Source organism: Sitophilus oryzae, unplaced genomic scaffold (assembly GCF_002938485.1).
Source record: "Sitophilus oryzae breed Bouriz unplaced genomic scaffold, Soryzae_2.0 scaffold_1356_pilon_pilon, whole genome shotgun sequence".
NCBI classification, from domain to species: Eukaryota; Metazoa; Arthropoda; class Insecta; order Coleoptera; family Curculionidae; genus Sitophilus; species Sitophilus oryzae.
In genome coordinates, this window is record NW_022146011.1 from 694,255 (window position 1) to 838,433 (window position 144,179).

Genomic DNA, 144,179 nt, shown 5'->3' on the forward strand with positions numbered 1-144,179 from the left:
AAAGCAGTTAAAAAATGTGTAGGTGGCTCCCTCTACAAAAAACGTCAAAAAACTCCCAGACACCAATTTTCATCCAAACTGGAAAAAATTGAAATAAAAATGAAGCTTCTACACCCTGTATCTCCAAAACTAAGCATTTTAGGACATACATTATTTAGACGAACCTTTTTATAAAAAATATAATTATTTTTTCAAAAAGATATGCAGATAAATAAAAAACATTTTCTTCTGTATTTACTAAAATCTATTTTTAAATAAATTATTACAAATTATTTGGTGCTAACCCTGGTTCTGTTTTTATAATGGAAATTTATAGCATAGCTCCTCGTTTTGAATTTCTTCTGCGTTTTACTCTCTTGTATCCAGTACTTCAAATGGTTCTTCTTGCAGTGGTTTATAGCTTCATCTTTCGTGGCAAAATTTAGTTTGATGTTGGAAATGGCGTCGCCAGAAGAACTCCAGCCCATCAGTGGGTTCTCCCATCGTTCCCTAGTGTCAAAGTCGACCTCCCAGTGGTCCAAACCACGAGTACCTTGAAAAAAAAATAAAAATTTGTATTTTTTGGTTTAATATTAGAGATGTGTTTAAAAAAGGCGTTCATTACAGCGCTTTCACATGCGACGAACCGTTCCGAAGGACCGTCCGTCGTGTTGTAGCGTTTTTTTTATAAACATTACCACTGCGAACGGCAGCTTTTCATCGGAGAGCAGTCGTGGATAAGGTATTTCACTGGAAAGAAAACTAATTAATAACAATAAACAAAAAAATATAAATATTGGGCGTCAGGCATGTACAGAGAAAGAAAACACAGTTGTATATTACTTAAAACTAATGGCTATATTTATTCATGATGAATTCTGATGGTAAGTAGCATTGTACAATTTTAATAATTATTATAGGTGGTTATATGTCAACGAAAGTGGTGTTAAGAATTGTACTAAATATCTATGAAAACAACTATGATAAAATACAAGACATGTAAAGTTTAAGAGAATATATGAAATGTAGCATTACTTTAATTAATTTGATATATTTTATATGATGTTAGTGCAATAATAATATCTATAAAAAAGTAATACTATTACAAGGCGTAATATAGTGAAACCTCATATCTAAATCACATTGTAACGTAAATCGACATAAATGTTCTTAATAATCTAACCACTAAATATAGTCTGTCCGATATTATTTAAAATGTACGTTACTGTTTAAGACTGAAAATCGACTGAAAACCAGAACCTAAATCTACACTTAGCTGTTCTTGAGGCAATCCTGTTTCGAAGAGTAGCAGCGTGAGGTGGGCTCATATCTCTGCACTGTCTGTCGGCGATCCTGTTGGCCAAAACAACAAAAGGGGCCAGAATGAGGACACCATGAATCACTACAGCCGTAGCTACTGACTAGGCTTAGAAATGGGAGCGAAGCAGCATGGGGCTCACGCTGTATCCATACTGAGGCAATATGGGGCACTACCCGTACCTTGGAACACTACTAGAACCTTGGATAATATCCGTAACCTGGACCATAACCTTTGACCATAACCTTGGACACAGTCCGTCCATAAGACAACGGTACAGGGGAACACTACCCGTACCTTGGATACTACTAGGACCTTGGATAATGCCCGTACCTTGTAAATAGTCCGTACCTTGGACCCTAAAAATATGAAACTCTTGTTTAAAACCAAACAAGGTCTAATAAACAAAATAAACCTACCTCGAAATACTTCCGAGGGCTCAATAAATAATAAACAACCTGTCCTTTCTTCCATGTGACATTCTGGAGGACAAAAGAAAAGGGACGCCAACGTGCCAGCAAAATACAAATACAAGTTGGGACATCCGTAACTGTACCCTAAAAATATTCAATAATAATATCGAATCTATAAAAGGTAATAACTATCTTTACCTGTAGCCTCGAAATAACCGCTGATTCAGATTATACAGCAAGATTTAAATAATCAGCATTTCTAAAAAAACTGGGACTAATGGCGTCTGACAGGCCAAACGGTCAAACCAAAAGTGCCGTTAAATCACAGAGAGTTGACAGAAGCGATGTTGACAGCGCGCGCCTCCACAGAATAGTGAAACGATAGCAGGGTTGGCGACTAGGGAACGTTTGAGGGAACGTAAAAATTACGCCAAGCGTACCAACAAAATGATCAGGCCTGAACGAGAGGGAATCCGGTGACGATAGGCCAGACATCATATATTATATGTAAAAAAGACATGTAACGAACTAAAAACGTTACAGTGTTTTTTCAAGATAGCCGTCGGACGAACTTCGTCGGACGGTGCATACGCGCCCATGTGAAATTGTTCATATAAACTCATGGTTCATGGTACTTGCTCGAAGTTGCGGACGCTCCGCTCCAACTGAAAGCGCTGTTATTCCCAAAGAGTCCTGGTTTATAAATCCAAACGAAGAGAGACTTTGAGTCTTTTTTCTTTTGGATTTAGAGATGTGTGATACCAAGAATAATTGGGACAGCGTGTATGAATTCGGTATAAAATCGATAAAAAATTAAATCAATATTTGGCAATAAGCACATGAGGCAAAAATTCAAGATGACTAATTCAAATATGAAAATAGCACAAAGTTAAACATTTACCAATTTTTTTTATTGGTAAATGTAATCTCTCGAATGGTTTATGTCGTATCTAAGCAACAGAAGTCAAGTTGTGAGGGTGGATACCACGTTTTCTTCTAGGAAGGCTCAGTTCGAGGCCCTATTTTGTTTCTTCTTTTTATCAACTACCATAAACATCAGTGGCAAAATATGTCTTTTTGCGGACGACACTAGCTTCACTTGGAGCAACAAGGACGTCACGGCACTTCATAGGATTATATCAAATGACTTAATCACCGTTACCTCTTGGTGCGATTCGAACCTCCTGAGTCTCAACATTTCTAAAACTAAAGCTTTGTCGTATAAAAACTCGCTGATGCCTTTTGTACTTAACAACACCACCATTGACGTCGTAAAATCTGTAAAATCCTTAGGGCTTGTTGTAGACAATTATTGTCTCAGATGGGACATGTATATCAACGCTTTGTCGAAAAAAATTGAGTTCTGCCTGTTTTGCATTAATATGCCTGTGTTTTGCATTAATATCTGTTTCTAAGGAGTTTAACTTGTCAGTGCCTTCCATTCTGAGGTGCGTGTTGTGCGACTCAATTTGACCGCATTTTCAAGCTCCAGAAGACAGCTGTTCGATATTCACTGGGACTAAACAGCAGAACTCATTGACAGGACTTTTTTAGAAAAACTATAAATATTAACTCTTCCTTCCTTATTTATATTTGAATCCGTTTGCCTAATATGTAAGCATGTATCAGCTTCTCAAGAAAGGCCATCTCACACTTATCCACTCAGGAACGCGGAGCAAGATCTTTATCTACCTACCCCACGCTCAGAGTTGAAAGTTCAATATTATACACTCGAAAAAAATGCACAATCACCTGCCATTTGAAATCAGATCCATAACATCATTTTCATTCGCAAAGCATTGAAATCTTATTTACTAGACAAGGCTTTCTACGCCGTAAATAACTTATATTTTGATAATCGAATTTGATCTTGTAAACACTGGTCTAATGTTTGCTATTACTATATTTACCAATGACATCGAAATAAATTTATCTAGAGGTCAATGATATTTACTATAAGGGCTCGAACACACTGACGACCAGGTCGCACCGGCCAGGCCACCTCTAAAACCATTGAATCAAATGATATAGCGCACACTAACGTCCTGGCCGTCCGTTGGTCGTTGCGACCAGAAGACTGCACGGAAATATTATTATTTTCTGCCGCTTGTTGCCGGTTTTCTTCCAAATTAATAATTTTTCAGATGAAATCCCTCAAATTCAAGGCCAAGAAAAAAGACGTACGTTCGCCAAATTTTAAAGCATGATTACGAGTCTCACTTCCACTCGTTTGTATACGTCAATATCATGTCAATATATTCATCCCCCCCCGCAACTACGTCAAAATTGATGTCACGAAAAAGACGAAAACGAAACTAACGATTTTATGGACAAATTAGACCGGTTAGTCTCTTTAAAAATTGTAAACAATTCAGGACTGTTTAATCGGCCAAATTTGTCCATATAAACTACAGTTCTTGCTGATATGGGAGGAAGTGAAATAGGAATTGAATATTATTCACGTATGCCTACGAGTGGCGTGGAAGTGTGACGTAACGATGACGTAATTGAGCAAAACCTAACCAAAGTACGTGTTATCAGAGGTGTTATTTATATATATTATATATTTATAATATGTAATATTATTTATGTATTATTTAAGGAATTAAACAATCCTGTCTCTTTGATCCTGTCTATTTACCGTTTATGACTCGACCAATTAAGGTCCTTAATTCATGATCCAGTTCATACTCTGACATTTTACTGAACACCTGAGGATGACGGAAAATGATATTTGTCGGCTCAAAATTTAAAGTTTACTTGCGGCCTCTTTTAATGTAACTTAGATAACTTAAAAGCAAAAAAAAAACAGCTTTTGTCAGCTGATTTACGGTTTTGGTATTATTTTTTATAAGAAATATGTAAATTCTCAAAATGTGTAGCACAGGCGATTGTGGTGTAGCTGTGCAATTATGGTAGCAAATGTGTAGCAAAATACACAATTGTGTAGCTTGTGGCAACTCTGCGTCCTGGCCGTCCGTTGGTCGTTGCGACCAGAAGACTGCACGGAAATATTATTATTTTCTGCCGCTTGTTGCCGGTTTTCTTCCAAATTAATAATTTTTCAGATGAAATCCCTCAAATTCAAGGCACAATATTTTATTTTCTATAAGATATAGTGTTTTAGTGTAGTTTTTGCACACGTGCAGAAAATCCAAAGAAATAGCATACAGACTGGATCAAAGGTAAACTTAAATCTAATCCCTTTTTTTATCAAGGGATGATTCTAGTAAAAACTCAAAACATTTTTATATGACATACCTACTCTATTTATGGTTGGTATGATATCTGTTATTATACCTTTGAGTTTCGATGTTTAAAAATTAAAAAGATAATATTTAAAGTTTTTCTACAACCACTTGTTTTTTTTTATTAAATTAGTTTTTTAGTTGTATTGTAGTCATGTACAAGGAGGACAACTGTATTTTAAATATGATATTTAATTTAACGTTTTCAAACAGGGTTCAATAGACTATGTTTCTACTAGGTACATTATTTTGAAAAAAAAAATTAAGAAAGTAACTTAAACATTCATAAAAATAGAAGTAATTACTGTTGTAGATTCTTCGTTATATTGTAAACATTGAAATAACTGGAAGCTAAACTTTCTACCTGCTTATATTTAGAGCCAGTGTCTGACGATCTTTTTTTACGATGGCCCTAATATGTTTACTTCTAAAGTCGATAAGGGCGCCATATCAGTAGAAAAAGAAACAGAATATCTCCCTTTTTGTCGGTCGCGCGTACACAATGCTTTTTGTTTGTTGTGAATAGCAACTTCGCTTTTTAGTTAACTCGGATATTTTAACATTTCTGAAACAATATTTTCTAATTGGTAAAACGTAAAAAATCGTTAGATTTGACAACTCTGTTGAAACTGGTCGTTCATCTGGCCGCAGCAATACATCCGGTCAGTCGACGCGACGGCCAGGTCGTTGCGACCTGGTCGTCAGTGAGTTCGAGCCCTAAACTTGGAGATAATTTTTTGAGGTGTCTACCAACCTTTTTTTCAGAGATAAAGTGAAAAAAATAGTTGATTTTTTAACCCACCCTAGTGTGTTTATGCTTTCTTACCGCTCTGCATGGCGTTCTTCCTTGGCTGATATATCCTGGCAGTTCTTTTACAAGCTACGTATTTGGCCGGCAGTCCAGAAATGAGCATGATATCGTCAGGTTCCCTAATAGATATTCGGCATTTTTGTAACTGTCTTACTCTGGTATCTTCCGGGGTCTCCTGTTTTATAGGTACGGGATCTGCATTTATTTTGCTTTCATCTTTTTTGCATTTATTTGATCCGGATGGGTCACTATCTGTGCTCAAAGTGCGAGAGCCAGTTTTTGGTTGAAGAAAATGAGGGTTTTTGGAGAAAAATCTTGGAATTATATTTAAATTTTGAACAAAAAACATGTTGGTCGACGTGACGTCTTTATATTTTTACTGTCGTTGTCACATAACCTGTGTCCCTGTCACGAAATGTTTGTCAATAAAATCAATTTTTAAATGTATCACATTTAAAAAAAATCATAATTGTGCGTTATGTTTAAAGAACGACAGCTCCCAACGAAGAACTACATAGCCTAGCTAATTCTACGTAAAAAACTCTACGAGACTTTGTTTTCACCTTTTCGATAAGTTACGAGATAACCGAGATATGAGGGGTATCAAAAAATTCAACATTTTCAAAGTCACCCCGTAGTTCAGGATAATTCCTAGCAACAAATATGTGTGTGGCATCTTTAGTTTCATAAAACCAGTAGGTAGTGCAGTGATGTGAAAACCACATCGTTGTGTTTCGACTAAGGATAAACAACCCCTAAAACACACGAAAATGGGACACCCTGTACATGTAATCCGTGCATTGGAATTATGTGTGTGTGTTTTGGGAAGGACAAAAATGAAGCGAATTTACTTATGCAGATCTAAGGTGTAAGATATTTTTGCTCGATATACAGGGCGAGTCTTAAATAAGTGCAAATATTTTTAGGGGTAGTATATTTCGAGCCCATAAACAAGTCTATGAGGTTTTTTTAAATTTGAAAATTTCGAATTTTTTGAAAAAAAATTTAAAAATTTTTTTTTCGGTTGTTTTGGACTTATTTGAAAAACGGTAAAGAGAAAATATATTTCTTTCATCGAGATCTACCAACCCTAAAAATATTTGCACTTACTTAAGACTCACCCCTTATAATTGCTTACAATGTAATACTTTTTATATTATTTTGAAACTTTTGAAAAAAATAGCATGTTATTTTTGTTTGTTCTATTCGGAGTAAAAATGTGAAAAAGTATCATTTTTACTTCTAATAAAACAATATACTATTTTTCTCAAAAACTATGACACAAGACTATGACAAAAATATGACATTGGTCGCATTTTTTACAAGAGACAGAAAATATTACAGTTGGGGTTGGAACCTTTGGTGTTACACAGCAAAATAAAAACACTAAATCACCACAATACACCAAAACACTTTTACTTTTACACTGGACGCGCGTTTCGCTAACCATGTTAGCATCATCCGCAGATGATCAAGACTAATCCAAAAAGTACAATTTAAGCGTTTATATTACTCGCTCAGTGGGTACCGAGTGGGTATGGTAAGATCTAGCCAACGAAGAGCCCACCGAGCGTAACAGTTAGATTTCCGCCTAGAGTAATAGGAACAAAGAACTTGGAAGGAATTGGACCGTTGTCCCTGTTCATACTATCTTTACATTTATTAATTCTGATGCTTTCATACGCATCTAATTGCCTGTAATTTGAGACTTGTTTAATTAATTTTAAATTATTAATATCTATACAATGTTCTTTATCAACAATATGTTCGCAACGCAAGATTTATCCGGTCTACCATATCTTATCTGAGCTAAATGTTCTTTAAATCTAGTTAATATTGATCTTCTAGTTTGCCCAACATATTAACAATATTGATCTTCTAGTTTGCCCAACATATTAACATATTAACAACATAATACCCGACCTTTCCAGTGGAGGTGTTTTATCCTTTGGATTACCTACAGTACGTCTGCTGGATCTGTGTCTATGAAAGGAATGCAGACAAAAAACACTTAAATAAACAGCAATATATTTTATACGTCGACTTGACGAGTACGTCACCACAAATCGCTCCGCCCACTCATTTTATTGGCTACTTGCAAATTTGTCGAATTTTTATTGATGGGACGCGTCGTCTTATTTTTTACGAAAAACATCCAGAGAATATCGTTTCCCCTCTCACGGATACCCCGTAGCTACAGAGCGGACAGACGTACTGTAATAATTGTTGTATTAGCACTATACACAGGTTCATAATTGACATTCTTAAAAATTCCTTTTAGGCCACGGGATAACTCTCTATCAAACGGTATTGAAAAATATTTTGACGCATCTAAAGAAAATATGGAAAAGAGATGATAGAAAATATGGCAAATACCAGAAAAACCTTTTTAATGGAAAATTTAGTTCTCTATTATTGGACCACCCTATACAAAAAATACTGTTTGCTAATTTAAACCTCGCAACTCTCCACCGATAATCCAACAATCTCAACTCTACATTCATCCAGAAAACTGCGATTTCCACTTTTCTAGCTGTCGCAGGGTAGTTTTTCCTTTCGCGTCACAATGCAACCGGACCCGACTGCTTCCGACACCTAATTCATCACGGAAAATTGGTTTTCCCTAGCCATTTTCCTCCCTTATTTCCTTCCTTTGAGCCCCGAGAAAGTCATAATTGTATACGAGTCAACATTTCAGAAGTAAATCCAATCGAACTTTTGAATAATTTGAGTCGTTTTACGTAAATTCGTAGTGAAGTCTTTGACGTGGGGGTGTTAAGATCGAATTGGAGTATTTTAAAGAGTGGGGGTAGCAAGGATGTGATCGGTGGTGAAGGCGCGGCATGGTGTTGCAGAAATTTGTGTCGACGAGAAATTGGTACTATAGGAGAAATAGAAAAAGGTGAGTGTGGCTAAAATAACTTAACTTTAACTTTTTTGCTGTTAACAGTTGAAATGGACTGAAATGGAGGGGTAAACCGCTGATCAAATTTTTGTACACCAATGCCTAATTTGGGAATTAAATGGACATTTCCTACGTAATTCACAAAATTCCCCATAATACCTAATAATTCCTAAGAATGCCTGCTAATTCCTAGTAATTCCTCTTAATTCCTCTTAATTGCCTATAATTCCTCTTAATACCTGCAATTTTCACTAAATTCGGAGAAATACTTATTAACAATTCCCCAAAAATACCTCTACTGATTCTTCTAAATAGTAGTGAAAAGATTGTTTAAAATTAAGAGAATGTTGCGCGAACGAAGGTTTTATTCTCCGTCTTACTACCTAAACTAACTTTTAGTTAATAAGGATAATACTAGATAACACATAGGGTGAGGACACACAAGGCGGCTTATGGTGCGTCAGACCTGAAGAGTCAAGCGCGAGACGAGCGCGAGACATTCCAAATTCGCTAAGTGTGGACGAGTCACAACCCACGGAGTCTCATTGCTATCCGCCCCCTGTCGGTTTTTCGACGGCCGATCAAAGAAAGCTCGCGGCTAAGTCGCGACGTGTTTTTGGAAGGCTCGCTCGACTGCCAGATATTAGCTCTGATTTATGAATTTCGACTATTTAAAATTAAGTAATCTCAAATTTTTAAATGGCAATAATTTTTACCATACCGAAATGCTTCACAAATATTTCTTTAAACAAATTGAATTATTACAAAATCTATTAATTTTAGATATATAATATCATATGCAAAAAAAGTTACCGAATTGTACGTAGAATCTAATAACAAAATAAAAAATAAAGTATTCCCATTAGAAAATATATGTTTTAATGTTAAAATGTGCCTCTGAACTTTCCAAATAATTTTTCTATTTAATATTTTGTTTTAAAAAAATGGTAAAAACGTATTATGTAAAAAACGTCGTGTCTCAAAACAAATGAACAAACAGCCAAAAGGGAAAAAACGGACGATGAATAAAATACGACAAACCAAATACCATGTTAAAGATACACAAATTTATTACTGTATGCATTATTATTTGGCCATCGTTTGTTATATTCAATTACAATTTAATATTGTTACGGATTCCGTGGGTCCACTATTTAAACTCACAATAAAATACTTAACGAATTTATTTGTTTCACTCTGTACACACACCTTATACTATTTACAACACAACTTATGCAACTACTATTACTCTAACTTTATTTCGCGGTATTTTCAGACTAACTTCAGATTTGACTTCAAACTTTTAAACTTTAAACTTGTCCAACTGTCAAAGCGCGGGTCTTATATACCCCCTGGCGGTTGTTTCTAGATTTTTCTAAAGAATTCTATAATTTTCTTTACTTTCTGGCGAATGCGCCAGGTTCCTTCCACATTGCGATTTTTTAGCAGTATGCAGTTATGCAACCAGTAATACACCTTGACAATATGTTTTGGCTTCTTCTCACTATGATCCAACTCGGGCTTGTCTCGTAGCAAACTGTCTTGCTTTCGTCTTGCGCTCGACTTGTCAAGTCTGGACGCACCATAATATTATTTATGGGTCCATAAAACATAAAAATTTTCGCCACACAAGCTATATCCTCAATGCTGGACCAAATAAAATGGTTAAATTCGTTTTTAAGGAATTTGATTTTAAATCTATTGTTGTCAATTATTTCAATCACTGCCAATGTAATAATTCTCATCATAAAATATGGCATAATATGATTTTATTAAAATAGTATTTTCATCTTTGTTTTGCTTTGTAACGCTAGCATCATTGCCTTTTTCTAGATCGGAAAAAGTTTCTGAGCCATCTGAGGTACTGTCATGCAAGGAAAAAGCAGACAATAATAAATCTGATGAGCTTGAATATATTTTAGATTGTTCAGTTGGCGCATTGCGGGGTCCCCCCCCCCTTCCAACGACAGAACACGCGCACAACAAAATTTACCGATTGCGCAAGCGTGTCAGCGTTCTACAAGGCCGGAATGTAATTCCCGCCTTGCCAATAATAATAATAATTGCCAATAATTCCCGCAATTCCTAAATAATTCCTTCATAATTCCCACAATTCCTCTATAATACCCACAATTCCTTAGTAATTCCTAATATTTCCGATAATTCCTAGATTTCCTACAGATTTCTCTGTAATTCCTAACAATTCCCGGATTTGTACATCACAATTCCCCAGCGGTTTACCCCTCGCATTTTCTTTTAAATTTCCCTATATATTTTTCGAAAACTTTTTAGAACTGCGTGTTCACCGCAAATTTTCCCACGGTATAATTTCTTAATCTCTGATATACCATAGTTACGGCTTTACTCCATGGTTAAGGCACTAAAAGGGATGCAAATACAAAAAATATCCGGTGGCTCTAAAATTTTTTTCAAAAAAAATCATTTTTTTTAATTTTGAAACTTAAATAACTCGGTTATTTTGAACTTATCGGAAAAATCGTAACGAGAAAAATATTTGCACTTATTTAAGACTCGCCCTGTATATCACTGTAATCCTAAAACTCCAATCTACACGCACCGGAAAAATCTAGGGATATCATTTTATTAAAGTTAAAAATAAATGTTTTGAATAAACAACCACATATTTGTAGGTCGATTCTTTCTACTTCGATTGAAATGAAGTAGTCACACTAGTTATTTCTAAGTTTAGGATATTTGCAGAAGTGTTTGTGCATTTTTTGTCAAATGTATAAAAAGCACCTAGCATCAATTGTTCGAATTTAACCTGTACTGGCTATGTTTTTATGATAACTGGCCAAAATTCATTCAAATAACTCTTTTTAGTATTAAACGACATTATGGAGCGTAGACATCTTAACAGAGACGAAATGCTAAGGACCATGTGTATGCTCGAAGCTGGAATGCGCCAAATTGACGTAGCTAGAGCATTAAATACAACGCAAAATGTAATATCGCGATTAAGTGCACGCTACCGTGAAAGTGGTGATGTTGCTGAAAGGCACACAAGGCGACATCGCATTACTTTTTCCCGGTTCTCTCCATACCCTAAGCCTTCTCGAATTCGGATGAATTCCAAAGCGTGACTCATCCGTGAAGAGAACATTGTTCATTCGACCACTGAACATGATCTTGAGCCCACAAATATCGTACCTCTCGATTTCCTCTCGTTAAGGGTTGAGCTCTCCAGGGGCGTCTGCTTCTTAAGTTGACCTCTCTCAAAGCTATTGCGAACAGTGTCAGGACTAACATTTACATTATGTGATCTTGGAGAATTAAATAAGCTCGACGCCGACCGACTCTTACAGCACCAGAGCTTAGTTTAATTCTCCAGGAAACACATAATGTAAACTGCTAGTCCTGACACTGTTCGCAATAGATTAAGAGAGGTCAACTTTAAGAAGCAGACGCCTCTGGAGAGCTCAACCCTTAACGAGAGGAAATCGAGAGGTACGATATTTGTGGGCTCAAGATCATGTTAAGTGGTCGAATGAACAATGGGCCAATGTTCTCTTCACGGATGAGTCATGCTTTGGAATTCATCCGGATTCGAGAAGGTTTAGGGTATGGAGAGAACCGGGAAATCTTATTCGGTTGGATCATGTTCAGGAAGTGCACCCTTATCAAGGTGGAACAGTTATGGTCTGGGGAGGAGTCCAGTTAGGCCGAAAAACCGATCTCGTTTTTCTTGAAAGGTTTCTAACAGGAATCACATATCGTGATTTAATTCTTGAGCCTGTCGTGTTACCATATGCCAATGATTTTGGAAGAAACTGAGTTTATCAATGCTCATCAATTAAACATCTTACCCTGGCCGGCACAATCTCCTGACCTCAACCCCATCGAGCACGTATGGGACGCAGTCCAAAGAAGAATTTTGAGAATGGGTATGCCTCGTGAAACCTGATCAGGAGCGTGGAGAGACGATGTAGGGCTGTAATGAACAGTAGAGGAGGCCATACCCTTTATTAAGTAAAAATGGTTAAGTAATTCGCAGTTTAGAATAAAAAAAATGTGTGTATTTTCTTGAGTTCAATAAAAATCAAGGTAAATTTGAAAAATTCGGTAAATTTCGCATTTTTATTCCCAATACGTCCTGTAAACTATTTATTTATTTTAATTTTATTATATCAGAAATGCAAATAATAAAATTACTGACCGATGGCTGGATAAAATTGTAATATCCCTAGACTTTTCCGTTGTGTGTATTTCCGTATTGTAACGGTATTTTAAATTATGTCTTTATTTTCGAGAAAATTTAGTCCAAACATAAGGAATATTTTGTTGATGTTTGACCATCAAAATCGTAAAAAATGAGTTGTCTAAAAATGTGCTACAATACGGATATAGCATAATTATTTATCTTTAATTTCCTTCTTCATAAAACGTTAAATGCCGAAAGCTTATTTTGCTAGTTTTTTGGACTAGTGAGATGGACTCTTAAAGACTCCTTTCTTTTTAAACATATTGGAAGATCAGATTTCAGTATATGCTGTAGTTTACAGAATGCCGCCCACGACAAACCTATCCTCAAGTTAAAATAGATTTTTAGCTAAACGATCTACTGAAAGAAACTGTATAATAATAAACCGGAATGTTCCAGAAAACGTGATGCTGGAAACTGGCAAAGGGACGAAACTAGGTTAGACCGAGAGGCAGGGGGATGATTTATAGCTTTTGGGGGCGAAAAGTGAAAAAAATCCCAGTTATTAGATACGTTTGTAGGGAATAAACGGCACTTTCCGATTCGGGATGCTTTCCGAAGAGAGCCTGTTTAATATAAATTGTTTTTGCTTTAGTTGTTATTTCGTTATATCCAGAAAAGGAAACATTAATCATCTTTTATCTTTTTGATTGGATTAAGGTGGGATAATTTAGATGTTTGGGGAGGAATTCTTGGAAATATAAATAAGGATTATATAAATTATTATGAACAATGAATTACTTTCTTTTACTTTTTTTTTGTTATAGAGGGTTTAAATGTACAGAGTGGGGCGAATTGGACGCTTTTAAAGGGAAACCCTTTTCTATAGGAAATAGATGAAAACTAATATAGTTGTCTGGAGCTCAATTTTTATCAAAAACATGATGGTGAAAACCGCACATCGATCGGGGTGTTTTTCATAAATGTGCATTTTTAATAAATCGCTGTAACTTTTTTGCTGTGAAAAGTTTTGTATTTTTGTGAAAACATTTCCAAAGCAACTTTTTAAGTAGAATTTAATGGTTTCAGTATATTTTTTTTAAATCAATAATTTAAGAATTCTCAACAGAAAATTTGATTTTTTATATGGGACACCCTGTATATTTTTAATTCATTGAAAAGAATTTAAAATTACCTTTCCAAAAATATAGTATACTTGATATTTTGCACGATTCCTCTTCGAGATATAGAGTTTATACAAATTCGCCCATTTAAGTAGGCTTGAACGGCGCTGGCTGTAATGCAAAAAATTCTAGCTGTGAGCAGCAATTAAAACGAAAATAATATTTGCAAAATTTTATAACAATTTAAACTATATTTAACAATATCAACACATTTAAACTATCTAATAACAATAAAAATTAATAGCAAACCAAGACATAAGATTTTCTTTGCTACAGGTCTTTAACATGTCGATCATCTTCTGTTATGGATAGACGGGACCGTTTTTGAATATTTCCCGGGGAATTCATTAACTCATTGGGTGTGAAAGATACCATCAGATAATCGCTAAGTATTTCTAATTCTTGTCTAGATTATACGGACAATTTATAAATAAGTACTTTTATTCTTCCGCAAAGATAAAAATCCACAGGCATTAAGTGCGGCGGCCTCGACGGCCAACGGCTGGGATCTTGGTTAGCTATTCAATTATTCTCGAAATTGGCTGCAAAAATTTGCTACAACTTAAGCGTACTTATATAAATAACTTCAGCGTTCTGAGGCGGTGCCTTGTCTTGCTGGAAAAATATGTTTTCGGGTTCCATTAGGGGCAGATCATCAATAAGTGAACTTATAAAAATTCTGTATTTTGAAGACTATAACAAAATATCAAGTGTTCTATATTTTTGGAAAGGTAATTTGAAGTTCTTTTCAGGTAATTAAAAATATACAAGGTATCCCGAATAAAAAAAAACAATTTTTCTGTTGATAACTCTTAAATTATTAGTTTTAAAAAAATTATACTTAAATCATTAAATCCTTTGTAAAAAGGTACTTTGGAAATATTTTCACAGAAATACAAAATTTTCCTTAGCAAAAAAGTTGCAGGGATTTGTTAAAAATGCACATTTTTGAAAAACACCCCGTAACTCCGAAACGGTAACAGATATCGATGTGCGGTTTTCACCATCATGTTTTTGATAAAAATTGAGCTCCGGACACCCATATTAGTTTTCGTTTATCTCCTAAAAAAGGTGTATTCCTTTAAAAGCGACGAATTTGACCCACCCTGTACATCCAAGAACGAAATTTGATACAAAAATCACAATAAAGAGCAATAGAATAATTTAATTTCTATTTTATACTAATCGGTCCAGTTATTAAAGGAGTTAAAAATGGTGTAACTGATCAATCTTTGTATTATTTATTTACATTTTTACTGTATATTATTCATTCAATGTGTAATATCGAAGTAATTTAACATAAAACAAAAGTGTTGTGTACAAGAAATTTGATACAATCACTGTAAAAAATCGCGGGGGCGTATTATCAACACAGTGACACCCAATAAGGTCACAAGCATATATCTGCATGAGATATTTGCTTTAATAGATGAAGCAGTTAGAGAATTCTAATTAACTACGTAAGTAACTAAGCCAATCGATATGGTATTTGCATATATAAATTAGTAATATTATAGTCCAGAATGTCATTAGAGAGATTCAGGAGATAATATTAGCTTCTATAGAATGTGTGTATATTTGAAGTGAAACTACTGACTAACAGCTATTAAATTGAAGGATTTGAACGATATGTTTGGAAAAGTGTAGTTCGAAATTACGACGGCGCAGCGCTCCAAAGACCCATCTCAACTTCCTCATTGGCTTACCACTTTTTCGACCGTTACTACTTTTCGTGACGCGTGTCCTGCCGCTAGCTCGTGTGTCACGGCCCTGAATTTTTACCTCAACGCGTGTAAGGAAGTTTCACTTCAACAAAAAATATTTCCTAGCATAAATAGGGTACCTAGATACAGAAAATTCCTTGCATTACTAGGAAGTTGGTTTATTTTACGTTTATAATATTGTCAAGGTGTATTACTGGTTGCATAACTGCATACTGCTAAATAATCGCAACGTGCATTGAGGAACCTGGCGCATTCGCCAGAAAGTAAAAGAAAATTATAGAATTCTTTAGAAAATTCCACAAACCATCGCCAGGGGGTATATAAGGCCCGCGCTTTGACAGTTGGACAAGTCTGAAGATAGTCTGAAGTCTGAAGTTTGAAAATACCGCGAAATACCGTTAGAGTAATAGTAGTTGCATAAGTTGTGTTGTAAATAGTATAAGTTGTGTGTACAGAGTGAAACAAATAAATTCGTTAAGTATTTTATCGTGAGTTTAAATAGTGGACCCACGGAATCCGTAACAATATAAAAATTTCCTGTAATAAAGCCCGAGAAATAAAACCTCGCGATATTGTGGTTTTGTATCGGCTATGCAGATACATCGAGTTACATCAGGCTCTAAAGGAAATTTTACGATGTAATATCAGCTGCAGGAATTCCAGGAGCGTCTCAGTATTTTATTTTTGTTTCAGAAATTTTCCGACATGTATATTGAACGTTTCAAGGGGTAAATCTCCGCTCTCTCCTTTTATACACAGTGTCCCATATAAGACAGCACACACTATGGGGGTCTCGTAAACTATATTTCAAACAAAAATATTTTGTAGCAATAAATAATGATATACAGGGTGGCCCACCGAAAACGTTCCGCAAGGCATAACGGCCAGAGTAATTTTTTTCTCAAACAATCCAAAAACACGTCAATTTTGTTTGTGAGGGGGACAACTTGTGCCCCAAAAATGATTGCAAAATCTTCAACCCTCTAAGCGGGGGTGCCATCCCCCGATTTTACTTATATTTTTATTATTGTTAGATTAAATTTGTCAAAAAAGTGTCAAAACGTCCGTTATCGTATGAACGGGTCCGTTGACGGGCTGAAGTAAAATATTTACGGATGAAAAGTGGCGCGAAAACGCTATGACTAATCAGAGCACCGTCGGACCAACGTATCGACGTATAACGGATGCATGAAAATCAAGCTTAACACCAAAGGTTCCAACCCCCCAACTGTAACCGTATGTACAATTTCAAATAAACCATATGCGAAAATGTCAAAAGTTGATTCTACACTGAAAAAAAGGATCTCTCAGTCGAAATGAATATGACTTTGACCCAAAAGATTGGCGCTTTTGAAAAGGGCCAAGTTAAAGTTCTTCTCAATATCATTAAACTTTTTAACAATTATGGTGTAGGTACTCACTTGCAGAAAAAGTGGAAATAATCGAACTTTATTTTAAAAATAATGAATGTGACAATCGTTGCGCAGATATTCAATGAACGCCATCCTGACAAACACCTTTATGGCAAAATCGTTCGCGAGTTAGTAGCAAAATTTCGCGAAACTGGTTCCGTTATGAATAAAAAGAGGCAGAGGGAAAGTCCTGTAGTGAATGAAGCTATGGAGGTATTCGTATTGGGCCAAGTTGCCATGGATAGTACGCTGAGTACAAGAAAATTAGCCAATGAGACCGGTGTGAATCATTTTTTATTATTTCTTCAGATAAAAAAAACGAGATTTGGTATTGTAGTATATGATACAAATTGGGATTGAAATTGACGTATTCAATTGTTTTGCTGAACTGTTTCACCGGAAATGACTACAACTTTTGATTTTTTTTTGAATGACACCCTCGGTATATTTCTGCTTTATTTGATAGAAAATGATAAATGAGTCTGAGAATGACATCATTATTCGTCAACTTTTGACATTTTCGCTTAAAAAAATCATATTTTAAATTACAATCTAGAGAGTGTCTGTGAATGGCTGTGTTAAAAATACTAATGTTTAATCAAGGAGTCTTGGAAAAATAGATTTGATCGTTTAATGCTTTTCGTGTTTTGTCCTGGCCGGTTAATAGATGCCCAAATCGTATTTTTAATCAAATCTCAATTTTTTTCAAATGGAACGATGGTAGCTCATTGGGATATTTGGAAAAAGCATTTTTTTTGCGAATAATTTGGTACCACACACTTGGTATTTCGAGCCAAATTGTCGTTATGAACCGCATGTTACAATTTCAAATAAACCATATGCGAAAATATCCAAAGCTGACATATGATATGTCATTCTATTCAGAGTGTCATTTTCTATCGAATAAAGTAGAAATATGCCGAGGATGCCATTTAAAAATCAAAAGTTGGTCATTTCCGGTAAAATAGGAACTGACCAAAAATACCGATATTAAATATAAGAGATAATTACTTTAGATTAAATACCGAGATAAAATACCGAGGGTGCCATTTAAAAATCAAAAGTGAAATTTCCGGTGAAACAGGAAGTGACCGAAAACAATTGAATATGTGAATCAATCCTAATTTATGTCATATACTAACATACCAAATCTCGTTTTTTTATCTGCAAAAACCCTTTTGAGGCGCACTCGGTATGTCTAAATACAACGCTAGAGTCGCTAGAGGTCAATCTTAGATCCATATCGATCAGGTATCGATATTATTGAAAAAATCGCCCATCCCTAGTGTGGATATCCAAGGCGAGGCTCTGGATCGTTATTAGGGCAGAGTTTTAATGGGATCATACGAGCGGAAAAAGTGGGAAAACTACACGAGGCAGCAATTTCCCATCGGTCGGAAAACTCGCGGGTTAAATTCTGAATTATGCTGCTCCCTCCGTATAAATCATTGAAAAAGTACAGAGAGTTTTTATTTTACTTTATGCCGCTCCCGCTTTTCCAGCAATAAAAGTTTATTCATTTCCTCAGAACAAAAAGGTTTCGGATATGGAAAAGGTTCCATAAGGCGAATAAAGAAGATAAATGAATATATAATGGGATAGAGTTTTCCATATTTTCGAACTGAAATAAAAAAAGATATGAATATTTTAATTCATACATGGTGGTTCATAACAGAACGAGCACTACAGAAATCTCGTAAACAAGAGGAGGTTAAAAACACGATTAAAGAACAATCTTCGAATTGTCACGGGGTTTTTAACAGAAGATGGTCTCCTCAATTAACAAATGAGTAGGTTGAAGCTAAGAAACAACGGATAATGCAGATTATATGAGGAAAATGGGGAAATACCAGAACACCTGATCATTGAGTGCGCCAAAACGACAACCATACGTGCTATAGATTGTGTGCGACTGATACCGGAGATGGAGAAATAACCTCTCAGATACTGGCCCTGAGACTGTAAGATAAGTTATAACCAACGACTAAAGAATATATGGACATGTAACGCCCCTATACGGGCTGCAGAAGAATTTGTGACCTTAGAGACCTTTTTTTTGGTGGCAAACAATGAGTCATCATATGGTCACTAGCGACAATTTTTGCGATTTTTAATAGTTTGTGTGTAGTAAACTTTGTATAAACTTTATTAGAATGGTGATTAGTTGTTCAGCTTTCAAGTGTAAAAGCAGCAGCGATAAGAAAGAGCCAGGAGTTCCGTTTCATAGGTAAATAAACAGTCCACTCCCACTTTTTAGCGTTTTCTTATTGAATTCGTTAATTATTCTTCAATTTCAATTAACATCTATATGTACTTGATATGTGCTATACGTCGATACTAGTTTTGTACCTTTTGTTACCATTTTAATACGTTTTTTTCGTAATTAATTAAGATGATACACCATAGGCGTAGTCAAAACAATTATCAAAAAATATAAATATTGCTTCAAACAGCTAGGTTAAGAAAAATATGTGCCACGGCACTGTTTGGTGACATCGTCACAATTTGCTCTCGGGTGTTATTTGTCCTTGGATTCTTTAGTCATTGGTGCCACTACTGATTAATTAATAAATCATAACCTAACATTTTTGCAAATTACTGTGGCCTAAATTACACACTTTTATGTTAAAACATTTCCTAACAAAGTTGTTTTATTATGGCGAAGGGCTGAGCTCGTGTTAGGGGTGAACAAATGGGGGTAAATTATCACGCGACGATCTGTTGGCTTGGAAGTGCGGACAGAAATAAAATTGTTAGTACGCTTTCCAGGCCATGTGTTGCTCGACATTGATATATAGACCAGAACGGCACTATTTCGGCTGTGATTAGTTGAAATTAACGAAAAAAGCGTCAAAAATGTTCAAAATATATTTGTTTTAGTTTTTCAGGTTTCAAGAAACGGTATTTTTTAATTTGAATGTTAAAATAAAAGTAGTAGACTAGATTCTTGAAAATATATGCTTCCATTAAGAGCTTCCATTAAGATTTTGATGCCCCAATATCAACAAAATATTCCTTATAGTCTAAGAGCTAGCAACGTTTTCGAGAAAGTATTTAAGACGTCTGGCTCTTTGATATATCTTTTACTATGCTCTCTGGGAGAGCATGCGGCCCGTCTGGCTGCTGATACCCGTTGCGTTCACTACTGCGCATCGGAAGAAGATCCTATATTTTCTATTAATTTAGTCCTATAAATTCTAGTATTGAATATGAGTCAAACATGTCTCCATAGCGCGTCTCCATTTTCCGAGCTAATTTTTACGTATAACCTTTACAGTAATATGACCTATTGAATGTATTTAAAGATATATTTTTCTATCATTAAAATAACTGAAATTCTTATTGGAAGAATAATGTCTTAAGAATCTATTACGCTGTGCTGTACGGGTCGTTTTCAGGGGTAGGGTAAAGCGGGTGGTGGCCGAAGGAAATATATATTATATTTCAGAAATCTGCGTAAATCTTAACCCGATCCTGTCGTGTTAAGCCACACCTAAAATTCCAAACACACGTGCTTTGATTAAGGCTTGATTACGGCTTGCAGAGCTTCGGCATTCGACATAAAATAGCGAGCAATTTGTTACAAAACCATATAAATTATATATCACTGTAATCGCGAAACTTCAATCTATTTCCGTATTGTAACGGAATTTTAAATTGTCTTTATTTTCGAGAAGATTTAGTCCAAACATAATAGTACGAGAGTATTTTCCCCGAAACCAACGTTGGAAAAACAAGTATTTTAAGACGTCTGGCTCTTTGATATCTTTTACTATGCTCTCTAGAACAGCATGCGGCCCGTCTGGCTGCCGGTAAACGTTGCATTCCCTACTGCGCATTGAAAGAAGGTCCTATGTTTTTATTAGTCGTTTAAATTCTAGTATTGAATATAAATCGAACATGTCTCCATAGCGCAGTGCGTAGAGTTTCCGACCACGAACCGATGATTCAGAGTTCGAGTCCGGGTCGGGGCAAATACTTTTTTATTTTATTTTCGTTTATATTCTGATAGTAAAGTATTAAATATTTGTTTTTATTTAATTACCAGAATTATTTAATACTTTACTATCAGAATATAAACGAAATTAAAATAAAAAAGTCTTTGGCCTGACCCGGATTCGAACTCTGAATCATCGGTTCGTGGTCGGAAACTCTACGCACTGCGCTATGGGGACATGTTCGATTTATATTCAATACTAGAATTTATAGAACTAAATTAATAAAAAATATAGGATCTTCTTCCGATGCGCAGTAGTGAACGCAACGGGTATCGGCAGCCAGACGGGCCGCATGCTGTTCCAGAGAGCATAGTAAAAGATATATCAAAGAGCCAGACGTCTTAAAATACTTTCTCGAAAACGTTGCTAGCTCTTAGACTATCAAAATCTTAATGGAAGCATATATTTTCAAGAATTTTCGTATTCTTGATTGAAAAATATTGTCCTTTTTGTAGTATAAATTTAAACAGCCATTGTAACCACATATCGATTTATTTATCTTGGAAAAATGTTATAGCGGTAGAATTCAATTGACCGTCTAAATTGCCACAATAGTTCAAAGCAAATCGACACCGTTTTCGGTAAAGGGCTCCCCAACTTGATATACGGAGCCTGATAATGTTATATTTCTTTCCGCAGCACCTCGAAACGTCGTAAAAACAACGTTATTGCGTTCGAGGACAATTTCCGTCGACCTTTTTCTTAGTGTCGAACGAAAAAGTCTTTTTTAAACTTGTATTGCCTTAATAAATGGACCAAAGAGCTTCTACAAATGGGTAATTATTGTGTTTTAACCGTATTAGCTTTTTGGTCAAAAATGTTTAATTCCATATAACCAACAACTGGTAATTTAATAAATATTAGTGATTAGAATGTAGAGAATGTTTCTAATAATGTGTGTCGTTTCTTGGCACAAAATGGAAACAGTATGCCACAAATAGATTTAGAGGAAATGTTCGAAACATTTTCTGCAATTTTTGTCCAAGATCTTCCCGTTTTCAGCAGCCACTGTTTGTGAGAAAAGCACAAAGTGAAGAAAATGCCAGAAAATACCAATCTAAAATAGTCTATATCTGTGTGTTGATTTCGAAATGAAAACAACCATCAACAATGTCGATCTCCGTCATTTTTTGTCTTAAAATCTATGTTTTTAGGTTTTCTCGCACAAAAAATGTCTGGCAAAAGCAAAGTCATGGTTTAATTTAATAATGTACTTTCATATTTTTAATGTCCCTTCTATATATCATTATTTGTTGCTCCAAAATATTTTTATTTGAAATATAGATTTTTATTTCTATATCATGGTTCTGAAAATAAAAATATATAAATCAATGTAAGTAGAACATCATCATCATCATCATTTAGCGTATACCGTCCACTGCTGAACAAAAGCTTCCCTTAACTCTAGCCATTTCTTTCTATTTTGTGCCATTTGAATCTAGTTTCCAGCCTATCGACTAGGAGGTCGTCCTCTGCTTCTATAGCCTCGCGTCTTGGTCTCCATTCCACAAGTTTCTTTGTCCACCGTCCATCTGTTATCCTAGCGACATGTCCTGCCCAATTCCATTTAAGATGTAAGACAGATATCACCGCATCTCTTACTCCTGTTCGATTTCGTATTGTCTGATTCTCCAGTTCTATCCTTTTCAAAAAATTTTGCAACTTGGAGACTGAACCCTCCATATAGCTTCCAGAACCTCCAGAACCGCTCATTTGCCAGGTTTACAGAACCCTCACAAGGTTTTCTCCGACAATCCCATTAGCTTTAGATGCCTATTAAGATTACAGTGTGCTGTTAGTAGATCCACCACAGCTTTGACTGTCTTTCTGTCTTTGCTTATAAGGTCTGCCGTAAAATTTGGCGAATTATACTATGAACTTTTTCACCCGTGTCTTTGCTCTGATGAGTTTATCCACCATTGTAGAGATTTGATGGCCTGCTACTGTTTCGTGGCTAATCTTGCGATTGCTTTGGCAGCGTCTCAGAAAGGTTCTAGGTCTCTGAATGGCACTGATGAGCCTTGTTTGGCCATTTCATCTGCCCAAGTTACTAAAAATTGAAATTTAATATGATTCTAGTTTATATTTGAACTATTTTCGTAGCATAGCGTAATCGAAATAGACCTGTAGAGGTATATAAAAGTAAATATTTAAAAGATCAACGTACTCCCGACTAGAAAAGCAATTAAGGTTTTTCGAAAACGAAAAGCAAAACAACAGATAAGATTAGCAAAGAGGAAAAACAGACCGGTCTTCTCAACAGAAAGAAATACAAATTTATTTTTAAGCACTTCCGGAAGATAGGTGGTAATTAGAGTGCTTTTTAAAAGCAACGTGTATATAAAATACAAGAAATTAGATTTTAATACTACATTCACCGGCACGAAAAACGGGCACCTTAAAATATTGATATATTTTAAAGTTCAATATATTTTGTTCTAGTGGACCGATTTTGATGATTTTTTAAGCAGTTTGTAGCTAAATTATTTGACTTTTTAGTATCTCCTTCTAAATTAAAAATCAAACTGTCTATATAGTGCTTATTACTTTTGTAATGCCACTGTCATTGAAAAGTCATATTATTAGTTACTTTAGTAGAGATGGTTTTAAGTTTTGAAGTATCGGCTATTGCATGCTTTAATTCATCATGGTAGAGATCAACTTTTGGACTTAAAACCATATCTGCTAGAATAACTGCCCAACAGACAATAATAGTATATTTTTTCAAAGACAATGAAGTTAAATAAATCATAAACACTATTACTACTCATTTTTTACATGAATTAATTTAATTCTTACAGAATTAAATTATTCTGGGTGCCGGACCACAGCGGCATCCAAGGCAACGAAAAAACCGATGAGCTAGCTAGGCAAGGATCATCGACATCCTATCTTGGTCCAGAGCCAGTACTGGGAATACCCAAATGTATGGCCCGTAGTGCACTAAAATTCTGGATCAGGGAAAAGCAGAATGTCCACTGGAGAAACAGACAGGGGCACAGGCACAGCAATGCGTTTATCCAAGAACCTAGCTCTAAAACCGCAAAAAAACTGTTAATATTTAGCAGGAATAAAGTGCGGATTAAAACAGGCCTCTTGACAGGACACATGGCTGTCAACCTGAACAAGCTCAACCTGTATCAAGGAAGTCTTTGCTGCAGACTCTGCGATAAAAAATCCTGAGACAGCGGAGCACATCATATGTCACTGCGAGGCTCTGGATCGCAAGCGACACTATTTATTTGGGAAAGCTAGGCTAGAACCGGAGGAACTAGCTCCCATCCTATCAAGAACCTGCATAAGTTAGTGCAGTGCACAGGGATAGGAGAATGGGTGCAGATATAGAAAGGGGGCAAACACAATAGGCCTCATAGGTCGCAGTGTTTCCGCCGGAGGACGGCCTCCTATTATTGAAAAAAAAACACGAATTAACTTTGAAAATCCTTTAACACCTCAAATGCATCTATTCGCAAAATGCAATTTCCTTGTACATTTTAAACGCTCGTATTGCATATGCATGGCTTTAAAAAGAATTCTAGATATAAACCGGTCGTCAATTTTATTCTTTTTGTACGAGCGCGGCAACGTATTTCGTTTCTTTTTTTCAGTCCTTTTTTGATCCCGAACACAAAAGAATATTATTAGACTTCCGAACGCAGAGCTGCATTACGTATATGCGCTATATATATATGCATTATCCTCGATATAATCTTCATTCATACGGTTGCTTTACATTTCCTATGTAAAATGCGATAAGTATAAAATACACTTCAGTTATTTTATAAAAGCCTTGTAAACAGTTAATCCTATATGTACCAAAGAAGGGTAAGTATAATGCGTAATAGAAATAAAACCACATAGTATTTTTTTTCGATTTTAGAAAACTTTTTTACTCACGTTACGTCACTAATGGGGGATGCAAATACAGAAAAAAATCCGGTAGTAAATCACTAAGAAATAAACAATACAAAATATCTCTTTAATGTAGATATAGTGCCAATGGAAATAAACGTAAATTTTACTGCATGTAACAGTTTATTTTTCACTGACGTTTTATTATCTCTCTTCGACCATCGTTCCATCCATTTTACAATCTCATCCGTTGCCAAACATAATTAAAGGCTACTAGTTGGATAGTTTTGGAAGATACGAGCACGGTGGCTGGCCAAAACCCATTAGGAATTGTTTTACGATTTCGTTATTGCCGAAAAATAAAAACAATTCTTATTCGTGGGGTCGTTCCACTCTGAGCATTCTGTAATATAAAAAGGATTGGATCATAATAGACTCTACCATATACAAGGTTCGGCAATAGTGCGTCGGTCATCTGTAGCTCCTAGAATAAAAAACTTGAGAATTTTGTTTAAGTACGTACGAGGATGTATTTCAGGAAAATATTTTAACTTCTATTAGAGCTTTAGCGGCTCAAAAAAATGTGAGTGGATCGGGATAATTTTTTTTAAATTGTATATTATTGCATTTTTAGCTTATTTCAGATCACTTTACAGAATCCTAAGATATGAGTAAATTATATTATATTATATATATTATATTTTTCGATAGTTTTAGAGATATTAATAAATAAATGAAAAATTTTTTTCAGCTTTTCTTAAAAAATATATTAAAAATACAAGAACTGTCCGGAAATCAAAACTATATTAGATATTTACTTCAGATGGTCTAAACTTAACTTTGCTATGAATACCGCAGTTTTAAATCATACAGGATGTTCAAAATTCTACGCCAACCTTTCTAAAATATAAAATAAATTTTCCTTGTTTTTTTTTAAATGGTACGCCCTGTATATTATTTTTAAAAACATGAAGAATTAAAAAATATATATTTTTTGTATTTAAAGTATTTCAAAATTTTTAATGGTTTTTCAGATACACGCAGTATTATTTCATATGGCTCTCTCAACGGCAAAATACGAGAGAAAAATTATTGGGTGGGTTTGAGAAAATTACTGTGAAAATGCCCTATGAAATATAAAACCGCAAAAATTGTCTGCAAAACCATTACAAATTTTGAAAAACGCTAAATATTGATTTTAAAAGATAAATTTACAATGAATAAGTAAATTTACTGTGAGATACATGTTTTTAAAATAAATTCACAAAGATATTGGTGAATATAAAGATATATTATAACATATTTACATGCATGCCACAAATTAGCCAAACAGCGATTTTACAAACGAGTTAAAAAAGTAAAGAACGGATGGTAAATTTACTACAATAATCTGTGGCAAGAAATAACCCTCAATATTGTCATTAAATTTACAAATTAATTTTTCAGTGTACCAATTTATTCACAACCTTCTTCTGTTGTTCCAGATCTGCATCGTCTCCCCCTGCACCCTCTCAGGCCACCATCCTCCATCCGGCTGCACATCGACCGATGGCCGCCTTTTCGGGCCATGCCGCCCGCAGCAGCCATGAGGCCCGACACTAGCGAGAGTCCGTCGCCCCCGCAACAACAACCGTCGCCCACTCAGCAGCAGCAGCCGCGGCCGCCCGTGCCGCCCCACGAGCTGGAGCTGTTGGCCAAGCTGGAGGCGGCCAATCGACTCATCGAGGCCGACGCCAAGTCGCTGGGCTCGCTGAGCGGCGCCTCAGGACATTCGAGGAAAGGCTCCGATACCAGCCAGGTGTCGCTTACTTCAGGTGAGTTCTTCTCCACTGCGACCTATTCAGATCTGTTGCCAAGTCTTTTATCTCTGTTGATGACCAAGATCAAGACTTCCTAAAGCTTCGGTTTCCTGCAAAGCGGTTCCGCAAAAGAACAGCTGTAGATTGTAGATTGAATGGGAGGGATGATGTTAATCATCGTATTTTGTAGATTTATCGTGTCCTCCTTTTGTCATTGGAATCAAGCCAGTATCTGTTATCTGGTTTTACGACCGAAGTTAGTTCTCCATTTCCGATATCAGTCGTACCAAAGTTTATGGTACGAATGGTTGTCGTCCCGGCGCACTCAGTGATGATGTGTTTTGGTGTTTCCCCATTTACCCCACAGAATCTGCATTCGCCGTTGTTTCTTAGCTTCAATCTAGATCTAGTTCATTGAGGAGACAGGGTCCTGTTCAAAATCCCGTAACAATCCAAAGATTGTTCTTACTCAAATCAAGGAAAATCTTTGATTTTATTTGCACAGTATTTTAACGTACCTTATTTTGTAACAGCCGAGGACGGCCGCCAAATTACATCCGCTGTTTTACGGCACCGGAACCGGAAATCGATGCTTTAGGTCTTGGAGTAAATACTACTATCTTGTGTAAAATCGCTTATTTCTGGGACTTACTCAACCGGGTCTCACAATGCAAATTCACCTCAAATATCCATTTAGTTGGTCATTGGCAAGCACTCTCTCATTGTACATGAAAATAACAAAACAAACATTTATTGATCTGGATAAAATTGATAATTAAATAGTAAGACTCACCCGGGGGTACTCCGCCCCCTAGCCACTGATATATTCTATTCAATATATCCCATTCCATATTTTCCATCTAATTCAAATATCATTCGGTTATATATTGGTTAATAATCTTCAACAACTAGCTAGTGTCACCTGAAATAGTATAGGGGCTTCCCCCGGACGCAATTCTTTCGCTAAACAGATTCGCATCCCAATCGAATAAGCTAATTGGGGTAGCTCACTACCCCAACGCCGCATCGCACAGTGCTTCGTCCCATGGACAAAAATCAAAAAATAAGTTAAAATTTACTAATATCTGAATATATAATTTTATGCTTATAGCAATGTTCAACCATCCTGTATATTATTTTTCATAAACAGCGTTTTTGTTAGCAAATATTTTCACTAAAAATAAATTTTGCGATTATTATCTCATCAGTGAAAAGAATAACATTCATAGTAGTTCTGTATATTATGGAGTTAAACGGGTACGTACTTTAATTGAAAGCCACTATGGATATTGTTAAACAAGGTATGTACTTTAAATTTATTTCTAAACAAGTTCGTGATTGTTTATTTTTTATTTATTTTTAAGATGATTCTTAAATGGGTATAAAAATTTTACGTTTTCAAACTTCAAAAGGCATTTAAAAAAAACATATCAAAACATATCGTATTTATTGAATATTTTTGTTGCCATATTCATACACTTTTTAATTTTTGTATAGTTCACCTGCGTCTGCTTGCGACGAACTTTTATTTTATAATACTTTTCAGATGGAGTAAAATTGATAAGCAATGCCGATCTGGCTAATACTTGGCTTGATCATAAGGACAAGAACTCCAAATTATTTGTATTTCAAAAAATATGTTCTTATTAGATATTGATGAACCTTCCAGTCAAATGAGACACCACTTGTGTGTCTGAAAAGTCCACTATGTTGGAGCGAAACGTCGCATAAAAAAGTGTCCATCTTTCAATTTATTATAAAATCTCATACCCAAGAAAAGGAAAAAATAATATATGGATATGGTCTATTAAAGAGGTAACTATTAACATCCGAACCCCTCATACCGACAAAATGAACAGTAACAACGCGAAAAAGTAACATATTAGAACATGATGTACAGAAATATCTTATATGTGAGGATACTTCAACTACCTGTGATTTGGATACTATAAATTTGGAAGATTCTGTCAGCAGTGATTCTCCTGAATCAGAGTAGTTACGATCTATGCATTTTGTTGTCCAAAAGTAAATTTATAGTATCTTAAGTTTTTTTTTAATTAAATATAACATTAATGTTTCTTTTCATTAAAGAAAAACATTTTATCTTATATTAGGCTTATTTTGTAGGAATCATGTTCTAATGTTATTTCAATTCTTTTTATCACAGGAATTTATTTAATACTTACACCGTTTTCATACTATAACTTATTATTTGCTTAGATGGAACACAGCTCCAACATTATTATTATTTATAAGATTTTTTTTTCATAAACGTGGGACTAAGAACATCATCATTTAGTACAATGAGAGTACTCATCATTTGTCTCAAATAAACCTAGTTTGAATAAATTGCTTACAATAAAAGAGAAGTTTTTGATTTTTGTCCTCTAGAGCCATATGTTCGAAGCACTGTGCATCGTGTCAATCGAGAAGACAAGGGAGACCTCAAACTCTCAAGACCAACCTCGAAGGCAAGACGTCACAAGAGGTTTTCTTCCGGTCAAACGACCCGTTGCCTTACAGTACTTACAACGTTTATAGTCAAAAGACTCTCAACCCCCAAATATCAGCTCTATGACAAAACACAACACAATAGTCGGCCGACCTATCTACTACTGATTCGCCTCAGGCAAGCTAAGCCTCCTCTTACATCACAATTTTACCGGATCGTAAATATTTTCATTACTTGCCAATGAATCATACTATTTTCTCTAATCGACTTTCAAATAGAGTGTTTTAGCATTACTAGATAAATACGTAGAGAGTTTGCGAATTATAAAACCATTATTATAACCAACTTATTTTCCAAGTTTTACACTTGCCCCACGTTGGGCGCCAAATGTATTGAAATATACGGAAAACTATTAAAATGCACAAAAATAATTATAATCTCTCCTCGGGTCTCCCCGTATTACTAGTTACATAAAATGTAAATAAATCCCAACAACATTGTATCATAATTGAACATTGTTCATAAAACATTTTATCACTAGTGTTAAAAAAAGTATACCATTAATATTGCAAATTATATTTTATATTTTATCCTCTCATAGTCTATACTAATATATAAAATCCTTAAGTGACTGACATACTGATTAATCACGATCCTGCTCAAATCACTCAGCGTAAGAAGCTCAATTTTGGCATACAGGTTGATTCTAGGGTGTAGAGGTTCGATAAGAAGGGATTTTTCGAAATTCCAGTTCCAAGAGGGTGAAACCACCCCTCAAATATTACAATAAATTTTATTTAAAAAACGGTCGTTTCCGAAAAAACGCCTAAACACGTATATTTTATTTTATTTTTTTACATATTTTAAGATTTTTTAAAAATGTATACGGGTGTTTCGAAAAATCTGGTCATTGATTAATCACGATCCTGCTTAAACCGCTTGAAGTAAAAAGCTGATTTTTGGAAAACAGATTGACCTTAGGGTGTAGAGGTTCGATAAGAAGGGATTTTTCGAAACTCAAATTCAAAAACTCAAGGGGGTGGAACTATCCCTCAAATATTAAAATATTTTTTATTTAAAAACCGGTGAGTTTTTCGGAAAAACTCTTAAACACGCATATTTTATTTTGTTGTTTTACATATTTTAAGATTTTTTATAAATTTATACAGGGTGTTTCATAAAATATGATCATTGAATAATCGCGATTCTGGCTTAAACCGCTTGACGTTTAAAGCTGATTTTTGGCAAACGTATTGATTGTGGGGTGTAGAGGTTCGATAAGGAGGGGTTTCTCGAATCTCAAATTCCAAGAGGGTGAAAACGCCCCTCAAATATTACAATATTTATTATTTAAAAAACGGTTAGTCTTTGGGGAAAACGCTGGGACACGCATAATTTATTTTGTTTTTTTATTTATTTTGAAATTTAAAAAAAACATACATGGTGTTCCAAAAAGCTGGGTAATTGATTAACCACGATTCTACTTAAACTGCTTGACGTAAAAAGCTTATTTTTGGCAAACGGATTTTTCGAAAGTCAAATTCCAACGAGATGAAACAATATCAATATTACCAAGTTATATATAATAATATCGCCATATTGTTTTTTCTGATGCTGACATAAATGTGAGAAAATTTTATCCAGTTTGTATGTTAATGGAAATTCTTGCTTTGCTTTATCATCACCATTACAAATGATTAATTCAACGCGAACGAAGTTGCGGGTACACGCTAGTATACTATATGTCTATTTAATTTTTTGATTATGTACCGAGCACTTTGTTTACTCACTTGTTTATGATGACAAAATCACGATTTCAATATTATTTTAATGCGATCGATATGAAGACGGCATGGAATAGGTACCTACGGATAATTTCTGATTTTTGCCGTTGAAGCGCTGCAGTCGGAATTTGTTGAAATCAACTGAAATGAACCAAGCCTATAATAATTATAAGGATTTGCGCTAGCATGGTACCATAATTATAAAATAATACTCTACTATTTCGATTACTAAGTAAATCTAAACAGAGCACATATACACACATATTAAAACACCGAAATGTGTAGTAATTAATCGATAAAAAAAATGGCAACGCTGTGCCACTAATAATTACGTTCAACCTTTAAACAGTTAGTATTAAATAATACTTATGGTTGTTTTGGTATTACAACGTGTCGATACGCTAAAACTACTTAACATAAAGACGAAAATATTTTGAATATGGTGCATCGGTAATTACAAAGGAATCAAGGTCGTTGCAGTAACATTCACCTGTTACTGTTAGTAGCCGAGAAGCCCAACAAAACATTAAAAAATCGCGAGTAATTAGTAAAACAAACAAGTAACGTGCGCTGTAATCTATATACACTTTGTAGATAAGATAATCTACTCAGTCATTTGTTCCGTCGACAAATAGGTACATTAGTTAGTTACCTGACGAATTTTACTTTCTATCGGTAATCGCGGAGATGTTTTACGGAGAATTCGATAGAAAAAAGCTGGTTTCTGTGTAGTTTTGTGGTTATTTAGTGTTATATTGAGTACAGCACCGATGGTATAGGACAGGAGCATGTCCATTATGAGTAAGCCTGATTTATCGATTTATGTAAAACAAAACAACCTTTTGATTTATCGTTAGTAGTTCCGTACCTCAAAAGAAAAAAAAACGGTACCTTTATAGGATCACTCTGTTGTCCATTCGTCCGTCTGTCAAGACTCTTTATCTCAGGAACGCGTGGAGGTATAAAGTTGAAATTATAACCATATACTCAACTCTACACTTTCTTGAAGTTGTGACAAAATCTAACTTCTAAGTTAACGTAAAAAAAAGATACGACTGTTTAAAAACGTAGGTATATTTCGACAATCTCAAGGGAATTAAAATTTATATGGTATTTTCCGTTGATCTAGTACTATGAAATTTGTCTAGTAATATCGTCTTATATACAGGTTACTAAATCATAAAAAAAGTCTTTATTTCGTTAAATTAGGAATTGTGACATGGTTTTTGACAGATTTTTAATTTCTGGTCATGTATAAAATCTTTTTTGATGTTTATTTTTAAATAGGAAGTCTCAGGTAGTCTGAGTCATGGTTTACAACGCCAGGTGCATATATATTTCTCAGTATCCCGTTGCAGGAGATTTCATAAATAATTATGTCGTTTTAATTGTTGTGGATACAATTACATAGAACACATACAGGGTTGTTCTCTCTGATGGAATAAATTCAGTAAATCAGAGATTCCTATTGTTTCGCAAATGTACTCAGATATATGTTGATTAGTATTTTAAATTATGGTCGTTTTGATGTTACCTACACTCACCGGCACGCTTGATGTTTTGCTCGATTCCTCTTCGAGATACAGAGTTTATAAACATTCGCCCACTTTGAATAAGTAGGCTTTGAACGGCGCGGACTGTAATGCAAAAGAAAACGAAAATAATATTTGCAATGAGAGATGCAGATCTTTATAACAATTTAAACTATAGTTAGCAACACCAACACGTTTAAACTATATCTAATAGCAATAAAAATAAATAGCAAAATAAAACATTAAATCACCACAATACACCAAAACACTTTTACTTTTACACTGGACGCGCGTTTCGCTAACCATGTTAGCATCATCAACAAATGATTAAAAACTAAAATACAATCTACAATTTGAGCGTGGCCGAAATGGCGTGAGATCTAGCCAACCGAGTCAGAGCCCACCGAGCGTAACAGTTAGATTTCCGCTATTAGAGTAGTAGGAACAAAGAACTTGAAGGAATTGGACCGTTGTCTTTGTTCATACTATCTTTACATTTACTAATTGTGATGCTTTCATATGCATCAATTTGCCTGTAATTTGAGACTTGTTTAATTAATTTTAAATTATTAAGATCTATACAATGTTCATTATCAACAATATGTTCGGCAACGCAAGATTTATCCGGTCTACCATATCTTATCTGAGCTAAATGTTCTTTAAATCTAGTTAATATAGATCTTCTAGTTTGCCCAACATATTTCTGATTACAATCTTTACAAGAAATTTCATAAATACCCGACCTTTCCAGTGGAGGTGTTTTATCTTTTGAATTACTTAATAATTGTTGTAATTTATGATTAGCACTATACACAAGTTTATAATTGACATTCTTAAAAATTCCTTTTAGACCACGGGATAACTCTCTATCAAACGGTATTGAAAAATATTTTGACGTATCTTTCTCCACTTGAAAAGTCGAATTTTCAGAAAGCATTAACCTATACCTACGTTTTCTAATTATTTTATCAACTAGTGAAGGAGAATATCCATTACACTCAGCTACATTCCTAATGTAATCTCTTTTTATTTCATATCTTTCGTTGGAAAGTGGAAAATTAAGTAATCTATGAACTAAGAAATTTAAACTAGCCATACATTATGATACGATTCATTAGGAATATATCTGCGTGTAGTGGTATTTTTCCTATAGATATCAAATTCCAGGCAATTATTAATATTTCTAATAACTAATACATCTAGAAATGGTAATCTGTCGTTCTCAATTTCACGTGTAAATTTAATGGAAGGAAAACGATTATTTAACTTGGAAATAAAATTATCTATGGTGTCTGAATGTGTATCAAAAACAGCAAAAATATCATCCACATACCTAAACCATACTCTTGGAAAATACTTAAACTGATTCTTAGCCTCCACTTCAAAACTGCTCATGAATAAATTAGCCAAAAATGGAGACAATGTATTACCCATTGCTGTACCTTGCCGTTGTTCAAAAAAGTTGTTATTAAATTGAAAACAAAACCAAGATATGCGATTTTGCTACAGGTGTTGGATATACTGACCCTCTCGCGGAATTCATTAATTCAGTAATGATGAAAGATCCAACCGGTAAGTATAACCGGTAGTAGAGCATAGCCGGTAAGTACTTTTAATTCTTGTCTAGATTATACGGGTAATTTAACCTTTGAACCTTTATTCTTCCGCAAAGATTAAAATCCATAGGCACTAAGTCCGGCGGTCTCGACGGCCAACGGCTGGGATCTTGGTTAGCTAGTTAAATATTCTAGAAATTGGCTGAAAAAATTTGCTGATAACTTATATGTTTTCAAGATCCGTTAGGGGCAGATCATCATTAAGGGATCAAAAGCCTACTAGTTAAAAGTGGCGAAATTTGAAAAACTCTGTATTTTGAAGGGGACTATAATAAAATATCAAGTGTGCTATATTTTTGGAAAGGTAATTTTAATTTTTTTTCGGTTAATTAAAAATATACAGGGTGTTTCAAATAAAAAATCAATTTTTCTGTTGACAACTTTTAAATCATTAATTTAAAAAAAAATATACTTAAACCATTAAATTCTACGTAAAAAGGTGCTTTGAAAATGTTCTCATAAAAATACAAAATTTTCCATAGCAGAAAAGTTACAGCGATTTTTTAAAAATGCACATTTTTGAAAAACACCCCGTAACTCCGAAACGGTAACCATAATATATTGATGTGCGGTTTTCACCATCATGTTTTTGATAAAAATTGAGCTCCAGACTCCGATATTAGTTTTCGTCTATCTCCTATAGAAAAGGGTGTTTCCTTTTAAAAGCGTCCAATTTGACCCACCCTGTGTACATAAAGTTAAACATGCCTTGGCAAATTTCATTACCTGTCATTTAAAAGACCACAAATCGACCACCAGAAAAAGGTCATTTATGTACCCTTAAAATCATAAACTATTCTACACATTTCAAGAAAATATAAGATTAGAAGATATAAGAGAATAATTATTATCTCAGTCAATGGGGAATTGCTATCGTAAACTAATTTAGCTTTTATTTGGTCATTATCAGATCCCATTAATAGTTCTAAGATGTAGTACCAAGGAGAGATCCTCTTCGCAGTACTTAGTAGACCGTTCACAGTCGGCAGGTGTTAAAGATAACGTATCCTAAAATCAGGGAAGAAAAGTGTAATTAATTAAAGCATCTGCAAAATTATTAACAATTTTGGCAACAGGGACAATATTAACAATTTCTAATGGTTTGTCGTGTTTAGTGAACTTTGTATAAACTTTATTACAATGGCGTTTTGTTCAGTTTTCAAGCGTAAAATTTTCAACAATAAGAAAGGGCCAGGAGTTACGTTTATAGGTAAATAAACTAAAAATTATTTTCTGCATCAACTTTTTAGCTTTTTTATTGAATTTGATAGTTATTTTTCTCAGATTACATAGTCCACACTAATTTTGTACCTTGTGTGAACGTTTTCAGACTTTTTTTCTTTAAATAATTGACATTTGAAAAATAATTGATAATTGAAAAAGCAGCATCCACCATAGATATAGGCGAAACTTTTATCAAAAATCGCTATAAATAATGATTTGTTTGTAATTGAGCTGTAATTTCTGTATTGTTAATTCGGTAAATGATGGAGATAAACAATTGTGATTGATTCAGATTTTATTTTAAGATGAAACTTTTGTTAACAACATTCTGAGAATTCGAATAATGACAAGTCAACTGACATCTGTCTAAAAAAGACAGCGATTTAAAATGACAATTTGGTCATGTAAAATTTAGAGTGACAAATTTGGTTATGCAAAAAATACTGGTTGCCTAACGATTAACATTAATTTAAAAATAAATCCCCAACATGAATAATGAACAAAACATTTAAACAAAAACAGACCACAGACTACACAAAACAAGTTGTTGGTTAGAAGCAGTTAGTAGTAGTCAGAGATATAGATGTAGTATTTTGGTTTAGGCCACAGCTATTCGGCCGGGTAATAAAATTATCGTTTTTTAATAAAAATTAAACAAAACATTATAAAATTATAAAGCTAGAATAGTAGGTATACGGTTTTATATTAACTCTATTTTTTTTGAAGTTTATAAAAAGCAGTCTAAAAATATATACATATACTAGCAGGTACCAGCGACTTCGTTCGCGTCGAATTAATCATTTGTAATGGTGATGATAAAGCAAAGCAAGAATTTCCATTAACATACAAACTGGATAAAATTTTATCACATTTATGTCAGCATGAGAAAAAACAATATGGCGATATTATTATATAACTTGGTAATATTCTCGTTGGAATTTGACTTTTGAAAAATCCGTTTGCCAAAAATAAGCTTTTACGTCAAACTGGTTTAAAGCTAAGAATCGTGGTCAAGAAATTACCCAACTTTTTGGACACCCTGTATGGTTTTAAAAAATTTCAAAATATGTAAAAAACAAATAAATTATGCTTGTCCAAACGTTTTCCCCTGAGAGACTAACTGTTTTTAAATAACAAATATTGTATATTTGAGGGCGTTTCACCCTTCTTGGAATTTGAGATTCGAGAAACCCCTCCTTATCGAACCTCTACACCCCACAGTCAATCCGTTTGCCAAAATCAGCTTTAAACGTCAAAGCAGTTTAAGCAGAATCGTATTGATTACTCAATGGTCATATTTACATGAAACACCCTGTATAAATTTATAAAAGTCTTAAAATATGTAAAACAACAAAATAAAATATACATGCTTAAGAGTTTTTCCGAAAAACTCACCCATTTTTAAACAAAAATAAAAATTAAATATTAATATTTGAGGGTATTAGTTTCGCCCCCTTAAATTCCAGTTTCGAAAAATCTTTGCTTAACGAACCCTACACCCTAAAGAGTCAATCTGTTTTTTCCAAAAATCAGCTTTTGTCAAGCGCTTTTAAGCCTTTAAATCGTGATTAATCAATGACCAGAGATTTTTCAAACACCCTGTATACATTTTAAAAAATCTTAAAATATGTAAAAACAAAATAAAATATACGAATGTTTAAGCGTTTTTTTCGGAAACTTGACCGTTTTTAAATAAAAATATTGTAATATTTGAGGGGTGGTTTCACCCTTTTGGAACTAGAATTTCAGAAAATCCCTTCTTACCGAACCTCTACACCCTAGAATCAACCTATATGCCAAAATTGAGCTTCTTACGTTGAGTGGTTTGAGCAGGATCGTGACTAATCAGTACGTCAGTCACTTAAGGATTTTATATATTAGTATAGAGTATAGATATCCTTCATTATGCGCACATAGTGGACACACAATTTTTTTAGAGGATAAAATGATCATTTAACTGAAAAAAAAATATCTAAAATATTTTTTTAATAAAATATTTGACCTTATCTAGAAAAAGGGGTTATCTAAAAATGTTTGATGCGTTACTATCAACAAAATCCAATAAATAATTGTTTTATTTTTGGCTCGCGCTGTTTTTTCAGTTTAGAAATAGAAAAGTATTTTGAAAATAAGGTAAATGTGTCACATTGGGCGACAAAATTCAGTATTTCACTACTTTTGTCCTCCAAAATACATAATATTTCGTGAGTTTATCCAGTGTTAGTGCTCATACACTTAGATTACACTATACGACATAATATAGGTTCTTTTAGTTCGTTATTTCAACTTTTATAGTATTAGATAGACGCTATCACAGGTTAAAAGGTGCAATTGTTGCCCAATTAGTGACAGTGAAAATAAATTAATGGTTAAAAACGATAACAACCTAAATTATTTTCGATCGTTTATCGAGAATGCCTTGGGGGAACGAAATAAATTCAGACCAATGAGTGTGGAGGAGTTTGTGGAATATCAGGTCGGAAATTCTGTGTTTTATGTGAGGTTAGGTAAGATTTTAATCGTATTAATCAGTTGATTCTCGTTATCTTATTTTATCTAAACTAATAGTTTAAAGTCATGTCAACACTTAACGTTTTACCTGTCATTGCGTGTAGAGTGTAGATGAAAAAATGACGTGTTTGAAACTTCTTACTAACAATTAAATTGAAGGATATATATTTTTTATGAATGCTTTTTATAAACTTAAAAATAATTAGAATTAATATAAAACCGTACACTATTCTAGCTTTATATTTTATAATGTTTTTTTTTAAATTTTTATTAAAAAACGATAATTCTATCACTCGACTTAAAAAGATCCGATTAAATTTATATCTCCGAAACTAAAGTTCCAAAAAAATTCGTAATATATCTAGAAATTCATTTACCCGCTAGTAGTTATAAAAAGCATTTTTGGTAAACTCTGTCTCTAATAAATCACATGGCAGCTGTGGCCATTAAACCAAAATACTACTACATCTATATCTCTGACTACTATACTCTGTTTTTTTTCTCAGGTAAGATTTCGACAGACGATGACAGAAGAAAAGCAGATGACGTCCCATACCAATCTATTTATTTTACTAAAAAAAGTTTCTAATAATTTTTAAGTTATCTATGGATGGGTTTAAATATAAATCCGTCATGCGTCGTGTCTTGTTGTTTTTAACCAGTTTTATTGGTTTATTTAAAAATGACAGATCAGTATTTCAGTTTTATTGGTTTGACAGGACGATGAACGATAAACGGACGCCGATACGTATGAACTCGCCTTTAGATTTTTGTCATTTTTGACGCTTGTCAAGGTCTTGCCAAATTATAGGTTATAATTTTGTGTCAACTTTTGTTAAATACCCTGCGTTTTGGAAGATGTGATGCATTTTGATTCGTATTATTACGTGTGTTTTGTGTCTTTTGAAGTCAAGTGGAGGAAAAATCGAGTGAAAATTAACTGTAGACCCAGAGCACAGTTTATGGTTAATATTCGCTGCCAGACATGCAGAAAAGTCTTATACACCAATGAAGTTGCCATCGTTAAAAGTTTGTATACCATCTCGTCGTAGAGATAAGTGCATCTCTATATGGTAGAAGGATCAAACTAAACACATACTAAAACTGGAGTAAGCTGTAAAATATCGACATCACACGATAGGTAAAATAATGGATTTTAGTACTGCAGAAAAATAATGTCAAAGGTACTGGTTTAAAAAAAATTAAGATTAAAGTTAATTAATTAATCAACCTTAAAGGTATAAAAATTTGGTAGGTGTTATTATTAATAAAATAGTTTGTTTTATTTACCTATATTGTTTTATTTATTCCTGTGGAATATTACAAAATTTGTATTTGTACATAGAAGTTATATTGATAAATATAATCATAAATGCGGGTAGTTTCATAAAGCTTGAAAAAGAAATAGTTCTTTTTATATTTTTTGGTATGTAGTGTCTTGTTCTTGTTTGTTTTGTATTAACACATACCGGTTTTATTAAATAAAATAACTCGATTACATTTTTTCTCAGTTTTATACACAGTTTTTTTTTCACAATATTTTGAAGTAATCACTTGTCATCTTGTCAATCAAATTTTAAATATTTCCTGCTATGCGTTCCAGTTGTACCAACTTATTTCTTTATAAAATAAAATAAACTACTTTGAAATTAAAATGACGGACACATCTATTACTGTCAAGGATCTTCTCGTTGGACAGACTATACTAACTGCTACTAACCGACAATTTGTTTTGCGTGGTCTGTGGTCTGTTTTTGTTTAAATGTTTTGTTCCAATGACTAAAGAATATAAGGACATGTAACGCCCCTATACGGGCTACAGCAGAATTTGTGACCTCTTTTTTTTTGTTTTGGTGGCAAACAATGAGTCGTCATTTGGTCACCAGCGACAATTTTAGCGATTTTTAATAGTTTGTGTGTAGTAAACTTTGTATAAGGTAAATAAACAGTCCACTCCAACTTTTTAGCGTTTTCTTATTGAATTCGATAATTATTCTTCAATTTCAATTAACATCTATATGTACTTGATATGTGCTATACGTCGATACTAGTTTTGTACCTTTTGCTAACATTTTAATACGTTTTTTTCGTAATTAATTAGGATGATACACCATAGGCGTAGTCAAAACAATTATCAAAAAATATAAATATTGCTTCAAACAGCTAGGTTAAGAAAAATATGTGCCACGGCACTGTTTGGTGACATCGTCACAATTTGCTCTCGGGTGTTATTTGTCCTTGGATTCTTTAGTCATTGTTTTGTTCATTATTCATGTTGGGGATATATTTTTAAATTAATATTAATCGTTAGGCAACCAGTAAACTCATAGAATATGTATTTCTTTTGCATAATCAAAATTGTTACTCTAAATTTTACATAACCAAATTGTCTCTCCAAATCTTAGACAAGGAAAGAGAGGGAACAGGTAACACGGCAGCTGAAAGTGAAGCAAGTTGTCACCACGCGAAATTCTCCAATGGCGTAGCATCAGAAATTAGCTTGTACCTAGACGGTACAAAATCTTTATTAAAACGTAAACTAATATATCGTTCATTTTTGAGTAATGCATATACAATTGTGTATTTTATAGTCTCACCTTTATAATATTAGAATATCTAAGTCGATAATGCAAAATTTATTTAACAGTCACAGTGGACTGATTATCAAGACACTTATTTATTTATTAACGTGTGTATAATGTATAATTAAATAAAAAATAATGTAATAACATGTTTTAAACGTGTATATACATATATACTGTATAATCGAAAAAAACGACGTCTTGTTTGTTTGGAAATGACAATTTCACAAATGAATGTTAAAAATTACATTATTCGTGGAATCCGTAAGCAAGTGTGAAGGGAATTGACTAGATTCATTATTATACCGTATAATCGAAAAAAAAAACGACGTCCAGTTGCTTGTAAATTACGAGCGATGATATTCCCCATATAATTCTACATATAAAATGACATAAAAACTATACAAGAGACGACATCGAAAAGACGGCGTCAGCGATAGCTATGAGAATGAAGATCGCTGTCATATTTTATATGTAAATTATATGGGGAATGTCGTCGATCGTCATTTAATAAACCAACTGGACGTCGTTTTTTCGACTCCATACGGTATAATAATGAATCTAGCTCATTCCTCACACTTGCGTACGGATCAATGAATAATGTAATTTTTAATAATTACCACCTTCAATCATAAGAATATCCTAATTTTCCACAAAAATAATAAACAATTCTAGACGCTTTGTGTTATTTTATTTATTTTTTAAATTTTTATTAATTACTCACTGAAACTATTAGTATACACCTAAATTAGCAAATTTTTTGTCAAGAATATTTAAAACAAATATATGGTAGTAACAAGTAGCCCACCACAAGTTTATTGTCTACCCCCAGCAAATCTTGGCAGGTAAATTTAAGTTTTATATAACAACTATACATATAGATTTTTTATCACTAGAATTTTTAATTTTTTTTTATAGTTTACAATTATTTTACATATTTGATAACAATACTTTATACATTTTTTTACATGTAAAATATATAAAAAAATGTTTATTGCAGAAATTGTATTTCACTGATTATAATTCCCTACGCCACTGGAGAAATCTATGCTGAGTAGCATTATTATTCGTTTCAAACGTTAATTATAATAACGGATATTGAAAATACTACTTGGAATTATTAAAAATAGTTTTGTTTGGATGTGGTACAAAACATGTTAAAAGCATTTTACATATTTTTCTGCTATAATGAAAAAATGTACATTTTATGACCACATAACAAAAGTTGTGTATCGAATTTTACCTGTGAAATGTAATTCCAGCCACTTTTTTCTCGCTTCGGCCTTTGCAGCCATACGCTGAACATCTCACCATACTAAACAATACAATTTATAAATTTAAAACAAAACCTTTGTCACAAAAAACACATGGTACAAAGAATACAAGGTATGATCGATAGCGGCTCCAATTTCGTTCAGTTCGCGCATACCACCTGTGACGTCACTAGGAAAATAATGAATAAATAAAAAATAAAGAAAGTTGACAGGAGATCTGCATATTTGAGGTTATGGTTAAGCATTGTTTATTTTTAAGACTTTTTAGTTCGTTTAATTTAATAATTACTAAAACCAAGCAGTTCCAAAATATATTTAAAATAATAATTATCTATTAACATGGATTTGGACGATAATAGGTAAAAATACTAAATTTATTTCTATATTCGGTATAAAATTATTTATTAGGTTTTAGTTTGCGATGTTTATGGTAAATAATTTTCTATTTTATTGCTTCTGAATTCACATGGGGACAGAGATGAGGGATAATATCTATGGAAAAGTAACCACAAGAGGAATTGTTACATCATTTAAAATGTTGGGAAGTTTATTGTTTCCCATCGAAAAGTAGAAAATGCCAATGCAGATGAACAATATTGTAATTGTGATAGAAGTAATTCCAAGGGTGAAGTTTATTATAATTAGTGGAAGTAATACCAAGGGTGAAGTTTATTATAATTAGTGACCTGTGCTTCTTTTTTATATGTAGATGTTTCTGGTTTTGAGAATAAATCGGTTGAACGACACCCAAAATTTAAAGAGTATTTGCATACCAGAATATGCCCATCAAGGGTTTATATAGCTCAAATTTCCTTTAATGGTAGGCAATTATTCAATGCAAATTAACTTTTAAAGTGACTGAAATATTAAATAGTTTACAATATGGTATATATCACTAAAAATATATTACTTTTTAAGGTACAATTAGGATATTTAATACATTTCAAAGTAGAATATTATTTTATTTAAATGAGGTATTGTACTTAACAATCAATTTATATTAATAACGGAGATTAAAAATAACAGAATAAATAGATCTTTTTTTTATACTACAAAATAAACTATAGAATACAACAGTATTTAAAATAAATAAAAGTGATGTTCGGCCGAGATTCGAACTCGGTCTCTCGCTTCCCTAGCCCTACTCCTTATGCACTGCTCCACAGTAACTTGCTTAGCGATAATTCAATGACGGTATATAAACAAAAAAAACAGGTTTATAACAATATCTTGACGATTTGAACTGGCGCGCGGAGCGTGCTGACCAATAGCGCCTGTTATCACCTGTGACGTAGCGACCAACCTGCGCAATATCATACCTTGTATTCTTTGTACCATGCAAAAAACATAACAATTCGCTCGGTGTCACCTCGAAATCTTGTCACCAAAGTATGGCCGCCGATCGAGTTTTGGCCTCACAAACCGATCACGGGAGAATATGCGTGTTAGCCGTCCCCTCTCTTTCCTTGTCTAAGCTCCAAATCGCTGTCTTTTTTAGACAGATGTCACTTGTCTTGTCATTATTCCAATTCGCAGAATGTTGTTAACAAAAATTTCATCTAAAAATAAAATTTTAATCAATCACAATTGTTTATCTCCATCATTTACCGGATTCGTAATAAAGAAATTACAGCTCAATTACAAACAATTCATTATTTTATAATACATTATTTATAGTGATTTACAGTAATTTTATAATATTTACTATCAATTTTATGTATTAATTATCAAGTTTTATAACACAACTGTCGTTATGTCTACACTGAGAAATATACAGGCTGTCCCAGAAAAAGGTGCAAGTATTTTAACTGGTAGTAGTATAGTTAAAAAGTTAAAAATAATGTTGAAAATTTTATATTTTTATTTTTCCGAAAATATTGAAAAACTTTTGAGTGCCGCTTGTTCGGGTTCCGAAAATTTGTCTATAGTGCTTCGAGAGAATGCAATGTTGCCACCTTCTACGTTATCCACATTCTGTATGTTTATAAGTTAACAAGTTCACATTTTTAAATTTCTACAACTATATACGACTATATTTTAATACACTAAAAACATTTTTTAGCTAAAAAAAACCTAGATATATCGACCAAACTTTGAAAAATGCTTGTTATTTTATCCGAGTTTAGAGTTTCATTTTTAAAATATAGTTTAGCTCGAGAGCTGTTATGTTTTCGAAATGGTCGCTAATAAATATTTATTTTTATAGCTACTGGCGCTCCCAGCTATTCGCAACTTTTATTGAAAAAAATACACGCGATGTATTTTTTCATAGATAATACAATTTTATGTTTTAACAAATTGTGTCTCGTAGTGTATTTCAGTCAAACAATAACTGAAATACATTAATATTACTTTTATTAGATACTCTAAAAGAAAAGTATTATTGTTTATATTGATTATGTTTTCCTTTTTGTATTATTAATCAAAAAAATTCCTTGTATGAGCATTAAATGTGTTTATTTTTTAAACGGTTTTATTTAGCTCGACCCGTACGGTATTTATTTATTTGTTTGTTTATTTGGGTCAAAATTAGAAATTGAAATTTAAGTACCTTCCTGTTGTCAGATTAATCTGAAATTTGGTACACACCTTTAGTTCCGATGACAATACAATATAGTAATATCAATAACATTGTAAATCTAAGATGGCCGCCGGTACAAAATGGCGGATTTCATATTTTTCCACAACCCCCTCAATATGGGTATCAAATGAAAGGGCTACACTAGTAGAATACTGTGATTATGACAAAATTTAAAATCCAAGATGGACGTCGTTACAAGATGGCGTATTGGGTGAGGGCATGAGTAGTCGTGTCCAGAACAGTTGTATCCAAGATTGTGTGACGTTAGAAGGACAGATAAAAAAAAAATAGGTGATTAGATGTACCTACGTAGTTAGCGGTAGCTTTACCACCCAAGTTAAGGTAATAGGTTAAAACGTGCTGAGGACTGTATGGCATTAGGGTGGCTAAAAATGTAATGTCGCATGCGTTTTCCCCTCAAGATTGGGCGCCTCTTGTTGTATATTATAGCCTTGCCCCTCTACTGGACCTCTGGGGGGGTCGACCGTTAAAATGTCCATTACTCGTGGGAACTTCAAAACCAAAGTGATGAGTTTGCAACAGACAAAGCGTTAAGAGTATACCCCACTAATCAGCAAGTAAACAATCACAACGCTGCTGTTTTAAATCTATTCCGGAATAAGGGATCTCGAATTTATACCATTAAAGCACAGGACCAACTAATTGACGCCACACGAAATACAGATAATTTAAATTTAGCAAATATAATACCAACAGATATAAATAAGACTGGAGGCTTACCATCAGTACTTGAAATATTTGTAGGAGCAAAAGTAATGTTGCGGTCCAACATTGACGTTACAAAAGAATTGGTAAATGGTGCTATAGGCCACATTACAGAAATTGTTTGGCCTCAGTTCCGTCGAACCCAAATGTACGAAACAGATTTACCATCAGTTTGGATTGACTTTGGCAGACGGCATACACGTTATACACCCGAAAGCCATACAGTTTCCAGCAAAATTCAATTATGGTACGGCTGAAAGAAGGATGTTACCCTTAATTTTGTCATGGGCATCCACCGTCCATAAAATGCAAGGCAGCACAGTCGACCATGCAGTAGTGTATTTGGGCTCAAAATTGTTTGAGGAAGGGCAAGCATACGTGGCTCTAAGTCGAGTCAAGTCTCTGGAAGGGCTATGTATTGAGGAATTAGATTGTAATAAATTATCAGGTAAAAAACCATGTAATAATGATGCACTAAATGAATTAAATAGAATGAGGAATATTCGGTAGGCATTTCCGTTAAATACTAAAAACTAGAAAATAAAAAATCGGTAAAAAAACTTTTAAGTTAAACGGTTGTGATCTTATGTGCACTGAAAACTAGAAAATAATAATAACAATTAGGTATTTTGAACTTCTAGTTCAGAAGTATTTTAGTACTAGGCAGAATAGCTTTTAGGCATATTAGACTAAAATGAAAACGTGGGGCCCATTAACTATTGCTGTAATACTTTCTTCTATACTAAGTATGGATTGCATCGACTTACTATAATCGTAACTGGAGTTTTTGACAATCAATAACCAGCCGTGGCGGCTTCACCAGCGAACGCCGAGCTCATGATCTACCAAAGTATAAAGATATGCTTTGCCATAGGTAGGATTTCAGAGGGGCCCCACGTTTTTATTTTAGTCTAATACGCCTAAAAGCTATTCTGCCTAGTACTAAAATATTTTTGAACTAGAAGTTCAAAATACCTAATTGTTATTATTATTTTCTAGTATTCAGTGCACATAAGATAAAACCGTTTAACTTAAACGTTTTTTTACCGATTTTTTTTCTAAATCAGAATAGAATATCTCGAGAAATATCCTTTAAAAGGGATATAATAATATTCTCGCCGGTGAATTTTTGTTATTTTTATCCTGTTAGCGACATTTTTATGCCCCCATTAATTCTGGTTAAACACGAAAACAACACCTACTTATTGATCTTAATAAAAATTATTCAATTTAATATTCCTAATAGGTGTTATATGTCGTATATTATATTTCATATTACTATCTATTACTGTAATGCTACACGTTCGAATATATATATTCTTTAATCACGCTACTGTTATTATGAAATTATTTTAATATTCATAAAGATATCCATCCACTACCGTACTTATTATTCAATTATTATACTGTAATCTCCCACGCTTTCAACAGATATCATTTCCTTGTTATAAGACTGTGTATTTTTCTTGATTTTTATCTATATTATCTTAATATTTGCATACAGAAATGAACGGGAAGCAGGAAAAACAATATAACTAAATCTAAATAACTAAAAGAAAGTCGTTTTTTTTATTTTTTAATTTCCGATTATGGTGTAGCCTCCCTCACATATTTAGATACTCTCTTTGTAGTTGGGCCCATTGTTGTCTATTTTTGGCTATGCTGCCGAAGTTTCCGGAATACAATTCGGACCACCCTGTATAATGTATCATGACCATAGACTTAAAATAAAATATAGACTGAGCATCTCATTCATAAATAGCTGGAACATGCGGTCAGACAATATCTTGTTATTGTTGTGTTATTGTTTTAGGTTATAACGAGTGCGACACGAGCGATAGATAGGTTGTCTCTGTCGTAACGGTCGTTCCCTGACGACTCTGCCGAGAAACACAACACTGTCTTTCGTTTCTCAAGTACACCTGAACTCTCCGTCTCATAGCCGGGTAATTTTTTTATTTTAATGAAGCTATAATTAAATTAAAAGTATATCGTATTTAAACTTTTTTCTATTTTATTAAGATTTAGGACAGGTTTTTTAAATAAAAGTTTAGAAAAAACGTCTTAGAGTCAAAAAAGGATAAAAATAATAAAATACACGTTATAGAAGAAATTTTATAATCGAAATTACGTAATTTTTGAAATTAATAATAAATTATTAATTTTAGTCAAACATTTACAACCCCTAATATTAATCAAAACAGGATCTATTCCACAGATATAATAGAATCGGCGACAGGGAGAGAAAAAAAAATATGTTTGTTGTAATTTTTTCTCTGGTTAAGTGATGTCTTTATGTATAATGTAAATTAGAGAAAACATAAATCTGTTCCATTAAAGCAAGGAAGATGGTAGGAAGTGGATAAAATGAAAACTACATTTATTTAACTCCGTACTGTCTTTATTATACCGGGTGCGTCCCAAAAGTGGCTCATCCCCATAATTTTTTTATATTTTCAAATAAAAAAACAAGATTTAGCATGTTAGTATATGACATAAATTAGGATTGATTGACGCATTCAATTGTTTTTGGTCACTTCCTGTTTCACCGGAAATGACAATAACTTTTAATTTTAAAACGGCACCCTCGGAATATTTCTACTTTATTCGATAGAAAATGACACTCTGAATAGAATGACATATAATATGTCAACTTTTGACATTTTCGCATATGGTTTAATTGTAATTGTAACACGCGGTTCATAACGACAATTTGACTCGAAATACCAAGTGTGTGGTATCAATATATTCATAAAAAAAAATGTTTTTTTCCAAATATGCTAATGAGTCACCCTTGTTCCATTTGAAAAAATTGACATATGTATGATTAAAAATACGATTTGTACATCTTTTAACCGGCCTAGACAAGACACGAAACCTATTAGACGATCAAAACTATTTTTCCAAGGCTCCTTGATTAAAACTTAGTGTTTTAACAACACCATGGCACCCTGGATTGAAATTTAAAATAGGATTTGTTTTTAAGCGACAATGTCAAAAGTTGACATATGATATGTCATTCTATTCAGAGTGTCATTTTTATCGAATAAAGTAGCAATATACCGAGGGTGCCTTTAAAAAAATCAAAATATGTAATCATTTCGGTGAAACAGGAAGAGACCAAAAACAATTGAATACGTCAATAAATCCTAATTTATGTGATATACCTACTAACATACAAATCTGTTTTTATCTGAAAAAATAAAAGTTATAGGGGTGAGCCACTTTTGAGACACCCGGTATATTAAAAAATATTGTTTCATAATGTAATATCATTTTAAAATTCTTGTATGTTATTTTAGATTCTGAAGATAATTTTAGAATAAACCGGAATATATTTTTAATAAAAACATTATTTATTATTAACAGGGTTATAATTATGATTTTGTTACAATGTAAGTAAGTAAATAATGTAATGTAAGAGAAAAAAATCAGATTTTACATTTTACTAAAATATTATCTAAATAAGCGCCTTTCTACAACAACGCCACTGACTCCCAATGGGTAAATTGAGAGTTGCCTACCGGTCAAAAGTCGTTTCAAGACTTAAATGGATTATTAAAGTCAAATTTCTTGCAAATTTGGCACTGGCGAACCATATTTTATAGTTTTTGAACAGAAAAAGTCAATAAAATAAACAATTAAGGACTACAAGCTAAGAAAATGCGTTAATACAGCCGCGGAGATAGCGGCAACAAAGCTTTACCGCACACGTGCGACACGTACTACAAGGTAATAAATGAATGAATAGGCTCCCTCGCCTCTAATCGGTGTTGTCATATTGTAAAGAACTTATCCTTATTAAACAGTATCCGACTTATAATTTAGTAGTATAAGGACTATTTAATACATCTATGGAATATTAAAACCTACTTTATTAAACTGTAGTATTAATATCTCAATATATGTGTATAACAAGAAAAAAAATATTGATAATATTAAAGACGTGACAACATAGGCTGGATGAGGAAGGCTCGGTCGACTGTACCCAGAAGTGAACATGTGTACAAAAAAGGTTGTTTGTCCGCGTTGAGATGTAAATAGTGTAGTCTATATTTTATTTTAAGTCTATGATCATGACATATTTAAGATCTTTGTGATTTTTAGACATTATCAGAGACATTATAACAATTAGAACTCCTAAAACTAGATAGAGAATTAATATTTTTATTTTATTTCAATATTCTTTTCACGACTATTTTTTCTTTTTTTCCACAGGGACAAGTTCGATAACGGACCGCACTGACGAAGGCGAAGAGCTCTGGGCCAAATGGAGTCACATAGTGAACAACTGGGAGGAACAGTGGAAGAAGCAAAACGGCAACATACGCGAGCTGGTGCGCAGAGGCATCCCTCTACACTTCCGCGCTATCGTGTGGCAGTTGCTCTGCGCAGCCGCCGATGCGCCCGAGAAGAAACTCTACGCTGAATATATCAAGGTAGTTATTTTTGAAGTTTCGTCTATCCGTGTTTAAAATCCTGATTCGCATTTGAAGACTATTATTTAGAGTTGATACCATGCTCGCAATTCTTACTTTTGGGTTCGTATTTACATGTGTGGACAGTGTTGCCAGAAATTTTTCAACGGAGCCTTAAAAACCTTCATATTCCTTCAACTTCACAAAAAATCCCAGATCTTGTGAAAAATCACCAAATTTCCAAAAAAAAATAAAAACTTATTTCTGGTAATTTTTGGACACCAATGTATTTATATAAACTTTTTATTAAAAAAAAACACGATCAGAAATACTGTGATAGATATCCGATAAAAGTATTATAAAGTATGTTTCAAAAATTTAATTGCCTACAATGACTGCTCGAACCGAGAATAATTAATCGCGGATGACACCACGATCAGCTGACCAGATATGTTTTCCGTTTACCTATTTATTTCTTTTCAACATCAAGAACATTGGTTTAGTTATGGTATGTGTGTAATAAGACGTGTTGAAAGACAAAAATGTATCTATTAATTTTTTGTTAAATGTTAGAATCTTTCGAATTGCGGACTTTTTGACAGCGACATTGCTTTAAACTAAGGCATCTTTAATTAAACACCGTTAAAGTGAAAAAATACACACACCGGAAAAATCTAGGGATATCATTTTAATAAAGTTAAAAATAAATGTTTTGAATAAACAACCACATATTTGTAGGCCGATTCTTTCTACTTCGATTGACACGAAGTAGTCACACTAGTTATTTCTAAATTTGGGATATTTGCAGAAGTGTTTGAGCATTTTTTGTCAAATGTATAAATAGCACCTAGCATCAATTGTTCGAATTTAACCTGTACCGGCTATGTTTTTATGATAACTGGCCAAAATTCATTCAAATAACTCTGTTTAGTATTAAACGACATTATGGAGCGTAGACATCTTAACAGAGACGAAATGCTAAGGGCCATGGGTATGCTCGAAGCTGGAATGCGCCAAATCGACGTAGCTAGAGCATTAAATACAACGCAAAGTGTAATATCGCGATTAAGTGCACGCTACCGTGAAAGTGGTGATGTTGCTGAAAGACACACAGGACGACATCGCATTACTACCCCTCAGCAAGATCATTTTTTACAATTAAATGCTCGACGCCGACCGACTCTTACAGCACCAGAGCTTAGTTTAGTTCTCCAGGAAACACATAATGTAACCGTTAGTCCTGACACTGTTCGCAATAGATTAAGAGAGGGCAACTTAAGAAGCAGACGCCCCTGGAGAGCTCAACCCTTAACGAGAGGAAATCGAGAGGTACGATATTTGTGGGCTCAAGATCATGTTCAGTGGTCGAATGAACAATGGGCCAATGTTCTCTTCACGGATGTGTCACGCTTTGGAATTCATCCGGATTCGAGAAGGCTTAGGGTATGGAGAGAACCGGGAAATTTTATTCGGTTGGATCATGTTCAGGAAGTGCACCCTTATCAAGGTGGAACAGTTATGGTCTGGGGAGGAGTCCAGTTAGGCCGAAAAACCGATCTTGTTTTTCTTGAAAGGTTTCTAACAGGAATCACATATCGTGATTTAATTCTTGAGCCTGTCGTGTTACCATATGCCAATGATTTTGGGAGAAACTTCATTCTCATGCATGACAATGCACGGCCTCATACAGCCAGAGTGGTAAGTGAGTTTATCAATGCTCATCAATTAAACATCTTACCCTGGCCGGCACAATCTCCTGACCTCAACCCCATCGAGCACGTATGGGACGCGGTCCAAAAAAAGAATTTTGAGAATGGGTATGCCTCGTGAAACTCGTATGGATCTGGTTCGGGTCGTGAATGATGCGTGGCAGGCTGTACCTCAAGAAGAGATGGACAACCTGATCAGGAGCATGGAGAGACGATATAGGGCTATAATGAACAGTAGAGGAGGCCATACCCTTTATTAAGTAAAAATGGTTTTATCTTTTTTTTTAATTCACAGTTTAGAATTTAAAAAAAATGTGTGTATTTTTTTGAGTTCAATAAAAATCAAGGTAAATTTGAAAAATTCGGTAAATTTCGCATTTTTATTTCCAATACGTCCTGTACGAAATTAATTGTTTATTTTAATTTTGTTATATCAGAAAAGCAAATAATAAAATTACTGAGGATGGCTGGATAAAATTGTAATATCCCTAGACTTTTCCGGTGTGTGTAGATGTAGGAAAAACAATAAATACTCCTATTACATATTTTAACAATTTTTTAATTGACAACAACCATCATTTTATAAACAGGTTATTTAGGGTGTATTCCGTTGCTTAAATTGGTTATAGTTTTATGTTCCGTTTCTATCGGTTTCCTGAAAGTTTTCTTATTACGGAACACGGTTCCTGAAAAATTCGGTTATAACTGTCACCAAATTAACCATCGCGAGAAGGCTGGTTTTTCTCGTTTTGTTTGTCAATCAATGTCATTTATGCGACAGAAATCAAGCAAATATTGGAAGTTCGAGTGAAATTTTCATTTAATTCCTAAAATTTGTAATAATATTTTGTATTTACATCCAAAAGCAATGGTGGTAGGCAGTTAACTAAATAAAATGACTTTTTAGGACCATTTAAACTTGTTCAGCATTGTTTCTTAAAGTCAGGAACATTTAAAGAAAACATGAAAAACAAGACAAGTAATCGTGAATGTTTTGTAAGCTATAAAAATATAAATATTGATTAGATTTGTTTATTATTGATCTGTTTTAATATTGGACCTGAAATCTTGACTTGATCTGTCTAACGAGTTTAACATTTTATTAATATAAAGTACTTTTCATTATTAAATTCGATTGAAAACAAGAAGCAAACGTAAAAGCAGAGAATAGGTACATTAAAAATGCATAAAAGGTAAATTTTATAACAGAGATATTGAAATTTAGAAAACGTCAACATTTTACGTTTCCAGTATTTTACCAAACCGTTCCGTATCAAACCGATGTTTTTCAGGAACCGCTCTTTACCGTAGTTTATCGGTCTGGTTCGCATGGTTTTGCAACGGAATACAGCCTTAGTAGAATTGTAACCTGGCAAAAAACAAAGTTCCTACCAACAACGTTAATACAAATATACTGGAAGATTAATAAATGCAACATTTGTGTCGTTTTAAAATGGGCCAAAATATACTAAATTCAGTAAGAAATTAAATTATCTATGTACCATGGGAATTATAACACCCTTATAATTATTTTGATACATAAATACTAACTATTTTTTTGTTACTAGACGAAATCTCCATGCGAAAAAGTGATTCGACGCGACATAGCTAGGACCTATCCAGAACATGACTTTTTCAAAGAAAAGGATGGACTAGGACAAGAATCCTTGTTTAATGTCATCAAAGCTTATTCTTTGCACGACCGCGAAGTTGGATACTGCCAAGGCTCTGGATTCATTGTAGGACTCTTACTAATGCAGGTACGTATCCAGAAATTATTTCTTTCATTAACAGTAAGTTGATTTCATTAAAAAATTAATTCTTTTAATTCGCGCCATTTTGTTTTGTTACTACAACATTTTAAGAATATCACCATTCAAAAATAATTTATTTTTGGTTTTCCCTCATTTATTTTTCATTCAATTCTTTCTCATTTCTTTGTGATTAAGCCACGATTTTTCAAAATTTCTTTTTTACTAAGCCGCTACCAAACACCAAAGGCCTCACTGTGAGTATCTGTCATTTGTCAAAAATGTTTAGTGTAAACGCACCATTTTACGCATGAATAAATAATTCCTGTTTAGATAAAAAAACCTTTGATATTTTTTATTCGTTTTTTTTGTACAACTGTCAAAATATGACAATACTTTTTCTTCTTTACAAACAGATGCCTGAAGAAGAAGCGTTCGCCGTGCTAGTCAAGATCATGCAAGACTACCGTATGCGGGACATGTTCAAGCCCAGCATGGCCGAATTGGGCGTGTGCATGTTCCAACTGGAAAACCTGGTCGCCGAGCAACTTCTCGATCTCAACCAACATTTCCAGTCGCAGAACTTTCACACGTCTATGTACGCCTCTAGCTGGTTCCTTACCCTCTTCACCACCGCCCTGAGTCTACCTCTTGCCTGTCGAATCATGGACGTGTTTCTTTCCGAAGGCATGGAAATCATATTTAAAGTTGCCCTGGCCATGCTGACTCTGGGCAAAGACGACCTAATGTCGCTCGACATGGAGGGTATGCTCAAGTACTTCCAAAAAGAACTACCGGCTAAAGCTGAGGCTGACCCCGAAGGTCTGCTTCAGCTAGCCTACAGCATGAAATACAACGCTAAGAAAATGAAGAAGTTAGAAAAAGAATATCACGTGATTAAGAGCAAAGAACAGGAAGAAATGACCGAGTTAAAGGTAAGGATTAGGGTTTCCGGAACCGGAGATAACGCGTTTTTTTGGTACTTTCGGTACTGACTAATTTTTCAGTGGATCAGTTCATCAATCAGAAAGGAAGGGATGGGTTTTCAAAGTAAAATTGATAAAAAATTGAGATTTTTAATGAAAATAATAGCAAATTATTAAGTAATCAGTAATGAAAAATTAACATGAACACAATTAAAAAAAAAGTATAGGTAACTTAAATTTCACATCAAACAACATAAACCAACTTAACTGAATTTGAGACAAAAGCCCTCCAATATTGAATTAAAAATGCAAATATCTATTAAAACAATAAATAATAAATATTATAGGAACTTCAAAAGAGAAAAGAAGCAAGAACAATAAGAAATAGCATCATTACTTATTTAGTAGAGTTTGATTTCGACCGCTAGAAACTATGAAAGGACTTTCTCACGTAACAAAAAAATATTTTTTTTAAATATTGTTACCAAGGCCTGGTTCTGTGATGGCCAAAAAGGTCTAAACCCTAATTCTTAGTATTAATTACAGTTTCCAGAACCGTAATAAAATATTTTCGTTCAACGATTGTGGAGTTTAGGGAATGCAATCCCGCAAATGCGGGATCCCTCTGAGATTCCGCGGGATCAAAGTTGCGGGATTTACCGAGGCGGGATCGATACATGGGTAACCGAATCGATCTCAATCAAGATCAAACCGCTTCGTTCGGGGCCGATGCGATGCGTCGACGCTCGGAACCCGGGGGATTCCCCTTACGGCCTGGCCATTAAAAATAAGTGAAACAAACAGGTTAGTTGTTAGATTTCTTTCTGGCGTATGTGAAGTGAAGAAAAGCGTTTAACTAGTACTCGTGGACGATTTCGTCAAATAAACCGCGGGACATAATTATCGGGACAAGCAAAATTTTAGGGTAAATTTAAAGTTGAATATCTCTTGAACTAAAAAAGATTTTTGGATTCGGTTTGGACCAGGTTTTAAATGCATCTATTGTGATTAAAATGCTATGTGGTTTTCGAAAATATATTCAGTGAATTCTCGTATACAGGGTGTTTTATAAGAGTGTGAAAATTTGGTTAAGAATCTTTTTTACCGCAAATTTACAATTTTTAAAAAATCGAAATTTTTACCAAGTACAACGAATCTGTATTGAAATTAGAAAAAACAATTTGATCGGTTTTTAATTTTTTTTTGTTTTAAGGAAAATACGACGTTTTTTTTCGAAAAATATGCATTTTTAGGTCATACGTATGGTCCTAAATGGTACAAAAAGCTTTGTACATTCTGCATATGCCAAAAAATTATTCATATAGAGTGTATCTAAAAGCAGATAACTAACACAAGTTAAAAAAAAAACTTCAACATCAGAATAATATTTTTATTTATAAAATAAGTAGATAAATTGTAATAAAATTTAAGTTTATTTAATATTAAATATATTTTTTGAACACTCTGTATACATCGGTCCAAATTTCTGTACATCTAGTTTAAGATACACGCTATATCAATATATTATGGGCCTATAGCAAAATGTACAATGCCTTTTGTACTATTTAGGACCAAAAGTATGACTATTGTTTACAGTCCCGCAATTTTGCGGATCCGCGGGATTGATTGCTTTAATCCCGCGGGTTTGCGGGATTGAGATTTTGGTGCGCGATTGCATTCTCTAGTGGAGTTCGTCAAAATAAAACCGATAAAAAATTGAGTTTCAAATGAAAATAATATTAAATTATTAAGTCATGAGATAGTAAACATGAACACAAATAATGACCACAAGCGAAAAAAAAAGAAAAAAACATAGGTAGCTTAAAAATTAGTTCAAACAACAACCAACCTCGAGATCAACTTAACTAATTTGAAAAAAAAACTTTCATTTTCAATTCAAGATGCAAATGCCTATAAAAACTTAACACAAAATATATAACTAATACATTTAGCAATAATAAAATAACATATTTAAACTTCAATATTTGCTAATAAATATTATAGAAACTTTTAGAAGTAAGAACAGTAAGAGACAGCATCGCTACTTATTTAGAAGAGTTTGATTTCGACCGCCTAGAAAGTATCAATAGTCTTTCGCACGTAACAAAAAATATGTTTTTAATTATTATTACCGAGTCCCGAAAGTACCGAAAGAACCGGGAATTAATAATTTCGAGTCACGGTTCTTTGATGTCTCAAAAGTTCTCCGGTTCTGAACCCTAGTAAGGATTATTATATTCACAGGGTGATCAAGTATTTTTGTAGCAAGACGTTATATACATTGTTAATTTTTGACAGAGATTAAGAACTGAAAACAAACAATTGAGGCATCGGTGCGAGATGTTAGAAGAAGAGAGTAAAGCCCTGGCAGATCGTTTGGTTCGAGGCCAAGTCAGTAGAGCTGAGGAAGAAGAAACAACATTCGTTGTACAAAGAGAGTTAGAACTTTTACGTCATACTCATTTAGACACCACCCATCAGTTAGCCTTAGCCAATGAGAAAATTCGTTCCTTATCGCTTCTAATGGAAGAAAATGTAAAATAATACTATAAATTTAATGTTTCTAAAACTAATTTAATGGATTTTTAGCATTCTTCCAGGCAGTCGTCCATAGAAGAAATCACACTCAAACAAGAACAATTGCAACAGAGAGAAGAGATGATTGAATGTCTGCAAGAGGAGTTGGTGAAAGTTAGGTTAAGGGAAGCCGAAAACGACGCTTTAATACGAGATTTGAGATCTAGAATACACGAATTAGAAGAGGTAATTTCCCCACTAAATTATTCTATATTAAGTTATATTTTTCTAACGATATTAATATCAAACAGGAGATATTTAAAACTGAAGTAGTTGGGTTAATCATTATTCAAACTGAAGCATTCTAAATTATAACGAAGCACTTTTAATGTGCTTTAAAACTGAAGCAATTTTATTTACATTATTTACAAGAACACTTTTAGTCAAAATGAATTAAGAATATAAGCATGATAAGGCGATGATTAAAATAGCTTCGGTTTTAATTGAAGCAGTTTAATAATCGATTACACTGAAACAGTTTTAAATACATAATTAATACGAGCAGACTGAAGCAAACCGAAGCAGATTTTTTAATAATTATAACTGCGAAGAAGCGGTTAAGAACCGAAAAAAGCGGTTTTAATTGCCACTAAAATTGGATTAGCTTTAATTTTTATCAAAACTGAAGCAGTTTTAATCCTCTTTAAAACTCTGAAGCAAATTTAATTTTTATTAAATTTGAAGCAGTTTTAATCTTCATTAAAACTGAGGCAAATTTAATTTTCATTAAAACTGAAGCAGTTTTAATCATTAAAACTGAAGCAAATTTAATTTTTATTAAATATGAAGCAGTTTTAATCCTCTTCAAGAATGAGGCAAATTTAAATCATTAAGAATGATGCAAACTGAAGCAGTTTTAATCCTCTTTAAAACTGAAGCAAATTTAATTTTTAAGAAATTTGAAGCAGTTTTAATCGTACTTAAAACTGAAGCAAATATATTTTGTCAAAACTGAAGCAGTTTTAATCCTCTTTAAAACTGAAGCAAATTTAATTTTTATTAAATTTGAAGCAGTTTTAGTCTTCCTTAAAACTGAAGCAAATTTAATTTTTATTAAATTTGAAGCAGTTTTAGTCTTCCTTAAAACTGAAGCAAATTTAATTTTTATTAAAATTAAAGCAGTTTTAATCTTCATTAAAACTGAGGCAAATTTAATTTTCATTAAAACTGAAGCAGTTTTAATCATTAAAACTGAAGCAAATTTAATTTTTATTAAATATGAAGCAGTTTTAATCCTCTTCAAGAATGAGGCAAATTTAAATCATTAAGAATGATGCAAACTGAAGCAGTTTTAATCCTCTTTAAAACTGAAGCAAATTTAATTTTTAAGAAATTTGAAGCAGTTTTAATCGTACTTAAAACTGAAGCAAATTTAATTTTTATTAAATTTGAAGCAGTTTTAGTCTTCCTTAAAACTGAAGCAAATTTAATTTTTATTAAATTTGAAGCAGTTTTAGTCTTCCTTAAAACTGAAGCAAATTTAATTTTTATTAAATTTGAAGCAGTTTTAGTCTTCCTTAAAACTGAAGCAAATTTGATTTTTATTAAAATTGAAGCAGTTTTAATCTTCATTAAAACTGAGGCAAATTTAATTTTCATTAAAACTGAAGCAGTTTTAATCATTAAAACTGAAGCAAATTTAATTTTTATTAAATATGAAGCAGTTTTAATCCTCTTCAAGAATGAGGCAAGTTTAAATCATTAAGAATGATGCAAACTGAAGCAGTTTTAATCCTCTTTAAAACTGAAGCAAATTTAATTTTTAAGAAATTTGAAGCAGTTTTAATCGTACTTAAAACTGAAGCAAATATATTTTATCAAAACTGAAGCAGTTTTAATCCTCTTTAAAACTGAAGCAAATTTAATTTTTATTAAATTTGAAGCAGTGTTAGTCTTCCTTAAAACTGAAGCAAATTTAATTTTTATTAAATTTGAAGCAGTTTTAGTCTTCCTTAAAACTGAAGCGGATTTAATTTTTATTAAAATTGAAGCAGCTCTAATTTTTATCAAAACTGAAGCAGTTTTAATCCTCATCAAAATTGAGTCAAATTTAATTTTTACTAAAATTGAAGCAGTTTTAATTGTCATTTTAAATCGTTTTTCTTAAAACTGAAGCAATTTTAATCTTTATTAAAACTCACGTAGTTACCGAAACGTTCCTCCAGATTTATAAAAATGCGCTTTGGCATATACATATGGCGTACAATATAAATGATCATTAAAATTGAAGCAATTTTAATAACAAATAAAAATATTGCAACTTTAATTATCACTAAAAGTGGAGAGTATTTAACAATCTCATAACCATATTACGATTATCAGATGATTAAAGCTGCTTCGGTTTTTATTGAATCAAATTTAATCTAATGTAGGCTAAATCTACTGAACACTTAAGCAGTTTTAATGATATTTGAAATTGAAGGACTTTTAATTTTCATTAAAACTGAAACTTAGTTGCTTCACACTTAACTGAAGCAATTTTAATTTGATAACTGCAGCAGATTTGGTATATGTAGCCTAAATCTACTGTACACGTAAACAATTTTAATAACAATAAAAGTAAAACTGAAGCATGGTTACATAACATGCTTTCAGAGTCGTAAAAAAGCATTTTAGTGTATCGTTTCTTTGTAATACAATAAGTTCTAAACTAAATTGTATACAAACGTTTATAGGAGAAGAAAACTCTAAGAGAAACGACTCCCGACAATAGCGTAGCTCACCTACAAGAAGAACTAATAGCGGTAAAACTTCGAGAAGCTGAGGCAAACTTGTCCTTGAAGGACCTGAGACAGAGGGTTTCAGAGCTCAGTAATCAGTGGCAAAGGCATTTACAGGTAAATTACATAAGTCTTGAAGACATTTTAATTACGATTTTACCATGATTCTTATGTATTTCAGGAGCACAGGCCTGAATCCAATAATTCCGGTGAACATACGGCACACAGTACTCCAAAGAAGTTACTTTTCTGGGAGAATAGACACAATGAAACTCAGAAACTCGAAGAGGAGTTGATGACTACCAGGATAAGAGAAATGGAGACTCTTACCGAAGTGAAGGAATTGAGATTAAAGGTAATATCCTAATACTGTGGGTAACACTTTCGCTCAGTATCTTCCCAGATTTATACACGTTGCATAAAACCAATTTTAATCAATAAAATATTTGAAAATATTATAAAATGTGTGAACAGTGCAACAAACTAACAAAACTTCAATTTTGCCACGTGAGAAATGTCAAAGAAAACAATAATTGTAAAACCTCTAAACTATCCCGGAAATGTTTTACGAAATATTTCTGGAAATATTTCGTGAAACATTTCGCAAAACATTTCTAGAAATACTTTCAGAAGTAAACTCAAAATAAGGCTGTGCTATAAAAATTAGTTCCCACGTTTCCTTAAATATATACATAATCTAACCAAACAAACAATCACGGCGCGTCTCGATCAATTTCTGGAAACGTGGGTCCCAGGTGGGACCCTCCACTGCGGCCGCGAGGGCCTATTGTGGCTCAGTTTCTACAAGCTCTTTAATAGAAAAAAAGCATTAAAGTTCACCCTCAAGACCCAGCCTTTTAACATAGGCCGTTATGTCCGAGGGTGATATGTCTTCTAGGTCTGATAGGTCTTGCGTGGGTTTGCCAAACACCTCAAACCTGGTCCTGCCCCCAGCGGGGCAGGTACACATAACGTGCTTCATTGTTTCGTCATCTTCCATACAGAGTCAGCATTCGGCGTCTTCCACCAGTCCCATCCTCTGTAGGTGTGATCTCAGCCGGCATTGGCCCGTGTATACTGCAGTAAGCGTACGCGCTCCGTTCCTACCAGCCTTTAGGAGTTCATCTGTTCTACGTTTGGATGGCCCTGCTAGGATTGTCTTGGCATGTTCCATTCCGGGACTGTCATACCAGTCCCGGAACGTCGCACTCCTAACCCATTCACAGAGCCTGTCTCTTGCGAGATTTTTTGGTACGCTAAGTGTCGGTTCTGGGCCCACGAATGGCGAGCCTGCACCAGTTTTGGCGAGGGAATCAGCACGTTCGTTTCCCTCTAGGCCGACATGTCCCGGTATCCATATTAGCGACACTATGTTCCTATCTCCTAATATATTGAGTAGTTTCTTACAATGAAGAATCGTCATGGACGTGCTTTTCGTTGCCTCAAGTGCTTTCAACGCAGCTTAACTATCCGAAAATATGCTTGTCTTCTCAGTGTATTGCTGTTCTACCAGCAGTTGCACACAGGTTTCAATAACATATAGCTCAGCTTGGAAAATTGTGGTGATTCAAATGCGGTGAAAAAATCTCAGTCTTTGGACTGCTGCAGTAAATTCCTGCGCCAGATCCTTTATCGTTTTTGGATCCGTCCGTTTACCAACACATTTCCGCAAGTTCGTCCCTATTCGGAAACAGGACGTTGTAGGTGCGCGTCAAGAGTTGGATTGATGGTGTGAGATCCGAGACCATTCCCAGAATCTCATCCGATTGTCACGGGCTTATATTTATCGTACTATTTTATGAAAGAGCACGAAGCAATCACCCAAGTAGCATTTGGACGTTATCTAACGTCGGGTATACGTCGCGTTCAATAAACCCGGTTCGACCGCCTGACGACCCGTATTTGCACCTAAATGGGGAATACAGATTCGGGTCGCCTCGACGTCGGTATCTGACCTAATAGGGAATGTAATTCTACCAGTTACCAACGTCATATTACGTTGGATTTTATTCACTTAAAATTCGTCGCTAAGCACTTACGTTACTTTTGGTTTCATATTCGCTACCAAGAATACATAAAAACCTAACCAAACTACCTAATTACAAATGGATTCGTAATAACTCCTCGAATATAACTATAAGTGCCTACCTAATTTCATATTATAATAATTCTGAATCATTAATCCAGACATCAGTTTTGTCAATGGAAGTAACTTTTTTGATATATCCGATTAAAATACTCCAGAAAACAACGAGCGCCTTCAAAATTAGGTAGATTTATGAAATAAAAATATCTATAAAAAAGTAACTCGCAAAATATTTTTTTTATTTTCTAGCTGGTTTAATCATAAAATTGTACTGTGGTTCCCCCCAAAATCAACCTTATCAATATTATTCTACTAGAAATCGGAATGTGAATATAAATTTTAAAAACAAAAAACGATTTTAAAATGGCTGACAATCGGATACTTGTTAAGAATGGCGGATTTCTGTTTCCGACTTAATATGAACTACCAATATACCAATTCCGACCGGGTCTCCAACATAAGTCGTCTCACACGACCGAAGTCATCAAACCGGACGACCGGCAATCGTATTATGACGTATATAATTCCAACGTACGCCACGTAACCTCACTTTGCGTATCAGTGATTTGTGGATTTGTGCAACTATATTTTAGTTTTTGTTTTCTCCTTAAAAAATGGACAGCCACATTTTTAAGATAGTATATATACAAAATTTAAAAGAATTGGAACCAGTACCTCACATGTGGGAGGAGGATGGAGTCTGCTGGTTTCCTAAGCTTAAAAATTAAATTAAGATGCACCAGTGTAATACAGCATCTCTTCCGAATAAAAAACATTCGTGGGTGAAGGCAAGATATCACTACTACTATTATTATTTTGCAAAAGCCTCGATCTCTTTCTGTAAAATGTAGATGAATGTGTAAATGCCTTTTTAGTGTTTTTTAGGCATAATAAAAAAAATAAGTTTGTTTACAAAAACTTTTTATTAGGTTATGTTCATGATGTTCATTAGGCCGCAAATGCTACTTAATGGGTTATATTTACGGACGTAAATAGAGATACGTAAATTAGGTTATAAATATGAACATAAAATACAACAAAATATAATTGGACGTTACTTTAGGGATTATCAGTGAGACGTATCCTATTCGGACAACGGGTAGACGTCGGGATAGTTCAAGTATATGTACGTCGTGCAAGCCAACGTGGGAACGACGTTGGAAAATTAATAAAAATGGTACGTTGTTATTTTGTAAGTCGACAGATCGTTGGATTTACCGACTCGGATCCAACGACGTCGCTTTTAATAGGAAAGCGACGTCACAGGTCGTATCACGAGTACCCGACCTAAATTTGCACAAAGTCTGACGTCGCTTCAGGTCAGATTTAGTTCGAAGTCAGATAGATGCTACTTGGGCAAGGTCAAACGTTGTGGTGGCTTCAGAAAAATAAGTAAACATGGAGCATGAATAAATATCATTAATTTGTAATGGAGTGTAATGTATTACCACTATATTAAACTGATATGAAAAATCAAAAACAGTGTATTTAGAAAACAGTTACCGATGGTAGTCTACCATTATTAATTACAATATAGTAAAAAATATATTTCCAAAACTTAAGATCGTAAAACCGCTGAGCAATACGCAGCAACTAACTGTTCTGGCGGTCCGCCTTTTATACGTTATAATCCACGGTTGTTTATTAAAATTAAAAAATTAAACATAAACTATTTAAAAAATCTTGCAGGTTGAGTGAAAAGTTTTGTTCTTCAATATCTACTCTACATATTATAAACGCGTGTTCAAATACTAATTTTGTGGAATATATATCAATATAAAACGCGATGTAATTAACGAAATATCATGGTAACAACAGCTATTTTAGAAACGTTTAGGTTTACTTATTTCACTAAGATTTATGAAAAAAATCCTTTGCCTCGGGTACAGATACCGCCACGTTTTGGAAATAGCTCAAAACGAAACAAAATCGAACGAGGCAACAGGAAACGCCAAAAAAATCCCCCCACGAGTAGTTTTCGGGCGCTTTTAAGAATCGAAAGTAGGGTCGAGGGGGTAGAAGTGGGTCAAGACAACTGGAAATAAATCGAAATGCGACAAAGTTGGGCGACGAAATGCGAGCTTGACCTGTTTCGAAGAGTTCTCCACATAGTGTAGAGGCTGTTTAGCATTTTAACACACACAAGTATATAATGTATCTTTATAGGTTATGGAATTGGAAACCCAAGTGCAAGTCGGTACCAATCAACTCAGACGCCAAGACGAAGAAATCAAGAAACAACGGGAAGCTCTTGAAGAAGCAGAAACCAGAGACAAAGATGCAGCAGCTCGGCTTCTTGAAGAACAAAGAAGGTACTCCGACTTGGAGAGCAAGATGCAAGACGAACTGATGAAGGCTCGTATCAGCGACGCCGAAAAAACACAAGCCGTTGCCGAATTGACGCAGAAAATTAGCCAACTCGAACTCAAGGTAAGAGAAAATACAAGAAGTGTCATGGAGAAATACGCCAAAAACTTCAAAACTGTAATTTTAATTTATTTTAACGAACTTAACTTATCGAATAAATAAATATATTTGTTCTAGAGTCAAGAAATCGCTACAGAGGGTGAACTACGCATCCATTCAATGGACGATAGCGATCGAGTGCGCGAACTTCAAGATAAAGTAGCTGACCTGCAAGCTGAGGTATTTTTCTTAAATTCCTTAAGCTAAAATTCTTTCATTAACAGCACCTTGCTTGCTGCTAACCAATTACTACTAATTAAATTCATGTAAATTATGTAAATAACGCTAATAAAAAATACAAGATGTGCGCCACTGGCTCCCTTTAATATCATAGACTTAATAAAACATGTTTATATTATTAATTATTACTTTTGATTTCTAACAACAATTTCTCTTGACGGAACCAAAAGGCCAAAACGACTACTTGCAAATTTTGAAGTAAAATTAGTGGAAAAAGTTAAAAATTTGGTAACTTTTCTACTAATCGAAAGTTTTCTTCTATTAAATTGAAATTAGAGGAACTAACTAACTAGAGTAAACGCACGAATGTTTGGGAGTGATTCATCGCTTGATGAAGTTAGAATCGACACGCGCGCCATCATTTTTACATTAAAAACGTAAATTTTTACCGCAGACGTAGGTTTTTAAAGGCCCGGTCTAATCATTTGCCTACGCTCCTCCTACTCATTCTAAAATGTTAGCGTGATTGACAAAGACGATACTATATCGCGTTTCTTTGATTGATTCGTTTTTGTGCGTCAGTCCATTGGTGTGCTTGCAGTGCGACCAATGAGGCATTCCATTTTATGTTTATAACCAAATATATGTTTTGACAAGACTTTGACAATTAAAACAACAGATTATATATTGATTATTATATGACTTGAAAGACCACGGCACTGGAATTAAGTTTTATGTGACCTTGAACAGATTAGTTCACATGGTAGCGACCGATGAATCGCTCCCAAACATTCGTGGCGTTTACTATACGCTGATCGAAATTACTATTTTCGATGATCCGAATGAAGGTTAAGGAGACCGTTATCAAAATTCCAGCTTTTAGTATGGCCTTTTAGTAACTCTATGTTATCTCTATAGTTTTATTGCTCTATGATTAGGAGTTCATTATCACCTCTAGCTATATGTATATGTAACCATGACACTAACCTATTAATATCGACGTTTATTTAGTTTCCAACGCCAATTACAAGCCCGGAAATTGAGCCGTGGAAGTGGCTCGAGTAAGTTAGTACTGTCCCCGTTTCTATGTAATATTTGTTGTGTCGCTTAGAGGCTTAGTGCAACATTGTAGCATCCTTAATTCATGTGTAAAATTTTTAATAATAAATACTGTATCTGTAGATATATCATGTGTAGTAGTGCATGGTGTTTTCTTTATATTACAGAATTATTAAAATTTATATTCGGTGTAAAATAATTCGAAAAGGATTAAGGAGGATTAAAACGCGCCGTAGATAGACGATGATAATAAAATATATAGCCTTACGAGTGAAAGAACGATTTCGACATACAACTGTCACTGTATTGCATTCTCTCAAGTATAAACTATACTTACATATGTATATAGCTTATATTTGTAGAATAGGCTTTAACATGCTCAATATTTCATCAATTTTAAAAATATAATAAGAAAGCATATACCGGAAAAAAATACAAAATCACAAAAGTTTCCATAACTTTTGAATTGACTTAACTTCTTTTTATCTTAAAAAGCATGCATTTCAATTGTAGGTATTATTAATTAATAATCTGGATATTAATCTCAAAAATCGTATTATTTGCATGAATTAACTATACCCAGTATATAGTATCGTTTTAAATAGGCAGGCATGTTACAGGAAACATTTCAAAAACATTGAATTCAATTTGACTAATAGATTTTAGATCAGTTTAAAGTAGTTTTTGCTAAGTGCACGGTGCAGTAATTTAAAACTTTCTTTAAAGTATTTGGTGTCATATGAAGTTAATACAATTTTTTTCAAATATAGAATTAATTTACAGAGGCGATAGCTTCTCAGGAATTTTTGACGTAGTTTATTTATTAGATCTTTCGAGGTGGCTATTGACCTGATCAGATCTATTGTGGTCCTCTTCTGATCTCCTTCAGGTAGAAATCTACGATCTTAGATAAAAAACTATTTGAAACAAGAAATAGCCATTTAATTCGATAGTCAGCACCATTAAAAGTGATCAACTCAGTAACCATCAGTACGAAGTTGGTCAAAAAATGTTTAGTGAAGCTGAACAAGCTTGACTACTCTGGATGCCAACCTACCAAGGAATAGAAGGCAGTGAAAAAGCAAACGATCTAGCTAGAAAAGGAGCGAACACTCCACTAACTGGACCAGAACCGTTCTGCTTCACAAGTGGAAACCAACTTAAAGCAGAACTCAAGAACCTGGAATGTAGAATGAGTGAGAGGGGGGTTACTCACTGCGACCTTAAAGATCTATTTTACCCCCTTCCTTGAGACATTACACAGGATATTGAGACAAGATATCCCATCCTCCTCTGACAACAGATGTTCTTCCTCCGAGGGTACACACCCTTCCACGGTTGGAGTTTGGCCCTCCGTGCCGCTCTTCACAGTCGAGGAGCTTTCCTCGGGCTACCCGTGAGGTGGAGGCTGGAAGATCTGTCTCCATTTTCTCCACCTCTTTAACTTGGTCTCTCTTTAGACCTGATACCAGTGTTGTCCCGTATCTATAACAGAGGATATGCCCCTCCTTCTCTATTGCCTCCTTGGATTTGAGGTCAATTCCTATTGTGAGCACCTGACCATGACCCTTCTCCCTCGAGTTGATGACTCGCCAACTCGATGTCCTTACATTGAGGTTCTGACCCTGGATAAGGCTCAGCAGGTAGGTGGTGTCTTTCCCCTCCCTCCTTTAGGGATGTTTTCTCCCGTCACTGCAACCAGTTCCGGCTCCTGCCAATTTTTAAGCTTAGGTGTGATTTCCACCAACCAATTCGCCGATTCTTGAGATACACAATCTATGAGGATCATATCCACCTGAAAGTGTATCCCCGCAAAACTGACCCACATTTTGTAGATCGTTGTGTTGCGATCCGATCGCCACTACTTCCAGTATATCCTCTGGGAAATCCTTTGGCAGCACCGCCACTTGAGCTAGCAATGGCGGCAAAGCTGGTGATACGTCCCTGCTTGCCTCCCAGTGTTGGACGGCTGTCCATCCTGGCTTTTTTCTCTCCATGCTGGAGAAGAGGTGAGAGGTTCTCGCTCCCTCTCTTGCCCTTTGATGGAGATGAGTCAGGTTGTTTCTTGGTTTCATTACTCTCCCCTTTTCGGAGGAGTTTTGTCGCTTTTAGATTCTTTCTTCGCTTCGTGGATCAGTCGCAGGTATCTCCGTGCTTCTGCTCCGCTAAGACCTACTCTCAGAGGATCGTCTAGCCCGCCTGGTTGACCCAGACCGGGTAGACGAAACGGCAGCTTGTGTCGATTATTGGGTCTAGAGGTAGGCTTCCGACCCTTGCTGAAGAAGGTGGTAGCTTGCGTGCCACTTGTGGAGGATGATCCCAAGCAAGTGTCAGTCGCCCCTCTTGTAGTTTCCTTTGGATTTGGTCCCTTGGAACTTTCATTTGTAATTTTCCCAGTGTCGCTAGTGGGCTTCCCCCACAGCTTCACCGGTGGTGTTTTTAGTACTAGATCTCATAGTGTTCCCACTAGTCGCTAGGTATAGTCGGTCCACTTCTACTGAGCCCCGCATGTAGAAGTAAGGGGTAAATACAATGGGGTGCCCCCTGATGCTCCAACGTTGAGGGCAGTAATGGCTAGCCCTCTATCTAGCCACGCGTCAATTTGACCTGGTCCCGCCATCGTAGGATTTAGGTTTTTGGTGAGGTTGTCTCCTCTTGGTCCAGGCGGTTAAGCCAAGACCCAGATCAGGGGCTTGGAACAACCTCAAAAAGTAAATACCACTCCTGCAACTCCCAGTGGATGATATGCCAAGAACGTACAACTTTGAGAAACGTCTCAATGTAGTATTAAGTAATAAAAAGGATTGGAAGAGAGAAACGTCTGCTCAGCAATTAAAAGACCATACCATAACTTGGTATACTGATGCTTCCAAAACCAATGCGGGAACAGGGATCGGAGTATTTGGGCCGAGAACTAAATACTCCGAATCAATGGGCACCTGCCCTAGCATCCTACAGGTAGAAATCTACGCTATCGAAAGATGCGTACAACTTATCTTAGATAGGAACTATCGGAAACAAGAAATAGCCAACTTATCTGATAGTCAAGCAGTATCAATCAAGTCGAAATTGACCAAAGAATGCATAGAGAAGCTGAATAAATTAGGCGGAGCTCAAGAACTTGGAAGACCCCATCCGCAACCTGGAATGTAGTAGATTGAAACTAAGAAGAAACGGCGAATGCAGATTCTGTGGGGAAAATGGGGATACACCAGTACACCTCATCACTGAGTGCGCCGAGACGACAACCATTCGTGCCATGAATTTTAGTACGACTGATATTGGAGATGGAGAACTACCCTCTATAAAACCGTCCCAGATACTGGCTTTTGTCAAAGCCCTGGGACTGTATGATGAGTTATAATTCAAGAAAGGGGGACACAATAGATCTGTAGGTTGCAGTGATTAATCCCCCTCCCATTCATTCTAAATTCTAAAAATTCTAAACCCCCTCCCACTCATTCTACATTGTATCGCGTGCCCAAATTCAATGAAAATTGCTTTATCGATAACTGAAACGTTCGCTTCTGTAACCTTATTATCTAACTCTTTTTTACTATTTATCAGATAGAAAACTACTAGGTACCTAACTTGATATTTTCTTAAGGTAATCAGACTGGAAAGGCGTACCACACGTACCGGGGCTCCCCTACAGTCGGGTCGGTCGCATTCCATTGACAGCACCGACGACGACAGCAAGTTCAGAGCGGACGACCCCTCGCTACACCTCACGATAGCCCCGGTGTCCCCCACGGAGCCCCCGGCAAATAGTTTTGCGGAGATGGCCGAAAAGGACGCCAACATGAACGTCAACAAAGTCAACAGTGTCTGACGCTCGTACTAGACGTTATTTTTTGGACATTAAAATTGGCCACTCTGGGTCTTGCTAAGAGTTGGATGTAAGAGTCGTACCGGGTGTTTTGCAAAAGTGACTCCCCTTATAACTTTTTTAGTTACACAATAATTGATGAAAATTTCCATGCGCTAAATGTTGATGGACGTATTTTTTTAATGTTTTTTGAACGAAAAAAAAAGAAGCCTATCAAATTTAAAAAATAATAAAAAAAGCATGTTTCAATATCTAAAATGGTTCTTGAGTTATCGCGTGTTACGTGTTAAAAAGTTGAGTACATATTTAAATTATCGCGATTATGGACGTTTTATTATTATAAAAAAAATGGACACCATAACGATATTCTTAAGGTGCGTTCACACCGGCCGCACCGCGCCGCGCAAAACATTTTTTTAACATGTACTTTTAAAGTGTATTTTTTTAGCGCGCAAAAAAGTATATGTTGAAGCAGCCGGTGTAAACACCTTTATAATTCCATTTTAGATGCCCAGAAACATATCTAATGAAATGATCTAGTTATCTTTCCGAAAAAAAACCTTTATACAGGGTGGTCCATTAGTGCGAGGAGGTCCAATAACATCGATGTTGTCGAAGGTATGAAAAAAAGGTTTGGTTTGGTGAATATAAAGGTTGCATGGTTTTATAAAGAGGCATATCCTAAAAATATTTTGTTGTATACCGGGTGTCACATAAAAATGTTATTTATGTATATAAATGTTACCCTGTATATAAGAAAATACTTTTAGGATACGCTTCTTTATAAACCATGCAATGTATGTATAAAACGTTTTTCATACCTTCGACAACGACGACGATATTGGACTTTCTCGCACCAATGGGCCACCCTGTATAAACGTCTTTCGACCAGGGAAACTCGTACCTGTATCTCCGATAAATGTGGCAACACCGTCGCATTTTTCTCACTTCGAGTCAATAAGATCCCTATGCGATTCACTTCCACACAATATGTAAATACCAAATTTCATTTTTTTTATCTGAAAAAGTAAGAAAGTTTTAGGGGGGGGGGCTACTTTTAAAAAACACCCGGTATATTAATTTCTGATATACAAGCAGGGTGCATTAATTGTTGTTAGTTCTTAGAGATTACGATAACCGTGATGATACAATGAATTAATTACTAAATAAATTATCAGACATTTAGGCAACACATTGCAATTTTTTTTTGGTTTTCTAGTTGTCCTACTATACTATTATTTATGCTTATCGTTTTTTTGAAAGCTCGTCTGTAAAGAATTAATACAAAAAACTCTTAAAAAATCACTAGCCACTAGATAAAAAAATTAACAAGTATTTTCACTTTTTTACAATTTTTTAGTACTTAATTTAACAAAAAGTCATTAAAATAGTATTAAATAATGTTTAAGATAGGCACAAAAAAAATTGTTAACGCCGACAGTACATACGAACTAATTGTAATGTAGTAAGGTCCAATAATAATGAGAAAAAAAAGTGTTGGTAGATTTTTTAAAATTATATTATATTATGCGTTAACTAAGTATTAGAAAAAGTGTTTGGCTGTAATATTTATTGAGGTTAAGGCAAAAAGTCGCTGTGAGCAAAGAAAAAAATCTACAACAATTACAAAAGAGAAAACTATAAAGTTAAGATTATATTTTGCTTACGGTGAATATTTTCCTTAAAAGAATTGTGTTTGTGTATACGGGGTGATGCGAATTGTATTCGGGAAACTTCAGCAGCATATTCTGTATATGAAAATAAGTAAAAAAGTTCGTATATGTCCTAAAATGCTTAGTTTCGGAGATAAAGGGTGTAGAAGTTTCATTTTTTATTTCGATTTTTTCCAAATAATTTGTGAACTACCGTCAATATTTGGATAAAAATTGGTGTGTGGATGTTTTTTGACATGAGAAATTAGATTTATGGCGAGTTTATACAACATTGTCGTGATCATAATCATAATTTTAGTCTAAAGCATAAGCACAGTCACAATCACAGTCTAATAACTTTAATGATAATAATCTTGTCAACGAGTTTATTTTTTGTCAGTGATGCCATATATTGATTATTTCGATTACAAATATCTTGAGAACTGTTGCTCGTAGCGATTTTTACCAAGAGACCCTTTTTAAGTAAAAAAAAACGGAGAAATTATATTTTTCATTCAATAGTTTAATACAGGTACGGAAGAAAAGTTATTTTATTCAAAACAGTTAAAAAACATGTAGGTGGCGCTCCCTATAAGTAGGAGTCGCAAACTTAAAAAAACACAACATTTTCATCCAAATAGTGATGTTAGTTTAGTTATTTAGAAAAAAAAACGAAATAAAAATGAAACTTTGTTAAATCGCTACCGCTTATGTTGAGATCCCACCGCTGCCACCAAACGTTATGGAATCAAAGCTGCTTCTTCTAATGCTGTTGCTTTGATAATAATTTTACACTTGATTTTTGGTTAAATATTTTATTTTATACAGGATGTCTCAGAAATAAGTGCAGATATTTTTACTAGTAGTATATTTCGACCCCAGAAACACGCCTGAGGTTTTTTTGTGAAAAATAATTGTTGACAATTTAATTTTTTTTTTGACATTTTCCGGGAGATTTAAAAAAACTTTTTGTGCCACAGTGGTATTCACCTGAGATTTCTCTACGGTGTATCTAAACCTTGCAGTGTTGCCACCTCCTACGTTATCCACATTCTACATAATTCTATATTTATAAATTAAGAACAATTTTAAATGTCCACACAGAAAATTAGGAATGTTATTTTAATTTTTTATCAATGCTCATTACTAATAGTTCTAGGGAAAAAACACATTAATTATTTTTAGTACATACCCTTTCAATGAAAACCTAACGGTAATCACCGAATATTAATTAAAACATTACTTTTGAGGTTTACGAAAATCTTTGTTATGCTCCAAAATCACTTTATTTAGAACTAAATTTAATAAAATTATTCATCATATTATTCACAATGAGGCCACAAAAAAAAATCCAAAATGTTTATCGTAATTCAGAATTTAATATATCGCATAGCCCGACGAATAACCGATTCATACGAACGACAAACGTCCGATGACATGCGGTGTTGCCGGATTACCTGAATGTAAAAATGTGACTGAAACTAATTAACAAATCTAATTAAATCTAGGCAGGGATACAACAACTTCTACACCCTGTATCTCCGAAACTAAGAATTTTAGGACATGTACTTATACGAACTTTTTTACTTATGTTTTTCTGCTAAATATATTGCCGCAGTTTCCCGAGTACAATTCGGGACCGCCTTGTAGATAGAGAGATTTTTGTTATAAAAATTTATATTTTGTTTAATTTATCACATTTTTGTCTGGCACAAACATAAAGCGTATTTAGAATATTGTAAACGACATTAGGGAAAAAATAAAATTAATAAACACAATATTAAAGTAGTCCTGAATGTGATTAAGTAATAATTAAAATAAAAAGATAATTTTGTTGAAAAATACAGTTAATTTTTATTACACAGTATAAATTCATTCCTTATTTTTTTTCGTTAGAGATTTTTTTTGAAATTATTTTATACATTCCTATTAAATTATTATATTTATTTAAATAAACTTAATGATAATGATACTCTGTATGAGAACACTTTGATGTGGATATTGTCTAACAACAAAAAACTATTTTTTTGTTTGTTGTTTTTTAAAATTTTTAACTATTTTTTTTTTCTTGAGCGAATTATTGGTTTGTAATTTATTTTTTTTAGCTCGGAGATTTTAGATTTTTGTTATGTAGTACTCTGTTTCAGTTAATGTTAACTATTTACTTTTAATTGACTAAGTTATTAATATTGTTTACTGTATTATTTTTTACCATATTAATAAAGAAATTTTTGAAAATGGTGTGAAACTTATTTTTTTATTGTACTTTACGGACCCCTTTTGTTACCAAATTTGTTAAAATAAATATTGTCTTAAATAAACGATTTATATATTAAAATTTTTAGCTTTTTTTTGAGGAGGAGGGGAAAAATCTTGCATAAGACACCGTTGGGTAGTGTCGGATTCCTACCGACTAAAAAAACCCTCCTCGCATTCCATCGCTCTATCCAGCTGGAAACCGCTTGCGCATTACTTCAGCTGGAAGGCATTCTATTTCGTTTGGTTTCTATTATTTCTCGAATGCATCTATATGTAATTTTCCATGACATTTCACCACTTAGTAGCCCTTGCATCATATTTTTGGCATTAAAGACTTGTCCACCACTGTCCCGTTGGAATGACTCCCTAAACTGCTTCCATTCATTGCAGAGGAATAGTGTGTGTTCGACACTGTCAACTTCCTTGCAATACATACACAAATTTGAGGTGGATCTCTCCCTTTTATGCAAATAGTTGTTAAAGCATCCGTGCCCTGTCAATGCCTGAGTTAGGAAATAGCCCGTCTCTCCAAAGCTTCTGTCTAACCAGATATTAATGTCTGGTATGAGATCATGTGTCATAGATCATGTCACATAGATCTACCATATCTATCTAGATCCCACTCCTTTTGCCATTCAATCATCAGTATGCTTCTTGCCTCCAGTTTTTTGTCCCTTTGTATCTCTCTCTTCTCTCCTCTACAAGTAGGTGAATAGGCGGCACCCCGGATATGACATTTAATGCTTCAGCGGAGACGGTTCTATATGAACTGCAGATCTTGAGGTTCAGTTTACGGTGTATAGCTTTAAGTTTTTGCCTTATATATCCCTTTGATATTGCGAAGTGCCACACTGGGGCGGCATATAACAGTTGAGAGTGTGCTACACAGGCTAGGATTCTACGTTTGGAAGCAAGTGGCCCTCCTATATTAGGCATCAGCCTACCCAGTACGGTCAAAGTTCGTTCCGCCTTTCGTATAACTTGATTTATATGCTCGCCGAATGTAAGCTTTGAATCAAGCCGAACTCCAAGATATCTTATTGCATTCTTTGGTGAAATTGTTGTACCGAGAAGCTCAAATGATATAAGAGAGAGTTTCCTCTTGGTGGTTAATAAAACCGCTGCAGTTTTGTTCGGTGCTAGTTTTAAACCTTTGCGCTCGATCCAGTTGGCCACTCTTTGTAGCCCTGCATTAGCAACACTCATGAGTGTCTTTTCGTTTTTGGCCATTACCACCTACGTCATCGGCAAAGCCGATTAGTGTTACTCTTTCGGGCATTGCCGTTTCCAGTAGGTCGTTGTACTGGATATTCCATAGTGTTGGGCCAAGTACTGACCCCTATGGCACTCCACTGGTTACGTTAATCTGCCTTTTAGCAGTATCGTCTTCAATTAAAATTGTCCTTTCAGAGAGATAAGATGCCACCATGTTAGTCAGAAACGAACTTATACCCCATTTTTGCATTTCGTCCAGAATGATCTGCCACGAAGCACTGTTGAATGCATTTTGCACATCTAGAATAATTACTGCGCATAATTTTCTATTATTTGGTGCATAATCTACTGCTTGTCTTTCAATAAGAAGTACATGTTCGATCGCATGTATTGTTTGTCTACCTTTTCGAAAACCATATTGGCGCGCTGGAAGAGTTCCTATTCGATCGAGTTCTTCATTTTGTAATAAGTATAAGGTGTTCATATAGTTTTCCTTCTATATCTAAAAGACATATCGGTCGGTATGCCGCTAAATTTTTAGTTGTTTGATTTGACAAAACTGCCACCCCCCTAGTATACCCTACTCAGATAATATACAGGGTCCGGCAAAAGTGCGTCGGACATCTATAGCTAATAAAAAAGTTAGGAATTTTGTTTAAATCCATGCAAACACCTAAAAGAACCTACCTTTCAGAAAAATATTTAAACTTCTACAGGGTGGCTCGAAAAGTGCGAATGGATAGGGATGAATAATTTAAATGGAACCCTCTATATTATTTTTTTTTATTAGATGGAGAATTAAAAAATGAACATTTTTTGTATTTAAAGTATTTCAGAATTTTTAACGGTTTTGCGGATATTCGTGGTATTATTTTACATATGGGATTTCAACAGTAATTTTTATCAAAGCTACCCAATGTTTTTCGTCTTGTCCGCCATGAAGAGCCATACGTAATAAAACCGCGGATATTTGTGCGATAAATAATTAAAAAAAAATTAAAACACTTTATATACAAAAAATGTTTATTTTTTAATTGTCCACCTAACAAAGAAATAATATACAGGGTGTTTAACCTCTATAAAACCGTCTCAGATACGGGCTCTTGTAAAAGCCCTGATACTTTATGATGAGATATAACTCAAGAAAGGAGGATACAATGGATCTACAGGGTGTCCCAGGTTGAGCATACATTAGAAGTTTCTAGAGAATCAATAGAGATTACAAATATTTTCAACATGGTGGCACAATACCGGAAATTCCGGAACTTGTCAGCAACTTTCTTATTTTAAATGGGTGTCCCATTTTTTATTACATACTTAAATTCTCTGTAAGATTCTATGCATTTTGATGTTAAACACTTTATATCTAACATTTACCATTTTTGAGAAAAAAGAAATAAAATTATTGGACGAAAAGATTACCTGCTAAAAAAAAATTTATAGTCTAAAAAACAAATTTAGTGATTACCATACCCACTGTGACATAAGGAGAAGAAAAATGTAGCTATCTCTTTCAAAAATTAAATTGTTCAAATGTCATGTGGCCACACCAAAAGCGTGTAGCGTTCGGCGTGTGTAGCAAAAAACGCAAATGAAAACAAATCAGTTTGTTTTCTGTAGCGTCTTTAGCGTTTTCTAAGATGAGACCCCGTCATAGGCGGACGTTATATTTAATAATACAGTAAAAATAAATTAAATAGCATGCATTTTTTTCCATTTAAGGGATTATCTAAAAATATTTTTTATAAAGAACATCTACTGTTTAGGAAGATCCTATTAAATTTAAAAATTTGAAGGAAATGTTTGAAGAAGTGCAGTTTGAAATGTTGAAATAAGTAATAAATTAAAGGAATATTTTCTTACGCGTAAAAAATAGCTTTTTTATGCGTAAAAAGTGTTTTTTTTGCGTAAAAAAGGTTTTTTAACAGAAACAAACAGTTTTTAAAGCGTAAAAAATAGTTTTTTACGTGTAACAAAGAGTTTTTTTTACACGTAATTTTTTTTTTTGAATAAGAGTTTTTTACTAGAAACAATAAGTTTTTGACGCGTAAAAATTAGTTTTTACGTGTAACAAATGGTTTTTTACACGTAAAAAATATTTCTTTTTGCGTAAAAAAGGTTTTCTACCAGAAATAATAATTTTTTACGTATAACAAATAGATTTTTACACGTAACAAATAGTTTTATACGCGTTAAAAATAATTTTCTACCAGTAACAAATAGTTTTATACGCGTTAAAAATAATTTTCTACCAGTAACAAATAGTTTCATACGCGTAAAAAATAGTTTTTTACGTGTAACAGTTTTATTCGCGTAAAATAATAAAAATAGTTTTTTACGTGTAACAAATATTTTTTTACACGTAATAATTTGATTCACTTCTACAAAATTTGTATTAAAATATCAATATTTTTGATAAACACGTGGACTGCTCACAAATACACGGCGCGTCACTACGTATTTCTAAGCCGTTAACACGTTTCGTTACGAGTTCGTGTGTCAGGGCCGTCGCATTAGCTCGTATGTCACGGCCTTGAATTTTTACTCCCAGCGCGCGTAAAGAAGTTTCACTCCAAAATGATTCATAAAGCATGTCCTAAAATTGCATTAGCAACTAGAAATATTTACTATTCTATTATATAATTATAATTATTTATTATATTATATTATAATTATAACAAGTACTAACCACAACACTACAACATAAAAAAACTATACACATATAAACTAAAATTTCGTAAAATAAATAGCAAATAATAATTATTATTTTTACACACACCACTGACACTAGCAGTAGATTGTGTTTGTCTTGGAATATATGCCCCGGCCCGTCCACAATTCAATCCCAGCATCTTTTATCTTCGTCTCTTCAACGCTAACCGCGCCGATCTCGCCTATCTCTTTCTCACAGGATTGATTGTTGGACGGGCCGGGAATCCACGAGCTTGCGACGTTACTAATTGACAGCTTGATAGAAACTGCAGACCTGCCGCGACATTTGCGTGTTTTTAATGGACACAAACCGCTTAAAAAACGGTAAAATCGCAAAAAGCGCTTGAGACGCAAAAAACGCAAAACGCTAAAAACGCTTTCTGTGTGGCCGTGGGCTAAGAGTTTAAAAAGTGTATTTATAAAAATATACCTCGTATTTTCGCTCTTTAGTGATATCTAATAGTTGATATATTAATATACCGTATGATCGAAAAAAAAACAGGGCAAAGTTGGTTTGGAAATGATGACCGATAGTATACTGCTTTTTGAACAAAGTTTCAAAGTCATAGAGGCTACTAGTTAAAATCAAAAAAAATATATGCTTTGAAATTAAATCTTAATAACTTAAAAACGATTTATTTTAGGTATAGGAACATGTATAGTCAAAAAGTAACGAATGGAAAAGCCTTTGCACTAGCGAAATAAAAAAAGTGGATTTCCATTTGAAAAAAATGATTTATGATAATTTTTTAATCGCTCAATTCCATGACAGCTGCGGCCATTATTATATGACATACGGACAATTTAATTTTTGAAATAGATAGTTACATGTCTTCGCTTTATGGTACAGTGGCTGTGGTAATCACTTAATTTGACGTTCAGGCTATACACATATTTTTGACAGGCATTTTTTTTTCGTCCAAAAATTTTAAATATTAACGGTTAACGTTAGGAATAGAGTGTTTGATATCAAAATTCATAAAATTTTACAGATAATTTAAATATGTACTAAAAAATGGAGGCACCCATTTAAAATAAGAAAGTTGCTGGTACTTCCGGAAGTGCCGCCATATTGAAAATATTTTTAATCCATAGATCTCGTTGTAACACACTGATTTGCCACAAAATCTCCAATCTAGATGTTGTAGTTCTCTAGAAACTTCTAATGCGCGTTCAGCCTGGGACACCCTGTATAAACCCGCGGTGATTAACTTGAATCACCCTGTATACCTTCATACCACACCGTCCGATATTAATGAATACGAAAATTCCGTACGGAGAATCCGAAACCTACATTTTTAATTAAATTCAAGGATAACAACAACGATCATGATTTCACAAAACAAATAGATTCTCATGATCGATCATAGTATTCAACAGAACAAAAATATACCAATCCCTATCTTCTTTTAGATTTCTTATCTCTATTCCACACTCAAGTCCAATAACAATAAAAAAATCCTTATCATCGGGCAAATTAAAGCACTCAATTCCACCTGTGTGCGTGTGCGATAAGAAAACCTGTCAACGTAACTTATTATTCACCTGTTGTTCAGTACGGTGCATCGCTGGCTACATGTAATCGCATTTTTTTCAACTACTGAGTCATGTTTAAATTGGTGGAAAACGCCTACATGGCAGTACTAGAGAAAGAGAGAGCCGAACGCATGGAACTCGAGGTATGTCTTTGATTGGGTACCATCCTGATAGATATTATACATAAAACAAAACGGATCCTCACAGATATATTTTTTTTTATTTTGTTCGTAACATGTCCTTGTTATCCTTGATACAATAGATGTGACGTCTTTAGGTTGAATTAAATTAAATTAAAAGATATAAGTCGCGATATTTATGTTTCATTGTTTCGGGTGTTTTTGCGAAAATGGAAGAGTTGGTTTACAAGAAGGGTCTATTGGAGGTAGGTGTAACGAAAAATGTGTAAAAAAACGTTATATACAGGGTGAGTCTTGAATAAGTGCACATACTTTTAGGGGTGGTATTCCCCATTTTTTATTGCTAACTTTTTGAGGAAATGCATTCTTCCTAAGAGTTTTTGCTTGTTTTAAGATGGTTAATCACTTTTATACTTTTCCAAATTTCCATACTGTTTTAGAGGAAAATAAAAATATACGAAAATATACAGTATATCCCCGGATGCATATTTGTATATTGCACATAGATTATCCATTCGGAATTAGTCGGGTCTGCTGCGATTCGGCGGTATGTAAGTTATTATACTCGGGAGAGCACTTTCTTGGATAACGCGAGTGCAACATACACAGTAGTGTTGGCGTTATTATGAATAATTATGTTTTGTGAAGTGATGATATAGGTATTGTCCATAGAGGTATTGTCTATATTATACCGGGTGCGTGTCACAAGTGGCTCACCCCTATAACTTTTTTATTTCTTCAGATTAAACAACGAGATTTGGTATGTTAGTATATGACATAAATTGGGATTGATTGACGTATTCAACTGTTTTCGGTCACTTCCGGTTTCATTAGAAATGACCACAACTTTTGATTTTTAAATGGCACCCTGGGTACTTTTTTACTTTATTCGATAGAAAATGACACTCTGAATCGAATGACATATCATATGTCAATTTTTGACATAGTCACTCAAAAACAAATTCTATTTTAAATTTCAATCTAGTAGAATTTTTAATCAAGGAGCCTTGGAAAAATAGATTTGATCGTCTAAAGTTTTTAGTGTCTTGTCCTGGACGATTAAAAGATGCCCAAATCGTATTTTTAATCATATCTCATTTTTTTCAAATGGAACGAGGGTGGCTCATTAGCATATTTGGAAAAGGCATTTTTTTACGAATAATTTGATATCACACACTTGGTATTTTGAGTCAAATTTTCGTTATGAACCACATGTTATAATTACAAATAAAATATGCCAACATGTCAAAAGTTGACATATGATATGCCATTCGATTCAGAGTGTCATTTTCTATCGAATAATGTAAAAAAATACCGAGAGTGCTATTTAAAAATCAAAAGTTGTAGTAATTTCCGGTGAAACCGGAAGTGACCGAAAACAACTGAATACGTCAATCAATCCCAATTTATGTCATATACTAACATACCAAATATCGTTGTTTTATCTGAAAAAATAAAAAAGTTATAGTGGTTTTGAGACGCAGCCGGTATTTTCCTACCCTTTTAAGGATATAGCATGGGAGCAAAAATAAATTATATATGAGAATGAATAGGCATACTGATTCAAAATTTCGGGAATCGGAATAAAGAATACCGACACTCTAGAAGATCGATATCTATCGCCCAACATTACCTAAACATAAACTTAATTTTTACAAGGGCTTTATAGTTAGGACCATAGACGCTGCCATTAGTGTTTTTTATTATCGTTTTTTAAAATCGAGTGTTCCGTTTCATTTCTCCAACAGTGTATAAAGTTTGTTTCCTCCTTATAGTATTCCTAGATAAAGAGGGTTCGAGTACGCTTTGATGCTCGATATGAAGAAAAAATCATTTTTAGATGCTCCCTCAAATCGCACCTGAACAATAAACAATAATCATATAATTAATTACTTTTTTACGTATAATGAATGAAGAAAGAATTATTTTTTTTATTTAAATCTACCTTTGAATTTACCTAAAAAGAGGAAAAAGCTTAAATAACAGTAAAGTTGGACGTCAAGTTTAGTAACGGATTTTTTCTCTGTCAGGAATGGCTTGATAAGCTCCAATCACTTACCAAAGAAACTTGGAGAACAAAACGAACATTTCCACTTGCTTCCAAAGCTCCAAGAACTATTTTTAAGCGTATTTACCGTTGCCATTTCAACGTTAGACAAAGAGCTACAACTAATATAATTTAAAACAAAAGTCATCTAAAAATATATTAAGCCTAAAGCCATATGTTACAATGTTTCTGTATGTTGCACTCGGTTTATCAAAGGAAGTGCTCTCCCAAGTATAACTTCGCAGCAGACCCGACTAATCCCGAATGGATAATCTGTGTGCAACATACAAATATGCTCCCCGGATTGTCTTTACAAGAGGAAAAACTTTTTTATTATTGCCATTTTGAGAAAAATGTATTCTTCATAAAAATTTTTGCTTGTTCTAAAATTGTTAATCCCGTTTATACTTTACACGTTATACGTTAACATGTCAATGAAGAAAAAAGTTTTTTTTAAACGCAACAAATATCTTAATAATATGGCGATATAGGTAGTAAATAAAACATAGAGGAACGAAAACACAGGAAAAATGCAGTGGTTCTAAAAATTTAAGCAATTTTTGAAGCGAAACTTCTTTACGCTCGCTGGTAGTAAAAATTCAAGGCCGCGACACACGAGCTAGTGGTAACGTCTAGAAATAGGTAGTAACGCGACGTGTATTTGTGAGCAGTCCACGTGTTTATCAAAAATATTGATATTTTAATACAAATTTTGCGAAAGGGAATCAAATTATTACGTGTAAAAAACTATTCGTTACAAGTAAAAAGCTATTTGTTACACGCAAAGAACTATTTTTTAGTCTTATTTTTTTTCATTTATTACTTTTTAAACATTTCAAACTACACTTTTTCAAACATGACCTTCTTCAAATCCTTCAATTTAATAGCTGTTAGTAAGAAGTCCCACTTCAAATATGCGCACATAGTGAAAACACAATTTTTTTAATAATCGCACGTAAATAACTCGTTTTGGACTTATTTGAAAAACGATCAAGAGAAAATACATTATGTTTCTTTTATCGAGATCTACATGCCCTAAAAATACGTACACTTATTCAAGAAACCCCTGTATCGGTCGTTTTATTTTTGTTTCTTTTGCCAGAAATCGAGACAAATCAATCAGCAGTTGAAGGAAAAACTGATGCTATTGGAAAGTGAACGTGATGATCTCAGGGAAAAATTCAGGCAGAACGAAGTGATCATTGTTGATAAGAAGAACGAGTTAAATAACCTTCTGGAGGAATTGCAGAAAGAAAGAAGGGCTAATCTGGAACAATCCCAGAGATTGCAGATTTGTAGAGAACAAATAGAATCGGTAAGCACCAAACATATATACAGTAAGTACAGTAACTACCAGCGGCAAAGCTTCCATTGATGCGGGTGATGCGGGTGAAAATATTGTAATACGTTTTTATTTAAAAAAAGCCACTGATATCTCCTATAATAAATATATACTATACTCTGTCTCAGTAAATTTATTCAAATAATTAAATTCAATCTCAATTATCTATGCCAAACGCTAAAAATAAAAATATCTCGACAGCGGGATGATGCGACTGTCCTCGGTACATCTTAAAAGCCGCCGAACGTGAGCCGGGGTCAGCGAACTTTCCGGCCGCGATTACGTCTTCCGTTCGCTGTTTTAGTCGGTGGGTGATGCGATTTTTTCAACACATCTCATTCGCGGTATAAAATAAAAAATATCGTCGCGCTTCGCGATGACCGATTCTGAGTGCGGCTGTAAAAAAGAAATAATTTTGCAATCATCCTTCAGTTCTATGATGTATTTAGAAAAATTAAAAACTATTGAAGAAGGATCTCCAAAGCATATTTTGAATATTAATACTAAATTAAAATCGTGTATTCGTCATTTCAGTGAAAATGTTTATAAAAGTGAACACTGGTATGTGGTTGTAAGGCACTCAATGAACTTTTTTGTCTCTTTCTTGTCTACCATTTTATCTAACAGATACGTTCACAGCTTTGTTTTTTTTACCTCAATTTAATTCTTTTATTTGAATTGGTTAGACTATTTTTTAACTTATTGTACTACATTACAATTATTACTACATTTTTTGTATATTTTATTTTTGTACCTTCAAAATTAAAGACTTCAATAAAAAAAGAAAAAAATCTTATTGTGTTGGTAAAATGTTCATTGCAGTTACTTATTACACCCCCTTGTATTGACGCCACGTTACGTCGCTGCTAACTACTAAAGAGCTAAGCTGTGAATTACCAGCCTTCAACAATCTGCTTTTTACCAACATTTTATTTAATATGAGTATACTCTGTCACATAGAAATTGCAAAACTCAGTAAATGAATAATACTCAACGACATTTTCAAGCAAAATTATTAAAAGGAATCCTTAACAATTCAGTAAGAGGAAAGTAAACAAATATGGAATAGTATTCCTAATACGGAATAGTATTCTTAACATGGAAGAGTATTCCTAATAGGAAATAGGATTCCTAATAAGGAATAGGATTCCTAATAGGGAATAGGATTCCTAATAGGGAATAGGGTTCCTAATACGGAATAGTATTCCTAATAGGAAATAGGATTCCTAATAGGGAAAAGGATTCCTATTAGGGAATAGGATTCCTAATACGGAATAGTATTCCTAATAGAGAATGATTCTTAATAGGGAATATGATTCCTAATACGGAACAGTATTCCTAATAGGGAATAAGATTCCTAATAACGAATAGGATTCCTAATATCGAATAGGATTCCTAATATAGAATAGGATTCCTAATATGGAATATTATTCCTAATATGGCATACCGCCATTTCTCGGAAACGAATACGCCTAATCGCAAGACAGTGATTTTTAATCTTTTCATCATTATACTCCCGTATAGGTTTTGCCTTGTCATACAAACGGACTTTGTGGCCACAGTGGGAGTGCTATGAGAAAAGTTTTTAAGGTTGGGTTAGGTTAGTTGCTCAGAAAGTATTTCCTGATACGCGATTGTAAAAAATATGTGGGCCATATACTGTTTGTTTATTTATTATTTCAGATTAACCAGTTTATAAAAGAATTGAAGCCCATCAAAGAACAACTGGACTTCAAAAGCAACGTGACCGAATGTCTACACGAACTACTAGTGAAGACCAAGCTAAGGATTGCCGAAAGCGACGACCTCCTTCAAGAACTCCACGATCACTACACCGCTCTAGAATACGATGTGGAGAAGTCCAAAGACATTTACTACAAAGGGATCAACCAGTGGCAGGATGAATTTCTAGCCGCCAGGTACATATACAGGGTGGGTCATAACTAGATGCTGCCTTTTGATACGCTCTCTTAAAAATGCAAATTCAATGAAAATAGAATTTTAAAGTAATTTATATACAGGTTCTTCCAGAAGTAAGTGCAAGTATTTTAACTGGTTGTATAGTTCGTAGTACGCCAGAAACACGTCCATGAGTTTTTTTACGAAAAAAAAATGTTGAAAATTTTATATTTTTCTTGACATTTTTCGGAAAATATTGAAAAACTTTTAAGTGCCCCTTATTCGGTTTCCGGAAATTTGTTTATAGTGCTTCGAGAGAATGCAATGCTGCCACCTCCTACGTTATTCACATTCTCTATGTTTAAAAGTTACAAGTTCACATTTTTAAATTTATACAAAAAATACTTAAATTATTTTATTCACTGTAAATTTTTAATCATTTTAGATTACTATTAACACTCAACTGGCGTGGTGGGGTCTAGCGGACCCCAAGCACTATTTCAACCTCTGTAAAATGTTTACGTTTAAGAATTAGGCCTCGCCGCGCCATTTACCTGTAAGTTAGGGTACCAATATGTAAAAGCGCACTTGGTTTTATCAAGTATTGTTCCTACCGGCGGGGGCCAAGTTTCATTGGGGTCTGTGCGGCACCACCACGCCAAGAATGTTTTATTATTAGGATGGTGGGTAGTCTAAATAGTGTGCCTTACTGGGACGCTAATTTTGAGGAAGCACTAATTGAGTGGTTTGATGAACTTAAAGAGACTTACGTGAGATGAAGATCATCGAGACATTGATTTTTCTCCGAAGAGTAACCATAACTCCGATTCTGAATCTCTTACTTATAGAAGGGAAAAATTGAATAATCAATACCAGAAAAGAAAGAGATGTGATATATGTCAACGAAGAAATGACAAAAAACAAAAATCTCATGAATCAAATGCGCACGATCCATGTGCGGCAAATGCAGATCCTATATTAGCATGAACTGTATTTGAAAAAGTTATGTACATTCAAGGTTTGCAGTTTTGTTGAAAATAATTCATGTTTATTATTTTAGCTTCACATTTCAGTTGTTTATACTTTTAATAATACGGTAAAATCAGCCAAGTTATATTTCTGTTGTCAAAAATTCTTAAAAAATGCGTTTTACTTTATTTTTGTGTCCGTTCTTATCAATTTGTTGAAAATTAATGAAACTGTTTGTTCACAAGATTAAATATATTGTAAACAGTGTTAAAATATCAAGCTTTTTATAAAAATCTCTACATCATGTATTTTTAACTGAAAAAAAACTACAGTTTAGTAAACTGAAATAATGAAACTAAATAATGAACAATAATAGCGGCTTTTCAACAGTTCAGAATCAGCACCCTCTATTAGATATGTAAATAGTCAACGTTTGACCTACATTTAAACAGATCATTGATGGAATTTTTAGGTCATCCAATTATTCACAAAAACAAGAGTGTGAGATGAGAAGAAAAACAGAGGAGTTTGAATTCTCAAAAAACAATCATAAATAATTCAGATGGTATATGAATGTATTTTATACCAAATACACACTTGTGAGTGTAGAGTTGTCAAGAATCGCAGTGAAATGAAGTGTTGTTAAGGTGGGTATGTATACACATGCGAGCCGAGTGATTCGCGAACCTATAATTCGCAAATGTATACGTTGTTTTGAGCAACGAACGAACGGCTCGCAAACCGTTCGCGGCGATCCGCCTCCTGTCGGTTTTTTTGACGAACACAAAGGGATTCGTGGCTCTCGGTGGACGAGCTCGTGTGTTTTTGTTTACGGTTGGAAGAGGTATAGAGCTTTATTTAAATATGGAGTGGTCCGAGGAAATCATTTTAGATTTAATTGATCTCTATAGAAAAAAAGCTTTATTATGGGATCCAAAACATAAGGAACATGATAAAAAGAATTTAAAGGAGGACGCTTGGAGGGAAATAGGTGTCGAACTGAAAAAAAATGCAGACCAATGTAAAAAGAAAATGATTTCTTTATTAGCATCCTACCACCAACGTCGCTGCTTCGTTTTCTTGTCTAAACTAGCCATCATTAAAAATGCACCACTCATCACCAACAGAGCATAATTCTCTTCTCGCGAAGACATAATTAAACGCGTACTCGCACCGTCGCGGTGTCGCGTCGCATCGCAAAAAATGACTGCATGTTTTCGGTTGGTTGCGGCGTTCGCGCTTTTCCCTTGGATCGTTGAAGGTTCGTACAAAAACAATTTGCCAACGAGCGGTTTGCGAACCGCTCGGCTAGCATGTGTATACCCACCTTTAAATGTAGAGTTACGGTTTTAGGTAAGGCGATAAAACGACGCTCTAACCAAATTACATCGATCTACTATCTATCGGAGTCCCGTTTTCTAATGTTAGATAAGTTTTTTCCTTTTAATTTGAATTTTCTAAATCGTTTTTAAATCTTTCTGGTCGATATGTCAACACTGGATATCAAACAAGCTGAGATTATGGTAATTGCTTGGTATTTGCGGCTGGTTATCGATTGCTGTCGGCGGTGCTTAAAATGTTGCCATTATTTTTTAAAATTTTCAAAGTTAAATAACTATATTATTATCAATTAATTTATTTCAAAAAACGGCAAAGACAAAATGTGTTTCTCTTTTGGCCAGACCACCCTTAAAATACTTGCACTTATTTCTGGAACACCCTGTATAATATATTATTTTTTCTAGATTAAGAGAGGCCGACGTGAACCTAGAATTCGACAAACTAAAACGAGATATAGCCACGATCAAATATGACTTAGAAGAACGACGATTGGTAAGAGTTTTCCAAAAGAATGTTTTATTTTTATTTGACTGACATCGAGAGTTTTATTTTTTTTTAGATTCGTGAGGCTACAGAACAAATGCAAGGTAAAACATCGAAAACGAACAGAGATTCTCTAAGAAAGAAGGATAAGACTCACGAGATGATCATAGACGAAGATGAAAGACTGACAGGGATAATTTTAGACTCGCTTAATGAAATAGATCACTTAAAACATCAGGTATGCCGAGTTTTAAGTACTCGAACACAGGAAATCCCAATACAACAAAATATCGTGTTCTCCTTTGTCCTTTCTCGAGTTGTAATTCATCATACAATCTCTGGGCTTCGACAAAAGCCAGTATCTGAGACGATTTTCCAGAGAGTAGTTCTCCATCTCCGATATTCAGTTGTACCAAAGCACGAATGGTTGTCTCGGCGCACTCAGTGAAGTGGGACGGTCATTTTAATACAAACTTTGTGAAAATTCATCAAATTATTTATTAATTTTTAATTTATTTCTTTACCAACAATTCAAACTTCACTTTTTCAAACACGTCCTTCAAAACCTCGTTTAATAGTTTCACTTCAAATATGCGCAATAGGGCGAGTCAAAAAAATCAACTATTTTTATAACTTTATACTCTGAAAAAAAGGTTGGTAAACACCTCGAAAAAATTCTGTCCAAGTATGAGCTCTTAATTTTAATAGGGAAGTCCTCCGCCTTTCAGTTTTTTATTTTTTCATTAATATTAGAAAGAAAAATGCATATCTCGGTATCTACTATTTAGAAAAAATATCTAGTCTCATATATATTGTAGGAAATAGAATTCTCTACAAAAAAGGTCTCTTACAATTTTTTTGTAAACCTCACCGTTCGAAAGTTATTAAAGATTGAAGTTGATTATTTTAAGGCAGATTTCTTTTTTCATATGAATTTTATAACTCGTTAACAAAAAATCATTATGATACGCGCAATGAAATAGTATTCCTAATACGGAGTAGTATTCCTAATACGGAATAGTATTCCTAATAGAGAATAGTATTCCTAATATGGAATAGTATTCCTAATATGAAATAAGATTCCTAATATGAAATAGCATTCCTAATATGGAATATGATTTCTAATATGGAATAGTATTCCTAATATGGAATAGTATTCCTAATATGGAATACCGCCATTTCTCTCTTTGCCTTGTCATTCAAACGGGCTTTGTCGCCACGGTGAGAGTGTTTTCTTTCAGCGCTATGAGAAAAGTTTTTTTTTATTATTTTAAGGCAGATTTCTTTTTTCTTATGAATTTTATAACTCGTTAACAAAAAACCATTATGATACGCGCAATGAAATAGTATTTCTAATACGGAGTAGTATTCCTAATACGGAATAGTATTCCTAATAGAGAATAATATTCCTAATATGGAATAGTATTCCTAATATGAAATATGATTTCTAATATGGAATAGTATTCCTAATATGGAATACCGCCATTTCTCTCTTTGCCTTGTCATTCAAACGGGCTTTGTCGCCACGGTGAGAGTGTTTTCTTTCAGCGCTATGAGAAAAGTTTTTTTTGATTATTTTAAGGCAGATTTCTTTTTTCTTATGAATTTTATAATTCGTTATCAAAAAACCATTATGATACGCGCAATAAAATAGTATTTCTAATACGGAGTAGTATTCCTAATACGCAATAGTATTCCTAATAGAGAATAGTATTCCTAATATGGAATAGTATTCCTAATATGAAATAATATTCCTAATATGAAATAGCATTCCTAATATGGAATATGATTCCTAATATGAAATAGTATTCCTAATATGGAATACCGCCATTTCTCTCTTTGCCTTGTTATTCAAACGGACTTTGTGGCCACGGTGAGAGTGTTTTCTTTCAGCGCTATGAGAAAAGTTTTTTTTTGATTATTTTAAGGCAGATTTCTTTTTTCTTATGAATTTTAAAATTCGTTAACAAAAAAATCATTATGATACGCGCAACTAACAGTTTTGTAGGAAATTCACTGTTCTACCAAAAAGGTCTCTTATGATTAGTTGATTAAATTAACCGTTTAAAAGAGATTCATCGTCAAACTTCAATGCACAATAATTTTAAGTTTTTGATTAATAATTGGAACAATTCCAATTTATTTTAGTTTCGGGAAAATTTTGACAAGTTTAAGTTTGTATATTATTATCTATGATTTTGTTTTATTATTTTCAGCTAAAAAAATTAGAAGACCAAAAAGACGACTGTGAAAAAAAGATCAAATCCAACGAAGAAATTAAACAACAACTAAGAGAAGTAAGGAGAAGCATATGGTTAAGAGAGTTCGAAAACAACCAGAAAATTGAAAACTTACGAGAAAAATACCAAAAACTTTCGGACCAAATGACCAAAGAACTGTCCAAAATTCAAGAAAACATCGAAGAGAAAGACTTGGCTATTGGAAGGATAGAAGAAAAAATTAAAAATTTAGAAATATTGGTAAATTTCCTTATTCGTTTATTTTGCTACATTTCATGGAGAATGGAGACGCTATTATAGATGCTCTCTATTTACGTATTTCTCTAAATACACACATTCTACACACGCCTAGAAAAACGATAAAATTATATTATATATAATTTTATCTGTAATGACATTCTTACTAAACTAAAACCTTGAACTTGAGCAATCCGATTATTTTCAAAAACACTTTTATTGAATTTTAGAATGACTCAATGGAAACCAATATGATGACCGACAATTTAACAGAAGATGCAGCGGAAAAACTAGAAGAAGAAAGAAATAGTCTAGAAAATGAGGTAATCGATACTTAACATCGAAAAAAAGGCGTCACAGTAACCGTAGTTTCTTTTTCAGATAGAACGATTAAAAAAAAGCTGAAAAAAATGTCTGCCCTGATTCAAACGCTGGAGTCAAACAGTGATTGGTGCTCAACAAAGTCTGAATACTAACCTGTAAATAAATTATTTTTTAAAAAACGCCATAATAACAGACACCAATAATTAGTAAATGCCCAAAAATTCGTGCCATGTAATTGTCAACCTTATGCCAACTATATGCATAGAGTTGAAATTTAAAAAGGAAAAATCATTAGGATTCAGTGTAATATTAGTTGCATACTTACCAAGTCAATTCAAAAATGTCATTAATGTTTTAATATTTTATTTCAATTTTATTTTTATTGTTTTAGTCATGTAGAGCGAGGTTTATGTAAAAGATATAAGTACAAATTTACAGTAAAAGCAAACATTAATAACTGTCTTCCTGTTTTTGTAATTATAATATTTATTTTTGTTCACATCAAATATAGATATAAAATTTTGTGTCACAGTTTTTGTTACCATACTCCTCCGAAGACCGATTTTGATGAAATTTTATATGTATACTAGCGTGTACTCGCGACTTCGTTCGCGTCGAATTAATCATTTGTAATGGTGATGATAAAGCACAGAAAGCATTTTCATTAACATACAAACTGGAAAAAATTTCTCACATTTATGTCAGCTTGAGAAAAAACAATATGACGACATTATTATACAGGATATCCGGAAATTAATGCAACAAAATTTGGTCATAGATACTTGAAAAAAAAATAGGTGACCCGTATTTTTTATTTTTGGTGAGTGGCCCCCCTTTTCGGATTTACAGCCTCCTGAACTTCGCCCCTAAAAAGATTTTTTTAAAATATTTCAGGGCCCTGTTGAACGAAAACCACTAAATTTGGTACACGTTGTATTACGATAAAATGACATTTTTTGATGCTATTATTTTTTTTATTTTCATCAATGGCATCCCTACGGTAATTCAACTAAATATTATTGAAGAAAAAAAAGGTACGCCACTGGTTTTTTCTAAAATAAAAATTATTTTTAAAATCTACATTAAATTTGGAACAAATTTGATCTCTGTACTTTTTTAGATTGATCGTTGTTATCTATTTTTTATACCTGTATATAATATACATACGTGTAGCAAACCGATCAGTTATGAAATTCACTTAAAATTAACTAATTATATATATTTTTTTGTATTTTTGCTTTTATTTACTACTCAAGATTATATGTCAAAGAATTTAGATACGTCAATTTGACTTACCTGCTTCAGTAGCGTATCGGATGTTAGTGTTAATAAATAATTATTATAACTTATCTATTTTTATTAGAATTATATATTTTTTTAGCAGTTTTAATAACTACCAACATTTATTGACAACGTAAAATAAAACAAAAAATTATTGAATCTACCCTACATCATATATTTTTACACGTTTTGAATAAAATTAGAACGGCACTGATAAACATGAATTTAAGTCGGCCATTTTTGGTCCCCATCGCGCTCGATCTAGGTGTTTTGATATGCTCCTTCCTGAATCTTTTTATTGAAAGGCTTTTACAATTTACAATACAAATAATGTCAATACAAAAACAAATGTCAATATCATTAACATTTTATGTGCCACCGAATTTCTATGACGTACAAAAAAACTTTTTAGGGTCGCTGTCGAATTATCCAAACTCAATTTTTTTCAAATTTCTCATCAAACGCTTGTATTTTCTGATGTACCTAACTCAAAAAATTAGAAATTGAACATCGCGCAATGTTCAACAGCGAATTGTTATATGAATTTAACAGAGATTTAAAAATTATCTGCATATTTTTATTTGAACTTTCTCTCTTGGACTTTTCCTACAATTTAGAAACATTTCAAAAATTATATAAGGCCTGGATATCAGTCTGTTAAACTGGACTTTAATTTGAAGGAAAATTTCATTATTCTTAGCAATAAAATGATACTTTTATTTTTAAAGAAATTAATATGTTTTATACAGGGTGGCCCAAAACTGCGCGCACTGCATAGACCTTATAACTTAAATATTCCATGTTATGGTAATAGATTCTTCCAATATACAGGGTGTTTCAAATACATCTCTTCATTAAAAGTCCCATTCTAACTTTGAATAAAAAAATTAATGAAGGAGTATAATGCTATCCATGTACTCATGCATAGTAGGCGGAGGTGAGGATCCTTGACAGTTCTGTTTGACGATTCATTTGACACATTTGAATTCGATATGAAATTTTGAGGATTTGTCAGTCTTTACTGAGCTTATTTTATGTTATTTATTATTTATTTTACTACTGATTGTTTAAAGGTAGTAAATCTAGAAGGAAATTGTTGCAGAACTTAAATTAACAGTGGCACTATTGCGATTTATCGAAAAAGGCTGTAAAATAGTTGGTTGTATAGCGTGCGGTAGATCTCGGTCAAAAATCGACGGAAATAATGGAATAACTTTTCACTAGTAAGTAACTATGTAATATGCATACGTGTAGTAAACCAATCATTTATGAAATTCATTTAAAATTAACTAATTATACATGGTAGAGTCTTAAATAAGTACAAATATTTTCAGGGCTGGTAGATCTTGATAAAAGAAGATATTTTCTCTTTACCGCTTTTCAAATAAATCCAAAATAACCGAGTTATTTTACTTTAAAAAATTTCCAAAAAAAATGATATTTTGTAAAAATTTTGAGAACCACTGGATCTTTTATGGATTTTCTTTCTTGTAAATTTAATCTACTATCTATATTCCCATATTATCAACCAAGTATGTTTTTTAACTAAAAACAAAAAAAAATCCCAAAAATTTCTCAAAATGTTAATAATAAAAAAGTTTTTCCTCTTGTATGGACAATCTGGGGACATACTGTATTTCATTTGTACTTTTGTACCTAATCAAAATTTGATTTTTAAATGGCAACCTCGGTATTTTTTTTAAACTTTATTCAATAGAAAATGACATTCTGAAGAGAATGACATATCATATGTCAACTTTTTCGCTTAAAATAAAATTTAAACTTCAATCTAGAGTGCCATGGCTGTGTTAAAAACACTAGTTTTTAATCAAGGAGCCTTGGAAAAATCGATTTGATCGTCTAATGTTTTTTGTGTCTTGTCCGGACCGGTTAAAAGATGCCCAAATCGTATTTTTAATCATATCTCAATTTTTTCAAATGGAACGAGGGTGGCTCATTAGCATAATTTGGGGAAAGCATTTTTTTACGAATAATTTGGTACCACACACTTGGTATTTCGAGTCAAATTGTCGTTATGAATCGCACGTTGCAATTTCAAACAAACCATATTCGAAAATGTCAAAAGTTGACATATAATATGTCATTCTATTCAGAGTGTTATTTTCTATCGAATAAAGTAACAAAATACAGAGGGTGCCATTTAAAAATCAAAAGTTGCAGTCATTTCCGCTGAAACAGGAAGTGACCGAAAACAATCGAATACGTCAATCAATCCTAATTTATAGTATGATCAACGGACCTGTAGCTACGGAGTATCGGCAGGGGAACGCAGTTGTAAACAAGACACGCCCAATTTCATTCATAAAATAGGCATGGGCGTACGGTGTTTTATGAAAATAATGTGTATCATAAATATAAATTCTGATTAATAATTTTTTTTCAAAAAACTTTTTCTTGTTTGAATCGTTACTGTTGAGTTAGCAGATAAACACACTAAAAGCTTTTATTAAAGCTCCCTTAAATATTTTGAATAATTTTATTATTATGTGTTGTTAATATAATAGAAGAAATAATTACAGCTGGGGGTTGGAACCTTTGGTGTTACACAGCAAAATAAAACACTAAATCACCACAATACACCAAAACATTTTACTTTTACACTGGGCGCACGTTTCGCTAACCATGTTAACATCATCAGCAGATGATCAAGACTGAGTCTTGAGGTATATTTATTTATATATCTGTACTAACTATATTTTTTTCTACAGTACATAATTTTAGATATAACTATTTTCAGCAAAAAAAAATCTTGAAAATAGTTAACTTTGGAAGCGCAAATAAAACATAATTTTACTCACCAGCAGATAAAATATTGCCTATTACACCAGATATGGTATCGCTCCGCCAGCACTTTTTAAAGGTTAGGTCATTGTCTACCCATGTTTCATCCAAATAGATAATATTTGGCGATATTTTCGAATTTCGCGTATATATTTATATCTCTCTCTGCAATATAATGGGCTGCTCCATTAATATTTATCTGTTATTTTAACATTTACGCCAAAAAAATCCATTTGATTTTAATAACCCCCTAAGCGTTTTCTCTGCCAAAGGAAAATTCGATTCTTCTTGCAATTTTTGCAAAAGCTTTCTAATTGTGGGGACGACTTTGAATTCGAGATAAAATCTATTTATCAAATTCCTGACCACTTGGAAATCAAAGTCGTCGAGCTCACGTAGCCGTTTCTTTCCAGGGCTGGATATCATTTTATCGGGGTTAGTTTCCAGTCTTTTTTTATCTTCTGTGTGAATTTTTTTATAGCCGATACGCTAACTCCGGTATAAAGAGATATCCGCTCAAGTTAACGTTTAAGCGGCAACTTAAGCGAACTCTCTGTAGCTTCTTCGTCGCAAACCCTGTTATGAACACAAGGAAATAAACCAAATGAGATTTCATCCACGTTTATTTACATTTATTTTAGTTTAGCTAAAATATTTAGGTAAAATGGTTGCTTTTCATTTTAGCCAATATTTAATTTTAGTATTCTAATAATTACATTATTATTATTCTACTTACCTATATAAATTAGCTATTATTCCTCTTGTCCTGGCTATCTAGCGTCTTACCCTTAACAAATTTATTGATTTTAAAACACAAATATACGATCAAACTTAATATTAATAATTAAAAACTACGAACGAAAAACATTATAACAAGATAACAAAAAAGATAAAACACATTTTAACTATTAAATATACGAAAAATATCGGAATAAAGTATAAAATAATGAAAGAAAGTAATAATGATCAAAAGAATGACACCGCCACTGGATATTTCAATAGTATTCAATATTTCTACTCTTTTCAGAAGTGACCGTGAAGTTGGGGATAAGGCTAGCGAATAGGAAAGGCGTAAAAGTCATGGCAACCACGTGGTAACAAATCCTGTGACGTATTCTCGCCAATCATGTTCGATGAATAGGCGGCCATGCGCGGCGATGCCGAGAAATAAGTTATTAAATAAAACATATCCAACAATATGAACTACGTTAAAATTCCTTAGTAATATACGTCAGAATATATGCTAAACACATTATATATAATAAAAATATATTAGATTTATAGTTCATGTCTGGCAATTTTGCAATTTTATAGATAAACGTGGCAATATCGATTTTTTTTCTCGCATTCCTTCCGTAGCTTCAGATCCGCTGGTCAAACATATATGTCATATACTAATATACCAAATCTCGTTTTTTATCTGAAAAAATAAAAAAGCGATAGGGTTGAGCCGCTTTTGAGACGCACCCGGTATACGATCAAAACCGAATTTATCTGGTTCACAAAATCACGTACTATTACTGTTACCGCACAGAATTCAAAGTAAAAAAACAAGGGTAATTGAATGCCAAATAACAATTTTATAAATAATATAAAACGCCGATAAACAAAATAATGCATCAGAGAGTCACACTCGTCAGCTGACAAGACTGAAAATTTTTTAGGGCAAATTTCAATGTCGCTTGGCCTGACTGCCAAGTCGTACGTAATGTTACGGGTATAAATAGAAAAATTTAATGTTAAAGATAAGTCGTACACACGTCAAATAAATAGATATGTATTAGATATAGGTAGACTTACCTAATAAAATTATTAATAATTAAAAAAATCCTTTCTTAAACACAAACGTTTATTCGATATTTTATCTGTCATCCTACAGGGTGGGTCTTAAATAGGTGCAAATATTTTCAGAGCTGGTAGATCTCGATAAAATAAACTTGTTTACTCTATACTTTAAATAAAAATTTCGAGCAAAAAATATCATAGGCATATTTGAAATATACTATCCATAGAAATATTTGCACTTATTTAAAAATCGTAATGTATACGGGGTGGTCCAAACTGTATTCCGGAAACTTCGGCAGCATATTCTACAGATAAGAATAAGTAAAAAAAGTTCCTATAAATGTATGTCCTAAAATACTTAGTTTCGGGGATACAGGGTGTAGAAGTCTTATTTTTATTTCGATTTTTTCAAAATAATAACGTCAATATTTGGATGAAAATTGGTGTTTTTTTGATGTCAATACGATTCCTATTTGTAGTGGGCGCCACCTACGTGTGGTTTAACTGTTTTGAAAAGTAATAACTTTTTAAGCGTTTTTTTTCGGAAACTTAACCGTTTTTTAAATAAAAAATATTGTAATATTTGAGGGGTGGTTTCACCCCCTTGGAACTGGAATTTCGAAAAATCCCTTCTTATCGAACCTCTAGACCCTAGAATGAACCTGTATGCCAAAATTGAGCTTCTTACGTTGAGTGGTTTGAGCAGGATCGTGATTAATCAGTGAGTCAGTCACTAAAGGATTTTATATATTAGTATAGATTAGTACAAGAAATAAATTAAGAACAATAACTATAAAATTGTTATTTATTATTTAACAAATGGATAAAAACATCTCATAAAACCTTAACGATGAATTTTAATATTATTAGAAATAAAGAAGGTCCGTCCAATGGGAGGGTCCAACAGTGACTTGTAGGTCGTTGGAGAGATTTTTTAGACAAAAGTTACTTCTCAATAGTAAAACTCAAACAAGAAAAAAATTATAACACCTAACAATAAAAATAAAAACTACGAACTACAATTATTGGTATCTGTATATAGTTTATAAAACCAGGGTTCTTCTGTTCTTTGATAAAACTGAAAAAAATAACACCCAAAACTAGTACTATAAAATCAGACTTTTTTCTACGGACTTCAGATTAAATAGAATAAAATAATCTAATAGTCTCAGACCGATTACTGGCTCTTATCTTCAGTAGTTAGTACCCTTGTTTATAAAAATATATATATACAAGGTTAGTACCTAGATAGCGGGCGCACGTATTACAGTTTTAATACTTATAGAATTTAAAGAAAATACCCAGGAGAAATCTTGTAAAAGAGCTTTAAATATACAAGATTAATTTTGAACATATACTCGGATTTTATACATTTTCTACCCATTTTTCTACATACACGTAGAAAATTAATTTTACCCAACCCTGGTGACACTGTATATAAACCTAATTTGGTATACAGCAATTATATTGTAGAATACCATTTCCAGTGATAATCTTACGAATTACAAGCATTCAGTGTTGGAGTTGTGAGGTTTTGCTACAATATAATTAAAAAAAAATAAATACAGCATTACATCCCCTACAAAAAATATCTCAATATTTTTTATAATAATTGAATTTTTTCTACTGTTAAAAATAATGAATCTTTTTTTGAAATTTTCCAAAACACCTTGTATGGACCGTAGTTTACTCTACTACCTAGGCCGACATAAAATTTCCTTCAAAGAATAAGTTTTTCTATTGACTCTTAAAACACTGCTACAAAAAATGGACCACCCTGTATATTACGAATAATTTTGAGAACGATAAAAGAAAGGATAAAATAATTTCACTCACTCAGAACTTTGATACTCATTATCTTTAATTGGGTTATTGTCCCAAGGCAGGTGGCCTTGAGACAATATCGGAACCCAAGATTTGCTGAATAAGTAGTTGAATTTATTTAGCAAGAATTTTTGTACCCACCTCAATACGTTCAATACTTTCTAATACAAAATTTTAAAAAAGTCCTAGTAAGCAATTTAATAAAAATTCTTAATTATTTCTTAAAAGAAATGAATAATAAGTATATCAATTAAACATACTCTACAAGCCATTTATCTGGTTTGGTAATTTTTACGTAAATACTACTTAGAAATGTCGTTTTATCTAATGAATTACGAGTGTAGAGGTCCAGTGGCGTGCATTTTTTTTCATGTAACATAATAAAAAATGTAAAAAAAGTCGAGTGTTTTTTTTTTCAAAGATAAATATAAAATATTTAGAATTATCTCAGTATTTTTAGTATTATCTCATAATCGCTGATAATCTAAGTCTAAATTTTTTCGAAATAAAAGTCCATAGATTATTTTATTGTCAGTATCATGTCTCCGGTATCCTTTTCAAAGACTTCAACCGTTCACAGTAATTTTAATTACTACACAATAATATTACGAAAAATAATTTCCATTAGATATCACTAAAATAGGAGATATATTTTTATAAATACACTTTACCAGCAGTATTTATAATACACAAAATTGAAATAATTGTTTTTTTGACAGAAGGAAATAAATTGTCTGATGGTTTGACACTTAAATGTCAAAGAAAGCTAGATAAAATCAAGAAAAAATTACGCTTTAAAACTAAATTTTAAATAACTTTTTAAAGCGATTTATTTTAGATATAGGAACATGTATAACCAAAAAAATAAGGAATTGAAAAACCTTTTCACTAGTGAAATAAAAAAGTAGGTTTCCATTTGAAAAAAATGAATTATGATCATTTTTTAATTGCCCAATTTCATGACAGATACGGCCAATCTTATATGACATTCGAACAATTTAATTTTTGAAATAGATAGCCACATGTCTTCTCTTTGTGCCACAGTAGCTGTGATAATCACTAAATTTGTCGTTTAGGCTATACAGATTTTTTCGACAGGCAGTTTTTCTCTCCAAAAATTTTAAATATTTTTTTTCTCAAAAACGGTTAATGTTAGGTATAGAGTGTTTGATATCAAAATCCATAAAATTTTACAGAGAATTTAAGTATGTAATAAAAAATGTGGGTACCCATTTAAAATAAGAAAGTTGCTGTCCACTTCCGTTATTTCCGGAAGTGTCGCCATATTGAAAATATTTTTAATCGATAGATCTGGCTGTGAAACAGTAATGTGCAAAAACTCTCCAATCTAGATATTGTAGTTCACTAAAAATATAAAATATAAAAAATAAATGTATTTATTATACTTAAACAGTAAACTTTATATAGATCTATTTCTTAATTTCTAGTAACCCACAAAAAGGTCTAATACAAATACCAATCCAATGGTCATAAATATATAAACCATTGAAGTTGATGGAAGTGATAAAATTACAATCTATAAATAGGTACCTGAAATAATTTCGAGGGATCGACTTTAACAAACAGCATTACTTTGTACAGGTTTACAAGATTTACCTGTATTATATGGATATTTAACAAGTGGGTAAAAAGTAAGGACCGACCGAGAACCTGGAATTTTAGTCCCGGCCGAGACCGAGACCGAGAGAAAAAGAAATTCTCGGCCGAGAACGAGCCCGAGACACGATGCAATATTTATTCAATAGTTTATTATATGAAAAAATATCTGATAATAATGTAATAAAAAAAGTTATTTTAATGCAGAAACAGTTTTATTGTCTATGTTATGTGGTTATAGGCTAAAAAAGTATTTTGTCAGCATTGTATCCTTTCAAATTATGCAGTGTTTCATCATATTCTCACTAAATAGTTGTTTGCTAGAGACGCTTGTTGGTGGTGCAGACTAGAAATGTATCAGCTGCTGGTTTCAGAACTTTGTATGGAGGTGAATAATTACACACAAAAATGTTACTTATTAGTAGGATATACGAGTAATTCATATAAAAGCACAATTCTGTTAAATTTATAAAACTTACATTAATAACATTTCGTTCATACGAAGGCGATTCTTCAGCCGTCCGAGAAATCCCCTTCGTGATTCGATCAGATCATATATGGAAAAAAAATGGAACATCTATTTTTTAGCCGGTCATACCAACGGGTATGGTAGGCTATTAAGATCGCCAAAAAAGTTTTTTAATTTCACTTAAAATGAGTTATTTGTGTCATAAATGACCTAAATACAAAATATTTTCATGGTGTCTGTCTGTCCGTCTGTCTGTAACACGAGAACTCAAAAACCGCTAAACCGATTTTAACCAAATTTGGCACAAAAATACTGTAGCACCCGAGAATCTGGCCTTTAGTTTTTGGTGGTGGTGGGGGGTTGGTAAGGGGATATGGGAGGGGGTTAAACATTTTAAAAAATCGTAACTCCAAAATTACAGTGGCTAGCGAAACGCGGTTTTCAATTTAAGATTAGGAATAATATTTGCAACAAAATTTGTAATACATCAAAATCAGTCAAAGTCGCAGTTTTTTTAGATATTCCGTGTTTCCGTAGTCCGTTTTTGAGAAAATCCGCGTGGAGAACTCCAAACTCCCATCGGTCGCGGCCCCAGGTGGCGGATAGGGGAAATAACCGCGGACCAAAATTGCAAAAATTCTTATCCTTTACTTTGAAACTAAAAGAACTGTCTACCAACTTTTTATTAACATATTTTAACTCCCGGCACCAATTTTTTCGACTTCGGACGAGTATTTCATTCATCGATGTATCGATAGATGGAGCGATACACTCAAAAATAAGCTAATTTGACGATAGTGGGCAGTCTCGGCCGTAGCCAATAATCTCGGCCTTTTTATACCGAGAACGAGACCGAGATCTCTGATTTTTAGTCAAGAATGACTGTAACCGAGACCGAGATCTCGGTTGGCCCTTAGTAAAAAGGTATGCCAGTTATCATAGTCAGCACCCCCCGTATTTGCCAGGTTTAGAACCCTTTTTGCTTCCGGCGACGGGAAGATTTTGAATTTTGTCCGTTAGGCAAATTTAACCTAACCTAACCTAACCTAAACCACTGTTGACAATTAGTCTCCGTTGGATTAACGCAGCAGTGTTTACAAAAATAACTATTTTATTTTGTAGATTTTCTTACAGTGGCAAGGGACTTTTTTTTAGGAACCCATAGGACTTTTTTTGAAGAAACCATTCTAGTTATCAACTTCGTAGAAAACTATTTTGCTCACGAGCTAACGAGATGGGACAAGTCAAGACAGTTCGAACTGCTAGATCAACCTCCGTGTTTTTCAGATTTAGTTCCTCTTCTTTTTATTTCCCAAACTGAAGTAGGACATCATCTTCACAAATAACTGTTTTGCTAAAAAAATACGCTAACTAGTATTCAGAAGAATCGACTTATCATCGTTGGGAAACGTGAATGGTTTAGCAAAAAGATTATGTAGAGATAAGAGGCTGTCCTCTGTCGAAAACACTGCGACCTGTGAGGTGCATTGGGTTTGTCCCCTAGCTATGTCTGCACTCATTCTCCTATCCCTGGTACCCTGCACCAACTTGTGCAGGTCCTCGATAGGATGGGAGCATAGATCCTCCGGTTCAAGGCTTGTTTTCACAAATAAAAACTCTCGCTTGCGATCTAGAGCCTCGCAGTGACATATTATGTGCGCCGCTGTTTCAGAATCGTTATCACAGAGTCTGCAACAAAGACTTCCTTGATGCAAGGTCCTGTCAAGGGCCCTGTTGTAATCTTAGATCTTATAAACTTCGTGGATAAAGCTATGCCATATGTATATTATACACGACTTTGTTTACGGGACTTTCACATGTATTTTTCTATTTATTTCTTTCTAGAACAAGATTATCGTATAAATCTATCCTTCTCTCTGCGTACGCTACTGAGCATGCGCAGAACGACATTAGACGTAAATGCTAACTTGGAGCGTTTTTTTCGCTGCGTTGACAACAATTACTAAAAATATAGACCACTAAAATTTTTCAGTCAAGATATAACTGATACGTGTATTTATTATTTTGAAAATATTTGTCATATTATTTCCAATATACTTTTTATATATATTTTAAACAAAAATTAAATCATATTATAACGATAAATTCTTGTTTAATGTGTTCATGTGCCGGCGGTACGGCACCGAGGGGGAGGAAAGATCACCGTTAGGAGAAGTGTGCAGTGTAACAAAGAGCTTGTGTAGAAAAAAACCTTGTCTTGAACTGCTAAACCACCCTCCTTATTGGCCAGATTTAACTTCTAGCGACTTCTTCACATTCTCAAAGCTGAAAGTGACGTTCAGATTAAAACAAATTTGTAAATAAGTAAGTATTTTGTTGCCAAAGACCTATATATACACTATTTGGACGGGTTGATGACTTAGGAACATCGTTTAGAAAAGTGTATAGCTACGCAAGATGATTATGTGGTAAAAAATCACAGGAAAATATGTTTAGTACCATTGTGAAGCGGGAAACTTTCCAAACTGCCCTCGTAGTACTTGAAAATTTTCATTTTTCGATCTTTTCGTAAACTTTTTCTTACCGGACGAGTAAATTCGGAGTTCCTTTCTTCCAACCTCGGGTTGATGAGTTAGAAACATCGTTCAGAGAGCTGTGTAGCAGCGCAAGAAGAGTATGTGGTCACAAAATCAGAAGAAAATATGTTTGGTAACATTGTGAACTCGGAAACTTTTCAAACTACCCTCGTAGTACTTAAACATTTTCATTTTTCGATCTTTTTGGAAACTTTTTCTTACTGAACGAGTAAATTAGGTGTTCCTTTCTTCCAACCTTTGCCTACACCGCTGGTTTGTCCCCTGTTCGTCAGCGAGACCGTCCGTTGCGCACGCAATATCTATTCCCGTCGCTCGGGCCCAGGGCGGGCTGCGGCACATGATCGGCGCTTCTCCGCCGCCTGCGCCTTCCTCCTCGTTCACTCGCAGTCCAGTGCGCGGTCCGTATACACCTGGACATCGTCGTCTTGCATACCCTCACGTTCGAGACACACACTCAAGTCCCTCGTCCCTTCGTAACCAAGCTAAAGAAAAAACAGCAGCATGTCTCTCGCAGATCCAGTTGCCTTCATGAAGGATTTCCTCGCCGGCGGTATCTCCGCCGCCGTCTCCAAGACATGCGTCGCCCCCATCGAACGTGTAAAACTGCTCCTCCAGGTACAGCACATCTCCAAACAGATCCCAGAGGACCAGCGTTACAAGGGTAAGCATAACGTCTCGTTTTTGTTTCACGTTTTTCTATACTTAAACGCCCATTCATGCGGTTACATAATGAATGACATAAGACTTCGTTCTTTAATCCCCTTCACGACCTATCACAAACCCTACAAACATAAAAAAACAACTTAATACAACCTAATTCAAACATTTAAACGGTAAAAAACGATTTTTAACACTTATTAGATGTAAAAATCGGAAGCAGCCATTTTCTTAACCTCGTGACGTGTTCTGCATGTAATTTCAAGGTTCTCTACGTCACAGATGCGGTAATTTCCTCTTTTTGAGGCTTCTCAGTCTATAACGATTATCTAGTGACCTATTCTATATCTCGCTTGACCCATATTCAATTTTTTGGCAAAAAACGGTTTTTTGTATGACCTTTCCCCTGTAGACGCGTGGCGCTAGGTTTAAGTAAGCCGCGTTGCCATATTTAAGCGATTCAGCAACATACTTAAGTCACTAAACCGTTATTTTACTACAATCCCACTTAAAAAGGTGATATTTTTAATAAAACCGTATTAGAATTGATAACATATCTTAGATAACCGTCCTATTACAAAAGCCCTTCATTTAATTGAATGAACTATATGTTCCGGGGTACATGGCAACCATGCAATGACACTTTGCACGGGTGTGATCGATAAAACTTTCTGCGCGCTCTGTTGCCAAGTTTCGTAATAATTTTTCCAAAGTCTTGTAGTAGCACTTATAAAAAAATTATCACAATAAACGTATCCTGATAAAAATAAAGATAAAGTATGCGATAAATTAATAGTCATCTATATTGTCTTTTTGACTTAGTTATCACCCAATCAAAAAACAGTGCAATAAAAAAATTATTCACACAAAAAAATGTACATTTCATTAAAATCATCATTAATTTTGTTAAATTTTAGGCCTTTTCTGTCTTTTTTTCTCAATAATTTCCATGTTCCTATGGTAATATAGAGAACAAATATTATTAATTTTTAGGGTTCTGTATCTCAAGTATCATTAAGATTAAGTGCGAGTCGGAAAGGGTTCCGTACCATTCATTATCTGTACGACACTATATTATTATAAACTTTTTTTCCGATTTAGCTGAAATTTTGAATGGGCGTATAAGTAATTAAAAAAAAATGAAGAAACACATTACTAAAAATTGTATTAATCAATAATAAATATGTAAAATGTTTAAATAAATATGTAAAAATTAAAAAAAACGATTAAAAAAAGTCGCCTTGACTAGGATTCGAACCTGCCTTACTACGGCTCCAACGTCATAGCAGCGTAAAGTCCTAACGCTTTAAAAGAAAAGAAAGATTCTATGTAAAAGTCTTACTTAAAAGATAATGTTTAGAGAAAGTACTTTTTTATTTATAAACATTTATTTAATTCTGTTTTTAGTATTTGTTCTTATAGCGGCAACATAGATACATTATCTGTAAAAATTTCAACTGTCTAGCTGTAACGGTTCATAAGATACACCTTTGTGACAGATGGACGGACGGACGGACAGCGAAGTCTCAGTAATAGGGTTCCCGTTTTTACCCTTCGGGTACGGAACCCTAAAAAGGGATAAGGTCCTTTATACAGCAAAAAAACTCAAGGAAATAAAAATTTAAAGGGTATTTTCCATTGACCTCGAACTATAAAATTTGGCAAATAATACCATTTTATACTACAAGTATAGTGAAAAATCTGAGAGCTAGCTATACGTTTTTAATTAAATCATAAAAAATAAAGCTTTATACGTTTTAATCACTCATTTCGAGCACTATTTTCAAATATCAAACAAATTCAGGATTTTTAACGCAATCTGACAACACCGCGCGCCAACCTCGTTTTAAACAGATGCCAATTTTCTCTCGAAAAGCATGGCAATTTAAAATAATACTGCGTCTCTGTTTTATACAGGACACTTAACAAAACGTTATGTAAACCCTACGTTCCACAGATTAAAAACAGACTATTTTTAGCTCTGTTCCTCTAATTTTTCGAATTTTTCTAACGAAATTCGCGTCTTAAAATCACGGGAGTTACGTGTGACGTAGGCGGACCACGTTTTTGTGACGTAAGGCCTACGTCAAACGCAGAAATTTTATAGAAGAGGGTCAGGTCAAACCATGATACACAGATGTTTAATGAAGGGTCAATTAGTAATACTACACGGATTAGTAATAAATAATATTATTTTGATGAAATAAAATTTATAAAACAGGTTTTTCCATGCTTATCTATGGATTATATAAACAAATTGGGTTTGGATTTTAATTCACACAATCGTTCTGACTTTGAGACGACTTTATATGGAAAAAGTTTATCATTTTCGTGATAACATTGTTGAAAAGTCTTATAAATTTTATCAGACAAAAGCTTGGCATTTGTGCGCGATAAGAAAATGAACAGTACTTACTTTGAGAATTTGTGAACGCATAATACTATAGGGAAAAAATAATGCAGATGGTACAATTGAGTGATGGCAAAATCACTTGATAGTTGTTATGCTGCAAAAAGAGATTCTCTGATTTTATTACCACTTTTATGTAATATTTATAATTACTAAAAGAACATTAAAAGTCAGAACAATAATTTTAATTAATATAATAATTCTTTCAAAACCGCTATAACTCACCCCTATAACTTTTTATTTTTTCAGATAAAAAAAACGAGATTTAGTATGTTAGTATATGACATAAATTAGGATTGATTGATGTATTCAACTGTTTTCGGTCACTTCCTGTTTCACCGGAAATGAGAACAACTTTTGTTTGTTAAATGACACCCTCGGTATTTTTTTACTTTATTCGATAGAAAATGACACTCTGAGGGTGCATCCACACTACACACGGCGTAACGACCTTGAATCGATTTCCAGTAATTCTATTGGCTGAAATTTTTGACAGATGAATTTGACAGACAAAACTTCTGACAGATGATTTTTTCAGCCAATAGAATTACTGGAAATCGATTCAAGGTCGTTACGCCGTTACGCCGTTTTTAGGATAGTGTGGACGCACCCTGAATTGAATGACATATCATATGTCAACTTTTGACATTTTCGCTTTAAAAAAAATCCTATTTTAAATTTCAGTCCAGAGTGCCATGGCTAATTTTTAATCAAGGAGCCTTGGAAAAATAGATTTGATCGTCTAATGTTTTTCGTGTCTTGTCCTGGCCTGTTAAAAGATGCCCACATCGTATTTTCAATCATATCTCATTTTTTTAAATGGAACGAGGGTGGCTCATTAGCATATTTGGAAAAAGTATTTTTTTTACGAATAATTTGGTACCACACACTCGGTATTTTGAGTCAAATTATCCTTGTGACCCGCATGTTACAATTTCAAATAAACCATATGAGAAAATGTCAAAAGTTGACATATGATATGTCATTTTATTCAGACGTCATTTTCTATCGAATAAAGTAAAAAAAAATCAAAAGTTGTTGTCATTTCCGGTAAAACAGGAAGTGGCCAAAAACAATTGAATACGTCAATCAATCCTAATTTACATCAAATACTAACATACCAAATCTCGTTTTATTATGATAAAAAATAAAAAAGTTATAGGGGTGAGCCACTTTTGAGACGCACCCGGTATATAGTTTGTCTAGCAAAAGAATATATGACAAGACAGTTTCCTGTCACTTCAATTCAAGAGTAGATTGCTTTTCATAAATATACAGTATGATTCAAAACCAAATTCACAGAAATGAAAATTCTTTATATTTTTCAACTAAGTAGATTTTTTTAATAGTGTTATTTTCAAAACTTTATTATAAAAAAACTTAAATTATACACTAAATTGCACGGTATATACAGGGTGAAACCTAACTATTTCGAATAGAACACCCTATATTTTGTGACATAAATGAGAAAGTTGAATGACTTACAAGGAATGAATAAATTTTTGACAAATAATGGTATAGAAAATCAAAATACATTAAAATAAAACAAAAAGTTGAACAAAAGTCCCATGTTGATTTATGAAATAATATACAGGATGTTCCACTAGAAGTAGAGAAGAAAATCATATCTAGTTTTGGCCCATTCTGTATACTAAATTGCTCGGTTTAGTCTGTTTAAGCATTATTATGAAGAAGTCATAAAATACTACCAGTTAAAAAACATAAAAATGTATTGACTTTTTTGGTTAGAAAATGGTTTAAATGTGGAAAAAATTTAATTTTGCTGTTTTGTAATATTGGATTACTTGTATACCTAATTTGTTGATAATTTTTTGTATATTATCTATGAAAATTACGTATCATGTCCTTGGACAGAGCATAATTAATTTTACCCAGTAAAAATTAAGTAAATTTTTATTCCTATTAAATACCTAATTTTTTTAACTTGGTATATAATCATGCAAACTTACATTTAGAGAGATTTCCATAAAATTCCCAACAAATTGTCATTCTTCAACTGATCCAACTCACGTAACATAAGTAAAGAGGATATGTAACATTCTTGTGTGCTATTACCTGAAGTTGTTCAATTTTTCTTCGAACTTATATCCCAATCCACTATCTTCGTTAACAACTTATCTCCATATCCAGATCTAAATAACATAATGTAAACCAACAAAATGACATTCTTGTGATAAATCTATTAGTCTGGTTCATCTAAAAAGTAAATTTATAGATAATTTTATCTCTTACACAACCTAAAGCAAAATTAAGTACCTATCTACCTTTCTGTCTTATGTAAAAAACAAATTTGATTTGTTTATGGAGAACATCTAACTATCTCTTCATTGAAATACAACTTCTAAACCATAAAAAACACATTCACAATTATGTAAATACCTATAAATTTCAATAATTTAAAATAATAAATTAAAATTACCCACAAAACTTTTAAAATAATCGTTACTCGATTAATTGACAATGACAATTGACATGCAAATTTCAAATCAACCTATCCTTGATCTCGAAGTCCATAATATTTCTATTAAAATGTTTTTGTTCGTCTATTAAACTAATTTGTTGTAACTAGTTTATCCTCTTATTTTTTCTAAATTATTTCCTTTTATTTCTGAATAATTAAATATTCAATAATAATAGAAAATAATTAATTATTATTTTTTCCTAAATATTAGAAAACCAATTATACATATGACAAGTTTTACTAGTTGCATAAGTGTTTTTTTTGACATTTTTGGTTTATAGGTTAAAAAAATACTGAAATTTAAAATTATTTTCTTAAAATGTAAGATTAATTAATTTAATTTAATTTCTTTTTTAGGTATGGTTGATTGCTTTGTCCGTATCCCCAAAGAACAAGGTGTATTGGCATACTGGCGTGGTAACACTGCTAACGTAATCAGGTAAAACTCAACTAACCACATAAAAAGTATCAGAAACTCATAAATTCATATTTTTTTCAGATATTTCCCCACTCAGGCCTTGAACTTCGCCTTCAAAGACAAATACAAGCAGGTCTTCTTGAGCGGAGTTGACAAAAAGACACAGTTCTGGAGGTACTTTGTTGGTAACTTGGCTTCTGGTGGTGCTGCCGGTGCTACATCCCTATGTTTCGTATACCCCCTTGATTTCGCCAGAACCAGGTAAGGAATTCCTTAGAATTTAATAAGTAATGAAACAGGGGATCTTTGTGGTATATAAAACAGTAAAACAAGTTAATTTTCTCCATTGGACATGTGTATTGTTTGTTTCTTTACTGTGTTATGTAAAAAAGTTAATATTTTGAGAATTCTGGGATAAAATAAGCAAAACAAATATAGAGAAATTAATAAAAGTTGGTGGGCACATCATCAAAGATGTTGAAACTATTACCAAATTAGATTTCTAAAAATAATTGTTTGTTGGAAACTTAGAGCGCCCTTTTTAAAGAAAAAAGACTACCTTCACCATTTGGTCTGAAATATTAGCATCTAAGGGACGTCCTAAGCCCCTTGGTGGTCTAGGGGCTGTGGAACATGACTTATAAAATTTATATGACAATGCCTGTGATATCTGGCACCCAAAATCTTGACAACTAAGCTATTGTTAGTGATAATATGAATTAGTTTGTAAAAATCTGAAAATTTTTGGGTTAAAGGATGTTTGCCCAGTTTTTTTATTGTCAGAAAATATGACTAAATTCAAACAAGTTCCAAAATGTAATTCTACGTATTCCTAATTCTACGTAAAAAATTATAAGGACCATTTTTGTAGGTAATTACTTAAGCTTCATTTTTTATTCCAGGAAAAATTTTGTAAATCTCATATTTTGGCAGATATTTGCGAAAAACTGATTTTTCGCAAATATCTGCCAATGTCTGCGCAAATATCTGCCAATCGAGCATGGTGTCACAAATTACCTATAACAGATGCGAAAGAACACCGAATTACACGTTCAGGTTTCTGTGACCTTTAGAAAGAGGTCATAGACAATCCGCATCAATGTATAGTTTGGGTTATTATTTGTTTGGGTAAAAATAATCTGCACCAATATGTTATCGAGGCATACAAAAAGGTCCACAGACTTCGAGACATACGAAAAATCAAGTCCATTCAGCGTGTGTCGCAATTTTCACACCTTACAAAATTAGTTTTTTATAGCTATAGCAACTGCAGCGACTATGAAAAAAGCTGTGTGATTTTCATAGAAAATAAGGGCACCTGTAATTCATTTGAGAATGTTATAAATCGCTAAAAGAGGTTTCAAATCTCTTGGATTTCTATTAATATTAAATAAATTTTATTAAAAATTGAACTAAAATTGTTAGTATCATTAAAAACAATTCAAATTCAAAAATTGTATCAGTCAAATTCTCTCATTTAAGGTGAATATTAAAGTAAATATAAATAATATACATATAAATACGTTCATTCTAAGCTCTACTTATCTTTAAGAAAAATTTAAATCAATTGGTATTGTTTTTTAATCCAAAAAAAAGTTACCAATTTTCTCAATCAAAATATTTGTGGTCTTGAAAGGGATCTTCGTTTTCCCATGTTCGTCAAGGTAGGTAATGGGTAAACGGTAAAAAAACAAGATAATGAAATTTAAAAAATTACAAAAATTGTTCAAGAGTGCCTCCCTCTTGCATTAAACAATAACCCAAACGATCATAAAATCCCCTCCTCACATTGGATAACATATCAGGGGTGACAGTGTCAAAGGCATTAAATATTTTCTGCCTTAACTGCTCCAAGTTTTGAATTTCTTCATGGCCGTAAATTTTAGATTTTATGTACCCCCATAAAAAGAAATCATTCACCGAGAAGTCAGGTGAAATTAAACGTCAGTCTAAACAAAACTGTCATTTTTGAAAACTTATTTGGACACACGCTAAATGGACTTGATTTTCCTATGTCTCGAAGTCTGTGGACTTTTCTGTATAATCTCACAGTAATTTAATAGATTGCTCGTCATATTATATCAGCTCGTAGGAAAAAAAAGATATTTATAGTATAAAAAATTAATTTATTTAACAAAATTTAATTAAAGATGTGACAAAATAGTTACATTTCTATTGGTTCTATCGGACTTTTTTCGACTATATAAATCTTTATTTTTTGTAAACTTTAATGCATAAAATATTTTCAATCTAATAAATAATTTAATGATTGTCAAATTCTATAGTTTTCATTATATCAAACAGCCTCTGAATGTTTTCTTCAGTGCAAAACTCATCAAAATTTAATATAAATAATTTTTCCAGCCTGTAAATAAAATGAACAAATTTTTCCACTTTCATGATGAAAGGCTATTAAATGGGTAAATAATTTCGAGTTATCCAGAGATTCGGATTCTTTTGCAAATTTTAGACAAATATCACATTGATGTATTTGAAGACCCTTTTTAATGATGTAGTCAAACATAATTAAAGGCATTTTGAGTTGAAAACATTTCTCAGAGGCTGTTTGATATAATGAAAACTATAAAATTTGACCACCCATGTGAGAAATTTCCTCTTATTTACATCATTAAATGATTTATTAGATTGAAAATATTTGATGTATTAAAGTTTACAAATAAAGATTTATATAGTCGAAAAAAGTCCGATAGAACCAATAGAAAGGTAACTATTTTGTCACATTTTTAATTAAATTTTGTTAAATAAATTTATTTTTTATTCTATAAATATCTTTTTTTTTTCCTTATAAATAAACACATTTGCATCTCATTTTAAATAAGATATACAGATTACCAAAACTTAGAAATAACAGTTCAAAAGTTCAACAAAAATCCTACACGCGTTTTTAAAAAGAAACATATAACCACGCACTATGTCATTCCAGCAAGCGAATACGACACAGCATAGGTTTCCGGACTAAACGACTGGTGTATTTACACCACTCAATAGGCGTGTCGGGTTTGCCGAGCGGTTTCCGATGCAGTCGCTTTCTTTCGCATCTGTTATAGGTAATTTGTGACGGTGTTACAATTCCCCCCCTAAAACTGCTCATAATACAATTAAATAATAATAATATATCCTTGTCCGTGAGCTTGCAGCTCTGCTTGAACTCCAACTTTTATTGATTTTTCTATACTTAATTTCACATTGGTAATATTGCAGAATTACGTTTTGATGATATGGAAATCTTTAATGCACGTGATAGTACTACTAAAAATACGTTTTGCCAAAGAATGAGAGGCATAAAAATACTAATTATTTTTGTTGTTCGACCTTGTCCTCTATTTATTTTTAACCAGTTCTAGAATTCGACCACAACACGCAAAAAATAGATTATCCAATAGACCACCTTGTTGGCTCATTCTGAAGTTTTTCAATGGTTTAATAGACCACTCACAGATCAAGCCGAACAATTCCAGTACGGTAGCCAGTTTGTGCCAGACATTTTTAAGAGAATAATTGACATTAGACATAGCACAGTATTTATTGTTTATTTCGACTTTGTTTGGGTGGATTTTGTACAGAGTGGTTCTTAAATATTGCGAAGATTATTCTTTGTTTTTTTTTGAAGGTTGTTACTTTCTTAAGAAATAGGAAAAATATTTATTTATTGCGATATTTAAAAATAGTTTCTCCAGAATCAATTCAGCATGCCCAGTAATAGTCTAAAAGCTAGCAACGTTTTCGAGAAAGTATTTTAAGACGTCTGGTTCTTTGATATATCTTTTACTATGCTCTCTGGAACAGCATGCGGCCAGTCTGGCTGCCGATACCCTATATATTAATCATTTGTAATGCCGATATATTAATCATTTGTAATGGTGATGATAAAGCAAAGCAAGCATTTCCATTAACATACAAACTGAATAAAATTTTCTCACATTTATGTCAGCATGAGAAAAAACAATATGGCGATATTATTATATAACTTGGTAATATTTGAGAGGTACTTTCATCTCGTTGGAATTTAACTTTCGAAAAATCCGTTTGCCAAAAATAAGCTTTTTACGTCAAGCAGTTTAAGCAGAATCGTGGTTAAGAAATTACCCAACTTATTGGAACAGCCTGTATGATTTTTTTAAAAATTTCAAAATATGTAAAAACCCAAACAAATTATGCTTGTCCAAGCGTTTTCCCGAAAGACTAACCGTTTTTTAAATAACAAATATTGTAATATTTGAGGGGTGTTTTCATCCTTTTGGAATTTGAGATTCCAGAAAACCCTCCTTATCGAACCTCTACACCAGGGTTGGAAAAAATCATGATTTTTTTTTAAAAAGCAGATTTTTTTGATTTAAATCATTTTTTTTTTGATTTTAATTCAAAACAATATTTAAATCGGATTTGCAAATGACTAGGACTTATTTCCAATTAAAGTCCTATCGTAAATGGCTAAATCTATCTAGATTAACATTAACAATTCTACGGTACAAAAATAGTACAAAAATATATTATTAAACTGATATTAAGTGTCAAATTTAACGAGTGTACAAATTGTTGTTCGATTACTGTTTATATTATTTGCAATGTTTGAAATTGATTAAAAAATTATTTGTTTAAAAAAAATGTTTTATTCGGAATAAAAATGTACTTTTTGTGCCTCCCTGTAACGTGGAAATAGCTTTACGATGGTCCTTCAAAGGTCAAAATCGTCAAAAAAAGTTTAATTTTTACTCCTAATAAATCAATACACTATTGTTCGGAAATAGTCTTAAGTCGGGAATGAAATTAGTATGTATTATCTAATATCAAAGTGTAAAGTACTTACTCATTGGCGTAACTACAGGGAGGCCCGGGGGTGCCGGGTACCCCCTAGGTACTGCTGGGCACCTCCCAGACAAATCTTGAATTATGACTCTTGGCTACATAATAATTTTTATTTGCTTGTGATGTAGTAAAAATTACGTTTTCTAGTTTTGTTTAGTTAATATTATTTTGTTGTGTTCAAAAAATGGGTTAATTTTTATTTTTTTGGAAAATTTGTAGGTATTTAAGTAATCTACGGGAACGCGGTCTGATAACCAAGTCTATGAAATTTATTGATAGAAAAATTCATGTAAAACGTTTTATTCAAAAAAATATGTTTTTAGCATTATTCTTCATTTTTTAAAAAACAAAAACCCTAGGCCCCCCTGGCTCAACCCCAAGGATGAATTCCCCCAGGATGAATTCCTAGTTACGCTAATGTACTTACCGCAGATCAAAATGTCGGTAGGAATTTGGAAACCGTTTTACAACCGTAATACAACCGTTTCAAAAAAATACAAAACAACATATTTTCTGATAAGAATTATAGATTCTCGGGAATAAAGATATAATCTCTATATTAGAAGAACCTAGTTCTGCACTAGACTTTGCGAATGATATGTATCTGAACAGCGAATTTTTGTCACTTATACAGAAATTTTAAAATAAATCCTTATGTTTAGCGGTCTAATGGATTCACACGAAATTAGTTCAAAAATCGGTCCAACAATTAAATTGATGAATAGATATTTTTATATAGTTTTATAACATTTACAATTATTTTTCGATTTATTATCTGCTACATCTGTTATAGAAAATTTTTATAGTTTTCTAGGACACATTTTTATAACTTTTTTTTATAACTTTACAGTTATTTTTTGATTTATTATAAAGTTTCAATAAAATTATTTTTTTTGATTTAAATCACATGATTAAAATTAAAAAAATCACTTGATTTAAATCTTGCCAACCCTACTCTACACCCTACAGTCAATCCGTTTGCCAAAAATCAGCTTTAAACGTCATGAAGTTTAAGCAGAATCGTAATTACTCAATGGTCATATTTTATGAAACACCCTGTATAAATTTATAAAAAATCTTAAAATATGTTAAACAACAAAATAAAATATACGTGTTTAAGAGTTTATCCGAAAAACTCACCGGTTTTTAAATCAAAAATATTGTAATATTTGAGGGATAGTTTCATCCCCTTAGAATTCGAATTTCGAAAAATCCCTTCTTATTGAACCTCTACACCCTAGTAAGTCAATCTGTTTTCTAAAAATCAGCTTTTTACGTCAAGCGCTTCAAGCAGGATCGTGATTAATCTATGACCAGATTTCTCGAAACACCCTGTATACATTTTTAAAAAATCTTAAAATATGTAAAAAAACAAAATAAAATATACGTGTTAAGCGTTTTTTCGGAAACTTGACCGTTTTTTAAATAAAAAATATTGTAATATTTGAGGGGTGGTTTCACCCTCTTGGAACTGGAATTTCGAAAAATCCCTTCTTATAGAACCTCTACACCCTAGAATCAACCTGTATACCAAAATTGAGCTTCTTATGTTGAGTGGTTTGAGCAGGATCGTGATTAATCAGTATGTCAGTCACTTAAGAATTTTATATATCAGTATAGATAATGTTGTATTAATACTTTACTATCAGAATATAAACGAAAATAAAAATAAAAAAGTCTTTGACCTGACCCGGATTTGAACTCTGAATCTTCGGTTCGTGTTCGTAAACTCTACGCACTGCGCTATGGAGACATGTTCGATTTATATTCAATACTAGAATTTAAATGACTAATAAAAATATAGGATCTTCTTTCAATGCGCAGTAGGGAACGTAACGTTTACCGGCAGCCAGACGGGCCGCATGCTGTTCTAGGGAGCTAGAGAGCATAGTAAAAGATGTATCAAAGAGCCAGACGTCTTAAAATACTTGTTTTTCCGACGTCGCTAGCTCTCGTACTATAAGAACGACAGATTTTAATCTGTCAAATCGGGCGTTTCCAGTGACAGTTAGTAGCTATTTTCTCAAAATCGAAATTAGTTTATGGACTTTATTTAAATTTATTGCCAGTTTACTGTTATTTAATTTATTTACAATAGTTTAATAAATAATATTTATTAAATATGTATTTATTATTCTATCAAGAAAAACGAAGAAGTTGTTGTTTGATTTATTTTACCATGACTTGTAGATATATTGATTTACTATAAAAGAGCCAATTACGGCAAATTTATTTTCTTCACTTCCAACGACAGGTTTCTGCCTAATAGATTTTTTTATAAACCACACTATAGTCTATAAAATGAATAACTTTGAATTTTGACCGTTATTTTTTACCAACATGGCAAATATAAAATCCCTCTGTCCAAAAAGTTACTGATATTCTTTAAAATGAGTGCCTGATCGAATCAGATAGGTAACTCTTTTTACTTTCGTGAAATAGAAAAGGAAAATAATAAAACAGGTGACAGTTCTTCCCCTTCTTGCAAAAATCAACGCAAAATGTCGTAATTGACAAAAGTAAAATGTCATCAGCCTTTGACATTTCTAAATATCAGACCAATGCCGTCTCTAATAGAACAGCCTCGAGCGAGATTTATGACTCACGCTAGTTAGATACCACGGATTAATAAATATGTTGTAGAATACACGGAAAACATAATTATTCCTCGTACTTTTGGTTTGTATTTTAAAAATGATATAGTTTACATGAAATATACATAATATACAGTTAATAAATACAATATATATACCTATTTATAGTAATAAATACATTGACAAATAAACTATGAACCATACAAATGCATCAAATGCTTTACAATATACAAATAATGAATAGGTACATAAGATACTGGGTAATATGTAAAATATATTTTAAATTTTGGTTTTTGAAAATCGATCTAATTTAACAAAAATATTCAATATCTAATACTATAATAGTGATGTATTATTATTTGGCATTCACAAAATTTATATGTATATTTTGCAAGCATCAATGTTCGAAAAATTATATTTGCAAATAATACAATATCATAGAAAAAAAGGCGTCAGCGATGGCTATGAAATAAAGATCGCTGTCATTTTATATGTAAAATTATTCTAAAATTTTTTGTTATAGCTAACGTTTATAGCCTTCATCAGTGTTATGTCATATGAAAAAAATAGTGTCGAATATAATCCTAAAAATTACATATACGAGGAATAATTATGTTTTCCATCATTCTACAACATAATTAATCCGTAGTATCTACCTAGCGTGACGTCATAAATCTCGCTCCGGGGCTGTTCTATTAGAGACGGCATCAGCATGGCCGCAAGTTGCTAACCTAATAAAATTAACACTAGAAAAGCCCGCGGGAACTCTCTGTGAAATAGGACAAGTAGTTTTCCAAAGGAACGCTTATCAGGAAGATTCCTATTTGGACATCTTTGAGCATAAGAAGCAATTTTCATCACAAAATAAAATCAATAGTAACATATCCATTCGTTCCGCCAGCAGATACTGCTTTATTTTTCTTGATAAAATGTCGAATACTTACTTATTATACTATTGTGGGTAAATTTAAGTAAACTGATATATATCTAAATAATAAAGTCAATAAACTAATATCGATTTTGAAAATAGTCACTGTCACTAGAAAATTGACATGCCATCTTAAAAATTCGCTTTTTATTTAAAATCTGAGCTAGATAGGTATAGGAAACCCTAATATAGTTTGAAAGAGCATTTGAATCTGCTTCGATTTATTTTAAAAAATATAGGCTGTTGCATTTGAAATAACGAAGTTTTTATGCAAAATACAAATTTAAAATAGATCAGCAATTTTTGGTACCCCTGTATAAATTTAAAGAAACAATACAATTTTTCAGTAAAGTTTATTTCTCTACCTTTAAACTCAACACAAGAATTAATTCTGAAAAGTAATGTACAGGGTGTTGATAATCTATGGTATTGTAGCATGCACATTTAAAAATCTTTAAATATCTTAAAAATCCAAGATTTTATACATATTTAAACCTTATAATAAATGCCTTTTTTAGGCCCAAGAATCCAAGAATGAAATACCGGGTGTTCCATAAGAAAAAAGATAACTTTGGTGTGGATCTTAATTCTGAAACACCCTGTATATTTCAAAATATTTTTAAATTGTATACATTACCTCACCACACATACCTATAAAATATTTTCTTTCTACATCTTTCCGTTTTCGTATAGTCAACCGAGGTGAATGGGGTGCGCCACCCACTATATCGATATTTTAAAATATCGATACAAAAAAGTATTGATATTTTGAAATATCGATATTTTTGGACATCCCTATTTTTATATAAAATCACATTTTTATGCATTTTTACTGATTTTCTCGTTATTTTTTCTATTGCAGATTGGCCGCCGATGTCGGCAAAGGCGCAGGCGAGCGTGAATTCTCCGGTTTGGGTAACTGTCTGGTGAAAATCTTCAAATCTGACGGTTTGGGAGGTCTCTACAAGGGATTCTTCGTCTCCGTCCAGGGTATCATCATCTACAGAGCCGCCTTCTTCGGTTTCTACGACACCGCTAAGGGTATCTTGCCCGACCCCAAGAACACTCCTCTCCTTATTTCATGGGCTATTGCACAGGTAATTGACTTAATAATTATTATATTAGACAAAACACTCTAAATTCTAAGGCTTGCGCTCTTTCACATGACGTCATCACTAGTAGGGGAGTGAAAATGTTACACTACAGTTGATAAAAATGACTGCGACTTTGATATTTGTTGAGTATTATACTATGAGACGTCTGTTTTGTGATTTGAATGAGTATATTAACCATTAAATTTCTTGCAAAGTTACACTATGGAGGGTACAAAGTTACACTATGGTAAGGAGAATTATCTTCGTGTCTTAAGCTTGTTTCATATAGACGCGAATCGCGAATTGCGGAAAGCGATTCGCCAAAAAATATTCGTAAAATTTGGACTTATTTCATACAGTCGCGAATTTTTAGGGACATTTCATTTTTGCTCCACTGAAAGTTACCAAAAAAATCATAACCTGAGATAACTTAATTTGTTTTTTATTCGTGTCTACGATCTTTATTTTATATTTTATAGCATACAATATGAGTTTAAATTTGTTTAATGATTATGAATATCGATTACGATTGTGGGATTGGAACAGAAGGCGCAAAATTGCCATTTACTTATTGTTAAAACGTAGAAGAGAGAACGGGTTTATAGGTCATTTGGGACATGTGAAATATTTAAATTTCGTAAGCAACAAGGGTGCTTATCGCAATTTAATTCAAGAAATGAGGACAAAAGATGAGAAAAAATTTAGGAATTTTCACAGATTGTCTGTACAGGAGTTTGATAACTTGGTAGAAAAATTGTCACCATATAATTTCAAAAATATATTATGCACGAGAACCCATTTCACCTGGAGAAATGCTTATCGCAATTTAATTCAAGAAATGAGGACAAAAGATGAGAAAAAATTTAGGAATTTTCACAGATTGTCTGTACAGGAGTTTGATAACTTGGTAGAAAAATTGTCACCATATAATTTCAAAAATATATTATGCACGAGAACCCATTTCACCTGGAGAAATGCTTATCGCAATTTAATTCAAGAAATGAGGACAAAAGATGAGAAAAAAATTTAGGAATTTTCACAGATTGTCTGTACAGGAGTTTGATAACTTGGTAGAAAAATTGTCACCATATAATTTCAAAAATATATTATGCACGAGAACCCATTTCACCTGGAGAAATGCTTATCGCAATTTAATTCAAGAAATGAGGACAAAAGATGAGAAAAAATTTAGGAATTTTCACAGATTGTCTGTACAGGAGTTTGATAACTTGGTAGAAAAATTGTCACCATATAATTTCAAAAATATATTATGCACGAGAACCCATTTCACCTGGAGAAATGCTTATCGCAATTTAATTCAAGAAATGAGGACAAAAGATGAGAAAAAATTTAGGAATTTTCACAGATTGTCTGTACAGGAGTTTGATAACTTGGTAGAAAAATTGTCACCATATAATTTCAAAAATATATTATGCACGAGAGCCCATTTCACCTGGAGAAATGCTTTCAGTTACTTTGCGGCAGCGTCGTCGTCGTTAAAATCATGTCTAAATAATCGATAACCGGATCACAACACCATTCTGCGCAAACGCTCCCCAAATTTTAAATCTTGCGAATCGCCAAAAATCTTTAAATTTCTGACAGCGTCGCAAAATCGCGATTCGCGCTTCGCGTCTACATGAACAAGGCTTTAAAAGGTGATCATCAGACAGGGAAGACTTAAGATGGCCCTGCTGTAGCAAAAGTTTTTACTTCTTACTATCATTACTCGCTGACGAGTATTTAAAATGCATCAGAAAAGTTCTGCATTTGAAAGAAGCTCCAAAATATTTGCGATTTCTGAAAGCCCGTGTTGCCTCTCTTTTTGGCCAACTTGATTTTATTTATAACCGCTAAGCTGAGGTTGATCCCTTATTGCTTGTCAGCGCCACTGTGTTCATTTAATGAACTTTTATGATTTTTATTTTGTTGACCACTTTTTCAAATAAAGTTCCATAAGAGATATTTCTCGTTACCTCTACCCTTCACACATTACACAAAACAAGACATTTCCATAGTCTTTTGAATTATGAGCTCTGTGGCTTTAATATTATAGGAGGTATTGTTTATAATCCAGTACATTATAGCATAGAATACCTTAGTTTTACATAAGCGACAGTAAGATAAAAATTTTAATAATTGTACTAAATAAAAAGTTGATTATCAACTAAAAGACAAAATATAAGGAAATAAATTAAATTTTTACAGAAATGAATAGTAAATAAGGGTTATAGAGAAGGGGGGGGGGGAGATATATATGGGAGAATAGGGGCATAAATATCGATGGTGAAAGGTTGACACATCTCAGATTCGCAGATGACATCGTCCTTGTCTCAGATAACATCGGAGAATCAAAACAGATGCTCGAAGAATTAGTACAGGCCTCATTAAAAGTCGGTCTCCGGATAAATACGAGTAAAACGCAAATAATGACAAACTTAGTGCTGATACAGAACATCAGAATAGGTGACGCCAACATAAAAGAAACAAAGTCGGTCTCCGGATAAATACGAGTAAAACGCAAATAATGACAAACTTAGTGCTGATACAGAACATCAGAATAGGTGACGCCAACATAAAAGAAACACATATATACAAATATCTCGGGCACGAAATACAAATCGGAAAGAACAACCAAACTGGGTTGGGCTGCTTTTGGCAAACTGCGGGAGACCTTTAAAAGTGATATACCCATATGCTTGAAGAGGAAAGTTTATGAACAATGCGTCTTGCCGGTAATTACATATGGAGCGGAAACTCTAACATTAACGAAAAAGTCAGCAGAAAATTTAAGAGTAGCCCAGAGAGCCATGGAGAGAGCCATGCTTGGAATAACTAAAAGAGACAAAAAACCAAAATTAAAGACATAGTGGAACACGTAACTCGAGTGAAATGGAGATGGGCAGGTCATGTGGCGAGAACATCTAAAGACAGGTGGACTAAAAGATTATTAGAATGGCGACCTCGAGCAGATAAACGTAGCAGAGGCAGACCACCGACGCGCTGGACCGATGATGTAAAGAGGATTGCTGGAAATTGGATGATGACGGCCCAAAATCCAGAGGCATGGAGAAATATGGAGGAGGCCTACGTTCAGCAGTGGACAACGATGGCTACATGATGATGATGATGATGCTAGAGAAGCCTTATTAATCTCAAAAATAGCATTTTTTGCCTTTCATTAAATTATTTATATGTATGAGCAAAAAAACAGTTTTTTACATTACAGTCCCTCAATATCCTTACAATAAGAGTATTGTAATTACGTCCATTTTTATTTCATTGAGGGGCGGGAAATTTAAAAATATAAACATTTATTTATTATAAACAGCAAGCAAAACATTTGTAATTTCCAGACTTGATATAATCTCCTTTTATACATCTATAAATGCTAACTTGAGAACTAATGTCAAATATTATTAAGTATCACATTTTGGGCAGAATGGCATCGTTAAATGAAACTGAACATATCGAAATTAATTAAATTGAATTGTTTAAGTGATATTTTCAAAAGTCAATAACGCGGAAACGGTTGGTATGAGGTACATTGTGTGTATTTCGATTTTTGCTTAGAATTTAAGGAAGAATTGAAATATGCAATAATATACAGGTTATATTTAAAAAAATGAAACTTTTATGTGCCACGACTTTATGACTCACCCTGTATACTTAAATGTATTAGTCGCTAATAGATATTTAAAAATCCTATAACTTTTTGCAGTACTTAACTTTTTGTCGACCGTTTCCATACATAACAGCGACCCTGTATTAACAAATACAATGGAACATGTGATATTAATTGTGGTATTTTTGTTTGCAGACTGTCACCACCGTAGCCGGTATCATTTCCTACCCCTTCGACACGGTGCGCAGGCGCATGATGATGCAGTCCGGCCGCGCCAAGAGCGAGATCATCTACAAGAGCACCGCCCACTGCTGGGTCACGATCGCCAAGCAGGAGGGCACCGGCGCCTTCTTCAAGGGCGCCTTCTCCAACGTGCTCAGAGGCACCGGCGGCGCCATCGTGCTGGTCCTCTACGACGAAATCAAAAACCTCATCGTCTAAGCCACGCTGTATCGCGCGCGTCACGCTACGTTACGTTCTTTTCTAACACTCCATCATCAGTTGAGTCGCGGCGGAAGGGTCGTTCAGTGAACGCGCCCCTTCGTCGCTTAGCTAAACAAATATATTTTCACTCCGTAGGCGCTCGGGTGCGTCCCCTAACCCAACGTGACACGCGAGGGTATTTTTTGAAACTAAAATCCACACACGTGCTGCCCATTTTCAGAAAACACTTTCGCTGGACGTGAAGGGGGACGCAGCCGAGGATTCAAGGGCTGTAAATAAATTTAGATGTAATAAATCTATTTATTTTTAAATTCCCGATTAAATAGTTTAATGAGTAACCAGTAAATTAACGCGGAAAATAATCGAAACTTGTGTAAGAGAGGATGAAGGCGCAAAATGCAAGTAGGTTAATTATTATCGTTTAAAATCGGCCGTTTTCGTATGGAAAATGGTCTCCAGAACTGCTCCCGTAGGTTTATGAAGTACTGTCGTCACAGATGGACCGAGTACCGGCAACAATAAGTAACGAGGGACATCAAAAGTTACAATCTGTTGATTATTATATTGTTTTATTATTTATCACCGCTAATAGGTGGTAAAGAATAAAAGATAATTACAAAAATACAACGTGTTTTTTTTATTTATTTACCCTTCTACGTAAAATCCGATATCTTTCAGAAGTTCTCAACAAATAACTCTCTAAATGTGTGTCTTTGAAATTATTAACCACAAGACTTCTAATACTTCCACTAGACGTACCTTCGTGTTTTAAATTATAACCTCTCTGGCTTTAATATTTCAGGAGGTATTGGTTCTACTCTCCGGCCTTAGAGTGATAAATACAGTACAGAGTAATATTGTACCCTAATATTATGTATTTAACTAAGATATTTCATAAATTAACACAGTTATTAAGTATTTTAATATAAAACCTCATCGTTTAAGCCACGGTCACACTGTATCGCGCGCGTCACGCTACGTTACGTTCTTTTCTAACACTCCGTCATCAGTTGAGTCGCGGCGGAAGGGTCGTTCAGTGAACGCGCCCCTTCGTCGCTTAGCTAAACAAATATATTTTCACTCCGTAGGCGCTCGGGTGCGTCCCCTAACCCAACGTGACACGCGAGGGTATTTTTTGAAACTAAAATCCACACACGTGCTGCCCATTTTCAGAAAACACTTTCGCTGGACGAAGGGGACGCAGCCGAGGATTCAAGGGCTGCCAAATAAATTTAGATGTAATAAATCTATTTATTTTTAAATTCCCTGGTTAAATAGTTTAATGAGTAACCAGTAAATTAACGCGGAAAAATAATCGAAACTTGTGTAAGAGAGGATGAAGGCAAAAATGCAAGTAGGTTAATTATTATTATCGTTTAAAATCGGCCGTTTCGTATGGAAAATGGTCTCCAGAACTGCTCCTGTAGGTTTATGAAGTACTGTCGTCACAGATGGATCGAGTACCGGCAACAATAAGTAACGAGGGACATCAAAACGTTCGTTGTGTTTGGGCTGTTTTTTAACTGTACCTAGCTATGGAGTGGAACAGAGAAAAGTGTTTAGAGTTAATTGATGAGTTTGAAAGGCGGCCTATTTTATTAAATTAATAATTAATTATTAAATTAATTAAATTCTTCTTATGCATATAATCTAGGTCACTAAGTAAGGCCATATTATATTGACGGAGCAAAAAGAGGCGTCTTGCCTACATTTTTCGTTCTTTACTTTTTTTCTCTTTTTTGTTACCCGCTAATGCATCAATAATTAAAAAAGCACCAGCGGCTAGGGTAATATCAGATGCATCCTTATCGACAAAGACACTAACACTCTGATTCACACACTGATTACTAGTGGGAACGCAGCGAACACCGCAAACAGGCGGAGCGCTCCGCGCAAAATGTTTTGTTGCAGGTCCTTCAGAGTTTTGTTGCAGATTGTTCGGAGTGCGCGGCGCGTTTGGTTTGTTCGGAGTGTTTTGTTGCAAGTGAATACGCACCTTTAGATTAACAATAAAAAATAAAACCGCAGGTAAAAGTTCCAGTGTTGAGTGACGACATACTTAACAGGGAAAACGTTAAGTGTAAACGGAACTTAAAATAAAAAGCTACTGCTTTAGATTATGCGGAAGCTAAAAGGCCTCCATACTTTAGATACAGGATTAGCTAAAAAAACTTCGTTTTCTTCGCTAAACAGTCTATTTGCTCTCAGCTACGTCTTTTAACACGGTCAGATTAGCGAAAACATTTATTATAACCCAAAGAAAGAATAACTTATTTTTTTAATTCTTTACATTAATTTATTTATTTTTAAAATTATCATCAATAGTTAAGAGGTTCACAATTAAATTTGAACTCTACAGGGAACTGAAATGTTTAAGCTCACTATATAAAAATAAATACTTCCAAATTTAATTATAAAAAGATATAAAAATTTGATTTTTTATTAATTATTTTTTTCAATATGCAACCCAAGAAACTCTACCATACCTCTGCCATCTAGTTAAAGGATCTTAAAAGCTTAGTTTACAGTTTCCGACTTATCTACAGTATCCGTAAATGTTGCTATTTCTCCATAGATGTCACATAAATCAAGATTAGCGACACCTACTGGAATCACAGCTAATTAAATTCAAATAAACGGCAAAAATAAAATTAAATTAAATTTTAAGATGGTAACCACAATATTTTAATTCAAGTTTAATAAAAAAGAAATATAATATATTAAAAAAATCGAAGGTTATTTTTTATTTTCTTTATTATCAATAATACATAAAATATATCGTACAAATTCTTAGAATAAATTATTTATAACTAATGACTAGCATGGAAAAAACAAGTATACATACAACAATTAGTACCATTTTCACAATATCTTTTACAATAATGTTAAAACCTCATATTGCAACATTACTTATTTTTTAACAATAATGATTTAAGGTTTTTTTCTCTTTAGGTTACTCAATTGAATTATTTATTAGATTTTTATTACTCAGTTATCGGATTAAGTGTAAATAAGAGTAATACCCTAGTAAAATACACAGGAAAATGCAATATATAAGTGCAATATTGATTCTATAGCTTCCATTTTCCGAATCTAATCTGAAAATAAACAATTTTTTATGGTCGTTTTCGGTGTTAGATGCCAGACACCTAGCCAGACATATTATTGCAAATATTGTTTGTTTTGTTCAGTTATATCAATCGCAGACTTATACAGTATGTCCCCGAAAATGTCTTTAAAAGAGAAAAAACTTTTTTATTAACATTTTGAGAAAAATACATTCTTCATAAAAAATTTTGCTTATTCTAAAATGGTTCCAAATTTTCATATCGCTTTAGAGAAAATTAAAAAACATGAAAATATAGTTGAATTTTTTTGAAGTCCTAAAAATCAAAACGCATATCTGTGGTAATAAAATTTCGGTTTCGTTCTTTGAAGGATAGTTATTGATAGAATTTTAAATAACGTCATATTTTTTGCTGTTTTAAGATGTTAAAGAAGCACAACATTTATTTGGTTGTTGATTAGAAAAGGTGATAATAATTATCGGAAAATGTGATACTTTATCAAGAGAAAAAAAGTATGACGTTAATCAAAATTAATAGCTAACCATCTATCAAAGAAATCTAAAGTATATTAGGTAGGTACCATAAAAATAACTTTGGATTTTGAGGACTTTAAACGTCAACCATAACAAAATTCAACCATAATTAATAATTTATAATAATCGGTATTTTACAATAATTGGGAATTTTTTTTAGAACAAACAAAATTTTTTATAGAGTATGCATTTTTCTCAAAATGTCAACTATAAAAAAGTTTTTCCACTTGTAAAAACAATCCTGGAACATACTGTAGATAAAAATCTATATACCAATAAATAAAAAAAAGTTGCGAAAAAATCTTTATCATATAATGAAATACTTGAAATACTTAAATCTTTATAAATACCGTATGATCGAAAAAAAAACGGCGTCAGCGATGGCTTGGAAACGAAGATCGCTATTATTTTATATGGGAAATGTCATCGATCGTCTGTTCCCAGCCAACTGGACGCCGTTTTTTTTTCGATTATATGTTATAGTAATAATACACGATCTTATACATACAGGGTGTCCCACTTAAGATGGATACAAGCCAATATCTTGATTGTTTGTTGAGCGATCTTTTTCATTTTTGGCAGGAGGTTGTATGACTATAAGACGAACATTTTGCCCAGGGTAAGGAATGCGATACCTCATAGACGTACGTTAAATGGGTTGATAAAGAACATTGTATAGATCTTAATAATTTAAAATTAATTAAACAAGTCTCAAATTACAGGCAATTAGATGCATATGAAAGCATCAGAATTAATAAATGTAAAGATAGTATGAACAGAGTCAACGGTCCAATTCCTTCAAGTTCTTTGTTCCTACTACTCTAGTGGCGGAAATTTAACTGTTACGCTCAGTTGGCTCTGACTCGGTTTGGCTAGATTTTGCCACGCCCACTCGGTGCCCACTGAGCGAGTATATAAACGCTCAACTTGTAGATTGTACTTTAGTTTATAATCATCTGCTGATGATGCTAACATGGTTAGCGAAACGCGCGTCCAGTGTAAAAGTAAAAGTGTTTTGGTGTATTGTGGTGATTTAGTGTTTTTATTTTGCTGTGTAACACCAAAGGTTCCAACCCTCAACTGTAATCAACTATAATGTACGTCTATGAGGTATCGCATTTCTTACCTTGGGCAAAATGTTCGTCTTATAGCCATACAGCCTCCTGCCAAAAATGAAAAAGATCGCTCAACAAACAACCAAGATTTTGGCTTGTATCCATCTTAAGTGGGACACCCTGTATATACGTTGATAAACTGCATAGCTTTTTTATGTTCACATTTGGTTAGGGTTATCTGGTCTGACATAATATTTTAAATATCTCCAAGTTTCTTTAGTTCTCTGAGTCAATGTCTGTTTTTACTACTCCGAGTGCGTTTTAAAATGTTTCTCCCGGTTATTGAGCGATAATACTGTTTAAAGAATTACAAAATCACGTTCACAGTCGATATTTCAATATAAATAACTAAACTATTACACATTTTTGTCACCTTCCATCACTGTGAATGTCCGGGCACTGCCCTTTCATAGGGTTTACTTTGGGAAAACTAAACAAATCATTGTCGATTTTGAGTTCTTTACAGCCGCACTCTGTGTGATTTTTCACTAGGATGTGATGCACCTCGTCTTCGCTATGTCCGAAAAACGATATGTCGAAATTCACGCAGACATCTTGTGATTCTTTCGGTTGGCAAGCCATTTCTTCGTCCAGTGCGTTTGTCGGACAGCAACTCAGCACTGAACTACATCTGAAACAAGTAGAATATACGTAAAAATATATTTTTTTGCACTGTAGTTATTTTTGAAATTTACACCACAGATAAAAGAAAATAATCTTCTATTAAGATCTTTGAATAAGAAGACTAAGGAAGGAGCATAATGCTATCCATGTATTCACGCATGGTGGGCGGAAAAGGCACCATAAAAGCTCTCTAGGGTGGGGATCCTTGACAGTTCTGTTTGACGATTCATTTGACACATTTGAATTTGATCTGAAATTTTGTGGATTTGTCAGTCTTTACGGAGCTGATTTTATGTTATTTATTATTTATTCTACTACTGATAGTTGTATAAAGGTAGTAAATCTAGATGGAAATTGTGGCAGAACTTAAATTAACAGTGACACTATCGCGATTTATCGAAAAAGACTCTAAAATAGTTGGTTGTGTAGCGTGCGGTAGATCTCGGCGAAAATTGAGTGAAATAATGGAACAACTTTTCGCTAGTAAGTGACTATATAATATACATGCGTGTAGTAAACCGATCATTTATGAAATTCACTTAAATTAACTAAATTATATATTTTTCTTGCATTTTAGCTTTTATTTATTACTTGTCAAAGATTAGATGTCAAAGAATTTAGATACGTTAATTTGACTTACCTGCTTCAGTAGCGTATCGGATGTTTGTGTTAATAAATACTTATTATAACTTATCTATTTTTATTAGAATTATATATTTTTATAACAATTTTAATAACTACCAACATTTATTCACAACGTAAAATAAAACAACAAATTATTGAGTCTACCCCACGTCTACCTACTATCATAGTTTTACATTTTTTAAATAAAATTAGAACGACACTGATAAACCGGAATTTAAGTCGGCCATATTTGAGGCCCATCGCGGTGTACCTAAGATTTTTGATATGCTCCTTCCTTAGTCTTCTTATTCAAAGATTAAGATAGATATGAAACTTAATAGTAAAATTTATGTCAAAGCACCCCTCCATGTTCTTAGTAGAGACTACGTTTAACCCAGCGTAACCCCATTTATGTTTATATTTGATTTCAAACGATTTAGTTTCAAAGTTACACTGATATATTAGTATATTAGAGTAACTTTAATAAAACATAAGAATATTATATATATTTTACAGTTTATTAAATATAAATTTTGACTACAAGGTAGAAAGTAAATCACAATATTTGATAAAACTTATAAGTATACCATTTTTACAGTTGATAAATAATAAAACTATTTCTGACTATGATATTTAAAATTTAGATAGATAGAATATTAAAAAACATACCGGTATTTGCAGACGCAGGCCCAAATTCAATAAAAACCAAAATTTTTCCTGCGAAAATCGGGCTTTTTTCACAGAAAAGGTATTTTTTGATTTATCAACAATCATTGTTAAGTTGACAATATACGGGGTGTTTTCTAATTAGTCTAAAAAATAGTGGTGTGATTCCTCATGTGTTCTTAAAACAATTTTTATATAACCATTAGGTCCAAAGTATTTCCTTTCTGATCTACAGGGTGTTAAAAATTAAAAAAAATCGATATTTTGCTTAACATAAATGGTACACTACTGCTTTTTTAAAGAAAATATATTTTTTTCTTGACTGGCCATCCTTTTTCAACAAAATTGATCTTTTGAGTTTTTCTTGTTCTTCAAACGGTTGCCGAGAAAAAAATAAATATACTTATTAAGAGCTCGCCTTAAGCCGTTTTCTAACGATTTTTTATTTTTTAGATTAATTAGGAAACACCCTGTATATGCATATCACAGGCAACCAAATAAACTAGTAACCTCTAAAAATTATTTTTTCTACCACTAGCGACGTACCGTGTTTTTAGTGAGTACTAAATTATTTTATCAAAATTTCACCATATAAGTTTCCAGGCAATGATTTACACCAAGCGTTTTCAGTCAAATGTATCACTGACAGAGCTGTAATATGTCAGTTTTAAAAAATGTTGTACGTTAGTATACGACAGAAATCAGGATTGATTTATGTCACTTCCTGTTTCACCGGAAATGAGTACAACTTTTGATTTTTAAATGGCGCTTTCGTTGTTTTTTTACTTTATTTGATACACTCTGAATAGAATGACATATCATATATGTCAACGTTTGATTCGCTTAAAAAAATATTTTAAATTTCATTCTACAGTGTCATGACTGTATTAGAAACACTAATTTTAATGAATGATCCTTGCAAAAATAAATGTTATCGTCTAATGTTTCTCTTGTGTTTTCCTGGCCGATTTAGAAATTGCCCAAATCGAATTTTTAATCATATCTCAATTGTTTCAAATGGAACGAGGGTGGCTCATTAGCATATTTGGAAAAAGCATTTTTTACGCATAATTTGGTACCAGACACATGGTATTTCGAGTCAAATTTTCGTAACGAACCGCATGTTACAACTTCAAATAAACCATATGCGAAAATGTCAAAAGTTAACATATGATATGTTAATATAACAATAATATTATATGTTTATTATTATTTTTTTTAGAGAACCTCTACACCCTAAAGTCAATCTGTTTTCCAAAAATCAGCTTTTTACGTCAAGCGTTTTAAGCAGGATCGTGATTAATCAATGACCAGATTTTTCGACACATCCTGTATACATTTTTAAAAAATCTTAAAATATGTAAAAAACAAAATAAAATATACGTGTTTAAGCATTTTTTCGGAAACTTGACCATTTTTTAAATAAAAAATATTGTAATATTTGAGGGGTGGTTTCACCCTCTTGGAACTGGAATTTCAAAAAATCCCTTCTTATCGAACCTCTACATCCTAGAATCGACCTGTATGTAAAAATTGAACTTCTTACGTTGAATGGTTTGAGTAGGATCGTGATTAATCAGTATGTCAGTCACTTAAGGATTTTATATATTAGTATAGATAGAGGTGAGCCACTTTTGGGAAACATCCGGTATATGTATTGCAAGTCTGTTTAATTATTTGAAGAAAACAGAATACCCAGACATAAATTCTGGTACAAAATATCTTGGAAAACTCGGAAACGACAACGGATTTTTAGTAATTACTTTATTTTTTGTCTCTTGTAAAAAAAACACCTTTTCGTAAAATTTTTGAGAAAAAAATATGTTTCACCGAACCTGACATTTACAAAAAATATTTCTTGTTACATTTAGCATTAAAATCTAGAAGGCTATAGTAATCTGGTTGCGAAAATTGATCAATTAACTTGTTCTGATTCCAAAAAGTCAGAGTAGTTCTATGTCCACGAAATCTTGGGACATTTTGTATATGAAAAAATAATTCTTGAACACTGTAATCGTTACCTGTGCAGAACAATTCTTGCTTTAGATTCGGGTACTTCCGAAATGCTCCCATCAAAATTCACCAAATTTCCCAAAAAATACACTACAGGCCTTGGAATACAAGGCAAATCAACTGGATAACACTGGTTCTGAAACGCGTTGATTATAACACTTCCAACACAACACATACAAGCCGCAAACACTATTAAGAACAGAGGAAAGTACTCCATACCGTCAAACGCCGGTACTACACTCATCTGCACAAGCTTCCTCCACACAGGTGAAGCAATAAATATTTTTCTGTATCACACATCGATGTCTGATTATTTATAGGAAATGCTTTACCACAAATCAACTTATTATCCATTTTCGAACTGGTTGTAGGTACGAACGGTGTGAATCACACTTGTACCGGCTGTAAATACGAGGCATTGCACAAGTTAGGTAGTGAATTTGGACGCAGGGTAGTACGGTGTCCAACAGAAACACAGCAGTCCGAAATGTAGAAGAACTAGAGACATTTTTGATAAAAAAAACTAAATTTTTGACGGTTAAACTTTCAACACTGTATATGTAGACGGTTTGAAGTAACAACGTGTAATGATTGTTTCTTTCAAAAATCAACACTATCGTTTAAAAGCAGTACCGGATTCAGGCCCACAGATATTTTGAAAAATAAATTAAAATAAAATGTTTTTTTTAAACAGACTTTTAAAGTTTGTTGCTGTTTGCCCGCTTAACAAATGATTAAAAATAAATTTATAGTTTTTTATTACCTGTACAGAACAATTCTGGCTTTTGCTTCTGGTACTTCCGAAATGCTCCCATCAAAATACACCAAATTTCCCAAAAAATACACTACAGACCTTGGAACACAAGGTAGATCAGCCGGATAACACTGGTTCTGAAACGCGTTGATTATAACACTTCCAACACAACACATACAAGCCGCAAACACTATTAAGAACAGAAGAAAGTACTCCATACCGTTACACGCCGGTACTACACTCATCTGCACAAGCTTCCTTCACGCAGGTGAAGCAATAAATATTTTTCTGTATCACACACCGATGTCTGATTATTTATAGGAAATGCTTTACCACATATCAACTTAATACCCATTTGCGAACTGGTTGTAGGTACGAACGGTGTGAATCACACTTGTACCGACTGAAAATACGAGGCATTGCACAAGTTAGGTAGTGAATTTGGACGTAGGGTAGTACGGGGTCCAGCAGAAGCACAGCAGTCCGAAATGAAGAAGAATTAGAAACATTTTTGACAAAAAAACTACATTTTTGACGGTTATACTTACAACACTGATTGTAGACGGTTTGAAGTAACAACGTGTAATGATTGTTTCTTTCAAAAATCAACACTATCGTTTAAAAGCAGTACTGGATTCAGGCCGACAGATATTTTGAAAAATAAATTAAAATAAAATGTTTTTTTTAAACAGACTTTTAAAGGTTGTTGCTGTTGGCCCCCTTAACGAATGATTAAAAATAAATTTATAGTTTTTTATTACCTGTGCAGAACAATTCTGGCTTTTGCTTCTGGTACTTCCGAAATGCTCCCATCAAAATTCACCAAATTTCCCAAAAAATACACTACAGGTCTGGGAACACAAGGCAGATCAGTCGGATAACACTGGTTCTGAAACGCGTTGATTATAACACTTCCAACACAACACATACAAGCCGCAAACACTATTAAGAACAGAGGGAAGTACTCCATACCGTCACACGCCGGTACTACACTCATCTGCACAAGCTTCCTCCACGCAGGTGAAGCAATAAATATTTTTCTGTACCACACACCGATGTCTGATTATTTATAGGAAATGTTTTACCACAAATCCATTTGCGAACTGGTTGTAGGTACGAACGGTGTGAATCACACTTGTACCGGCTGTAAATATGAGGCATTGCACAAGTTAGGTAGTGAATTTGGACGCAGGGTAGTACGGGGTCCAGCAGAAACAGAGCAGTCCGAAATGTAGAAGAACTAGTGGCATTTTTGACAAAAAAAACTAAATTTTTGACGGTTAAACTAACAACACTGAATGTAGACCAATGTAGACGGTTTGAAAGTTACAACGTGTAATGATTGTTTCTTTTGAAAATCAACATTATCGTTTTGGAAGCAGTACTGGATTCAGGCCCAATGATATTTTGAAAACTAAATTAAAATATATATTTTTTAAACAGGCTGTTAAACAGGAACGTTAATTAATTTCAAATTTATGAAGCTTATAAGTCATTTGTGACACTGGCATCACAAACTGGCATAACATTCACACTTTTCCAAAAAATTCTATATGGGTATTTCGCCACTGCAAGAAAAAGAACATAAAGATTATTTAAGAAAGGGAGATTTTCACAAATCTAAGATTTGTCAGCATTCATGGGACACAGGGCACAGAATAAATTTTAATAACGCCAAAATAAAAATCGCAAAATAAAACACGAAATCACCACAATACACCAAAACACTTTTACTTTTACACTGGACGCGCGTTTCGCTAACCATGTTAGCATCATCAGCAGATGATTATAAGTTATAGTGTTTTATTTTACTGTGTAACACCAAAGGTTCCAACCCTCAACTGAAAACGCGAAAATTGTAATGAAAGAAGCGTAATAAAAGAAAAATAAAAGAGGTTTTTTTAATACAACCTAATAAAAATAAATGTATTGCTCATGAATCTGTAGATGTTAGTAATGTATGGCAATTGCTTCTTTGATTTTAAAGACATAACATAAATAAACATAACATACGTAAAAATTAAAAATAATCATACAGAAAGTTTGGGGCTTTTTGGTTTTACCTTATTATGTAATTGTTATGAGGTAGTAATTGATAATTTTGAAGTTTAACTTGATATAATGTCATTTTAACAGAACGATATTTTGATATTTCGATAGAAAATGACACTCTGAATAGAATGACATATCATATGTCAATTTTTGACATTTTTGTTTAAAAAAATCGTATTTAAAATTTCAATCCAGAGTTCCACGGCTGTGTTAAAAACACTAATTTTTAATCAAGGTGCCTTGGAAAAATAGAATGCTTATGGTTCATTAGCATATTTGGAACAAAATATATTAAACTTTAAAATATATGAATATTTTAAGGTGTCCGTTTTTCGTGCCTGTGAGCGTATTACACAAACATTGAAAAAATATAATTTTTTTTTGGAAAATTTTTATTCTTTTTAGATTTTCGTGTTTTTTGTGCATTTTATGATTAGTTGTTATTAGTCTATTAATCTGGAAAGACATTGTTCCAGGACTTAATTTACACTAAAATTATTAAAAATTTTAGAAAAAAATGCTTCAAATTTCGATCTCAGACAAAATTGAATGTATGATTATGATATTTTGATGTAGAGCCGGTCCTGCAACTTTCACAAACATAAAAATCGAAAAGTTTATCAAGGGGTCAACTGAATTAAAATATATTAATACATATGCAAAGTAAACCTACCCATTTCAATGCTAAACAACTTTTCTACATTAATCATTAAACGTAAGGTGTAAAAAATATATTCGTGTTTATTTGCTTATCTTAATGCAACTTTTAAGAAAAATGCGTTGAAAGGTACGCGATAAATACAATAAAAACACATTTTTGTAACATTGTAATGTCTGTAATTAATATTGTTTTGTTAAAAATTAGTATTTAAAAATATCTGCATTATTTTATCGCTTTGCAAAACTTATCTAATTAGTTTGTTTTTTTACGTCGAACTAGAATAATAGGCACATAAATTTAAGTTACAGTGTTGATAACTGAAGAATTTATATTTGGTTCTGTAAAGAAATATTCTAAAATTAGACATGAACATTTTGTTAGATCACAGCCCTGTTATTAGTTGTTACAATTGAGGTTTAATATTTTTACAATTAATTGTTAAATCAAACGGGTTCCTAGGGTTCAGAACCGGGAAATCCCGGTACTTTCAGTACTTTCGGGATTCAGTAAAAATAATTCTAAAATACTTTTCAACATTAATCTAATTTTTTTGAAATGTTGAATTTGTTGAGCTATAATGTCTTAAATTACTATATTAACAACTAATATACAGGTTGAATCTTAAATAAATGTAAATATTTTCAGGACTGATATATCTCGACAAAAGAAACATGTCCAAAATAAACCAGATATTATTTTACTCCAAAAATTTAATAAGAATTGATTTATGTTTTAATCTCAGTGCAGTATCTTAAAAATAAAAAAAAAAAATCCAAATTTTTTTTCAAAAAATTCCAAATTATCAATTTTTGCGAAGAAAACCTAATAGATGTGTTTTTGGGGTCGAAATATGTATAGTACTCACCATGTATAAGTTTATTATTTTTTTATAAATAATAATTATAAATACTTTTAATACAATGAAAATTAATGTTTTTGAATAATTACACAATTTTACAATACACCAAGAAATAAAATTCATAAAATATTTATTGTCGTCAATAAAAAAATTCTTCTAGTGGTCAGGGATTTACAGAACTACTTAATATGTAAATAAACGCCTTTCTATATCTTGAAATAGACTTTTTTCTTGCAAAGTGTTAAATTAATGCATATATGTATCTATTTTTATATGTGAATATTTTTATTTTTGAGTAAAGTAATTATGAATTATATTTTTAATTTTTTTTTTCAACTAACAAAATAATCTAGAAACAAATTACCAACAACATAAATTATATTGTTACGAAAAGTACAAATTTTGTCTATTAAAAGTAAGTTTTTTATTTAAATAATAAATTGTCAACCACCATACTGATATTTCTTGAAAATACCTATTGATTTATTCATGGTTTGCGTCAATTACTTCATTTATTTTTATAAACGAGTTAAATTCTATAAGTTGACATATTTAATTCAAATAATTCTATGATTTACGTCAAATATAGACTGTATTAAAAAAGTATCACGTACACTTTTTCTGTCAAACCCTTGAAGCCACCCGAATGGTAATATTTTTAGCAATAATAATAATTAGTGGTATTATTTTAGTCAAAGAAATATCACATTGAAATTTTACTGTACTTTCGAAACTACTATAGTACTTTAAAAAGTTTAGAATGTTTAGAAAGTATAGAATGTATAGAAAGTATAGAAAATATAGAAAGTATTGAACGTATAGAAAGTGTGGAAAGTACAGAAAGCACAGAAAACATAGAAAGTATAGAAAGTGTAGAAATTATAGAAAGTATAGAAATTATAGAAAGTATAGAAAGTATAGAAAGTATAGAAAGTATAGAAAGTATAGAAAGTATAGAAAGTATAGAAAGTATAGAAAGTATAGAAAGTATAGAAAGTATAGAAAGTATAGAAAGTATAGAAAGTATAGTAGGAAAAGAAAGTATAGAAAGTATAGAAAGTATAGAAAGTATAGAAAGTATAGTAGGAAAAGAAAGTATAGAAAGTATAGAAAGTATAGAAAGTATAGAAAGTATAGAAAGTATAGAAAGTATAGAAAGTATAGAAAGTATAGAAAGTATAGAAAGTATAGAAAGTATAGAAAGTACAGAAAGTACAGAAAGTATAGAAATTCTAATCTAGAAGTAGAGGAAGTCCTAGTTATACCGGGTGTTTCTCAAAAATAGCTTAACCCCTATAACCCCTATTCCTTTCAGATAAAAAAATGAGATTTGAAATATTAGTGTATAACATAAATTAAGATTGATTGACGTATACAATTGTTTTTGGTCACTTCCTGTTTTACCGAAAATGATTATAACTTTTGATTTTTTAATGGCACCCTCGGTATTGTTTTAATTTATTCGATCGAAAATGATACTCTGAATAGAATGACATGCCGCATGTCAATTTTTGACATTTTCTCTGAATAAAATCGTATTTTAAATTTCAGTCTTGAGTGCCATGGCTGTGTTAAAAACTCTAATTTTTAATCAAGGAGCCTTAGAAAAATATATTTGATCGTCTAATGTTTTTTGTGTCTTATCTTGACCGGTTCGTATGTGCTGCTCAAATCGTATTTTTAATCATATTTTTTATCTCAATTTTTTTGAGGGTGTAATTTAAAAATCAAAAGTTGTTGAAAACATACCAAATCTCGTTTTTTTTTTTCTGAAAAAATTAGAAAGTTATAGGGGCCACTTTTGAGAAACACCAGGTATACTACTCTCTTTATTTTGTTCCGTAGATATTATATTTTATTTTAAATTAATATATATTAAATTATATATTACACCATTTGAACTCATATTTATTTTATTTTTTCCTAAGTTATACAAACTTTCCCATTTTATAAACTATTATCCCAATTTAATCCAATTTCTGGATATGCATTATGAATAAAAAATACCTCTACATTTATTAATATAGCATTAGAAAATTATCACACTTTGACTCATAAAACTTTAAATTACTTCCAAATTGCTCAAGAAAAAAACTATATAAATTGATATACCCGTCTTGAAACCGTTCAAATCCGAAAAAAATAAAAATGTACGGATTTGATTTTAAGACGCTTTTTCAACAAGACCATTTCAAAATGAAGTTTAGCGGTTTATGGTTAGACCAGGATAAGAAATGCCCTATATGGTTTAAAGCTTACTCTATTATCATCTTAGTTTTTGGTCTATACACAGTAAATTTCTTGCTTTTCATCAACTGGATCATAGCTATCAACAGCGACATCAAGAATTTCGCTAGCATGTGTTATATTATCATGATCGTGCACATGGGCGAGCTAAAATCTCTGGTACTTCTGAAATACAGAAAAGACTGCTTTAAAATGGTTAGGATGTTCCAGCATGAGACATTTCAACCGAAGACTTCTGAAGAATTAGAGAAGGTAAAGGAAGTTTTAGGTAACTTTACCAAACTGAAAAACTGGATGACAGCAGCAAGTATGGGAGCCGCAGTACTACTCGATACTTTCCCGTTGTTTCACGAAGACAAATACAAGCTGCCAATGTCTGTTTGGTACCCAATCAATATAAATTACAGCCCCTTGTTTGAAATTATGTACTTGCACCAGGCCATCAGCATTGTGGCAGTGACTACTCTCAACGTTTATACCGAAGCTATGATAATGGGGTTTTTAACGTTTGTCGGGTTGCAATGCGATCTGTTATCTATGAGAATAGAGAATCTTGAAGAGTTTTCTAAAAAGAATTTGGAGGTTTTGATCAAAAACCATTGGTTTATACTGAGGTAACTGGATTTTTATAAAATCGCTACGTAAGATTTCTATTGAAACTAAGAGAATATGTCTATTTATTTTGATTAACACAACGTTTGAGAAGGATCACTGACCGTTATCAAGTGTAAATTAATCTAATTCCTAAAACTACAGCAAGTTTTTCAACCGCGAAGTTGGGTGTAGTCAACCGCGTGAGAGAGAGAGAGAGAGAAAGAGAGAGAGAGAGATATTTTTCTCTCTTTCTCTCTCTCTCTCTCTTATTGAATGACTTAATGACTTCTTAATGATAATTGTTCAGTTTTAATATATTCTTTTGATGATAATAATGTTATTTAGTAATGAATTTATACTCTCCAATCCAAGAATCAGACTTCTTCAGCTAATGGTAAATTGCCGATGGACATATACCATCCAGTTCAAGAGGACCCAGTTCAGGACAGTTTTCTCATTATAATTCTGTTTTAGTATATTCTTTTGATAATAATAATGTTATTTAATAATGAATTTATATCCTCCAATCCAAGAATCATTCTTCTTCAGCTAATGGTAAACTGCTGAAGGACAAATGCCATCCAGTTCAAGAGGATCCAAACCAGGAGAGTTTTCTCGTTATAATTCGGTTTTAGTATATTCTTTTGATGATAATAATGTTATTTAGTAATGAATTTATACCCTCCAATCCAAGAATCAGACTTCTTCAGCTAATGGTAAATTGCCGATGGACATATACCATCCAGTTCAAGAGGACAGTGTTCTCATTATAATTCTGTTTTAGTATATTCTTTTGATGATAATAATGTTATTTAATAATGAATTTTTACCTTCCAATCCAAGAATCAGACTTCTTCAGCTAATGGTAAATTGCCGATGGACATATACCATCCAGTTCAAGAGGACCCAGTTCAGGACAGTTTTCTCATTATAATTCTGTTTTAGTATATTTTTTTGATGATAATAATGTTATTTAATATTGAATTTATACCCTCCAATCCAAGAATCAGACTTCTTCAGCTAATGGTAAATTGTCGATGGACATATACCATCCAGTTTAAGAGGACCCAGTCCAGGACACTTTTCTCGTTATAATTCGGTTTTAGTATTTTCTTTTGATGATAATAATGTTATTTAATAATGAATTTATACCTTCCAATCCAAGAATCATACTTCTGCAGCTAATGGTAAACTGCTAATTGACAAATAATGCCATCCAGTTCAAGAGGATCCAAACCAGGAGAGTTTTCTCGTTATAATTCGATTTTAGTATATTCTTTTAATGATAATAATGTTATTTAATAATGAATTTATACCCTCCAATCCAAGAATCATACTTCTGCAGCTAATGGTAAACTGCTGATTGACAAATAATGTCATCCAGTTCAAGAGGATCCAAACCAGGAGAGTTTTCTCTTTATAATTCGGTTTTAGTATATTCTTTTAATGATAATAATGTTATTTAATAATGAATTTATACCCTCCAATCCAAGAATCATACTTCTTTAGCTAATGGTAAACTGCTAATGGACAAATGCCATCCAGTTCAAGCGGACCCAGTCCAGGACAGTTTTCTCGTTATAACTCGGTTTTAGTATATTATTTTGATAATAATAATGTTATTTAATAATGCATTTATACCCTCCAATCCAAGAATCAGACTTCTTCAGCTAATGGTAAACTGCTGATGGACAAATGCCATTCAGTTCAAGCGGACCCAGTCCAGGACAGTTTTCTCGTTATAATTCGGTTTTAGTATATTCTTTTGGTGATAATAATGTTATTTAATAATAAATTTATATCCTCCAATCCACGAATCATACTTCTTCAGCTAATGGTAAACTGCTGATGGACAAATGCCATCCAGTTCAAGCGGACCCAGTCCAGGACAGTTTTCTCGTTATAATTCGGTTTTAATATATTCTTTTGATGATAATAATGTTATTTAATAATGAATGTATACCCTCCAATCCAAGAATCATACTTCTTCAGCTAATGGTAAACTGCTGATGGACAAATGCCATTTAGTTCAAGCGGACCCAGTCCAGGACAGTTTTCTCGTTATAATTCGGTTTTAATATATTCTTTTGGTGATAATAATGTTATTTAATAATGAATGTATACCCTCCAATCCAAGAATCATACTTCTTCAGCTAATGGTAAACTGCTGATGGACAAATGCCATTCAGTTCAAGCGGACCCAGTCCAGGACAGTTTTCTCGTTATAATTCGGTTTTAATATATTCTTTTGATGATAATAATGTTATGTAATAATGAATTTATACCCTCCAATCCAAGAATCACACTTCGGGGACTTGAATCGGGGACTAAATTTTTGATATAAATATGCCCAAAACAAAACAAACGGTTTTTTTACATTTCGCTTGTATATGTTGGATCAAAACAAATCAATGTATAGGATTGTTCAATCTTTTATTTTATGTCTGTGATTATTTTTTTTTTCAGATTATTCAAACTTATAAAGAATTTAGCTGGCAAAATCTATTTCACCCAAATATTTGCCAGCACAATAACCTACTGCATGGATATGTATCTATTAACGATAGTAAGTTATAACAAACAATAAAAAACTAGTTTAAAATTTAGTTTAATACAAATATTTTAGATGGATATATGGTCCGTCGAGTATTTGTACATTTTGACTTATCAATTGGCTGTCATTGGTATGTTTATGATTCCTTGTTGGCTCTCAACTGAAATGACCTTAAAGGTATCTGGTAGATAGTTAAAACTTTGTTTATTGTATACTTCTTCTTTTAAGTTTGTTTTGTTTATTGTTGTTTCTTTTTCTGTTTTTTTTTCAGAGTGAACGAATCGCTGTGGCTCTGTACAATTGTAACTGGTTTGCAGCCAGCGAATCCTTTAAAAAGGACATGATGTTTTTTATGATGCGAACCCAAAGACCGTTGAAGCTACTAGCGAACGACTTCTTTTATGTTTCTTTGGAGTTATTTTTGAAGGTACTTTGTTAATATTTTTATATAGAAAATAGTAAATTAGTAACTTCTAAATTTTCTAGATTTTCTAGACATTATAATATTTTGTTTATTACTGGATTAGACGTGTAATTCTTGTTCATACCGTCCTGATGATTATTTGCGTATCAACTGCCTTTATCCAATTCTAATAGTGACGTTTAAAAAAATTTAATGTCATTAACTTGTCAAAATATGGTATATACAGGGTGGCGCACCTCATTCGCCTCGGTTAAACGGAAAGATGTAGAAAGAAAATATTCCAGAATAATAAATGCCTTTTTTTGGACCTACGAATCCAAAAATGAAATAAAATACAGGGTGTTCCATAAGGAAAAACATAACTTTGGTATAGATCTTAGTTCTGAAACACCCTGTATATTTCAAAATAATTTTAAATTGTGCACATTGCCTCCCCACATATGCCCATAAAATAATTTGTTTCTACATCTTTCCGTTTTCGTATAATCAACCGAGGCGAATGAGGTGCGCCGCTCTGTATATATATAAGTAGTCATTGATTCCTCATCGAAAAATATAAAAAAAAGTTCCTATAAACATGGGTGCATAGTTTTAAAGTAACAGGATGTTAAAACTTTTAAAAAAGAGGCATTTTGTAATTATCTTAAATACGTACCATTATGTTTTGGGGAAATTTGTTGTACATACTGTACATGATGTATCACATGTTAAAGTGCTTAAAAATGTCACTTTATTAAAGAATCTAAATTATTTACTTATTTCATTAATAGAATCAGAATTTATTTACCCCTTTTTACGAATGACACGTTATCCAGGTATTGTTTTTTTTTAATTTTAGATGGTACGTACGTCACTGTCTTACTTCGCAGTTTTGATGAATATCGATTCGTCATCCCCCAGGAACTTTTCGATATAACAATGATTCTTTTTGATCCAGCACCGGTGTGAATAAACCAGGAAAAAATGTAATGATCCACCTAAATAAATAATAAATCATATGAGAGCAACACCTTTTTTTTTAATAATAAATTTCCTTATTTGAACATTATATAAAATTGATATAAATATATGGAACGGATATAGATTGTTATCAAATCTTGAGTCATGATGACAGTGATAGAATGAATAATCTCAATTGAATAATCACATGTATATCCTAAAATTTAGATATTTCTTTTCGTCTCATTTAGATATAACCAGAGTTGTTAAACTACACGTAGTAATTAATAAACTACATTTACTACATGTCACAAGTAGTAAACCGTAGTAACAAGTAGTAACAGTGAAAACATAACCTAAAAACTTTGTTTGTTGATCAATTTAAAGAAATAATAAATCTATATTTTGTGAATTTGTTCCTTATTATATGATATTTTTGATACTTAGTAGTTAAAAATGCTTGGCAGAATTATTATTTTAATATTTTAATACAATACATATCTCTCTCTCTCTCTCTCTGTCTATCTTTATTCTTACAAGAGGAATGTAGTGGTCAGGTGATGTGTGAGGTTTGTCTCCATAATTCCCTGTCTTGTGCTTCATGTACAAGCGTGTGCAGTGGCTTGTGGGTGATCTTTGATAGCTGGTCTATCCAGCGAGCGGCCTCTTGGTCTTCTTTCCGGAACCTTGCCCTGTATAATGAGCTTTTCCATACAGTCAGTATCCCTCCTCATAACGTGACCGAAATATTTAAGTATACGTGACTGTATAGAAGTTGAGAGGCGTTCTGTGATGTTCAGTTCTTGGATTATGGATTCATTGGTTCGCCGGGCAGTCCAGGGAATTCTGAGCATCTGTCGCCAACAGTACATCTCAGTTGCGTCAATTTTTTTCATTTCTGACTGTCTCATCGTCCAGGACTCGGAGCCATACATTAATATAGGAAATATTAGGCAGTGAACAAGCCTTTTTTAAGTTTAGATATGTTTTTGTCTCGCCATATCTTTGAGAGTTTTCGCACTGCCACTCTTGTCATTTCACATCTTCTTCTTATTTCGCCTTCTTTCGCCAAATTACTGAGTTATAACCAATTCTTATCTTTCTTGATTTATTTCACTTAGTTAGCCATGGAAACAAGTTGAATCGTCGTTGCTCTCAGAAATGTGAAATTGTCACATCCGATCTTTGTAAATTAAAATAAACAAAAATTGTAAATAAAAAATTTTCAAATGAAGAAAAGCGTGTAGGATTATTGGTTCAAATTATCTTGCATGGCCATACAGTTTCGAGGATACGTTGACCGGTGAAAGTTACTTACGTTTTTTAGAGAACGATTTTCAATAGTGTTCTAATTTTGTTATGATTTATAACTTACAAAAAGACAAAATATATTATTAAACGGCTCTTTACAATTTGCATTACACAAACTAAAACTTAAAAAATAATATCACTACAAGTTATTTTAGAAAATTTTCAAAAAATCCGCAATTGTTTTGAGTACATAAATGCATCTTTTTAAAACTGCATTTCTGGCTATTCTCACAGAACGACCGGTCGACTTAATTAAACTTCTCCTGTTTCGCCTCTTCGAGTGCTTCTCTCAATTCATAAGTTCTTTTATAAACCATGTTGTTACCCATACCGCATAAAAAAAAATCTAAAATGGATAGGTCAAGTGACCGAGGAGACCCATGCAATTGGTCCATCTCTTTCTATCCCTGAGTCTACATAATTATGATATAAATAATTTTTAACATTTCTTTTATTGTGGGGGGGGGGTTTAGTGTGTCATAATGAAAGTCATGTTTGAGCCACTGCTTAACTTTTCTAACATGTCTTGAAAACCGTTCTCTAAAAAACGTAAGTAACGTTCACCGGTCAACGGCCAACGTATCTTCGAAACTGTATGGCCAAGAAAAGTTGAACCAATAATCCTACACGCTTTTCTTCATTTGAAAAACTCTTATTTACAATTTTTGTTTATTTTAATTTACGAAGATTGGATGTGACAATTTCATATTTCTGAGAGCAACAACGATTGAACTTGTTTCCATGGCTAAGTGAAATTAGTCGAGAAAGATAAGAATTGGCTATAATTCAGTAATTTTGCGAAAGAAACATATTATAGCTTATATCGCTGAAAAGCTTAAAAAATGGCACTTTTTATGAAGTCATGGTCAACTATGGTTTCCATTTAATAAAACATATGTTTGTGTCATATGTCAAAAATGACAGGCTTTAGAAAAAGTCGGAGAACACAATCTCACTAGGGATGTGATTATCTACAACTTTTATCTGAAAACTTTTTGTCTAAAATAGATTATAATGGAATTAGGGACAATTTTTAAAATAGCTTGTTTTTTTTCGAAATATCTAGTAAGCCATGAACTTGAAAAATCTGAAAGGCGCATATTTATGACCCCACAAGACTGCAATTCTTTCCCCATTTAACCGACTCTCTATCTCCAGTAGTTTCCGAGATACCCATAGAGAACATCGTAGGAAACTCACCCTGTATATTGAATAACTGAGGAGATAGTATGCACCCCTGCCTAACACCACAGGTAGGCTGGAAGTCTTCCGAAGTAACGTCATTGATGGTAATTCTACTTTTGGTATTTACATAGAGATTCTGGATCAATGAAATCAAATGAAGAGGCACGCCCATTTCTTTAAGAACCATCCATAGTTTTGACCATTTGACTTTGTCAAAAGCTTTTCGATAGTCTATGAAAAAAATATAGAGCGGATTGTTAAATTCTCGGGCCTTTTCGATAATCTGACGGACATTCAAAATTTGTTCACGTGTTCCTCGACCTCTTGTGAATCCTGCTTGCTCTGGAGGGATTTGTGGTTGAATATACGATTTTAACCTTTCGTTAATGATATGAAGAAGAATCTTACTGGCATGTGAAATTAGCGCAATGGTACGAAAGTTGTAGCATTTGGCTGGAGATCAACAATCTTTCCAATCTGATGGCCATTGGTGAGTATGCCATATCATATTACATAACTTGTGCAACATGTCCACACCAAAATCTCCCGACGCTTGGAGCATTTCGGCCGTGATGTGATCTGGTCCCGGGGCTTTATGATGTTTTAGGTTTTTTATTGCTGCTTCAATTTCCGATTTCAGTATGTCTGGTTCTTCATTAATTATATCACTGTGGAAAGAGCAACTAGGCTGAAGATCTTTTTCGTTATACAGTGTTCTTAATACATATACCTATAAGCATTTCTAATATAACTATTTTTTAAAATTGTGTTGTGTGTTAAAAATTAATATTATTAATTTTTAATGTCTTGTAAGCCTACTATGTTTTCCAACTTTCAATTTATTACAAAACCCAAGAAAGGAAAAAAATTATATGGATATAAAAAGAAGTTCGCCATTGTTGTATAATATTGGATTTAGTTCTAGAATGACTGTAGG

General features: G+C 33.2%; 6 protein-coding genes across 11 annotated transcripts; 4 read left to right on the top strand and 2 right to left on the bottom strand.

The window, feature by feature from the left end:
• Positions 1 to 227: 227 nt before the first annotated feature.
• On the bottom strand, positions 228 to 6,193 carry LOC115875231 (NADH dehydrogenase [ubiquinone] iron-sulfur protein 4, mitochondrial-like). Its single transcript, XM_030890647.1, has 2 exons — positions 5,785 to 6,193; positions 228 to 532 (listed from the first exon to the last, which is right to left on the bottom strand). The coding sequence occupies exons 1-2, from the start codon at positions 6,116 to 6,118 to the stop codon at positions 270 to 272; spliced, it is 597 nt and encodes a 198-aa protein (XP_030746507.1). The 5' UTR covers positions 6,119 to 6,193; the 3' UTR covers positions 228 to 269.
• Positions 6,194 to 8,350: 2,157 nt separating this feature from the next.
• LOC115875230 (ecotropic viral integration site 5 ortholog) lies at positions 8,351 to 69,326 on the top strand. Of its 2 annotated transcripts, XM_030890646.1 has the most exons (13): positions 8,351 to 8,671; positions 26,491 to 26,820; positions 49,306 to 49,526; positions 52,783 to 52,974; positions 53,382 to 53,900; positions 56,190 to 56,426; positions 56,481 to 56,654; positions 59,144 to 59,305; positions 59,370 to 59,543; positions 63,441 to 63,704; positions 63,819 to 63,920; positions 64,932 to 64,985; positions 68,587 to 68,720. In XM_030890646.1, exons 2-12 carry the CDS (start codon positions 26,574 to 26,576, stop codon positions 64,983 to 64,985), a joined length of 2,346 nt encoding a protein of 781 aa, XP_030746506.1. In that variant the 5' UTR covers positions 8,351 to 8,671; positions 26,491 to 26,573; the 3' UTR covers positions 68,587 to 68,720. The 2 variants fall into 2 exon arrangements, with proteins under 2 accessions (XP_030746506.1, XP_030746505.1); XM_030890645.1 differs by lacking the exon at positions 64,932 to 64,985 and having other exon boundaries at positions 8,352 to 8,671; positions 68,587 to 69,326.
• An 8,822-nt stretch (positions 69,327 to 78,148) lies between these two features.
• Positions 78,149 to 89,666, top strand: LOC115875232 (golgin subfamily A member 6-like protein 6). Of its 3 annotated transcripts, none has more exons than XM_030890648.1 (8): positions 78,149 to 78,325; positions 81,472 to 81,684; positions 83,395 to 83,630; positions 86,325 to 86,412; positions 86,480 to 86,641; positions 88,620 to 88,883; positions 89,111 to 89,203; positions 89,250 to 89,666. In XM_030890648.1, exons 1-8 carry the CDS (start codon positions 78,254 to 78,256, stop codon positions 89,283 to 89,285), a joined length of 1,164 nt encoding a protein of 387 aa, XP_030746508.1. In that variant the 5' UTR covers positions 78,149 to 78,253; the 3' UTR covers positions 89,286 to 89,666. The 3 variants fall into 3 exon arrangements, with proteins under 3 accessions (XP_030746508.1, XP_030746509.1, XP_030746510.1); XM_030890649.1 differs by having other exon boundaries at positions 78,151 to 78,325; positions 89,262 to 89,666; XM_030890650.1 differs by having other exon boundaries at positions 78,289 to 78,567.
• A 12,181-nt stretch (positions 89,667 to 101,847) lies between these two features.
• LOC115875234 (ADP,ATP carrier protein 2) lies at positions 101,848 to 121,641 on the top strand. Its single transcript, XM_030890651.1, has 5 exons — positions 101,848 to 102,201; positions 107,447 to 107,528; positions 107,589 to 107,768; positions 116,719 to 116,953; positions 120,771 to 121,641. Exons 1-5 carry the CDS (start codon positions 102,042 to 102,044, stop codon positions 121,014 to 121,016), a joined length of 903 nt encoding a protein of 300 aa, XP_030746511.1. The 5' UTR covers positions 101,848 to 102,041; the 3' UTR covers positions 121,017 to 121,641.
• A 4,147-nt stretch (positions 121,642 to 125,788) lies between these two features.
• LOC115875235 lies at positions 125,789 to 131,715 on the bottom strand. 3 transcript variants are annotated; one of them, XM_030890655.1, is made up of 2 exons: positions 131,178 to 131,715; positions 125,789 to 126,366 (listed from the first exon to the last, which is right to left on the bottom strand). In XM_030890655.1, exons 1-2 carry the CDS (start codon positions 131,411 to 131,413, stop codon positions 126,105 to 126,107), a joined length of 498 nt encoding a protein of 165 aa, XP_030746515.1. In that variant the 5' UTR covers positions 131,414 to 131,715; the 3' UTR covers positions 125,789 to 126,104. The 3 variants fall into 3 exon arrangements, with proteins under 3 accessions (XP_030746515.1, XP_030746514.1, XP_030746513.1); XM_030890654.1 differs by lacking the exon at positions 131,178 to 131,715 and adding an exon at positions 130,426 to 130,923; XM_030890653.1 differs by lacking the exon at positions 131,178 to 131,715 and adding an exon at positions 129,671 to 130,228.
• Positions 131,716 to 136,184: 4,469 nt separating this feature from the next.
• On the top strand, positions 136,185 to 140,803 carry LOC115875262 (odorant receptor 4-like). Its single transcript, XM_030890684.1, has 5 exons — positions 136,185 to 136,849; positions 139,296 to 139,395; positions 139,456 to 139,560; positions 139,655 to 139,810; positions 140,646 to 140,803. The coding sequence occupies exons 1-5, from the start codon at positions 136,185 to 136,187 to the stop codon at positions 140,721 to 140,723; spliced, it is 1,104 nt and encodes a 367-aa protein (XP_030746544.1). The 3' UTR covers positions 140,724 to 140,803.
• Positions 140,804 to 144,179: the final 3,376 nt, after the last annotated feature.

Coding starts and splice junctions, on each gene's coding strand:
- LOC115875231 (XM_030890647.1), bottom strand. CDS start 6,118: ATGTTTTTTGTTCAAAATTTAAATATAATTCCAAGATTTTTCTCCAAA. Junction 533..5,784: donor GAAGAACGCCATGCAGAGCG/GTAAGAAAGCAT, acceptor TTTTTTTTCAAG/GTACTCGTGGTTTGGACCAC.
- LOC115875230 (XM_030890645.1), top strand. CDS start 26,574: ATGCCGCCCGCAGCAGCCATGAGGCCCGACACTAGCGAGAGTCCGTCG. Junction 49,527..52,782: donor TCTACGCTGAATATATCAAG/GTAGTTATTTTT, acceptor TTTTGTTACTAG/ACGAAATCTCCATGCGAAAA. Junction 63,921..68,586: donor TAGCTGACCTGCAAGCTGAG/GTATTTTTCTTA, acceptor TATTTTCTTAAG/GTAATCAGACTGGAAAGGCG.
- LOC115875232 (XM_030890648.1), top strand. CDS start 78,254: ATGTTTAAATTGGTGGAAAACGCCTACATGGCAGTACTAGAGAAAGAG. Junction 81,685..83,394: donor GTAGAGAACAAATAGAATCG/GTAAGCACCAAA, acceptor TTATTATTTCAG/ATTAACCAGTTTATAAAAGA. Junction 86,413..86,479: donor ACTTAGAAGAACGACGATTG/GTAAGAGTTTTC, acceptor ATTTTTTTTTAG/ATTCGTGAGGCTACAGAACA.
- LOC115875234 (XM_030890651.1), top strand. CDS start 102,042: ATGTCTCTCGCAGATCCAGTTGCCTTCATGAAGGATTTCCTCGCCGGC. Junction 102,202..107,446: donor AGAGGACCAGCGTTACAAGG/GTAAGCATAACG, acceptor TTTCTTTTTTAG/GTATGGTTGATTGCTTTGTC. Junction 107,529..107,588: donor AACACTGCTAACGTAATCAG/GTAAAACTCAAC, acceptor TATTTTTTTCAG/ATATTTCCCCACTCAGGCCT.
- LOC115875235 (XM_030890655.1), bottom strand. CDS start 131,413: ATGAGTGTAGTACCGGCGTGTGACGGTATGGAGTACTTCCCTCTGTTC. Junction 126,367..131,177: donor GCCAGAATTGTTCTGCACAG/GTAATAAAAAAC, acceptor TACTTGTTTCAG/ATGTAGTTCAGTGCTGAGTT.
- LOC115875262 (XM_030890684.1), top strand. CDS start 136,185: ATGAAGTTTAGCGGTTTATGGTTAGACCAGGATAAGAAATGCCCTATA. Junction 139,396..139,455: donor ATATGTATCTATTAACGATA/GTAAGTTATAAC, acceptor CAAATATTTTAG/ATGGATATATGGTCCGTCGA. Junction 139,811..140,645: donor CTTTGGAGTTATTTTTGAAG/GTACTTTGTTAA, acceptor TTTTAATTTTAG/ATGGTACGTACGTCACTGTC.